Below are 144,179 nucleotides of genomic sequence, written 5' to 3' on the forward strand. Positions count from 1 at the left end.
AGCTCTTGTCCGAGTGCAGTAGGGCCAAGTCATCCATACTGGCGCGAGGTCGTGCATGGCAGATCGCTGATATAGAGATTGAAGAGCATGGGGGCCAGTACCGAGCCTTGGGGGACTCCGTTTCTTAGGCGTCGCAGTCGGCTAGTGTATGTGGGATAGTGTTAATGTGCGGGGTTCGCAGGTTGGCCTGAACTCAGTGGGCCGAAGTCCATGTTTCCGCACTGTATCTCCAAAATAAACTAAAACTATACATTCACTATTAAATTATTCCATCATTGAGGCAGAGGATGGTGAATCTGTGGAATTTATTGCCACAGATGGTTGTGGAGGACGTCAATTGATATTATCAAAGCGGAGATTGAGAGATTCTTGATTAGTAAGGGTGTCGGGGTTATGGGGAGAAGGCAAGAGAATGGGGTTGAGAGGGAAAGATAGATCAGACTTAATGTCCTAATTCTCCTCCTATGAACCTATGAACTGCACATATATAAAACAATTGCCATAAAGAAGTATCAACTAGGTAATGAACCAAGAGCGACATCACTCTGCCTGATTCTAATCTGTGTGCACAATCAACCAAAAATACAACACTATAAATCAAATTACATGCACCTAGACTGTATGATAACAGTACTGTTAAACAATTGTTTTTGTTTTATTACAATTGAATGCAGTTTTGTCTAAAAGATTTCTCAGCCGCACTCCAGTCATTTACACTCCCCCTACTCCCCAACCCTATATTCTGAGAACAAATAACCAACAAATTAAAATACATGGAAACTTCAGCTACTTATTATTAAAAATCTCCCCTTAATTTAGAAGTAACTTAACATATTTAAAATGTGTTTTATAGGCTTTAGAATTTAAATCCTGGCTGATGTGAAGTTATTGAAATTCAATTCGCCAAGAAGTCTAACAGTAATTGAAGAGTAAAATTCAATCTAACTCCAATTGACACTTCGATTTGACAGAGGCTTAAATCCTGCAGGAGATTCAGTGGAAGAGAAAATGCCAACCACCCAAAGTTAAAGAGGGGAAGAAATTTACATACAAAGTGCATCTAGCCCTTTTACTGAATTCTCATCCAAAGACAGCTGAACTATTCTTTTAATTCACTGCGACATTTATTCCTGCAGAGAATAAAAATTGTCAAATGAGTCACTGCTAACATATTTGCAGTGCTTTTCTTGTTTTGAATTAGGAGCTGAAGCAAACTTACAAATGATACAGTGATCTGCAATAAGAGAAAGTAATGTCCGACAGTGAATGTCTTCTCCTTAATACCTAATATTGTGGTTGATGAAGTACTTTGAGAGGTTGGTTATGATGCATATCAACTCCTACCTGATCAAGGACCTGAACCCACTTCAATTCACCTTCCACCACCATAGATCAATGAGCGATGTGATCTCACTGGCTTTCCACTCTGCACTGGACCACATGGATAGTAAGAACAGGTATGTCACGTTGTGTCATCGACTACTGCTCGACGTTCAACACCATCATCCCCTCCAAACGATATCAAACTTAGTGAACCGGGTGTCTGTTCATCCCTCGGCAACTGGATTCTTGACTTCATCATCAGCAGACCACAATCAGTGGGAACTGGCAATAACACTTCTTCCTCAATAACCATCAACATGGGAGCTCAAGGCTGTGTGCTCATTTTCCTGTTCTTCTCATTCTATACACATGAATGTGTAGCCAGACACAGTTCCAAAACCATCTTTTAATTTGCTTATAATACCATCGTTTTTCTACGAATAATGGGTAATGTTGTGTCAGAGTATGGGAGGAAGACAGGAAATCTGATTGAACAACAATTTTGTTTTCAACGTTAGCAAGACCAAGGAGCTGATTGTTGACTTTAGAAGGAGAGAGTTGAGGATCCATGAATCTTCCTTTATCGAAGGGTTGGCAGTAGATAGAATCAACAGCTTCAAGTACCTTGGCCTAACACATTGATGCAATCAGAAAGAAAGCTCATTGATGCCTCTACTTCCCTGGAAGATTGAGGAGATTCAGAATGTCAATAAATATTCTCTTGAACGTCTATGGGTGTCCAGTAAAGAGCACATTGACTGGTTTCATCACAGCCTGGTTCAGCAATTCAAACATCCAAGAATAAAGGAGATTACAGAGAGTGGTTGGCACTAGTCCATCATTGGTCATTGAGGATGTGACAAGTAAAATGGATGAAGGGGAGCCAGTGGATGTAGTGTATCTAGACTTTCAGAAAGCCTTTGATAAGGTCCCGCACGGGAGATTGGTGATTAAAATTAGAGCACATGGTATTGGGGGTAGGGTGCTGACATGGATAGAAAATTGGTTGGCAGACAGGAAGCAAAGAGTAGGAGTAAACGGGTTCTTTTCAGAATGGCAGGCAGTTGCGAGTGGAGTGCCGCAAGGCTTGGTGTTGGGGCCGCAACTGTTTACCATATATATTAATGATTTGGAAGAGGGAATTAGAAGCAACACTAGCAAGTTTGCAGATGACACAAAGCTGGGTGGCAGTGTAAACTGTGAAGAGGATGTTAGGAGGTTGCGGGGTGACCTGGACAGGTTGAGTGAGTGGGCAGATGCGTGGCAGATGCAGTATAATATAGATAAATGTGAGTTATCCACTTTGGCGGCAAAAACAAGGAGGCAGATTATTATCTCAATGGAGTTAGGTTAGGTAAGGGGGAGGTGCAGCGAGACCTGGGTATCCTTGTACACCAGTCACTGAAAGTTTGCATGCAGGTACAGCAGGCAGTGAAGAAAGCTAATGGAATGTTCGCCTTCATAACAAGAGGATTTCAGTATAGGAGTAAAGAGGTTCTTCTGCAGTTGTATAGGGCCCTGGTAAGACCACATCTGGAGTATTGTGTTCAGTTTTGGTCTCCTAATTTGAGGAAGGACATCCTTGTAATTGAGGCAGTGCAGCGTAGGTTCACGAGATTGATCCCTGGGATGGCGGGACTGACATATGAGGAAAGATTGAAAAGACTGGGCTTGTATTCACTGGAGTTTAGAAGGATGAGAGGGGATCTTATAGAAACATATAAAATTATAAAAGGACTGGACAAGCTAGATGCAGGAAAAATGTTCTCAATGTTGGGCGAGTCCAGAACCAGGGGCCACAGTCTTAGAATAAAGGGGAGGCCATTTAAAACTGAGGTGAGGAAAAACCTTTTCACCCAGAGAGTTGTGAATTTGTGGAATTCTCTGCCACAGAGGGCAGTGGAGGCCAAATCACTGGGTGGATTTAAGAGAGAGTCAGATAAAGCTCTGGGGGCTAGTGGAATCAAGGGATATGGGGAGAAGGCAGGCACGGGTTATTGATTGGGGACGATCAGCCATGGCTCGAAGGGCCGAATGGCCTCCTCCTGCACCTATTTTCTATGTTCTATGTTATGTTAACACACTATCAGGATGTGCTGTCTTGAAAAGGCAACCCATCTCATCACCTTAGCCATGCTCTCATATCACTCTCATATCACTCCTACCATCATGAAGAAGGCATCAGAGTCTGAAAACCATGACCACCAGTTTCAAGACTAGCTTCTTCCCAACGACCACCAGGCTCTTGAAAACTACACAACAGTAACCTCAACTATGAATTTCTATGGACTTTCTGGTTGCAGGAAAGTCCTATGGGTTTTTTTACTGGTATTGTGGTTACAAATTTATTGTTATTTTTTGTTTATTATGTATTATCTGTGTTTATTGCATTTACAGGTCTGTTATTCCGCTGCAAGTAAGAATGTAATTGTTCCATTGTCAGTACATATGACAATTAAACACTCTTGACTATTGATGTTCCTAATGACCAAAACAACAGATATATAGGTTCAATCATCTGATAATGTGCTCAATTATTTCTGATCAACTTAATACAGAGAACTGGGATTAAACAAATTCATTAGAATAATTAGAGATTTTATGGTGAATTTGCATTGGGAGATACAATCAGAAATATTCATTGGTGAGAAATGCTTAACATTTTCCAGTGAGTTCCCAGTGTGGTAATATTTCAGGCAAATTGATTAACAATGCCTGCATTAATGGGCCAGATGGCTGTACAATAGAATTAATTTATGGACCACTCATTCAGAAATTTATCAGAAGTTTAATGTCCCAACTTGCCACAAGAAAACAAAGAGGCCAATACATGTACAAACTATGTGAAAAGACAGGGAGAGGGATGAATTAGTTGAGTTTAACCATGATTTCTCTCTCTAACCACCATGGTTTTTGACTATCCACTAGGCTACAATATTCGCAATGTACTCATGAATAAAGGCTCCACATTTCCGACTTCTAAACCCAGTCTTTTGAAGATGTGACCAAAAAGGTTGATGAGGGCAGAGCTGTGGAGGTTATATATATGGATTCCAGCAAGGCATTCAACAAGGTTCCGCATGTTAGGCTGCTCTGGAAGTTTAGACCGCATGGGATCCAAGGAGAGATAGCCGAACGTATAGAAAATTGACTTCATGGAAGGAAGCAGAGGGTGATGGTGAAAGATTGTTTGTCAGACTGGAGGCCTCTGACTAGTGGTGTGCCTCAGGGTTCGGAGCTGGGCCCGTTACTCTTTGTCATCTATATCAATGATTTGGATGAGAAGATATGTGCCATGATTAGCAAGTTAGCAGATGACACAAAAGTGAGTGGTATTGTAGATAGTGAAGATGGTTGCCAAAAATTGCAGCAGGATCTTGATCCGATGGGCAGGTGGGTTGATGGAATTTAATGCGGAGAAATGTGAGGTGTTGCATTTTGGGAAGTCCTTTTTTAATTTTAATCCAATTGTTTTCACCTCATCTGCATAGGAACATTGCTGCCAGGAGGCTTGTCAAAAAAAATGTCTCCTGTTTAGTCCCAGACCAGCTTACCTTAAGAGACAAATTACGATTTCCTGGGCAGTTTCAATAATTACCCTGAAGATACCTTTGCAGATAAAAGAATCCCATGATGGAAGGAATGAGTGGAGGAGTTGGATTAACTTAATACTCTTCAAAAGAGCTGTTGATGCACCAATGGACTGAACAAGCTCCTTGTGTCGTGTTGTGTTCAATGATTTTAATATCCTTTGAATTTTTTTTCAATTATTAATTTGTCAGAATCTTCATTTATTCTTTTCATTAAGTTTTGGCCATGATGTGCAAAATTTATAGAAAAGGAACTCACGATACTCAAGAAAATTTATACCCAACAGGTTGTTTGACTACTCTGATTATGTTTTTGACTATTTCCTTGTTCCACCGCTCTTTACTTATTTATTATAACATAAAAGGAGGTCACTTGCTGATTAGGTTCATGCTGGTTCACAGCAGAGCAATCCAATGCCTCTTCTATATTTGCTGTAGTTTATTCTCTTTCATATGCTCATTAATTCTCCTTCTATGCTTTTGCCACTTACCTGGTTCAATGGCTCAATGGTACTTTATTGTTATATTTACCAAAGTACAGTGATTTTTTTTTTTGCATACAGTTCAATGACAATCCTACTATAAGTAAGGCAAATTGCATTACTAAGTACAAGACAATAAGGAACCAGCTTGGTGGAATCGCCATGAGGGAGGGGGGGGGGGGGGAGAACAAAGGGGGGACTGGCATGAGGGGGGGGGGGGGGGGGAGAACAAAGGGGGAACTGGCATGAGGGGGGGGGGGGGGGGGGAGAACAAAGGGGGAACTGGCATGAGGGAGGGGGGGGGGGGGAGAACAAAGGGGGAACTGGCATGAGGGGGGGGGGGGGGGGAGAACAAAGGGGGAACTGGCATGAGGGAGGGGGGGGGGAAGAACAAAGGGGGAACTGGCATGAGGGGGGGGGGGGTTATTTGTAACTTTGTCAGGTTCCTTTATGTTTGCCTTGGGTCTGCAAGCAAAGAATTTGACTGTGACTTGTCACATGTGACAGTAAAGTATCCAATCCAATCCAATTCAATTCAAGCATGTAAGACAGTTGACCACACTGGGTTAGTACTTCCTGGTCACTACCCAAGGGTTATGGGGAGAAACCAGGAACGGGATACTGCTTTTGGATGATCAGCCATTATCTTACTGAATGCCGGTGCTAGCGCGAAGGGCCGAATGGCCTACTGCGAAAAATAGAAACATAGAAAATAGGTGCAGGAGGAGGCCATTTGGCCCTTCGAGCCAGCACCGCCATTCATTGTGATCATGGCTGATCATCCACAATCAGTAACCCGTGCCTGCCTTCTCCCCATATCCCTTGATTCCACTAGCCCCTAGAGCTCTATCTAACTCCCTTTCAAATTCATCCAGTGAATTGGTCTCCACTGCCTTCTGTGGGAGAGAATTCCACAAATTCACAACTCTGGGTGAAAAAGGTTTTTCTCAAAGGCTTTCTGAAAGTCCAGATACACTACATCCACTGGCTCTCCTTCATCCATTTTACTTGTCACAACCTCAAAAAATTCCAGAAGATAGTCAAGCATGATTTCCCCTTCATAAATCCATGCTGACTTGGACCAATCCTTTTCCTGCTATCCAAATGCGCCATTACTACCTCTTTAATAATTGACTCCAGCATCTTCCCCACCACCGATGACAGGCTATCTGGTCTATAATTGCCCATTTTCTCTCTCGCTCCTTTCTGGAAAAGTGGGATAACATTAGCTACCCTGCAATCCACAGTCCTGAATCCTGAATCTATTGAGCATTGGAAAATGATCACCAATGCATCCACAATTTCTGGAGCCACCTCCTTGAGTACCCTGGGATGCAGATCATCAGGCCCTGGGGATTTATCAGCCTTCAGTCCCATCAGTCTATCCAATACCATTTCTCACATAATGCACTGGGTTGAAGTTACTGCAGTCGCCCTGGCCAGGCGATGTATTGATGTCCATTACCGCTGCTTGCCGCTCTGTGCCGCTACAGACTGTGTCTGTTCCATGCACTTGGTCACCTGGAGTGGCGCCAGGCTGTTTCAGGGCCTCCTGCGGCCCATTCCGCTGACACAACTGCTTCAACTACTCAACATTGGCCCATAATCATGCCGTTCCTCACCTCTGATAGCCATCACTCCGTGTCCTGAGGCACCTTAAACAGTGGACCCAGAGTGCCTCCAAGTGCCTCAGAGGGCAGGAGGGGGGTAAGCCTCCAACCCGCTCACCAGCATCGTCCATTTCTTCCATCCGCCACCTTCTTGAAGGGATGCTCCGCCATCATGAAGGGCTAATAAGCTTGTGTAAGTTGCCCCCTACCAAAGGGAAGCTTACACTAGGGTGACGCAGTGGTAGAGTTGCTGCCTTACAGTGCTTGCAGCGCCAGACAACCAAGTTTAATCCTGACTACGGGCGCCGTCTGTACAGAGTTTGTACGTTCTCCCTGTGACCGCGTGGGTTTTCTCCGAGATCTTCGGTTTCCTCCCACACTCCAAAGACGTACAGGTTTGTAGGTTAATTGGCTTGGGTTTGTATATGGTATGTGTAAATTATCCCTAGTGTGTGTAGGCTTGTGTTAATGTGGCGCATCGCTGGTCGATGCGGACTCGGTGGGCAGAAGGGCCTGTATCCACGCTGTATCTCTCAACTAAACTAAACTGAACTAGCATAATTAAAACAGAGCACTCAGCTGGGATCTAGGACAATGTGCAAACTCCCCATAGTTGACACCTGAGGTCAGGATTAAACACAGGTCACTTGGTCACAGCAGGCCTCACTCAGCACTGACTGCCATCACTCTCACTGCTCCTTAAATCAAGCCCAACCACATATCTCTGCTTAAGGTCACATTTGCTTAGAACTTCTAAGCTGTATATTTCAAATCATATTTACATATTACAAGTGTGCCATTTACCAATCAATTGTTTAACTCATTTTCATCCTTTATTCAGAAGATAGATACAAAATGCTGGAGTAACTCAGCAGGACAGGCAGCATCTTTGGAGAGAAGGAATGGGTGATGTTTCAGGTCGAGGCCCTTCTTCAGACTAGTCAGGGGAAAGGGAAACGTGAGATATAGATGGTGATGTAGAGAGATATAGAACAAATCAATGAAAGATATGCAAAAAGTAACGATGATAAAGAAAACAGGCCATTGTCATCCTTTATTCATATTGGCCCTTCTAACATATCACAGCATTGCCACATGAAAGCCGAAAAACATTCATAGCAAGCACAGCCTCTTGTTTACCACTCATATCTGATGCATGATTATCTTCAATCCGTACACAGGCAGATGGGTCATGCACATGCACTGGAAATAAAATGTTTAACATCTTCAATGCTACTGATATATAAGTGCATGAAAAGATAACATTATTTGATATCAGTTAATATTATTGTCATAAATCTTTCTCACAGACATTTCAAGTTGCTTTCTTGTAGAGTGCAAATTTCCAGCTGTTAATTTGAAAGCAGTCGTTACCAATGCCAGTAATTACCAAGATCTGTAAAATCTTCAATCAGCCTATCCTTGGTCCATTCTGTTTTAATCACACCAGTTAGAGGAGAATATTAACATTTAATGCACATTTGAAAATATTTACCAGGCAATTAACATTTGAAATGTCCACCCTGGAGGAATGGATACTGAAATAAAAGTGAACTGAAGTATTAATCTCATCGGTGATGGTTAAATTGATTTGCTTTGCACAGTAGATTGCAGGCCGTTGTCGGTTTTCTGAACCTGATAAAACACCGTGCCGTTCTGTCATCACGCCATCTCAGTGACAGGACACTTCCACAGCAGTACTCCAACTCATTAACAATGCCACAACTGATTTGTGAAATGAAGAACCAGGAGGCATAGGTTTAAGGTGAGAGGGGAAAGATTTAAAAGGAACCCGAGGGGCAACCTTTTCACACAGAGGGTGGTGGGTGTATGGAACAAGCTACCAGAGGATGTCGTTGATACAGGTACTATCACAATATTTAAAAGGCATTTGGACAAGTACTTGGATAGAAAAGGTTTAGATGGATATGGGCCAAACACAGGTAGTTGGAGCTACTGTAGATGGGGCATCTTGATTAGCATGGGCAAGTTGCATGACTCGAAGACACTCTGACTCTACATCTGAATTTTAACCAGGCAACCGATGAATACATCTAACAGACGGACACAAGGGCAACAATAGAGCTCGTCTGCAAAATAGACAATGGGTCCTACTTCATTCACCCATGAGGATTAAAGGAACTACTGTCTAGTGTCTCATCCAAATGGCAGTGCCTGGAGTTCAGAGTACATTCTCAATACTGTGGGGATGTCAGCCTGGGCTTGTATGCTTGTATGGGTTAAAGAGTAAAGTTTGAACTTGGACTATCTGAGGGTGGCACAGTGGCACAGTGGTGGAGTTGCTGCCTTCAAACGCCAGAGTGCGACCCAGGATTCGATCTTAATTACTGGTGCTGTCTGTATGGACTTTGTACATTGTCCCTAGCACCACGTGGGTTTTCTCCTGGTGCTTCAGTTTCTTACTACATTCCAGAGATGTGCAAGTTTGTCAGTTAATTGGCTTCAGTAAAACAAAATTGTAAAATTGTCCCTAGTGTATAGGATAGTGTCAGTGTATGATCGCTGGTTGACGTGTACCCATTGGGCCGAAGGGCCTGTTTCTGCCCTGTACCTCTAAAGTCTAAAGTACTATCAGTGGAGCCACAATGTTGTAACAGGAGTGTCCTGGCTTGCTTTCTTTCATATGCATTCAGGTGCTGCTGACATAGTGGTGGGAATAAGACCATGTCCCATTCAGAAATGGTGGACCATTCTTTGAGAGTTTGCACATGGTGATGTCCTGTAAAAGAGCCGACTGCTGAAAGCCTATTGATCTGAAACGCTCTTTGCTGCTTTACCTGCTGAGTCTTCTTATCCGATTCTGAGCACACTTCTAATTCTCAGCATCGCCAGTGTTTTCTGTCTGTGAGGAAATGTTCAAGTTGAATGGATGGAACGTGCACTCTGTTGATGAACTCATTTGATGGCACTTCAGTGTAACTCACCACATTGAATGCTGGAAGAAAACACTGGAAATAGCCTCCCAAGTAAGTAGTTAGACTGATTTAAACATTATTGTATTACCTGCCTATCTCTCTAAAGGACATTCAAAGACAATCACAGGGTTGATGGCTCAGCTTATTACAGATAGTAAGAGCCCCATTTGGGATAATTTGTGCTGACTCCTTCAGCACATTCACTAATGGCCTTGGGCAGAATAACACCAAGAAAGTGTAATAGAATCTGTTGTGTCTTTGCATCTGAAATAAAGATTTTAGCTTAATAGTGTTTCACATGATGGGGTTCTGTCAATAAACTGCCATACTGTATAAACAAGTCTCTGAGTAAAATGATTCTGAAACAATTGGCCGCTTTGATGCCACAAAGATAAGCACTTCTTTAACAGGGCAAGAGGATGAGTAATATTCTGAGAGAATGGGTGTTATACTGTGCAACAAAAGACTGCCATGCATATGAATGAAAATATGGGGGAGGGTCGACTCTGTGTCCAACCGGCCTCCACGCAGTGGTTGAACCTAGAAAACCCTGAGTCGTGCACTGTCAATGGCCTCCCGCTTTCACTCTGCAGAGATTGCAGAGCGCATCTGGTGAGACAAAACAAATACATTGAATCAGAGTCACTTGTTGGTTGTGGACACGTGGAACTGCAGGTTGAATCTTGAGCAAAACACAAAGTACTGGAGGAACTCAGCGGGTTGGTCAGCATCTGTGGAGGGAATGGACAGGCGATGTTCTAGGTTGGGACCCTTCTTCAGTCTGTTTGTGGTAGGGTGGAGAAAGCTGGAAAAGAGAGATGGGGCAAGAAAATGTAGAAACAAAGAACTGCAGATGCTGATTTATACCAAAGATAGACACAAAATGCTGGAGTAACTCAGTGGGACAGGCAGCATCTCTGGAGGAAAAGGACGTTTCAGATCAGGACCCTTCTTCAGACTAAAAAGTTACGTTTCAGCTGTATAAAACTTTGTTTGGGGTGCATTTGGACTATTGTGTGCAGTTCTGGTTGCTCCGTTACAAGAAGGATGTGGAGGCTTTGTTGAGTGTGCGAAGGAACTTATTGGATTAGAGAATGGAACAGTTCACAAGGAACTTATTGGATTAGAGAATGTTAGTTTTCAGGAGGGGTTGGAAAAACGTGGTATATTTTCTCTAGAGGCTGAGAAGCCAACAGATACAAGTTTATAAAGTATATAAAATTAGGAGAGGCAAAGAACGGATTGATAATCAGTCTTGCTTTCCAGCATGGAAATATAGAAGTATAGAGGATGAAGATTTAAAGTGAGAAGGATCAAGTGTAAAGCAGATTTGCAAGGCAAGTTTTTTTACACAGTGAGTAATGGGTGCCTGGTGCACTGCCTGGGGAAATGGTGGAAGCAGATATGACAGCAGTGTTTAACAGACATTTAGACAGACACATGAACAGGCAGAGAATGGACGAACCATATGCAGTTATCTGGGATTTGTTTAAGATGGTTTCATGGGTGGCACGGACATCATGGGCTGAAAGTCCTGTTCCTGTGCTGTACTGTGTTCTGTGGTGTATTTCTGGTATATTAACGGAAACAAGGCAGATTGGGATAGGACAGGAAAATAATTATTGAATTGGAAGATCACTCATGAACTTAAGTGCGGAAAGAGGCTTGAGGAGGCATGAGGACCTTCATATCTCATGTCCATGTTTTATTTTGTAATGCTTTTAGGTTATCAGTGGGCATATCACCTTCTTTGATCGACCACATGCTATATCAGGTGACAGTCATATAATTCACACCTGGACAGCATTCTGTGCTTGCTACAAGAACAAAAAATGTTGAAAACACAGCAGTCCAGTCAGCATCAATGGAGAGAGGGAAAAGTACACGGTTTCTTGCCAAAGACACCTTGGAATTGGAAATGTGAGAAAATAATTGTGTTTAAGTTGCAGAATGGGAGGTGTGGAGAAAACAGGAGGAATGTATAAGATAGGGTGCAGACCAATGTTGCTATGGTAGCAATTAAAACCAGCAGTTAGAAACAAAGAAAAATTGAATAAATTAAAGCACGATGGTACAGATACATCCATGGAGAGAGAAAGGAAAATAAGCTAACCTGACATTGTTAAACTCAATATTAAATCTCAACGGCGCTAACATACCCAGACCCAGACGGAAGATAATGCAGTGTTGAGTCATAGAGTCGGAGAGGTCCAGCACAGAAACAGGCAAATTTGGACTTGCAGTATGATTAGCCATTATGAGCATGTATGGAAATGCATTAAATAGATTCAATATTCAACACAATGGAATAAGGTCACACGCTCTTTGGCAACCAGATTGCAAGAAGGTTCAAGAAGAACCTGGGAGTGGAAGAGAATTGATGTACGATGGTAGCTACAATTTGTACCTGTTTTTCCAGCCTCAGATTTGCATTATGTTGTTGCAGCATTTCAACTGTGCCCTAAAAATACATTAGTGAGGAAATAAATTTAGTATCAATACAATGTGCACTTATAAAACCTGTAAAAGCAAACCTGTTTTCACTTATATTAGAAACAAAGAACTGCAGATGCTGTATGTTGTAGCACAGATAGACACAAAGTGCTGGAGTAACTCAGCGGGTCAGGCCACATCTTGGGAGAAAAAGGATGGGTGATGTTTCGGGTCAAGACCATTCTCTCTTCCCAAAAAGTTAACCCGCAAGTCGAATCAGTAGTAAGGAAAGCAAACTCAATGCTAGCATTTATATCGAGAGAGCTTGTATACAAAAACAGGGATGTAATGCCGAGGCTCTATAAGGTGCTGGTCAGGCCGCATTTGGAATATTGTGAGCAATTTTGACCACCATATCTATGGAAGGATGTGCTGGCTCTGGAGTGGGTCAAGAGGAGGTTTACAAGAATGATCCCAGGAATGAGTAAGTTAACATATGATGAGCATTTGACTGCACTGGGCCTCTACTCGCTGGAGTTTAGAAGAATGAGGGGGGACCTCATTGAAACGTACAGAATAGTGAAAGGCTTGGATAAAATGAATGAGGATGGATGTTTCCACTATTGGGAGAGTCTAGGACTCGAGGTCATAGGCTCAGAATTGAAGGGCGTTTTTTTAGGAAGGAGATGAGGAGAAATTTCTTAAGTCAGAGGGTGGTGAATCTGTGGAATTCTTTGCCACAGAAGGCTGTGGAGGCCAAGTCAGTGGATATATTTAAGGCGGAGATAAATAGATTCTTGACTAGTACGGGTGTCAGAGGTTATGGGGATAAGGCAGGAGAATGGGGTTCGGAAGGAAAGATAGATCATCCATGATTGAATGGCAGAGAAGACATGATGGGCCAAATGGCCTAATTCTGATCCTATCACTTATGAACTTATGATCTCTGACCCGCTGAGTTACTCCAGCACTTTGTGTTTGTTTTTCACTTACATTACATCCTTCTTGCCTGTAATCTATTCATCTAAGTAGATTTTCTGAAAGAAGCCACAGTACAGTTAGTGTAGCAACGTGTGAATTACTCCTTCCATCTGTGATCCCTGTGCACTATGCAAGACATACTGAGCATTTGTAAGGTGTCTAGGACTATATGAAGCAACAGCACCATTGACATCACAGGACACAAAATATAGGTGGGGGTGGTGGAGGCAGGAATAATAGTGGCATTTAAAAGGCTTGCCGAAAGGAATATGGATATGCAGGTGTGGAGATGAGGAACGCAGAGCCAGTATACGGCCGAGTGTTGGAACAAAGTTAGTTTTCCCTTATAAGGTCCTAACAGGCTATTGTTCAAGGTTTAGTCGGCATCTGTTTACTGTTTGTGTTCTTTATACATTGTGTTTTTCTCCTCTGAAGACGAGCTGGAACATTCTGCGGTTTGGGCTACTGATTACTACTAGCTTTAGCAAGTTCAGCATTTTTGTGATTACGTAGCCTCAAGCAGGTGAGAGAGAGAGAGAGAGAGCCTCAAGCATGTGCTTTAACCTAGCACACAATACTGTAAAGCCCATGCGGAGTCCAGTGGCCGAAGCAAACAAAAAGGACAGATCTGGCTCTGCGTTCCTCATCTCCACACAGGGAATGGAGGGATATGGATTACGTGCAGGCAGATGAGGTTAATTTATCTTGGCATCATGTTAAGAATAGACATTGTGGGCCAAAGGGCCTGTTCCTGCGCTGCACTTTCCTACGTTCTAAGTTCTACATACCTCCCTATTTCACAAAAACAAGAAAGTCTAGGACATCAATTGGGCTTTTCTTTTTTAACGATGCCTTCTAAAAACATTCATGTCAGGTTTAGTTGCAAAAACCTACATTCCAGCTTCAGTTTTTGATTTTGAGAACAGACTCAAGGAGATATGTGGAGTCGGCAAGTACCTGTCTAGGTCGGCTTGTTAGTCAAAGTTAGCTGCATATTCAGACTGATATGGGCAACACAAATATAGTGAGAGTAGCAATGTGCATGTGAATAAAATTTAAAATTATAGGGAAAAGTTAAAGTGGAAAGATAGAAGGCAGAAATCATCCAGAACAGATTTCAGGGAGTCTCAGAAGGAAGTTAATCCCTATAAATGTCTTATAAGAAAATAACTGCAGATGCTGGTACAAATCGATTTATTCACAAAATGCTGGAGTAACTCAGCAGGTCAGGCAGCATCTCGGGAGAGAAGGAATGGGTGACGTTTCGGGTCGAGACCCTTCTTCAGACTATAAATGTCTTTATCCAAGCTGTGGGGACCGGTTCACTTCCATTGCCCCATATTGGGTCACTGTTGTCAAAGAGAAACTGGTTAAGAATATTTTTTTATCTTTTGCCCCTTGTAATTTGTGTTTTGTCCTCTCTATAGATTAGCATTGCAGAATGCAAGATAATGGAGCCATGTTTCAGGATGCATCTGGCCTCTGCCTCGTCAAGGCCGGCAGCATAATCAAGGAGGAGTCTCACCCCGGTCACCCCCTCTCCCATCAGGCAAGAGATACAGAAGTGTGAAAACGCATACCTCCAGATTCAGGGACAATTTCTTCCCAGCTGTTATCAGGCAACTGAACCATCCTATCAACAACTAGAGAGCAGCCCTGGGGCTATTATCTACTTCATTGGAGACCCTTGGACTAACTTTAATCAGATTTTACTGATTTTTATTTTGCACTAAAAATTATTCCCTTTATCATGTCTCTGCATACTGTGGATGGCTCTATTGTAATTATGTAGGCTGTCTGCTGGTTGGTTAGCGTGCAACGAAAGCTTTTCACTGTGCCTCGTATACGTGACAATAAACAAAACTAAATTAAACTCTGTATTGTATGTTACTGATTACATGTTTGAAATATAGAAAACTGGACTGACTTTGAAAAGGCAATTACAGTCATACAGAGCACCAAAACATGATCCAACTCGGCTATTCCGACCAAAATGCCCCATCTGAGCTAATCCCATTTCCCCATGTTTGACCCATATCCCTCTAAACCTGTCTTTTAGGTTATTGCAGGTGTGTCCAGACTCACAGAAATCATCAATAATCTTTTGCCACCTTTGGCTGATCAGTATCATTCTCAGTAATAATATGTCCTCAAACATAAACATATTGTAAACAGAGTACCAAACTATATTCTCAGATTTCAGTTAATCAGCCATTCACCCATCTTTACAATGCTCTTGGTTTTGCTATCAACACTTTCTTCCCATAGGAATTGCAGCATTTGCATTAATGATCCATTGGTCAGAAATATTACACCATGGCTTCAGCTGGAGTTGGTGGCATGCCCCTCTGGCAGCCTGAGACACCTGGCATTCCTTTACCGGTCCTTCTCTTCCTACAGGCATGAAATATAGGAGGATTTTCACCGCAAAACCCAGGAATGCTGGCAATGACATTAGAAAAACTTTAGACTTTTACACTTTACTTTAGATATACAGCATGGAAACAGGTCCTTTGGCCCACCGCATCCGTGCTGACCAGCAAACATCCTGTACCCTAACACTATGCTACACACTTGGGACAATTTTACAACTTGCCGAAGCCAGTTAACCTACAAACCTGTACATCTTTGGAGTGTGGGAGGAAACCGGAGCACCCTGAGAAAACCCACGCAGACACAAGGAGAATGTATAAACTCCGTTCAGACAGTACCCGTACTCCGGATTAAACACGGGTCTCTGGCACTGTAAGGCAGCAACCCTACATCTGCATCACTGTGCCGCCCTGGGAAAGATAAACAACTGACAACAATTGGTTCAAAGTTTCCATTGGCCCCTAAATGCAGAAGACTATCAATATCTGGTCAATAAATGGCTGCAAAGGCTTACAATGGGCATCTCCATTTAATGACCACCATGATGTACAGGCCTTAAATTCTACTGCTAGTGAAGAATGATGCAAAACGTCCAGGTAGTAGGTGCGGGACGGGCTCAGGCTGAGGATTAGGGAGTCCTTGAACTTAAATCAAAGGCTCATTGAGATAAAATCTCATACACCCATTGACAGCCATTTTCTAGCCAGGCAGTGATTAGCTGCAGCAATTTGTCGACAGTGATCTGTGGGATGCCTCGCATTTACTGGGTAGAGAGGAGTAATGGCTTGAGCCCTGTGATTAGTAAGAGCTCAGAACTCAGTGGGCTCATAGTCATAACTATCATTGGGCCCACCCAACAAGAAATCAAGCAGATGTCTAGAGAGCCTTTGACCCCTTTCATCACAGCCATTTGCCCAACTGTGTCCCAAAAATTAGACAGTGATGTTTTATGTTGTTTGGGAATGTTATTTGGGAAGTAAACAACCAATTCGAGCTTGGGGTTGCAATAGAATGAACCATGGAAAGAGCAATTTTGAACAGATACAGTGTTTAAGTAACAGCTTAAGACACTGTTAGATTGCAACAGCTTCGAAATAGAGCGTTCTCCTGTGCCTGAGCATTTACTTGCTGCATCATTAATTAATAAGACATGTTTATTCATCCATTTCCAGCTGTGTTGAAATTGTTGATAGTGTGAGATTTTGCAACGAGAACTATCATGGAGAAAAGCTATAAAACTTGTAATCTATTTCTATGGTTCACCAATCTTCGTAAATACCTCATTTGATATTTGAAATCCATTACACCCCTGTTCAGTTGGATTGTAGCATTGTAACAGTTCTTCAACACTATCCTAAAGATAAAGTTTGATTACAATTAATAAATTAATAGCAAGGGTATTTGATAAAGGTATTTAAATTGTGAATGGTACAGCTAGCAGAGATTGAGAAAAGTTTTGAGAACGAGGAAGATCACAAATTAGTGATGTAATTCAGCTAGTCAGACGGCATTTCTGAAGGGTCACCATGAATAGGTGATGTTTCTTGTTGGTGCCAACCCAAAATGTCACTTATCCATGTCTCCCAGAGATGCTGCGTGACCCATTGAGTTACTCCAGCACTTTGTATTCTATACAAGATTCTGGCATCTTCAGTTCCTTATGTCTACATTCAATGAAGATAAATGACAATAGAATAAAGAATCACACCACGTCAAGAGTCAAGAATACCTAACTATCATATGTACTGAAACAGAACACTGAAATTCTTACCTGCAGCAGCACAACAGGTTTGCAAACTCAGTTCTCAATAGATGATAAACAAACAAAAAATAGAATGTGGAGGGACTGCAGATGCTGATTTTTACCAAAGGTAGATACAAAATGCTGGAGTAACTCATCAGGTCAGGCAGCATCTCTGAAGAAAAGAAATAGGTGATGTTTTGGCTCGAAACCCTTCTTCGGACTGTGACATCAGTCTGAAGAGTTCTGATCCGAAACATCACCTATTCCTTTTTTCCAGTGATGCTGCCAAACAAAAAATAGAAGTTGAATAAATAAACATCTCAATATAGTGCACCAGTTTGGAATTTACAGTAGCTGCAGTTCATAGTGTTCAAAAGCCTGATGGTTGTTGGTAAGAAGCTGTTCCTGAACCTGCACAGCTTTCAGATTCCTATACTGCCTTCTCGATGGCAGGAGTGAAATGAGAGTGTGGCCAGGGTGGTGTGGGTTCTTTATGATGCTGGCTGCCTTTTGGAGGCAGTGACTCCTGTAGATCCCTTTGATGGTCAGGAGGTCAGTCCTTCATGATGGGCCAGGCAATGTTCTCCACTTTTTGTAATCTCCTTCATTCCTGGCCGTTCAAGATGCTGATGCAAATGAGGCCACGAGATAAAACTTTTTTAAGCCGTGAGTGGTTAGGGCCTGTACTGCCCTGTTGGGTAGTAGTGGATGGAGATTTAATTAGAGCATTCAAAGGAGAGCTAGATAAGTATCTGAAAGGAAAAAATCATAGAAGGGGATGGAGGACGAGTTACTAGTTGAATTACACATATAGACCAGTGCTGACTCATCTGGTTGTTTGGCCTTCTTCCATGTTGTAACCCTACTGTGAATCCGAATCAGTGTCTGCCTAAAACATTCCAGCAGAAACCAAGGCAACTGATTAAGTCATACAATAATGTGTAGGAAGGAACTGCAGTTGCTGCTTTAAATGGAAGATAGACACAAAAAGCTGGAGTAACTCAGCGGAACAGGCAGCATCTCTGGAGAGAAGGAATGGATGATGTTTCGGGTCGAGACCCTTCTTCAGACTTCTGCAGTCTGAAGAAGGGTCTCAACCCGAAACGTCACCTATTCCTTCTCTCCAAAGATGCTGCCTATCCCGCTGAGTTACTCCAGCATTTTGTGTCTATCTTAAGTCATACAATAAGATGACCTTTCTCTGTAGGAAAGAAGACTCACAATCCTGCCAAAATTTGTAGTTTTATTAAAAGCCGATATATTTCACATGGCTGTGACATGGTTGCGCATGAGCCACTGGGATAGAAAGAGGGGTATATTTTTCTTCAGTTCTAATTTGATCCTGTCATGAAAATATGACTATAACCAAATGGTAATTCAGGTCCATTCTGTTTATCAGAATTCCCAAGTATACCTTTGGGTTAGTCAAATGAATAATTTAAGAGGAAAATAACTATTGTTGTGTTTCATTGTTAATCAAATAACCATGAAATCATTATACCCTATCTGGTCATAATTACGACTCTACATAGATTAGTGCTTGTTTTAGCCATTTTATATTACCTGATATAATCCCTGACTGTCCTTGCAGTAATCAAATGGCACCATTATCAGTCCTGTCCTCATTTGTAGCAACAGATTCTCTTTGCATAAATCTTCCACTGAACTGTCATGGTGAACTATGTTAAACGCACACCACAGGAGCTTAAATTCCTTGCCTTTCACACTAATGTCAACCCGACAAATTAACTTCTCAGAGTGAGTTAAGTGGGTCAAATTGATTTTTTGTCAGTCTTTGCTGCTTATTAATGCCGACTGGTGTTATTTGTATAACCTCACATATTCTTCTAATGAGTCTGACATTTATGTCAGTGGGCAAAGCAGCAGGGACCCCTTTTCAGCAATTCTATTTGATAGGACCTGTTGCTGTGCTATCGGCCTATTCGCCTTCATCACGGTTTGACAATTTCCTTCAGAGAGCAAAAATTAACATTTCAACCGTTAACATTTCCATTTAATCAATAAATTGTTAAGTCTTTGCTTCCAGTCATTGGATCAATCAATAACACTGTCACTTTAAAGAGGTTGTGACATATGACAATCGATTAACCTACTTGCAGCATAATATTTCCGTTTAACAGCTACCTATTCAAACATCATTTTAATGGCTATCTAATTCCACAGGAATAATCTAAGTCAAACAAAACACATTACATTTTTTTTCTGCAGTCCCCAGCTATTTCTTTCTTCTGAATCCTAGAATCGGGCAGCAACAATAAACTGCGGTCGACGGTCGATGAGAGCATGGGGGACCGCCGTGAGGGAAGGGGAAGAACAATGGAGGACCCGCTGTGGGGGGGGTGAGAACAAAAGAGGGGCCGGCGTACTTTGTAACTTTGTCAGCACCATAGGTGGCTGCTATTTGTATACTTTGGGTATGCAAGCAACGAATTTCACTGTGCCTTGTCACATGTAACAATAAAGTATTCCACTCCAGTACTCAAAGAAATTTGGTGCAAAGATAACTCAGTGAAATCCAGGGCCCAGGTTTCAGCCATTATTGCGACTTGAATTCCAAGGCCGGCCCAGAATAATACCATCCATGTAATCACTTTAATACATTGCACCTTTCTTCCTGCACGTCCACTACCAAGTAATTCCCTTGCCTGATGAAATTTCTGACCATGTTGCTTATTTGCTTTTTCACATGTGTGTTTGAGTTTAAATCACTTTTACACCTCCATTTATTTTTCATATCCCTGCAAGGATTTTTCTTTCCCCGCAAACCTTGCAAACAATTCCTGATCAGGATGTTTACCACTTTCTGGGTCTTTACAAAATCTGGGCACTGTTCTCTCTACTTAAGGTTAACTCAGCATTACGAGAGGTTGTATCAGGATATTTACTAATGCAGTTCTGAATGGCCAAGGGGTTGATTCATTAATGGTTGAAGATATCACTCTCTATTTTCTCTAATTTCCTCCATTGATCCATCAAATAACAGACAATTGCCTCTCGACAGGTTGGAGACAGGTAACAATAGACTCGCCCGTTATATTTTATGTTGATGTGGACATCACTGGTGATGCAGACATTTATTTGCCATCCTTAATTGCTGCTGACTTGAAGAGGCATTTATGTGGCAACCACGTGAGTGGGTCTGCACTTACATTTGGATTAGTCCCAGAGTCATAGAGAGTCATACAGTCATACAGTGTGGAAACCGGCCCCTTGGGCCAACTTTCCCACACTGACCAACATGCCCCCATTGACACTAGTCCCACCTGCCTGCCTTTGGCCCATATCCCTCTCAACGTATCCTATCTGTGTACCTGTCTAAATGTTACTTAAATGTTGTGATAGTACCTGCCTCAACAGGCTCCTCCTGCAGGCCATTCCATACATCCTCTCACTACCCTTTGTCACCCCTCAGGTTTCTATCACATTTTTCCCACCTCACCTTAAAACTCTGTCCTCAGGTTCTCGATTCCCCTACTCTTCGCAAAATAATCTGTATGTTTACCCCATCTATTCCTCTCATGATTTTGTACACTACAGAACATTGGTGTATAACTCCAACCCAACAAGGCTGCCTTCCAAATGCACGCACTATCCAAACAGTGTCCCATTAGACCGGGTAAAGATGACAGGTTTGCTTCCTTCAAGGACAAAAGTGCGCCAGGTGGATTTTCACCATAGTCTGGGGGTTTCAATGCTCTTTTCCTCATAATGAAGGATGACTTGCTTCTGGGTGATCTTTGAGCTTCTGTGGTTTGGGACGTGCTCGATGAGGTCCATGTAGGACTGAATGCTCGTTCTTAATTTTGAGTTCTAACCCAGGGCTTCCCGTGAATTGATGGGGTTACTACACTTTTTCAAGGAGGTTTTGAGCACATCATGGAATCCTTTCCTCTGTCCTCAGTAATCTCTAGAATACATTTCAGGGTTTTTTTGTCGAGCACGTAAACAATGTGACCTGCCTATTGGAGCTATCTCAGTGTAATCTGCCCTAATGACATGGATCTTGGCCTGCCAGTGGATATAAAAGATTTTACAGAGAAAGCTTTGGTGAAATCTTTCCAGTGCTTTGAGAGTTAAATTGAGTTAAAAATGGTGGTGCTTGTAACGTTCTTTACAAAACGTCAACAAAATATCCTTTATTGAAAGGAATAACTCTGAACTAACGGTGGTATTTGGAGCAACGATATGTCGACAGACATGATATATTTAGTTCTCTAAAGTATTTTTAAATACACTGCAGAAATTACATTCTATCTCAAAACCATGTTAAAATATTTGAGCTTACTTTATCAAGTGATTTTTGCAGTTTTACAATTACGTTTTCATAATACCATTGAAAAGAGCATTCAGTAGACATTTTTACTTCCAATAAATGAACACAAATGCATAAAACATAAGTTTATATAAGATATTATAATTCATGAATTCACAGCAGCATGGTTAGATTTACCAACAAAAGTTTGCTTTTCATCTTTAATGTTCTCAATATATTTGGCTTAAAAACGTTACACCACAATCTTCATATGTTTTGGAAAAAACTTCATTTGTTTTGCAAAAAAAATAGAGACTGTGTCTCGAATAGTGTCAGGGTCAGCTAAACGCAAGAGTGCTCAAATGTACCTTTGAACATTAAAAAAATGTATTAAATCAAAGAAGGGGCATCGGCCAAGAAATTCAATGTCATTGCACATTTACCTCCACTGCAGGATTGAAATGGGGTGCGAATTCGTCCATTGGACCTTGTAGCAACGCACACGATTTGATTTTTGATTGAATTCTGATGCCACTCGCCCTTTCAAGCTTGACGGAATTTCCACAACAGACGGATCTGGGATGATATAATTCCATCGTGCAGTTTTGCTGGTAATCCCGCGCTGCGGATCACCTATTGGCATCTTTGGAATAATGCAGTCTTAACAGTGCCTAGGCAGGGGTGTTTGGCAGGTATGTAAATCACTTATTGACATCCACCGAACCTGCTTTGAACTGACTCTTCTTTTTTCCCATTGCGCTGCCTGTTCTTCAATGTAAACGACTTGGATGTAAATGTAGACAGGTTGAATAGTAAGTTTACAGATGACAGCAAGATTGCTAGAGTTGTGGACAGTGAGGAAGGCTGTCAAAGTATACATTGGGATATAGATCAACTACAGAAATAGGAGGAGAAATGGCAGATAGAGTTTAATCTGAGAAAGTGTCAGGTCATGTACTTTGGGAGGTCGAATGTCAGGGGGAAGGTATATGGCTGAAGGCAAGACCCTTAACAGCATTGGGGTCTAAGTTCATAGTTCCCTGAAAAAGCAACACAAGTAGATACAGTGGTAAAGAAGATGTATGGTATGCTCACCTTCATGGTCAGAGCATTGAGTATGAGTCAGGAAGTCATGATGCAGATCTGTATGACTATGGTTAGGATGCATTTGGAGTATTGCATGCAGTTCAGGTCACCCCTTTAAACAAGAAGAATGCGGAGGCTTTACAGAGGGTGCATAAAAGTTGACCAGAATGCTGGAGGAAGGAAATGCAGATGATGGTTTATACAAAAGATAGGCACAAAATGCGAGAGTAACTCAACGGGTCAGGCAGCATCTCTGGAGCAAAAGAATAGGTGACATTTCAGGAATATGGAGTATTAGATACAAGGCTAGGTTGGCCACCTTGGATTGTTTCCTCTTGAACGCCAGAGGTTGAAGGGTGACCTGATAGAAGTATATAAAATTATGAGAGGCATAATCTTTTACGCAGTCTGATTTTTTTTTCTGACAGTCAGAATCTTTTTTCCAGGGTGGAAATGTATAAATCTAGTGGGCATAGCTTTGAGGTAAGAGGGGCAAAGTTTAAAGGAGATAAGTGGGGCAGGTTTTTTACACAAAGGGCGGTAGGTGTATGGAAGGCACTGCCAGTGGTAGCGGTGAGGGCAGCTACAATAGCAATGTTTAAGAGGCTTTTGGATAGACATATGGGTATGCAAGGAATGGGGGCAGAGGGGGGGGGGCGGGGAGGGGGGATATAGATTACTGTATGTGCTGGCAGATATGATTAGTTTATCCTGGCATCATGTACTGCACAGGCACAGTCTGTTCCTGTGCTGCACTGTTCTACAGTATGTTCTATGTTGCAATCTTCTTGCTTCTTTTTTATACTGATTTCGGAGCACAAACTGCTGACATTTTCCCAATCTCTTCAAATTCTATCTACTGGATTTATCCATGATGATCCCCACAATATCTCAGTGCAATATCTCCAGTAGTGATGTCTTCCTCTCCACTACTAATGTAGCCATGGTAGGAAACCCTCTTCACCACTTCTTGCATCTTCACTCCACCCCACTCCAATGCACATCGTTAGTGTCTATGCTTTCATTTCCACCCCACCCCCAATGTACTTCATTAATGATCCTTCTTCACTCCAACCTCACACCATGAATAATGGTCTTTGCTTCCAACCCAATGCACTCCATTACTACCATTGTATTGATCCAATTCCCATGCTATTAATGATAATGATCCCCCCCTCCCACCTCCCCTCCCACCCCCCAAATCGCCCATTCCAATCCATTCTACCATTGCTAGTGGTATTGGAAGCTGCTCATGTATTGACAAGATCAAGAGAGGAACAAAGAATGATTCTAGTAAAGGTTGTGGAGAAGCAAACCAAAGGTAGTGTCCGACTGTTGGTTCCAATTTGCAACATGACACGCAAAGGAGAAAAAGTACAGAAAAATCTAAAATCTAAAGGAGAGAGACAGGAAAGTGGCAGATACATAAAGAAAAATCATAATCAGATGAAATATTCTCTCACCAAAACCTATGATTGAGTACAACAGGTTAATTAGATTTTAATTTAACATCCATACTCTAATTACATGTTTAGAAATATTATACGTCTTAAAATGTTGACAGCTCAATTACACTGGCAATTGTGAGAAATAATGACAAAGTAATTGCTGATATTTCAACAGTTATTAATTTGTGCAAAGATAGTTTTACTTTAATATGATTGCATTTGAACATTGGGATGAATGTCAAGGTATCGCAGCTTAAATTGTAACAGGTTATATTATGAAGGACATTACAACAAGCAAAGAACAGAGGAAAACTGTTACATGGGGATCGCTCAAATTAATAGGCAATTTCTGATGTTAAAAAAATCACAAACAAATATTTTACATGTCATAGAGCAGAATAAAACATACGTTAGGGAGTGTCTACATTAAAAAAATCTATTTGTTTTCACTCAACCAATCATCATTATAAATAACAATGATATTAATTACCATGAATAGTCTGAAAACTCACATTCTCTTCAAAGAGTTACAGAAACGTTATACCAACACAGATAATGCTAGATATCATAAAGGGGAATGGCTTTTACCTATTTTTTTGAAAACTGATTCAAATTCCGAACGCTGATGGGTAGCATGGTGGTGGAGCGGTAGAGTTGCTGCCTTACAACGCCAGAGACCCGGGTTTGATCCTGACTACGGGTCCTGTGTGTATGGAGTTCGTACGTTCTCCCCGTGTCCACGTGAGTTTTCTCCAGGATCTACAGTTTCTTCCCACACTCCAAAGATGTATTGGTTTGTGGCTTAATTGGCTTTGGAAAAATTGTAAATTGTCCCTAGAATGTAGGATAGTATTTGTCTTTGGATTGATCGCTGGTCAGCATGAACTCGGTGGGCCGAAGGGCATGCTTGCGCATTGTATCTATAAAGTCTAAAGTAAAGTAAAGCAAAATCTGAGACATTGTTCAGCAAAAGACAAAGTGCTGGAGGAACTGAACGGTTCAGGTAGCATCAGGGGAGGGAATGGGCAGGTGACTTTTCAGGTTAGAAGCTTTCTTCAATCAGAAGGATACGGGCCTGAAACATCATCCGTCCATTTCCTCTGATGCTGCCTGACCCATTGAGTTCCTCCAGCACTTATGTTTTACTCAAGATTCCAGCACCTGCAATTTCTTGAGATATTGTTTTCATAGATCAGGTTTATGTGTAGCCATTTGAAGAGGAGACTGATTTAATTTCACTGTTCTGAACAAGGTAAACAAGCAGGGCATGCTGCACATCATTCAGTCCTTTTTGAATACACAAATAGCCTTGGAAAATATAAATGCATATATTTGCCACTTTGTCTGTTGTTATCTCCACCTTGCATTATGAAAGTATAATACCAAATTCTTTTTAACAGCCGATTCATGTCAAAGAAAGTGGCACCACGATTTCGATTTATAGTCACGAGAAAAACCTGTGAGAGTTCCATCGTGCATTTCTGAAATGGTAAGTTCTTTTATGGAATCCTGAGAGTGATTCTGATGCCTAATCTCTAAATGCATGATGTATAGGCCCAGGGAATGTCAAGCCATGAAAAATATTTCCACTGAAGCATGTGCTAACATGCTGTAATGATAGCTCAGGGCTATGTGCTGACACTTAAACATCACTTTCAATTATGGATTGTCTCTGTCTACCCAATTGACAATACCGAGTGATCTGTCTTTAGGGATATTCTGGTGTCTTTCTTTCCTTTCTTCCATGCAATTTCCTTTCAAATAAGAGGCATTTTTATACCGGTCGTCTTCTTGGATCATCTTACTCCATTAAATGTTTTGATAAGCTGCCAAAAAGGTATCAATGAAATGCCTCCTCGCACTTTCTCCTATTATTCAGAAGGCTGGTGTAGGTGACATTTTGGCAATAGGGCAATAAATGGTTTAATTCGATGTTATCTATCCCCTCACACAAGATGTTTGTAAGTCTCAAAAACGATTGTCTTTATAGAATTGTATTATGTTAAGGCAAGTATAATAGCTAAAAGCTCTCACAAACAGTAGAGTATTGCATGGGATCACTACCATGGAAATAAACAAGAAAATAAGCTGAGAGGCTTTTACATTTATCAAGAATCTTGACCAGAATAATGGAGAACATCACTATAACAGCAAAAAGAGTAATGCATTGGACCCACAATCTATTCGGATATGAACCAGTTGTTGCAATATTGAATGGCACAGAAGGTCTTGGGACATGTGCATGAACCAAAAAAATGTTTCATGTGTTCTGAATTTCAGATTCTTCCCAGTTGTAATCAGCAAGGTGGATTGGGGTAGAGGGTGAAGATATCAAATGATTGGGGGCTGGGCAGCATGGCTGGCTGACTGGAAGGTGACAGTGGGATTGGCGCCTTGCCATATATGGGAGACATTGTTTTTAAAGATACAGCATGGAAACAGGCCTTTCGGCCTCCACTGAGCCCACGCCGACCATCGTTCGGCCATACACTAGTTCTATGTTATTCTACTTTTGCAATCTATACACCAGGGACAATTTACAAACGTCAATTAACCTACAAACCTGCATGTCGTCTTCGTAAACTCCAGGAATGATCACTAATCAAGATGGGTACAAGGAATATGACCAGAAACACGGATCGAGTGTAGGAAAGGTTTAGAGGGATATTGGCCAAACACGGGCAAAGTGTAGATGGGACATCTTTTTGGTCAGCATGGGAAAGTTGGGCCAAAGGCTCTGTTTCCATTCTGTATGACTCTATAACTCAAAGTGTCTTGTGCAGTGTAATATGTGACATGTTGTGCAATTGCCAACCAGTCAGGAACTGTGTTTGGGTTGTGTTGCGCTATAGAAAGAGCTAGACGTGATCCAGCTTCTAGGCAAGAGCAGGTGATTTTCACATGTAATATGAATGAATGAATGAATGAATGAATGAATGAATGAATGAATGAATGAATGGATAAATGAATACGTTTATTGGCCAAGTATGCAGATACAAGGAATGTGCCTTGGTGCTCTGCTCACAAATGACAACACAAACATACAGTTAAAAATTAAGAATAAAGCATAACCACATCAAAACAATAAGGATACACCATTACGGTCTAAACATGTGGGTGAAAATAAACCAGAGCAAAAAAGAGACTACAGACTTTGGTTATTGAGTAGAACTATTACTCGTGGAAAAAAGCTGTTTTTATGTCTGGCTGTGGCTGCTTTGACAGTCCGGGGTCGCCTTCCAGAGGGAAGTGCTTTGAAGAGTTTGTGGCCAGGGTGAGAGGGGTCAGAGATGATCTTGCCCGCTCACTTCCTGGCCCTTGCAGTGTACAGTTCATCAATGGGGGGAAGGTTGTAGCCAACAACCTTCTCAGCTGTGCGAACGATCCGTTGCAGCCTCCGGATGTCGTGCTTGGTGGCTGAGCCAAACCAGACCATGATGGAGAAGGTGAGGACGGACTCAATGATAGCAGTATAGAATTGGACCATCATTGCCTGAGGCAGATTGTGTTTCCTCAGTTGCCACAGGAAGTACATCCTCTGTTGGGCCTTTTTGACTGTGGAGTCAATGTTGGCCCCACATTTAAGGTCCCTGGAGATGATGGTTCCAAGGAACTTAAATGACTCCACAGATGTGACTATGGTGTTGTTGATGGTGAGTGGGGGGGGGGGGGGGGATCTTTTCGAAAGTCTACAATTAGTTCCACTGTCTTGAGAGCATTGAGCTCCAGATTTTTGTGATGGCACCAGGACGCCAGCTGTGTCACTTCCTGTCTGTAGGCAGATTCCTCCCCATCCTGGATCAGTCCAATCAGGGTAGTGTCATCCGCAAACTTGAGGAGCTTGTGGGGGTGCAGTCATTGGTGTAGAGAGAGTAAAGGAGAGTAATATGTAGCTAATTGTGGGTCCCATTGTGCCACCAGTTTGCAAGAGATTCTTGTGACCGAATGAATATTATATCTTCCCAACTGCATTTAATTTTCCATTGGATCCTTGCTTAGGAATTGTGTTCTGATGAAAAGGCCAGGGCACATAATAATAATATGTAACCAAACTAAATAATAAAACACCAGACAACAGATTGCAGAAAGGCTGAAGGAATATAGAAAGTGCTGCTGAAATCATTAATTACATTTGGCAGGCCAAGAAAAGGCTTGAAAAAATGTTGCTGTAAAATCAAGGACAGCCCAATGATGTTTTATAAATACATAGCAGCCTGTGTGTGTGGAGCAGACCAGCAAACAGCGCAGCACGTCATTTTCGACTGCACTGTCCTCCGTCCCCCTGGTGGAGGGGTAGATCTCACGGCCCTTGACAACAGCACATTGCACTGGCTACAGCGCCTGGAGGGCATTACATAATTTCTGCTGCCTCAAACGCAAGAAGAAGAAAACATACACTAGGGACAATTTACAATTTTTTACCAAGCCAATACCCTACAAACTTGTACGTCTACTTTGAGACAATGTGTGACTTGGAGGAGAAAATAAAGGACATGATTGCTCCTCTAATTTCATACCTTGCTTGAGGATAAAGAATGGTTCTCTCGAACTGTTGTTGAAGAACACTATTTGTTGGGAAATTAGAAGTAATTTCATCCTGCACTGCCATGGGGACTGTACTTGAACATATCTCAAGGTTTTGTCTGAGCTCCAAAAGATGCTAGCCACATGCAAGTTTATTATTCTCTTTGTATTTGCATTGTGTTGTATCTATGATGCCAACAGGGACATGGTACATTTCTCTTTAGTAATTTATCTCTCTCAATTTATTTATTTTTTGTCATGAGTATATGTAATAGGTTCCATCACTTTTATAAATGTGAAGTTTCTGAATATATTTCAAAATGTGTATCTACAAAACAAAGCCTTTATTTTGGCAGGATATCAGTTGATTTCTGATCTATTAATGCCAGCCCATTATGCCAGGAAAATTATGTTGGTCCATTTCTTTCGATTTCTACTCTTGGTCTATTTCTGCTGCAATTGCTTGCTGTTATTTACTCATGGATAGAGTATTACACTGTCGTTGTCTTACATTAACTCTGCATAATTTTATCTGTCAGCTCCAGGAGTGCCTGTATCTCTAGATTACATTCATTCCCTAATATAATTTAGTGGGGATCCTCTAACTGAAGTTGAATTCTGCTGCCTCAACGCAAGAAGAAGAATACATAGACTTGGACATTCTAATACACCCATATGTATGGATTATATTAGGATTGCAGTGAAGATCATTATCCATACCTATCCTGTGCTTTTTTCTACGTGTTTCAGTCAGACTGGAAGAGGTGATGCCTGTGGGATAAGGTTGTTTTGTGCAGGTGGGTTAGGAACGCTGGTGGCCCTGGGAAGTTGCCAAGGTTGAAAATGGGGCAAGGAATGGTGTTAGAGGCCTAAAGTTCACTGCTTGAAAGAACAAACATTCACCTAATTTTAAAAAGTGTATGGATTAACAACACAGGACACAAAATTTATAAGGCTGAAGATCAAGAGCAGGGATTTGAAGAGATACTGCATGAGCCAAAGGTGGTCAGGTGAGACTAGTGTAAATTAAGAGATTAGATTGGAGAGGTCACTTTTCTGCTAGCATGGAAATGATAGGCTGAATGATAGGCTGAATGGCCTCTGTGATTCCCTGAAATGTCTAGGATTCCATGGAACAGCTGAATCAGAGAGCTGCTGAACATAAACAGCAAAAACTGACACAAAGCTCTGGTAAATTACCCGTCCCTTATCCAGTCAGCACTATTTTAATAGTTTGGCCATGGGGTGAGAATTTTTATTTGCTCTTGGATGGTGGGAATACTAAAAGAAATCGAATGTAAAAGTTGGCTCACCCCTCAACACTCAAGGGCACATAGAGTTAACATTACAGTGGGCAGAGTTCCATCCCCCAGTGAGAGTCTCCATCAATGAGCCAGACTGGCTGCAGTGCTGCAGATGTGATCACTTTAGCTGTTGCAGTGCATTACTGATCCTGTCAGAGCATCGGCATGTCATCTTGTCAGCCTCCTCAATTCCAAAGAGACCCCATTCCAATATTTATATGATCTTACTTTAAATGCATTTAAAAGGACAATAGCACAGATTACTTCAAGACTTTCAGATCACGAGAGTTGGAAATATTTAAGTGAAAGAAGGGACACAAAGTGCTGGAGTAAATCTGTGAGTCAGGAAACATCTCTGGGGAACATGGATATGTGACGTTTCGGGACAAGATTGTCAACTTTCCACGTTGTCTGGAGATGCTTCCTGACCCATGAAGTTACTCCAGCACTTTGTATCCTTTTGTGTACACCAGCATCTGCAGTTCCTTGTTTCATAGATACATAGATACATAGACAATAGGTGCAGGAGTAGGCCATAACATAACATAACATAACATAACAACACTTTATTGTCACTCGGCACAACACCGAGCGAAATTTCAGCAGTCACACAAAATACAGCAAAAAGAAAAGAACACAGGACACCCGACCCCAACACAAACATCCATCACAGTGACTCCAAACACCCCCTCACTGTGATGGAGGCAACAAAACTTCCCCTCTCTTCCCCCCGCACCCACGGACAGGCAGCTCGACCCCTACCGAGGCAAACGACACGCACAGCCCCCGCAAGGGGATGGAAGGCCCCCCGGCCGAGCCGCCCCGGGCACCGAAACGTCCCGCGGCCGCACCGGGCGATGTTAAGTCCAACGGCCGAGCCGCACCGGGCACTGAAACGTCCCGCGGCCGAACAGTGCTGACGATGTTAAGTCCAGCGGCCAAGCCGCACCGGGCACTGAAACGTCCCGCGGCCACACCGGGCGATGTTAAGTCCAGCGGCCAAGCCGCACCGGGCATTGAAACGTCCCGCGGCCGATTTGACCATTCGAGCCAGCACGGCCATTCAATGTGATCAAGGCTGATCATCCACAATCAGTACCCCATTCCTGCCTTTTCCCCATACTCCTTGATTCCGCTAGCCTTAAGAGCTTGATCTAACTCTCTCTTGAATGCATCCAGTGAATCAGCTTCCACTGCCTTCTGAGGCAGAGAATTCCACAAATTCACAACTCTCTGTGTGAAAAAGTTTTTCCAATTTCAGTTCTAAATTGTCTACCCCTTATTCTTAACCTGTGGCCCCTGGTTCTGGACTCCCCCAACACCGGAAAGGTTTCCTGCATCTAGCGTGTCCAATCCCTTAATAATTTTGTATGTTTCTATAAGATCCCCTCTCATCCTTCTAAATTCCAGTGAATACAAGCCCAGTCGCTCCATTCTTTCATCATACGACAGCCCCACTATCCTGGAAATTAACCTAGTCAACTCCCTCAATAGGAGGAATGTCCTTTCTCAAATTTGGAGACCAAAAGTGCACACAATACTCCAGGTGTGGTCTCACCAGAGCCCTGTACAACTGCAGAAGGACCTCTTTGCTCCTATACTCAAGTCCTCTCGTTATGAAGGCCAACATGCCATTAGCTTTCTTCACTGCCTGTTGTACCTGCACGCCAACTTTCAGTGACTGATGTACAAGGACACCCAGGTCTCGATCTACTTCCCATCAGGGGTGGGGAAGATGCTGGTCGATTATCAAAGATGTAATAGTGGCGCATTTGGATTGCAGTAAGTCAGCATAGATTTACGAAAGGGAAATCATGCTTGACAAATCTTCTGGAATTTTTTGAGGATTAATAAGTAAAATGGACAAGGGAGAGCCAGTGGAAGTAGTGTACCTGGACTTTCAGAAAGTCTTTGATAAGGTCCCACACAGAAGCTTAATGGACAAAATTAGAGCACATGGAATAAGGGGTAGGGTATTGACATGGATATAAAATTAGTTGGCAGACAGGAAACAAAGAGTCGGGATTAACGGGTCCCTTTCAGAATGGCAGGCAGTGACTAGTGCCGCAAGGCTTGGTGCTGGGACCGCAGCTATTTACAATATACATTAATGATTTGAAGGAATTAAAAGTAACATTAGCAAATTTGCAGATGATACAAAGCTGGGTGGCGGTGTGAACTGTGAGGAAGATGCTATGAGGTTGCATGGTGACTTGGACAGGTTGCGTGAGTGGGCGGATGCATGGCAGATGCAGTTTAATGTGGATAAGTGTGAGGTTATCCACTTTGGTGGTAAGAATAGTAAGGCAGATTATTATCTGAATGGTGTCAAGTTAGGAAAAGGGGACGTACAACGAGATCTGGGTGTCCTAGTGCATCAGTCACTGAAAGTAAGCATCAGGTACAGCAGGCAGTGAAGAATGTCAATGGAATGTTGGCCTTCACAACAAGAGGAGTTGAGTATAGGATCAAAGAGGTCCTTCTGCAGTTGTACAGGGCCCTAGTGAGACCGCACCTGGAGTGCTGTGTGCAGTTTTGGTCTCCAAATTTGAGGAAGGATATTCTTGCTATTGAGGGCGTGCAGCGTAGGTTTACTAGGTTAATTCCCGGAAGTGCGGGACTGTCATATGTTGAAAGACTGGAGCGACTAGGCTTGTATACACTGGAATTTAGAAGGATGAGAGGGGATCTTATCGAAACGTATAAGATTATTAAGGGGTTGGACATGTTAGAGGCAGGAAACATGTTCCCAATGTTGGGGGAGTCCAGAACCAGGGGCCACAGTTTAAGAATAAGGGGCAGGCCATTTAGAACGGAGATGAGGAAAAACCTTTTCAGTCAGAGAGTTGTGAATCTGTGGAATTCTCTGCCTCAGAAGGCAGTGGAGGCCAATTCTCTGAATGCATTCAAGAGAGAGCTAGATAGAGCTCTTAAGGATAGCGGAGTCAGGGGGTATGGGGAGAAGGCAGAAACGAGGTACTGATTGAGAATGATCAGCCATGATCACATTGAATGGCGGTGCTGACTCAAAGGGCCGAATGGCCTACTCCTGCACCTATTGTCTATTGTCTATTGTCTATTACAGCTGCAGGTGGATAAAACATTTTGGAGGAGAACTTTGGATTTGGTCATGTGAAATGAATAAAATGAGTATCGATAGAAATGGTGAATACTTGAACGAGCATTTTGTCCTGGCAACCAAAATTCTCCGTCGAGGTGTCTTCTGAAATATAAATGGTTTTAAGAAACCAATCTGATTCTAAATAGACCAGGACGGGGGCGCTAGTGTGCATATGATGTAATAGACGTGTTTTGCTAGAGCTCCCCTCCGATAAATCGAGATTAAGGAATAAAAGACTATTTATAGTACAACTCCCACTTTAAGTTGTGTCTACTGCTGTAATAACAGACCGACATAAAATGACAACGCAGAAGTCGTCCAGAAAGCAGCCAGCCGTCAGGAAATTTAATGAAAACCCAGCATCGTCACTGGATGAGGAGCGGCCTAGTGGTGGAGAGCCGGAGCTAATCACACTATCGGCAGAAGGAACTCCTGAAACAGCCATCATTCTTACAGCTATAAATGAAATGAGCAAGAAGATGGATGACCGATTTAATACCCTGGAGGTGTCCCTCCAAGTTACCCAAGCCACTCTGACTGAACATGGAGCACGGATATCTATGGTAGAAGATGCGAGCAGTGACCATGACACTCGACTAATTCAGTTGGAGCAGCAGTGGCTAAGGCTAGAATATGCTAACAAGGCCCTCCAGGATAAAGTTATTGATCTGGAGGCGCGCTCCAGACGCCAGAACATAAAAGTGGTCGGACTACCAGAAAAGATTGAAGGCGGCCGCCCCATGGAGTTCATTGGTAACTTTATTCGGGACTTGTTGGGGGCAGAACATTTCTCGATGCCCATAGAAGTTGATAGGGCGTATAGGCTGGGAGGACAACCGGCTAACGATCTCGCGCGCCCCAGAGTCATGATAGTTAAGATCCACAGCGGCCATCTGAAAGAGCGGATAATGCGACTGTCACAACAACAATACCCGCTGAACTACAATGGGAAGCAAATTCACATTTTTCCTGATCTCCCGGCAGAGATAATGAAACAACGTCGTCTTTTCGAGGTCACGAGGAAGAAGCTCAAAGAGGCAGGCCTGCGAACCGGATATATCTACCCTGCTCGCCTCCGGGTTACCCAGGGTATCGACACGTCGATATTTAGCACCCCGGAGGAGGTCAAACTATTCGCGGATAACCTGCCGCCTAGCCCGGTGACAACGGTGGGCTAATGTCGGCTAACAGACTAACACTGACTAGCTGGTCTCCAGACCAGCTGTTTCAGCCAATCTCAACGTGGGGGCATGGTCACCCTCTTGTCGAGTAAGCTTAAATCCTGAGGATACAAGCTTTTGTCCAAGTGCACTGACTCTCCCATGTCTATCCATGTTTAAGCCGCTGGCCCGGAGTGGACGGCGGGCGTCGGCTAACATGCGAACGAGTTAACTCTGAGCCATGGACATGGTCATTCACACGAAAGGTAGACGTTGGACTCAATAGATTTAACTTTAACTTTGTTTAATGTGCTTAATTCGTTTCAGGAATAGGATGATTTTACAGGATGGGTTCCTGCTAATTTTTCAAAGGGAAACGTTTTTTTTGTTGAACAGATCCGTAATTTTGTTTGTTCATCGGAGGGGATGCCGACTGAATTTGTAGTTAACTAGCTAGCGGTTTCACAATTTAGCCTTTAGCTAGCCTTTGGGCTTAACAGGCTAGATAGTTGAAGTAACCCCCGTTTACAGTATGTTAGGATATTTTCTCTCACTTTGTTTGGGAGAGTGGGGATGGGGGGAGGGAAAGTCCGAGTTTTGTGTGTGTTTTTGTGTTGGTGGTCTTCCTGTTTTTTTGTTTGAGGCAAATTATTATGTCGCTGCTTATGTAATACAATTTACACCTTCTGATGGTACCTGGGGATGATGATGTGCGTGGGAGGGTTACCATGGTGAGCTGGAATGTCCGCGGCATGGGCCACCCAATTAAACGAGCTAAGGTGTTTTCACATCTTAGGTCTTTATCTGCCGACCTTGTGTTCCTCCAAGAAACTCACATTAGAACATTGGGGCAGAGACAGTTGCGCTGCAGATGGGCAGATCAGATATTTCAATCCACATTTTCTAGCAAAGCCCGCGGGGTGGCAATTATGGTTAAGAAAAACATAGATTTCATACATATTTCTACAGTAAGTGACCCGAATGGTCGATTTCTCATAGTAACTGGGTACCTTTACTCTGTTCATGTAACACTGCTTAACATTTATGGTCCGAATATTGATGATGCAGCTTTCTTTCGCAAAATCTTTGATAAGCTACCTGACCTTTCTAATACGAATGTGATTGTTGCAGGGGACCATAACACAATCCTTGACTGGCACCTGGATAGGTCATCAAATAAAATGTGTAGCCCTTCGAATGCATCCACGGTTTTGAAAAATCTCATCTCCTCCACCAATTTAGTTGACATTTGGAGGATACAGCATCCCACAGACAGAGAATACTCTTTTTTTTCTAAAATGCACAATTCATACTCTCGTATCGATTATTTTTTATTAGACTCGAAACTCATACCTAATGTAATAAATACCAAATATCATAACATTTTGATCTCAGATCACGCTCCAACCTCAATTATCTTTGACTTTAAGCTGTCTAAACGATGTGCTATATGGCGACTACGCCTTTCCTTGCTTAATGATGGAACTTTCTGTAAATACATGTCTGAAAAAATTACAGAATATTTGGAGACCAATGACACTTCTGATGTCTCGGACTCCACCTTGTGGGAAGCTTTCAAGGCAGTTATGAGGGGTCATATTATTTCGTATGAAGCGTCTTTAAAGAAATCCAGAGAGAGACGTCTACAAGAAATTGATTCGGAGCTTTCTCCAATGGAGACGTTGTATCGGAGCACAAACAACCCCCAAACGCTGCAAAATATGCTCAGTCTTAAATATGAGTATAACACGATTCTAACAAATCAAGTCAGTGACCAGCTACTGCGACTGAAACAGCGATATTTTGAATTAGGGGACAAACCGCATACATTGTTAGCCCGTCAGCTTAGAGGGCAACAAGCAAGTAGGGCCATACATATAATAAAATCAGGCAAGGGTGTTGCTTTAACCGATCCAAAATTAATAAATGAACGCTTTGAGGAGTATTATCAAGAGCTGTATAAATCCAAAGCTAACGGTGATATCAATGCATGGTTAAAAAAGTTGGACATACCAAAATTAGATAGTGCCTCTTGTGAGGCCTTAAACTCAGAACCCTCCTCTGTAGAAATCAAGGATGCAATTAGGTCGTTGCAAAACGGCAAGAGCCCTGGGCCAGACGGTTTTGGAGTCGAATTTTATAAGAAGTTTGCTGACCAGGTAACTCCGATTCTGCACAGGATGCTCTCCCACTCAATCGAGTTGAAAAAGCTCCCACCGTCATTGTACAATGCTAATATTTCTCTCTTATTGAAACAAGATAGGGATGAAACCAATCCCTCCTCATACCGACCAATTTCTATGCTTAATTTGGATTTCAAGATTTTTACTAAAATAATGGCGACTAGACTAAATAAGTGTATAGAATCCATTATCCATACGGATCAGACCGGGTTCATCCCCAATAGGTTCTCTTTCTTTAATGTTAGAAGAGTAATGAACATTATGTATCACAAATTCGATAGTTCTTCCAAACAAGCCATTCTGTGTTTAGACGCAGAAAAAGCTTTCGATCAGGTTGAGTGGGGATATTTACTCAGAGTGCTGGAAGAGTTTGGTCTTGGAGCCTCTTTTATTTCCTGGGTACGTCTTATATATGCTCATCCCACCGCTTCCATACTCACAAACCAGGATAGGTCACCCCCTTTTGCCCTTCAGAGGGGTACGCGACAGGGCTGCCCCCTCTCGCCGCTCCTCTTTGCGTTAGCCATTGAGCCGCTGGCAATCGGCATAAGAGGGCATGCGCTTATAAAACCGATAATACTGGGTGGGGTGGAACATAAGATTTCGCTTTATGCGGATGATATTGCCATCTTTGTATCTGACCCTGAACATTCTGTTCCTTACCTATTCCAGCTTATTAATTCCTTTGGCGAGGTCTCAGGTTACACTATAAACTGGCAGAAGAGTGAACTTATATCGATAACAGCAGAATTAGACCCTGTATTCTTAGCCAATATGCAGTTTAAAACAAATCCGGATAGTATAAAATATCTGGGCATTAAAATATCTAAAAACCCCAAGACCCTTTTTAAAATTAACTTTACCGAAAGGTTGAACAAGCTAAAGGAGAACATAGAGAAATGGAGAACGTTGCCTATTTCCTTGATTGGCCGCGTGAACGCAGTAAAGATGGTCTCCCTGCCGAGATTTCTGTATTTATTTCAGAATGTTCCTGTTTTTATCCCCAAATCCTACTTTAAGTTAATCGATTCTATCATTATGCCATTTATTTGGGGATATAAAGCACACAGGATCTCAAAAGCTTATCTTCAAAAAACGAGGGAACATGGGGGACTGGGGTTACCGTGCTTTTTATATTACTATTGGGCGGCCAATGTTAGAGTCATGGTATACTGGCAGTATGCATATGAACGGGGAGTTGGATATGACCTGCCACCTTGGCTGGCGATTGAAAAAAGCTTAACCCCAAAAACTTCTCTCCCTGCTCTCCTTTTTTCATTACCCAGATCTCTCACCTCTCTTAGAGAGGATCACTTCACTCTGTCCAATGCTCAGAGAATATGGCACCAAATTAGGAAAGCTTGTGAGCTTCCGAATACGTCAATGCACGCCCCAATCTGGCATAACCACGCTTTCCCCCCATCATTTACAGACACAGCATTCAAAGAATGGAGCTGTAAAGGGATAGTTACAATAAAAGATCTTTACATAAATAGACACTTTGCATCATTTGATCAGCTACAATCCAAGTTCTCATTGCCCAAAACTCAATTCTTCAGGTACTTACAGCTGAGAAATTATGTTCGACAAAACAATTCGCTTTTTGAGTCCCTGCCCGAAGACGACTTCTTGTCCAAAATTTTGCTGGGTCCCCCGGAAGCAAAGAACCTAATCTCATCATTTGTAGGTATCTTTTTAAACAAACTAGATAAATCTACTTTAAAAATAAAACAAACCTGGGAAGAAGACCTTAACATTGAAATTGATGACGATGTCTGGAAGGAAGTACTGAAAAGTATAAAATCCTGTTCTATTAATTCTAGGCTACAACTGATTCAATTCAAGGTTATACACAGATTACACTACTCTAAGGTTAAGCTGCATAAAATCTTTCCTGATCTCTCACCTTTGTGTAATAGATGCAAGACCGCTGAGGGTACACTCGCTCACCACTTTTGGACTTGTCCAAAACTTCACAACTTTTGGTGTCTTTTATTTCAATGGTACTCCACTGTTTTAAACGTCACTTTAACTCCGGACCCTGAAACTGCTCTATTCGGGTATTCCACAACGCTTGAGAAGCTAGACCATAATGCTCGCACAATCTTGGTTTATGGTATGGTAATTGCCAACAGATGTATTTTGAAACTATGGAAATCAGACTCTGCTCCTCAGTTTGAGACTTGGTTAAGAGAATTAATGGGCATATTACACGTAGAGAGGTTGAGATATGAATTGTCTGGCAACCCTCAAAAGTTCTTCAACATATGGAACCCACTGCTGCAGCATATTAAGGACAAGTAAAACTATCCCCTCAATGCCACATGCTTTTGTACCTTCTTTGAATCCAGCAGTGAAAATACTGAAATATTTGACTTGTGAAAATTACCTTGCCTCATGTTTTTGTGCTTTTGTCTTTTTTTGTTACATTGTAGTTATGTTTTTTTAAAATGTATTTTTATTTATTTATTTGTTTGTTTTTGTTTGTTTGTTTTCATGATTATGTAGGGAAGGGGAGGGATGGGGTTTACTGTTGTTGTTATATGCATTGTAATCAATTATAAAATTAAAAAAAATTAAGAGACTAAATAGACCAGGACCTCCATATTTGTATCTCAATGTATAATCTACATACTTTTCACATGAGACTTAAAATTAGGATTGGATTTAAAGATTGTGTCAAGGTTATTTTGGGGAATTAGGTTCTATATTGATTCAGGGTTAAGGTTTGATAAATTATCTTTAACAAAAAGTTAGATCCAGGTTATAATTAAAATTAAGTTTAAGATTATGTTTTGGTTTAATGCTAAGGCTAAGATTACAATTGGGTTAAAAACTAATAAAGACCTGGCTATCTGCACTATCAATATACCCCATCATTGTATATATCTGCAGAATGTTAGCCTTAGCATTGAGAACAAATCCAGTTAATCTTACCACTGGGTGGCGCCAGCAATGGCTGCCTCGCCAACAGTCTGTCTGTCCCTTCCTTCTTTGTTGTTTGTTTGTAGGTGTTAAATGTATGTTTTTAGTGTTCTTTAGCTTATTTTATATGGGGGTGGGGGGGAAATGGAGGAAACTTTTTCTAACCTTGACGGAGATGCAATTTTTTTCCATATCATATCTCCGTCCGCACTACGGCCTAACATCGAGGAGTTGGTGGCTTTTGCTGGAGACCAACTTGGAAAGCTCCACCGCGAGAGCCTGCAGACTTAACATCATGAAGCTCACGATCCCTGTTGGGGATCGACTTTGGGCCTCCAACCACGGGAGCCTGCGGACATTAACATCGTGGACCTCCCGGTCTCTAGTCAGAGACCAACTTCGGGAGCTCCAAGCCGCAGAAGCTTCGACTGCCCCAACACGGGAGCTTTGGTTGCCCCAACTTGGGAGCTTTGATCGCCCCGATGCAGGAGCTTCGATCGCCCCGCGCGGGGGCTTTGACCGTCTGCTGCGGGAGATTTGATCGCCTGACTGCCGATGGTTCGACAGCCCCAACCGCAGGAGAATAAAAGAGGAAGTAGATGGGACTTTATTGCCTTCCATCACAGTGAGGATCGTGGGGAATCCTATGTGGTGGATGTTTATGTTGACTTTTATGTAGTTATGTGCCTTGTTGCTCTTTTTTTAGTATGGTTGCATGGTAATTCGATTTTCATTGTACCTTAATTGGTACATGTGACAATAAACTGACCATGAAACCTTGAAACCTTGCAACTGTAATCCAATCTCTCCTTATAACTCAAGCCCTCCACTCCAGTGAACCTTTCCAGCACCCACTCTGGCTTAATCACATTTGTTTCCTGTAGTGTGGTGACCATAACTGCACACAATACTCCATGTGTGGTCAAATCAACAGTTTGTACAACTGTAACATGACATCCCAACCCTTGTACTCAGCGCCTCAATCAATGAAGGCAAGCATGCCATATTCCTTCTTCACTTATCCACACTATGAACTATGTATTCATACCCGAATGTCTGTCAGTTCAACAATATTCCCCAGGGTCCTGTCATTCAGTGTGTATGCCCTGGCCTGGTTTAATTTCATAAAATGCATCGCATTACACTTGTCTGAGTTAACTTCCATCTGCCATTCTTTTGCTCACTTTCCCAGTTGGTCAACATCCTGTTGTTACCTTGGACAACCTTCTTCACTGTCGATCACACCGCCAATTTTGGTATCATCTGCAAACGTACTACTTAAGTCACCTACATTGTCATTCAAATCATGAATATATATATATATATATCCAACATATGATGAAGGGGGATCCAGCATCGATTCCTGTGACACACAACGGGTCACAGACCACCAAGCCAATTTTGCATCCAATTGCCAGGATTCCATGTGTTTTAAGATTCCAGAACAACCTTCCTTGCAAGACCTTGTCAAAGGCCTTGCTATAGTCACTGTAGATACTATCATGCAATCATCAGTCTTCTTGGTCACCTTCTCAAAAAAACACAACCAAATTCATGAGACATGGCTTTGCATAGGTAAAGCCATGCTGACTATCTTGAATCAGCCTTTGCTTTTCCCAAATGTAAATAATTCTTCTCCCTCAGCATTCCTTCCAACAACCTTCCCACCACAGATATTAATAAACATTTCTTTAACAATGACCCAATGTAAACTATCCTGCAGTCTTCTGATACCTCATCAAATACCAACAACGCTCTCAGCCAGTATGCCAGCAATCTCCTCTCTTACTTCCTATAATATCCTAGGATACAACTGTTCAGGCCACAGGGACTTATCCACCTTTATGTGTTTCGGGACCTCCAGCACCTCCTTCTTCATAATGTTAATATGCTCCACACTTTCACTGTTCACTCCACTGAACTCATTAGCTTCCAAGTTCATCTCTATGATAATTACAGAGAAGATGTGTTCATTTAAGATCTCACCTATTTCCCAGAGCTCCACACATAAATTACCATGTTGAACCTTAAGGGGACCTGTAAGTGCAAAGTTAAGAGAGCGTATTAAATCCAAAGCCGCAGTGCAATTAGACCCACAAACATAGACACGCATGGTAGAGATGCTGTTTCAAAACCTCACCCCCCCCCAACAAATGCAGCACCTATCCATTTCTTCTTAAAAGTATGTTTAATATACTTAATTAATAATCACTTTGAATTCTCATTAAGATTTTTATATTGTTTCATTTATTAACTGATTTTTTCCTCGATAACTTCCGGTATCCAGGCCCCCACTCCCTCATCTTCACCATGGATGTCCAGTCACTCTACACTTCCATCCCCCACAAGGATGGTCTCGAAGCCCTCCGTTTCTTCCTCGACCGTAGAACCAGCCAATCCCCATCTACTAACACTCTCCTCTGCCTAGCAGAGCTGGTTCTTACCCTCAACAACTTCTCCTTTGACTCCTCCCACTTCCTCCAAACCAGAGGCGTAGCTATGGGCACTCGCATGGGCCCTAGCTATGCCTGCTTCTTTGTCGGGTACGTCGAACAATCCCTGTTCCGGACGTATACTGGCCCCATCCCCGAACTCTACCTCCGCTACATCAACAACTGCATTGGTGCTACCTCTTGTACCCATGCAGAACTCACTGACTTCATACACTTCACTACCAATTTCCATCCTGTCCTTAAATATACTTGGACTATCTCCGACATCTCCCTCCCGTTTCTGGACCTCACCATCTCCATCACAGGAGACAGACTAGTGACTGACATCTACTATAAACCCACTGACTCGCACAGCTATCTAGACTATACTTCTTCCCACCCTGTCTCCTGCAAAAAGTCTATCCCCTACTCCCAATTCCTCCGTCTACGCCGCATCTGCGCCCGGGATGAAGTGTTTCACACTAGGGTGTCAGAGATGGCCTCATTCTTCAGGAAACGGGGCTTCCCCTATTCCATTATAGATGAGGCTCTCACTAGGGTCTCTTCTACATCCCGCAGCTCCACTCTTGCTCCCCCTCCCCCCACTTGTAACAAGGACAGAATCCCCCTCGTTCTCACCTTCCACCCCACCAGCCAGCGTATCCAACATATCATCGGCCAACATTTCCGTCACCTACAACGGGACCCCACCACTGGCCACGTCTTCCCATCCCCTCTCCTTTCTGCGTTCCACAGAGACCGTTCCCTCCGTAACTCCCTGGGCCACTCGACCCTTCCTACCCAAACCACCCCATCCCCGGGCACGTTCCCCTGCAACCACAGGAGATGCAACACCTGTCCCTTTACCTCCCCCCTCGACTCCATCTAAGGACCCAAACAGTCTTTCCAGGTGAGACAGAGGTTCACCTGCACCTCCTCCAACCTCATCTATTGCATCCGCTGCTCTAGATGTCAACTTCTTTACATTGGAGAAACCAAATGCAGGCTTGGCGATCGTTTCGCTCAACACCTTCGCTTAGTCCGCCTTAACCAACCTGATCTCCCGGTGGCTGAGCACTTCAACTCCCCCTCCCACTCCCAGTCTGACCTTTCTGTCATGGGCCTCCTCCAGTGCCATAGTGAGGCCCACCAGAAGTTGGAGGAACAGCACCTCATATTTCACCTGGGCAGCTTGTAGCCCAGTGGTATGAACATTGACTTCTCCAATTTTAGATAGTTCCTCTGTCCCTCTCTTCCCCTCCCCCTTCCCAGTTCCCCCTCTATCTTCCTGTCTCCACCTAGATCCTTCCTTTGTCCCGCCCCCCTGACATCAGTCTGAATAAGGGTCTCGACCCGAAACTCTCCTGAGATGCTCTCCTGAGATGCTGCCTCACCTATTCCTTCTCTCCAGAGATGCTGCCTGACCTGCTGAGTTACTCCAGCATTTTGTGAATAAATACCTTCGATTTGTACCAGCATCTGCAGTTATTTTCTTACACTTTCTCCTCATCAATTCAGTCTCCATTTGTTCAATACTGAGGCAGACAATGAATCGTGTTTTTCTAGAGAAAAACAAGTTGATGAAGTGTTATTACGTTTTTAGAGACAACTTCATATTTCCCAAATCCCCGCGCGCTGCTAAGTGAACAGTTTGCTGCACTTGTGCAATGGGAGTTGTTTGATATTTTGTGGAGATGGGGAATAAAATCTCTTGTAGAATGGAAAACGCTAAGAACCATTGGGAGTGTGAAAAGGCTTGAGGTCAGCATTTAGCTCAGTTGTGAAGAGTCTTAATGCACTTCAGTGTGTGTGTGTGTGTGTGTGTGTGTGTGTGTGTGTGTGTGTGTGTGTGTGTGTGTGTGTGTGTGTGTGTGTGTGTGTGTGTGTGTGTGTGTGTGTGTGTGTGTGTGTGTGTGTGTGTGTGTGTGTGTGTGTGTGTGTGTGTGAAATATTGTGGCCGGACAAAGTGTTATGGGCTTTTTAGAACACAATAGATTTCCTTACAAGAAAAGAAGGGGGGGAGAAAGCATTAGATTTCAAAAACTGTTGTGTTAGATCATTAAGGGGAATTAAATAAGCATGAGGTCCACAACAACTTTATTTAAGCAATGAATCCTAATGTCACCACAATAAATATAGTGGATGTAACAGCTGTTGTGTTATTTCAACTGTTTTAAATTAATTGAGCAGTAGCTCATTTTTAAAACACCGAAATTGCAAGTAACATTTCCATTTCCAAAATACTGAAATTATTCCATCTACAGTTTCAATTAAGTTGGATTCTTGACACTCCTTGAATGGTGGGATGCTTCAGTCTCAAGCACCCCTGCTGAATATTAAACAGCTGCAGAGAATTATATCAATACTTCTTCCATCTTCTTCTAAAGACTTGTGAATACTTATATTTAAACAATGAATTATATTGGCGCTATCAGAGGAATTGGTTTGAAGTGATGAACCTGTTTGTATACCTAAGTAAATAGCTGAACATTGACACAAAGTGCTGGAGCAACTCAACAGGTCAGGCAGCATCTCTGGAGAAAAAGGATGAGTGATGTTTTGGGTCAGAACCCTTCTTCAGATTCCTATACATAAATAGTAGAACAGTTAGTTGCTCCGAAAACCCGATGTTGCATTTCGACCATCTTGCCATACACTTGTACTGTCCTCCAAGGCCTGCTGGATCTCTCGGTTGTTAACCATTTTAACTCCCTTCACATTCCCATGCTGACCTTTCTGTCCTGGGCTTCCTCCATTGCCAGAGTGAGGCCATACACAAACCGGAGGAACAGCGCCTCATATTCCGCTTGGGTAACTCCCAACCTGACGGTATGAACACCAAGTTTCCCATTTCTAAGTAATACCCTCGCTAAACCCTCTCTCTTCCCCCTGTCCCCCACCATGCCCTGGTGCGCACCCATTTCTCCCAGGAACTTGCCCCTCCCCCCACCATCCTTGCTCCCTTCCACCTATATACTTACTTCTGTCTTTACATTTAATCTCTTCATCTTTCCTCCTTACCTGACACCCTTTTGAGGACTTTTCACCTCAAGCCACACTTACTTCACCCATCTGCCAATCACCCTCCCCTTGCCTGTAATCTACGTCACCTGCCAGGCTTTGGCCCACCCTCACCTCTTTTTCCAGCTTCTCCCGGCTACTACAATCTGAACAAGGGTCCCGACCTGAAACATCACCTATCCATGCCTTCCACAGATGCTGCCTGACCCGCTGAGTTGCTGCAACACTTTATATCTTGATCTGGCATTTATATGGTGCTTTTCAAAATTTCAGATCTCCAGAGTAATCCATGCACAATGAAGCACTTCTGAAGAGTGTTTTCTATAGTAGTACATTCCCATTTACTGAGGTAAGTTCAGGTATTTGCAGGGGTCAAGGAAAGAGCATTCACATTGCGGCCCTGTTTCCACCAATCTTTCCACCACTACGCACAAGAAGCACAAGAAGCACATGACGCCATTGTACGCAGATACCGAGAAGTGTGTTCAGCTCTGGCTGAACAATTTGTAATCTTGTGATGTGGACTCGATAAGAAGGTATTTGCAACTATTTCCTGTTTTTGTTTGTAGTGTTTATGATGTGAGGTAACAGACTTGATCAATGGAAAATCAGGAGAGCCATAAACTCACTGTACAGAACTCTGCTGATTGTCCAGTCTGGTTTCTGTCAAACAAGCCTCACTTTAAAATTTTTCATTACAGGCCATGAAACAACAGAATCGATAATCAGGAACTGTAGGTATCACAAAATGCTGGAGTAACTCAGCAGGTCAGGCAGCATCTTTGGAGAGAAGAAATAGGTGATGTTTCGGGTCGAGACCCTTCTTCAGACTGAACTGTAATTGATTTTTCATCAAAGTGGGGAAGCGTGGTGCAGCGGTAGACTTGCTACTTTACAGTGCTTGTAGCACCGAGGATCTGGGTTCGAACCCGACTACGGGTGCTGTCTGTACTGAGTTTGTACGTTCTCCCCGTGACCGCGTGGGTTTTCTCCGAGATCTTCGGTTTCCTCCCACACTCCAAAGATGTACCAGTTTGTAGGCTAATAGGCTTGGCATAAATGTAAATTGTCCCTAGGATAGTGTTAGTGTACAGGGATCGCTGGTCGGTGCGGACTCGGTGGGCTGAAGGGCCTGTTTCCGTGATGTATCTCGAAACTAAACTAAAAAAAAAAACTGAGTGTGAATTTTTTAAAAGCTGTAGATGGTGGAAATCTGACACAAAACCAGAAAATGCCTCAGAAATCAGAGGTCAAGCAACATTTGTGGATAGAGAAGTAATGTGCAACCATTTAACAGAACTGGAAAAGAGAAAAACGCAAGAAGCTATTCAGTAGGAGGAAGGTGGGGAAGGGTTATATAGAACAACATGAGTGTCTGTGATAGATTGTGATAAAATGGCTTAATGGAGACAATTGTCAGAACATTAAGATTATGTGTCTGTGTAACAAATTGTTCATGGTAAGGTGATGGTACCAGTCTGATTGGCAAGGCTTATGCGAGTAGTATAACAAAAACTGAGCCAACGTTGTATGAAATCAGAATTTTTTTAAATGCTGAGAAAATTTGGCAGATTTTGCAGCATCTGTGGTAAGAGAAACAATCATTGCTTTGGGTTAGCAACCCTTCATCAGAGCTGGGAAAGAGAGGAATGCAAGCTGAGTTTCAATAGGAGGAAAAGTGGGGACGGGATGTGTACAACGAAGGATGGGTTCTGTGATAGGAAAAGTCCATATGGCTCAATAGGGACTGATATCAGTGCATTAAAGGCATGAGAGTTGTGACTTCATAAATCCTTGACTAATTATTTTACTATATTTCACCATACTTCAATAAACATAGTTATTTGTACAAAACACAAAGTGCTGGAGGAACTCATCAGTCAGGCAACATGAGGGGAGGGAATGGACAGGCAATGTTTATGTTTAGGAGAAACCTTCAGAAACCTGCTTGTATCATTGGAAGAAGTGAATGTTTTTATAGACAATAGACAATAGAAAATAGGTGCAGGAGGAGGCCATTCGGCCCTTCGAGCCAGCACCGCCATTCAATGTGATCATGGCTGATCATTCTGAATCAGTACCCCCTTCCTGCTCTCTCTTGAATGTATTCAGAGAATTGGCCTCCACTGCCCTCTGAGGCAGAGAATTCCACAGATTCTCAACTCTCTGACTAAAAATGTTTTTCCTCATCTCTGTTCTAAATGGCCTACCCCTTATTCTTAAACTGGTTTTGTTTTAGTCTTGTGGAGAATTCTCCTGATCATTTCCTGGAAGGGTGGGAAACAGCAGAATTTTGTTTCAGTGCTGGACAGATCACCCACATAGACATTTGCAACAGAGAAGGGGGCCACTGTGGCCCGTTGAGTCTGTACCATCCCAAAAAAGAGCCATTTGGTTTGATTCCATTTCCCAGTCCTCAGCCCATCGCCCTGAATATTAAAGCTTTAACTCTATAGGAAGCAAGTGAATGCTCTGGACAGGGTGTATGGGAGATAATACGATATTATTTTATACATTAGACTTTGTTACGGTATTATTGTATACATTGTTACTACTTGGGCATTAGGCGCCTCTCTGTAACTAATTAAGGCGCTCTAGACATTCCTTACCCTTGACACGTGTCTGTAACTGCTCAGGCGGCGAGATTCCTTTGCTTTTAGCCTTTACCTACCCCTTAGCCTTTACCTACCCCTGCTCCCTGTCAAAAGTAATGGTGGAGCGAGGAGAAGAAACATACGAGTTGGAATGAGTGGGGTGGTACGGGGTGGTACTTGGGAGTTTAATGGTGGCAGGGTAAAAGGTAAAATGTGAAGGGATACAGACATTCATCAACGAGTGGGGTGGTACGGGGTGGTACTTGGGAGTTTAATGGTGGCGGGTTGAAAGGTGAAATATGAACATTCATCAATAAGTGGGGTTTAATGGTGGCAAGGTAGACAGGGTGACTGCAAAAAGATGAATGACTGAAAAAAGGAGTACGAGTAGGAGATAAGGTAACGAAGATAAGGCTGGAAGAATCCTATAAAAAGAGGCTGCCCGATGTATTAAGTGGGCAGTCAGATGGTTGACATCCTGACTGTTCCAGCCGTTGTTTGCAAATAAAGGCTTTTAACTTCTTGAAGAATTCTCCGTGTCATCTGCTTAATTTTGAACACAGGTAACCACGACAGGTGCAGAGGAGAATTTTCAGGATGTTGCCCTCACTTATGAGGATAGAATGGACAGGCTGGGTCCCTAAGAGTGGAAGCAATGAAGAGGACACCCGATAGAGGTTTACTCTATGAATGGTAAGGTTGCGTGATAGTCCTATGATAGTGTGGATAGTGAAAAACTTCTCCCCATAGAGAAAAACATTTCCCCATAACTGGAAGACATGGGATTAAGCTGAGGAGTAGGATGTTTAGAGGGGATCTGAGGATTTTTTCACCCGATGGATGATGGCTGGAATCTGGAACTCACTGCCTGAATGGGTGATGGGGGCAGACTCTCACATTTAAAATGTATCTAGACGAGCACATAGATCACCAAGGCATAGGGGCTACAGATCAGGTTTGTGTAGTTGGTTTTCAGATTCAGCATGGAAATAGGCCCTTTGGCCCACCAAGTCCACCACGACCATCGATCACTCATTCATACGAGTTTTATGTTATTCTACTTTCGCATCCGCAGCGTACACGTTAAGCAAAGTTTTACAGCGGCCAATTGACCAACAAGCCCGCATGTCTTTGGGATGTGGGAGAAAACCAGAGCACCCAATGAAAACCCACACGGAGAAGTGCAAATTCCACACAGACAGCACCTGAGGTCAGGATCGAGTGGCGCTAAGAGATGGCATCTCAACCAGCTGGCATCTTCACCAAAATATGATTAGTATAGGTGTGCACTTGTCGATCAACTTAGACATAGTAGGCCAAATAACCATTTTTTCTGTTCTATGTGACTCGATGACTTACTAGTGTTACTCTTAATCAATTATAATTGCACATCGTTTCCGGTTATGAAGTTCGCAATTGACAGTCTATTGACCAGAAAAGTCTGGGCTTCCTTTGCTCAGTACTCCACTTCTGTTGCAATAAAGTTTGCCAAACAATTATCCTTTCCAATTGATGCTGTACCTCAGAATCTACTCCCCGCATTTCATGAACTCGGATTCCAACATTTACTAGTTTCTCAGCATTTAAAAAGTATTCTGACTTTCTGTTATTTTTCTTCTGAAATAAATGAAGTAACTTTCCTCAAATTGTACTCATTCTGCTCCCTTGTTTCCCGACTTACATTGCTTAACTTACGTACAACCCAAAAGCAAATCCTTCTCAAGGCATTTTTCCACAAAAAAGCACCACAATTGTGGATTTATCTTAATTAAATGTGTTCAATTACCATGCTTTAAAACAGCTGGATAATAATGAAATGACATGGAAGTTAGAAAACATGTACTTTCATAGTTGGTCAAATATTTGAAAGATCCCTGGAGGATGGACTTAGCTCTGGAACAGATTTCAAGTCTAGACTTGAGAGCAGGGCATGGTGGAGCAGCGGTAGAGTTGCTGCCTTACAACGTCAGAGACCCCTGATCAATCCTGACGACAAGTGCTTTCTGTACGGAGTCTGTACGTTGTATCCGTGGCCGCCTGGGTTTTGCCCAGGTGCTCCTGTTTCCCCCCACACTCCAAAGACGTACAAGTTTACAGGTTAATTGACTTGATAAAGATTGTAACTTGTCCTGAGTGTGTAAGGGGTTCGCTGGTCAATGGACCTGTTTCCACGCTGTATCTCTAAACCCTTAACTCTAAACTTGGTGATGTAGACTATCACAGATCAAAACATTGAAGTCTGAACATCAGTGAAATTACACTTCCATGGGTTGCTGACAGTGATTGCCGTGAAAATCCCAGATGATTAGCCCTCTTTGGTATCATAAGAATTTTACAGGAACGGAGAAAACAATCTGCGCGATAATTGCAGATTTATTTGTTTGAGCAACTCTGGAAGTCAGGAAGAAACTTGCTGGTTAATAATAGTTTAATTTCCAACTTTTTATCTTGTTGGTGAAAAGTTCTCCACATAGAAATATGGGCACAGGTGTTGCATCATTCTCCAAGCATCCAAATGAATGGATGGATAATCAGCTCTCACAGTTTTGGGCAGAGTTCCCTGCAGATCACTGAGAGTGTTTGTTGACTTCAAACATTTAATGTGGCTCCTAAATGGCCATTAAGTGGTGTAGTCATGTGCTTTAGTCCCTTCTGGTTAATGTGCTATAATTGCTTTCTTCATGGCTGAATGTGTAGATGTGGCCTAGGAAGAGATTGGAAAGCAACACCGGTTAGTCACTTGCTGATATAGTCAGTGGCGTTGACGAGAAGGCTGGGCAGGCTTTCAAGACTTATTGCCAAGTGCAAAATTAGAAGAAGCAGGAAGTGCACCTATAACACTGTCCAAGAGGAAAACGGAAATCAAATAGTGTACACAACATATGTCCAATCTATTTTTCGAAATTGCATCAACTATTATGGAGATCCTTTATAAAAAGAGCAAGATTTAATTATAGGATTCTGGCTTTGACTGATGTCTCTTATTCTACTAAATGGGGGTCCCACACCAAGACCTGTCTTTCCCAAATTAGAGCATTCCAGATAATAGAAATTCAAACCCAATTAAACCCTGTCTTTCCCTTACAATCTTAGCTGAGATCCAGCACATTTACATCTCAATGATACAGTAGACACAAAATGCTGGAATAACTCAGTGGGACAGGCAGCATCTCTGGAGAGGACGAATGGGTGATGTTATGGGTCTCATTTCAGTTCCCATGGCTACACGCAGATAACTTCTTAAGTCCAACTATGCTTTGGTGGAAATTTATGGGTTTTATGAGTCAAGAAAGAGAAAAGCAAAGCGAAGAGAAGACACTGCTCCATTGCTTGCATGCTCAAGTTTTACTTTGACATGTAAATGTCTAAAAAAATGTAAATTAGATCTGAAATTATAAAAGCACATTTTTATAAGGCAGGCTGGAATTAAATTATTTTCTAGTTGCCAGTAACAAAATATGGCAGTGAATCTACAAAAATCAACGTCAACTCAGGCCTGGAAGCAAAATATATATCAGTCAGATACTAGCCAGCCATTTAAAGAACTAGATTGTTTCTCCAGTGGTATACATTAATACGTTAAACTGTTAAACAGAAATTGGTAATGTCTATCATAATGAATAGGATTTGACAGGTTTGATAAATGATCCAAAAATTGCTCTAAACCACTTAGAAACAGTGTAAAGGAGTCCAGCTGGAATCCTGTATTTTGCTTCCAGCTAAAAAATAAATAATGGCAGTACTACAGTGTGTGAGGAGATCATAACTCGGTAGGGGGCCGGGATGGTGTAGTACACCAGAAAGAAAAAAAACCACTCGTCTTTAGCTTATGATGCATCCATTTAAAAAAAATACTGAATGATTGGAAGCAGCATGTATTGTAAATTTCATTGCTGGTTAAGAGGCTAGCCATCTGAGGTGTACACCATATGATTTCCTTTCTCATTTACACATGTGATACTACAGGTGACTTCCCACTAGTTTTAATTTTCCACGGGGCAGGTGAGATTAAACTCCTGCCCTGCCATTTTTCAACATTCGTCAAAATGTCATCTTAGATTCCACAAACTCGAATGATATGCAGACAAAAAAAATCCAGTTGATGCAAGCTTTCAGTCTAAACAAAGTTTAATGGTAGAAGTGAAACAGAAATGTGAGTTGAATGGCAGAACAGCTGCACAAAGTATTATTACTCTCGGAGATTAAATTGAACCTCTGAGGTGACTGTCAGATTAAAAACTGATATTGTTATTTCTTGTCATTGTCCAGTTCTTCTTTTGGAAACAAACCTAAACAGTGCACCATATGAATAAATATCATAGTCTTAAGTGTCTGGGTCACTAATCAGCTTTCAGTACAGGAAGAAAATAATTCTGGCATTACCCTTGCTGATAAGAGGGAACTATTGCATGAAAATAAAGAATGCCTGTAGACTTTAGATGCAAAGAATAAATAATAAATTATTTTGTTTTGATCAGTCCTGAGAATTCCAAAGATGATAACTCAGTCACACGTAGAAAAAGTCAAATACAACATTTTAATATATAAATATTATTATAGTTTCATACATTTAAAAACATGATCTACTCTCCCATTCAACAAACTGTCTCGTTCATTTTTAAATATTACTCACATGCACAATTCTCTTCAGCTCTTTCATCACAAAAAACACTCTACTGCGATCACTCGGAGAATCCATTATGTCTACACCTCCTCTATGTCCCTGATCTTCACCATTTTATGAAACAAAACCTTTGCAACGTGGTCTCAGAATATGCGGATCATTGATTTAGCACTAATATATGAAACATTTCTTTACACGGAGGGTTGTTTATCTCTGAAATTCTCCGAGATAATTAGGTTGTAGATGACCGAAAAGATTCACAACCAAGATCAATAGACTTTTGGATACTGAGAGAATCAGAAGACATGAGCAAGAGAGTGGGTCCAGCTCTGGCCTGAATTGCATGGAATGATGGAGCAGCTTCAAGGACTTACACTGGACTTACGCTGGACTCCTGCTCCTGGTCCAATGGCTTTCCATCTCTTAAATAGTTTTCAGTGATATTTGTGTGTGATGTGGAGAAAGTTTGAAGTGACAAAGAATGCTCTTGCTTTGTAAATATAGATTGACGACATAAATGAATGATTAGCTCATTAGAACTCTTTAAATAGCCTCTTTCAGGGCTGAACCACCTTTTCCATTCTGTTCACCTTATCTGCTGCTCAAGCCAGTTGGTGCCCAATGATACTTTATGTCCTTAATTTGCCAACTTCAAATGTCAATTAAACTGGTTTACATGGTGAGGTTAAGGAGGCCTCAACCAGCCACTTAATTCCCTATGTGGGCTCTGCATGGCAATGCTTTAATAAAGTAACACTTTTAGACTCTTTTCACCCCTTTTACCGCTATAGAATAATGCAAGAATTTCCCTGAAGCATCACTAATGGATTAAGAAGGGCTATTTTACAGTTTATTTTGTTTAGTTTTAGTTTAGCGATACAGCATGGAAATGGGCCCTTTGGCCCACCAAGTGCGCGACGATCAGTGATCCCCGCATGCTAACACTTTCCTACACACATTGTACCGCTGCGCCACTTTGCCGCCCTTATTTAATCACTTCGGTATCTCTCAAGGCACTTTACATCCAATGATCCACTTATGAAGTGTTACCCTGGTTCTGATATAGAAACCCCACCAGTCAATCCGTACACAGATAACTCACACCAACTGAATGTGCCGATGACCAGAGAAGCTGAGATATTGACTGAGGGATAAATATTGGCCAGTAGATAAGATCTCTGCCATACTTGTTGCAGTTACTTCCTGAAACAGCTTTGAGAAAACTTTGTCCTTCATTTTCTCATGTGAAGGAACTTTTTCACCCAGAGAGTTGTAAATTTGTGGAATTCTCTGCCACAGAGGGCAGTGAAGGCCAAATCACTGGATGGATTTAAGAGAGAGTTAAATAGAGCTCTAGGGGCTAGTGGAATCAAGGGATATGGAGAGAAGGCAGGCATGGGTTATTGATTGTGGATGATCAGCCATGATCAAAATGAATGGCGATGCTGGCTCGAAGGGCCGAATGGCCTCCTCCTGCACCTATTTTCTATGTTTCTATGTATTTTCAGTGGTGTTATGGCAACCAGCCCATGGCCATATTGTATCAAAAACATTATGCAGAGAAGAATACATTGTTCCTCTGCCAATCTGATTGGCTTTTCCTTTACACAGGAATAGTTCTCTGACATTGGCATATGGAAATTGAAAAATATTTTCACTTCAGCATTAAAAAGAGAAAATATACGGTCACAAATGAAAACCTATTGTTTTGTCAAGTGGCAGATTTTCCTTTGGATAAACTTACCATAAAAGCAGAACATATTCCAATAAAGTTTACCTTTAAAATGGATTGGCATGATGTTTGTTTACCCAATATGCATCAAATTGTCAGAAACCACCATTGTACAAGTGCCATTTGACTGTTACGTGCATGGAAAAGATTGCACAACAGAAAACTGGAACAGAAGACAATGAGACCGTAGTAAATTTGGCACGTTTCTTTTTCTGACAATTGTGGTAGGCCTATTAACTTTAATGAGGCTTATAATTTATAAAAATTATACAGTCAGGAATCGAACAATTGAATTTTTTGTGCCTAAACTTTTGTCTTTAGGAAATATATCTGCAATCTTTAAGTAATTTGAATTAGCCTATTGTTACATTATTGTTGAAAGAGTGTCGGGATTTCATGGAATATGCTGTCAGAAGACTTCAGTTTGGGACTTCAAAAGCAACAAAAAAATGCAAGCTGATTAATCTCCTTTTGTTTTAGTGATTCTATGGAGCACCACAGAGACATCACACACATGTCTGAAACGTTCTGCTAGTGGAGGTGACAGAATCAGATACAATTAAGAGGTATTTGGACAGACACTTAAAATGGCAAGACATAGAAGGATATAGTCTTATGCAGTCAAATGGGGTTAGTGTGGAAGGATGAATAGGTCAGCGTGGACATAATGGGCCCAAGGGCTTGTTTCTGTACTGAATGACTCTACAATATCACAATTTTCTCAAAATGTGAGTGGAAGAATGAAATGAAAACTATGTTAGTATTAATCCAAAGTATTTTCAATAGATATTAATGTAATTCAATTTGTCTGCCTTTGTCGTTTCACGCAGATCTAGAACAAGGAAAGCCGCACATTCCATTCAAGTGCAGTTGAGTGGAAATGGATTGGAATTTATCCACAATCTGAAAACTAGCCAAATCAGGTCGGATGAAGGCAATTGGAAATTGTACATTGTGCACCACTGTATCATTACCAGCAAGCTGCACTTACTGAACCCAAACAACTAGCATGTTCTGATGGTCACACACATCAGAAGTTGCTGGCACTTGACGTAATTAGACAGAGGTGATCATATGCAGCAGGAGACATCCCCCCCCTCCATCCCCCCAATCCTCCCCCCCCCCCCCCCCCCCCCCCCCCCCCACCGTTTTATTGGTTGGAAAACAGCAGGTATATTGTGAAACTTCTATCACCATCCAAGGTTCCCCTAAAGTTCCCAAGCTATTTGAAAAAAACACTTGGAAGCATGATTGAAATAATCACCTAAAATTGCACCTAACTTACAACATCAGTTTACTTCCAGAATGTTTACACTTACTTCTCTCGCAAATATCTTTGGGACTTTTATGCATCAGTTATACCTCTTTCATATGCTTTATCTCTTTGGGCAGGTATGTTGATCTCACACAAATTACTACAATTAGTGTCAAACCAAAATAACATCAAAGTTGCATCCATGACAGAAGCACAGCAGTAACACCAGGCCATTACACCAAGAATTATGTATGTCCTTGGGGAGGGAGAGAATCAATTCCAATTATAGCACTAGAAGGAACATTAATAGTTTTGCTGTAGGGTATCCATTTTTCTTGTCCTTGGAGTTGAAAACATCCAATTTAAATTTGCTAAGCAATATCTGCAAATAACATCACATGGATAAAACTTTGCTTCAAAAATGTTTATGGTGGGTTGAGGGTTATAGGTTTAACAGCTTCTTAATTCATGTGTTAATAAGTGCTCATAAGTGTTAGGGAGCAGAATTAGGCCATTTGCTCCATCAGGTCTATACCGCCATTTAATCATGGCTGATCTATCTTTCCCTTTTAATCCCATTCTCTTGCCTTGTCCCCATAACCCCCTGACACCCGTAATAACCAAGAATCTCTGCCTTAAAAATATCTATTGACTTGGCCTCCACAGCATTCAGTGGCAATTAATTCCACAAATTCACGACCCTCTGACTAAAGAAATGCCTTCCCTTCTCCTTCCTGCAGGAATGTCCTTTGGTCATAGACTCTCCCACTTCTTAATTGCTCTGTTAAATCTTTGTTCGGTTTTAGTTTGCTGTGAAATATTTAATGAAAATAAGTATATATCTTGGTCAATAACTCTGAGCACAATGATATAGAAGTTACATTTGATTTCTATCTGGAGACACAAATGACTGCAGGTGATGAAATCTGGATTAAAAACAAGTTGCAGCAGGTCAGGCAGCCACTGTGGAGACAAAGGGATAGCTGACATTTTGGGTTGAAACCCTGCATCAGGACTGAGTGTGCAGAGTGGGAGATAACCTGTTAAAAGATGTGCGGGAGAGAGTTGAGGCAGGGACTTACAAGACATTCATAAGATAGACACAAAATGCTGGAGTATCTCAGCAGGTAAGGCAGCAAATGTATAGGTGACGTTTCAGGTCAGAACACTTCTTCAGACTGAAGACATTAAGACATTTCAGTCTAAAGATGGGGTTCCGATCCTAAATGTCACCTATTCATTTTCTCCAGAGATGCTGCCTGACCCGCTGAGTTACTCCAGCAATTTGTGCCTATCTTCGGTACAAACCACCATCTGCAGTTCCTTCCTACACACTGACAAGACATTGATTTCCATCTGGTTCTCTTGCTGAGACAGACCAAGTCAGCTTTACTGTGGGATCTGAGTGAAGACTTTATGAAAATAAAAAGAGCTTGACATGGCACCTTTCATTAACTAAGGAGTAAAGGAGTATTTTTCATTCAATACAGTATGGATCCCTGCCATTAATGCATGCATATATAAAACTGGCTGTCACATCCACCAGGCGTGGCTGCAAATTAACCAGTTCCATTCAAGACAATTTCAAAGTTGCTATACTTTTGCCTTGAGTGTTTAATTTAATTTGTGCAGACTGACCAAAGCAAAAATAAAAACTGTTCACCTCACTAATTTACACGTAGTCTACGGTCTGACAGCTACATAGAGTCATAGAGTGATACAGTGTGGAAACAGGCCCTTTGCCCCAAATCGCCAACACCGGCCAACAATGTTCCAGCTACCCTAGTCCCACTTGCCTGCGCTTGGTCCATAACCCTCCAAACCTGTCCTATCCATGTATCTGTCCAACTGTTTCTTAAATGATGGGATAGTGCCAGCCTCAACTACTTCCTCTGGCAGCTTCCTCCATACACCCACCACCCTCTGTGTGAAAAAGTTACCCCTTGGATTCCTATAAAATCTTTTCCCCTTTACCTTGAACCTATGTCCTCTGGTCCTCGATTCCCCATCTCTGGGTAAAAGACTCTGTGTATCTATTCCTCCCATGATTTTGTATACCTCTAGAAGATCATCCCTCATCCTCCTACACTCAATAGAATAGAAACCCAGCCTACTCAACCTCTCCCTTTTGCTCACATCCTCTAGTCCTGGCAACATCCTCGTAAATCTTTTCTGAACCCTTTTAAGCTTGTGCCAGATTGTCATTGTTTATCAGCAAGCGTGCAGCATATTGACATGAGATATGATATTCCAAATTAATGTTCGAAAGACATGTTCAAATCCCTAAATAGATAGACGAGGAAATTAAATTTTGTTAATTAAAAATACCTGTAATAAAATTTAGTTATTGATATCGGTGGCCTTAGAATTACTAGACTGTAAATGGAAATAAATGTGGCACATTAATGTCCTCTCGGCAAAGAAATGTGCAATTCTAGCGCAATCTGGCCTTACAATGTGGTTGACTCTGAACTGTTCTTTGAAATTGTCAAACAAACCAGTTAGGTATATTAAAATCCTCCGTGTCCACTGAAGGTTGATCCACTGAAGCAAGAGTTTTGAACATGATAAAATCACACCTAGTTCTATCAACCTCGCAATGTGTTCTTTATCGAACAAAATGACTGGACTGAGAAATACCCCGCAGAATCATCAAGCATTACCTTGACGTAGTCAATACTCATAGAATCATCCCCATCAGCTACCATTCTGCACATCCATTAAGAATCCAGATTATGTTCTATCTCAATAATATCAAGCTTGTGCCTGTCCCAATTGAAGCCAACAACTCAAAGAATGCAGAGTCAAGGCTAGCCCATGGAATAATTCCGTATCTGCCTGAGGGACATGGGCAGGCTGTGACCAAGCCGGTTTGAGACATAAACTTACTTGATGTGTAGGAAGAACTGCGGATGCTGATTTTAGCCACAACAGCTCCACTATTGTGCTAAATAAGAAAGATCAAAACAGAGCCTGTTGAATCAGTCTGAAGAATTGTCCCGAGCCACTATCCATGTTCTCCAGAGATGGCGACTGACCTGATGAGTTACTCCAATACTCTGTGCTTTTTTAAGATCAAAACAGATCCAGCAGCTCAAAATCACATATTTAGGAGACAGCTTTAGCCATCAACTGCAAAATAATTGAATTCCACTATGCATCAAGTTATAAGCAGGTTTCAAGAATTCGGGTTAATGAACGGGGAAAGAACATTTCAGAGAGTACAGACAACTATATTAGTTGAAGCAAAATACAGGAAAATGATTAATAGTTAGCAAGTGTCACACCTCTCTGCACATCCGACACTCCTGTCTGCAATGGCTTGCATTGGCGGCACGATGGTTAAGCAGTAGATTTGCTGCCTTACAGCGTCAAGGACCCAGGTTCGATCCTGACTACTGGTGCTTGTCTGTATGTTCTCCCCATGGGTTTTTACAAGGATTTTTGGTTTCCAACCACACTTCAAAGATGTACAGGTTTGTAGGTTAATTGGCTTGGTATTAAAGCAATTGTCCCTGTGTGTGTAGGATAGTGTTAATGTGCAGGTCAGCACAGGCTTGGTGGGCCAATGGGCCTGCTTCCATGCTGTATTTCTAAACTAAACTAAACTTGAGAGACCTGATATGTCCACGGTCCAGGGTCCCTATCTCCCTCCCGGAAGGTGAAGTCCGTTGCATATGTCTCTTCCCACAGACAACTGTGGGGGCCAAATGAATGGATATTTTTAAGGTGGAGATTGACAGGTTCTTGATTAGTAAGGGTGCCAGGGGTTATGGGCAGAAGGCAGGAGAATGGGGTTGAGAGGGAAAGATAGATCAGCCATGATTAAATGGGTCGAATGGCCTAATTCTGCTCCTTGAACTTTTGAACTTATGAACTCTCTCCCTCCAAAGGTGATGTACCCCTGAAAAGGTCAAAGCATGCATTTATATAATAACTTTATCTCTAAGAAAAACAGGTGATTATGTGTGAAAACTAGCTATCCCCCTTTGTGTCATAATAACGTGAGTTATTTGTCCTATCAAAAATGCCAAGCTAGTCTCAGACTTCTTTGGAAAGGGAAAAGCTTATCTTAGTGACCTCACAGGTTGCCTCATGATTGACTGGTCCCCCTAAGTTAGCCTTTTTATCCTTCCAAAATATCTAATTGTTTTCCTAAGCAGGGTTTGAAATGTATTTATTCAGGGTTTAGCTGACAACTCCATTTTAGCTGACTAGCTGTTTAATCCTTACATTACACACCACAGTATGTAAACTTGTGACTTAGTTAACTCTCCCCTCTATTATTACTGCCAAAACAAAGTGCAGACCTGATAAAATGAGGAATATATAAATTAGGTCAGGAAAAGCAACCAGGTGTAGTGGCCTGGCGGAGGCCAGAGAAAAGGCAAGACGCCAGGCAGTTTTCAGTAAGGTTCTTTATTATGCTGTGAGCTCCTGCCCACAGCGTAGTCCACCTAGGGATGAGCCACGCCTCCCCATGGTCTGGCTTTTAACCCCTTACGCCTGTCCATCACGTAACGAGGGGGCTGACCCAAGGAGTGGCCTGATCCGCCACAGGACCCCCCCCCAAGAACCGGAGGTAAAAAACGGACAGGAGGGTGCACGAGGCGACCAGCCCGGGTGCGCACCATGACCGGCGCAGGGACCGGCGACTGACCGATAGGTGGAGGGGTCGTAGCAGACACTGGCGGGGGTAACGTGGATGGGGGGGCGACCGCGCGGGCGGGGCTGCGCAACCGGCACCGGCCGATCAATGTCCACGTGTGCCGGCTTCAGCCGTGCGACCGAAACAGTCTCTCTGCGACCCCCCATGTCCAGAACGAATGTGGCCGAGCCGTGTTGCAGGACCCGGAAGGGGCCCTCGTACGGCCGCTGGAGAAGTGATCGGTGTGCGTCCCTGCGCAGGAACACAAACTGGCAGTCCTCCAGAGCGGCAGGGACGTGTGGATGGAAGGTCCCATGACGTGACGTGGGCACAGGTGCCAGCCTGCCCACCATCTGCCGAAGACGTTGCAGGGCGTCAGAAGGCTGCTCCACTCGACCCTGCGCCGGTGGGATGAACTCCCCGGGAACCGTCAAGGGGGCCCCGTACACCAACTCGGCGGAGGAGGAGGCCAAGTCCTCCTTGGGTGCGGTGCGGATCCCCAGCAAAACCCACGGCAGGGCGTCCACCCAGTCTGGGCCCGTGAGCCGAGCCTTCAGGGCAGCCTTCAGCTGGCGGTGAAAGCGTTCCACCAACCCGTTCGACTGTGGATGGTACGCCGTAGTGTGGTGTAGGCGGACACCCAAGAGTCTTGCCATGGCCGACCACAGTTCCGAAGTGAACTGTGGCCCCCGGTCGGATGTAATGTCCAGTGGCACCCCGAACCGGGCGATCCAGTGCGCCGCCAAGGCCCGCGCGCAGGTGGCCGTCGAGGTGTCCGCCAGCGGAATGGCCTCCGGCCACCGCGTGAAGCGATCAACCACAGTGAAGAGGTGGGTCATGCCCCGGGACGGCGGCAGCGGCCCCACGATGTCCACATGAATGTGGTCGAAGCGCTGCCGAGGGACACGAAACTCCTGCAGAGGCGCACGCACGTGTCGCTGGATTTTTGAAGTTTGGCACGGGATGCAGGTGCGTGCCCAGTGTGCGACCTGCTTACGCAGCCCGTGTCACATGAAACGGGAGGATACGAGGGCCACCGTCGCCTGAATGGAGGGGTGAGACAGCCCGTGGAGCACCTCGAATACCCTGCGACGCCAGACGACAGGGACGATGGGCCGCGGCAGGCCAGTGGAGGTGTCGCACAACAGTGTTGTATCCCCGGGGCCACAGACAATGTCCTCCAGCTGCAGGCTGGACACGGCTGTACGATAGGTGGCCATCTCCTCGTCCCCCAGCTGTGCGGCTGCTAGGGCGGAATAGTCGATCCCCCCGGCCATTTGTAGGACGGCGTGGATCGCGGGTCTAGACAGGGCGTCGGCCACCCTGTTGTTTTTTCCCTCCACAAACCGAATTGAGGTGGTGTACTCCGACACATACGCCAATTGTCTTTGTTGCCGCGCAGACCACGGATCCGAAACCTTGGCGAAAGCAAAGGTGAGTGGCTTGTGGTCTGTGAACGCGATGAAGGGTCTCCCCTCCAGGAAGTACCGAAAGTGGCGTACGGCGAGGTAGAGGGCGAGGAGCTCCCGGTCGAACGCGCTGTAACGTCGTTGGGCCCCGCTGAGGTGCCTGCTAAAGAAGGCGAGTGGCCGCCAACACCCGTCGATGTGCTGCTCTAGCACCGCCCCGACCGCCACCTCAGAAGCGTCCACGGTCAGGGCGGTTGGGGCATCCTCCTTAGGATGGACGAGCATCGTGGCCCTGGCCAGGGCCTCCTTAGCGTGCTCAAAGGCCGCTCCTGCTTCGTCGTCCCACTCGACCTCCTTGCGGCGACCAGCCATGAGGTGGAAGAGTGGGCGCATAGTTCGGGCTACCGCCGGCAGGAAGCGGTGATAGAACGAGACCATCCCGGTGAATTCCTGCCGACGACATAAAAATACTTCGTTAAGTCGACGGTTACCCCTCGCACAGCAAACTGTGCCTCTGCCTGCTGGAACCAGACCTCAGGCTCTTCGGTCCACAGGGTCGGGAGTTTGAGGGAGACGGCAACGAGGTCGGCAGGACCGGGTTGCGCATTATTGCGCGACATCACTACGCGTGATGTATGTCGAGGTCACCAATGTAGTGGCCTGGCGGAGGCCAGAGAAAAGGCAAGACGCCAGGCAGTTTTCAGTAAGGTTCTTTATTATGCTGTGAGCTCCTGCCCACAGCGTAGTCCACCTAGGGATGAGCCACGCCTCCCCATGGTCTGGCTTTTAACCCCTTACGCCTGTCCGTAACGTAACGAGGGGGCTGACCCAAGGAGTGGCCTGATCCGCCACAGGCATACTTAAAAACGTAATGCCAATTAGGTGAAGTTCCAACACACGGCAACATGCATGCCAAACAGGAAGAGAATGGGATAATCAGGGACAATCAGCATGGCTTTGGCCATGGCAAGTCATGTCTCGCTAACTTTAGTTACAGAGATACAGCGCGGATACAGGCCATTCGGCCCACCGAGTCTGCACCGACCAGCGATCCCCGCACATTAACACAAGCCTACACACACTAGGGACAATTTACACTTACACCAAGTAAACAAACCCAAGCCATTTAACCTACAAACCTGTACGTCTTTGGAGTGTGGGAGAAAACTGAAGATCTTGGAGAAAACCCAGGCGGTCACGGGGAGAACGTACAAATTCCGTACAGACAGCACCCGTAGTCGGGATTGAACCTGGGTCTCCATGCGCTGTAAGGTAGCAACTCTACCGCTTGTTAAGAGATGGCTGTTGTCGGAAATTCTGAAAATAATAAGGAAGCTGAGTAGTGTGTAATGTGTTTAACTCTAGAGCTTACATACAGGGGATGCACGGTGAGAAAAATGGCCAACAGAGGGAACTTAAAGATGTTAGTGAGGCAATAAATATTTTTATCGTGTTGTTTCAGTTCCACTAAATTAGCGCAGCGCAGCTAATTTAGTTAAAATAAACATTGAAGGTTGTAAACTAAGCTGAAGGGAATAAAACTGATCAGAGGCACTGAAATTTAAGGCACCTATTTGTTATGTAATTGGGAAGAGTGGTTTTGTAAATAACAGGGAGCATATGGTTAAAGATAACTGTGGGGAAAGACAAAGATGAAAGGTTATAGAGACATTGATCAATGATAGCATCAATGATAGCATTTAAAAAATGGAGAATCCACAAGTAACCATTGTGTCATGAGAATATAAAAATGCTGTAGGTACTGTGAATCTTTGAGACACTTTGGGTTTTCTCAGGGTGTTTTCTGTGCACACTGTAAAGACCTTCAATAAACCAACTTGTTCGTTTGAGAAACTCACCACTGATCTACGAGATGTTTTATTTTGTGTCTGTTCCAATCTAAGCTGGGCCCCAAGTAAAGCCAGGTTCAGGGTACCGGTATGTCACAAAATTCCCTCCAACAGTGGCAAAGGTAATTGATGGGGCCAAGAAAGTGGATGTTGTCCACTGTACATGGATATGTGTAAAGCATTTGATAAAGTCTCACCTGGTGGGCTGATCCAGTACATTAAGATGCACAGGATTCACGGTGACTTGATAGTTTCGATTTAGAAGTAGCTTATTCAGAGAAGATGCTGCAGATGGTGGAAGGCTGTTATTCTGTCCAGAGGTCTGTGACCAGTATTCATCCATAGGGAACAGTGCTCGCTCCTACGTTGTTTGTGAAATATATAAATGACGTGGACATAAATGAAAATGGGCTCATTATTAAGTTTGCAGCCGACACCAACATTGGTGGAGTTGCAGACATTGAGGCCAACTATCAAAAGATACAAGTCTGTAAAAGGGTCTCGACCCGAATCATCACCCATTCCTTCGCTCCAGAGATGCTGCCTGTCCCGCAGAGTTATTCCAGCATTTTGTGTCTATCTAAAAGATCCAACATGATTTAGATCCTTTACAGATATTAGAGGAGCAATAGATGATGGAGCATAATCTGAGCAAATGTGAGGTGTTGCACTTTTGGAGATCAAATGTAAGGGGAAAGTACACTAATTCTATGTTATTCCACTTTCGCATCCAATCCACTAGCGGCAATTTACAGAAGCCAATCAACCTCCATGCCTGCACGTCTGGAAAGCCATGAAGAGAATTTCTCATTTATTGACCATGTTTGTAGTAACAAAGCAATGCAGCTGCTGGTTAACACATAAAATGCTGGAATAACTCAGCAGATCAGGCAACATCTCTGGAGAACATATGGATTATAGTGTTTCAAGAAGATGACCCATCACCACCGTTTGACTGACAATTACAGATGAAAGGTAGACGGTGGCCTTCCCCACACTTTGTGAATACGTTTTTAAAAAATCAGTTTAAAAAAATCTTTATAACAAAATCAGTAATGTCTGGATATGCTGTCATCTAAAATACCAGCCCATCTGTTTTTGTTTGCATGTTTGCACACCTGCTGTTTTATCAGCAGATTAAATTCATGTTTATCGCAACTTCTCTTTGGTAATTGGAATGATTTGATTTTTGCATAAGTCACTGTGCAGAGGGCAAATTGTGCATGCAGGCAAACATGCTTGCTTTTCATCGTGCTGCCCTACCTTTGAACTGGAGCATTGCTATTTTAAAGAGACTCTTTCTTGGGGTGAAAAGGCAGGTTCAACCAACAATATATAAAGATTGATTACTGAGGATGTTAGAATTGATATTTAAGCAGTTTGCTAAACTTTGAAGAATATTAAACTAAACTCTAGTGCAAGAAACTAAAAGCCAGGAGTCATCTGTCCAATTGCTCTCGTTTTTATTGACATTGGATTGGATGCGGAAGTGGAATAGCATAGAATTAGTGTACTTTCCCCAGACATTTGCCAATTTTGGAGTGGGAGAACTTTCTAACTAAAGTACCATGAGGTTTCAGGTATACGATATGATACGATACGATAGAACTTTATTTATCCCAGGAGGGAAATTGTACAGTCATAAAAACACAAAATACATGAAACATGAAATTAAAGTGATGAGTGGAAAGGATTGGGGATGTGCAAAGATTGGGGAGGGGGGTGGAGGGGAGTCAGTCTCAGTTTCCCCCGCCACAGAGGAGGAGGAGTTGAACAGTTTGATAGCCACAGGGAAGAAGGATCTCCTGTGGTGTTCTGTCCTGCATCTTGGTGGAACCAGTCTGTTGCTGAAGGTACTCCTCAGGTTGACCAGTGTGTCATGGAGGGGGTGAGCTGTATTGTCCAAGATGCTTCGCAGTTTGAGGAGCATCCTCCCCTCCAAGACCACCACCCATGAATCCAACTCCGCCCCCAGGACGGAGCCAGCCTTCCTGATGAGTTTGTTGATCCTATTGACGTCCGCAGCCTTCACCCTGCTGCCCCAGCACGCGGCTGCGAAGAAGATGACACTGGATACCACTGATTGGTAGAACATCTGCAGCATCTTACTGCAGATGTTGAAGGAGTGGAGCCTTCTCAAAATGTACAGCCAGCTCTGTCCGGTCTTGTACAGGGCCTCAGCGTACCTGGACCAGTCCAGTTTACTGTCCAGGTACACTCCAAAGTATTTGTACTCCCTGGTAAACTGCACATCCACAACATTGATGGAGACAGGGGACAGGGCTGTTCCTCTCTTATTAAAGTCCACCACTAACTCCTTAGTCTTGTCGGTGTGGAGCTGCAAGTGATTCAGCCCACACCACTCAACAAGGTTGTTGACTACACCTCTGCATTCAGCTTCCCTCCCCTCACTGATGCAGCCCACAATTGCAGTCATCTGAAAACTTCTGCAGGTGGCAGGAGACCGAGTTACATCTGAAGTCTGAGGTGTAGATGGTGAACAGGAAGGGAGGAAGGACCGTTCTCTGTGGGGCCCCTGTGTTGCTCACCACCATGTCTGAGACACAGTTCAGTAGCCTGACATATTGTGGTTGTCCAATCAGGTAGTTGGTGATCCAGGACACCAATGGAACATCCACCCGCATCTTCGTCAGTTTGCTCCCTAGCAGTGCAGGCTGGATGGTGTTAATAAGCACTGGGGAAGTAAAAAAACATGACTCTCACAATGCTTCCCAGCTTATCCATGTGAGCAGAGGAACAATGGAGCAGGTGGATGATGACGTCCTCAACCCCCATCTATGTTAGGTAAGCGAACTGCATGGGTTGCAGGTGGGGTTTAACCAGGGGTCGCAGGTGAGTGAGCACCAGCCTCTCTAGGGACTTCATGATGAGTGAAGTCAGCGCCACCGGTCTGTCGTCATTGGAGGACCTGGGGCGCGTCCTGTTTGGTACAGGAACCAGGCAGGAGGTCTTCCATATCACAGGAACACTCTCCAGGTTCAGGCTCTGGTTGAAGATATGCTGGTGTACTCCACACATCTGGTTAGCACACGTCTTGCGTACCCTAGGGCTGACACCATCAGGGCCCATGGCTTTGCCTGGGTGGAGTCTGCTCAGCTCCTTCCTATATTAGGGGCTCTGAATAAAATCAAAATGAGTTTATGCTATCATAAAATACAAATATTTTTAAATGACCTGAACTATAGAACATTATGTAATATCTGAATTAGATTTTATTTCGAACAAGCTTGTTATTTTTAATGTATTTTACTCTGCCTAGCAACCGAACACATTGGCCATAATGAACAAAAAGACATGATATACTTCATGTCCCTCACATGTGCTTCTGTGATAACAATAAAATCACCGCAGCTATTATTGTTCTGTAAGGATCAATTTGAAAGCCTTGATTAGAGATGAGAGTGTGCTTTCAAAGCTTTTCTCTCCTTAATTACACAGCTTTGATTTGCTTGAAGCATCAAAAAGAATTGTGCATTTAGAAGTTCATTAAGATGGAACTTTTAAGTGAAGCATTTTATGAATATACAAGCTGAGACATAATACAGATCATGGATTTTTCGGCTTTGCATTGATCGTTTGAGACAAAGGTGAAGCATTTCTTGGAAATAAAAGTGCTAACAAAAGAATGGGAAAAATCCTCATTTACATGAAGGATAGTGAAAAGTCTACTGTTTGGTAGCATTATGAATATATTTATTTTTGATGAAAGGCAAATTGAAGTACCTGTATACATGATTTAAATAAATTTGTAACAAACAATTACAGAAAGGTTAATTATAATGCAATTCAGCTCTGTAAATAATCAATTCATATTTAGAATTCATGATAATATCAGAGCACATATCATATTATTCAGTTGCTTTAAGTTAACAATGATAATATATGCAACAGAAATGTCGAACAGTGATGTAACCTTGTTGGGTCTTCTGATTTAAATATTTGCAATATTCTCCCTACAGTTAAATGTAAATTCACAAAGGCTGGTGGATGTATTGAACGAGCTGCCAGAGAAGGTAGTTGAGGCAGGGACTATCACAATGTTTAAGAAGCAATTAGACAGGTACATGGAAAGGACAGGTTTAGAGGGATACTAGACCGTGGACCCGTTGGGCCCAAACCTCTCCTGCATTGGTGCAGCACCTTCTCCTCCCCCCTTCCCTCTCACCCCCTCCTCCCCCTACCTTCCTTCCCTTCCTCCCCTCCCCCCTCCCCCTCCCGCTCCCCAACCCTCCCCTCCTTCCTCCCTCCCCTCCCCTCCCCTGCCCCCTCTATCCCCTCCCCCCTCCCCCCTCCCCCTCCCATCCCTCCCCCTCCTTCCTCCCTCCCCTCCCCTCCCCTGCCCCCTCTATCCCCTCCCCCTCCCCTCCCCTACCCCCCTCTACCTCCCCTTCCCCTCCCCCTTCCTCCCCCCCCCACTCCATCCCCCTCAACCCCTGTTATCCTCCCCCCTCCCTCCCTCCCCCTCCCTGAGGGATAGATTTAAACTTTACAATGTGAATAACTTTAAAAATATAACACCGATTTCAATGAAACTTCTTCCATTAGCACCAAAAGGGCGATGGTGAGTAAGGTGGGCCTAAAATTGTTGCGCTGTTGTGTACCATTTTGGCTGTAGTTCAGGAACAAACAAACAAACGAGATTTTTAGTATATAGATGGACCAAACGCAGGCAAGTGGTACTAATGTTGATGGGACATGTTGGTCGATGTGGGCAAGTTGGGCCAAAGGACCTGTTTCCACACTTTATGACTCTATAACTCAACAACTCTATAAAATTACTCTTCAGCTAATTGTATATTTGTATTAATGGTTTACTAATGTTAGGAAAGGAGTGTTTACTGCTTTTGTCAACATATACCATCAACAGTGCTGCAGCACACAAACATGCTGCTTTTGTCAACATACACCATCAACAGTGCTGCAGCACACAAACATGCTGCTTTTGTCAACATACACCATCATCAGTGCTGCAGCACACAAACATGCTGCTTTTGTCAACATACACCATCATCAGTGCTGCAGCACACAAACATGCTGCTTTTGTCAACATATACCATCAACAGTGCTGGTAGCACACAAACATGCTGACGTAATGCTGACTTGTCCAAAAAAAAGGTCATGTCTTGATTTTACACTCTGGTATCAGCCATGATCACTATGAATGACAGTGCTGGCTCGAAGGGCCGAATGGCCTCCTCCTGCACCTATTTTCTATGTTTCTATGTTTTTACGAAGAAAATATGAAATTTGGGCGAAGTTACATGGTTTTGCTGCTTTAAGAAATCAGCATTTGGAAGCCGATGTTAACAACAGCTGCAATACTGTTTCTTGCTGGACTGCAGATACCATTGCATTTTTGAAGTACAAACAGAAAATATTTGTTTGGCTTTGTTATTATATTTGATAGGCTCTGATGGAAAACAGAAATATGAATTCAGAATGCTGGGAATATTCAGGAGATCAGGCTGCAATTGTGGAGAGGGAAGTGGTTTTAATGAAGGATCATCAACCTGAAGTAAGAAAGTAAGATGTTAAGAAATACAAGCTGGAGTTCAGATTTCTGGCATTTTCAATTTTCATTTCTTGTTGTAAATTTCTTGTTTGTGGTTTAAACTGATAAACTAGTGAAACCAGAGCAGTTATAGCCAGCTTGTGAATGACCGCATTGTCCTGGGGGCAGCGAAGGAAGAGTTGGTCCTTGGGTGACCAGGAGAACCAGAAGGATGGGTATCCATTACAAAGGTATAAAACAGCAACTTAATTTAGTTTAGAGATACAGCACGGAAACAGGCCCTTCGGCCCACCGAGTCTGTGCCGAGCAGCGATCCATGTACACTAGAACTATCCTACACACTAGGGACAATTTACAATTTTTACCAAGGTCAATCAACCTACAAACCTGTACATCTTTAGATTATGGGAGGAAACCGGAGCACCCGGAGAAAATTGCATGGTCACAGGGAGAACACCTTACAGACAACACCCGCAGTCAGGATCAAACCTGGGTCTCTGGCGCTGCAAGGCATCAACTCTACCCCTGCACCACTGTGCCGCCAAGCTGCTGGAAATCTGAAATCTAACAGAAAATGCTTGGAATAGCAGGCCAGGCTGCATGTGGACAAAAAAACAGAACTAACACATTATTCTCGTAGAAGGGATTTTTACTAAAAGCAGAAATTAAGCTGGTTGGAATGATATTCTCTCGAGTTTAGAAGAATGAGAAGTGATCTGTTTAAAACATAAAATTTTCTTACTGGGCTTGGCAAGGTAAACTGGTACAGTGGCTACCGGTAGAGCTGCTGTCTCATAGCGCCAGAGACCCAGGTTTGATCCTGACCGCGGACATTGTCTGTGTGGAGTTTGCACGTTCTTCATGAGATCACGAGGGCTTCCTCTGGGTGCTCCAGTTTTCTCCCCCATTCCAATGAAGTGCGCGTCTGTAAATTGTCCCAAATGTGTAGGGGTTGGATGCAAAAGTAGGATAACATAGAACTAATGTGAATGGATGATCGATGGTAGGCATGGAGGAATGAGGTGGCCAAGTCACTGGGTATTTTTAAAGCAGAGATTGACAGGTTCTTGATTAGTAAGGGAGTCAAAGGTTATGAGGAGAAGGCAGGAGAATGTTGAGAGGGTAAAACAGTTTAGCCATGTTCAAATGGAGCAGACTCGATGGGCCAAATGGCCTAATTCTGCTCCTATGTCTTATGATCTTATGATCTTATGAGGAGATAGGGAAGGAATTGGAAAGTCTAAGGGGTGGGGTGATATAGGAGACTGAAAATGTGATCAGACGGGAGGAGAAGGGGTGACATGGAAAGGAACGGTCAGTGAATGAGCGATCTGGTCACAAGTAAAGAGAAGGGAGAGGAGGTAAGCCAAATGAAGTGAGCAACCAGAAAACACTCGAACATCACATCTCCAGGAACCATCTGTGCTTCTCTTTAACTGTTGTGCCTCTCAAAATGTTCCAAAATTACTGTTGCCAATCTGAAACTTAAAATCTGAAGTTATAAACTTAAAATAGACTGAATCATCATCACTGGGGCCCTACCTAGAGTTGCAAGATTTCTGAGTTTTGGGTCAGGGAAATCCACTCACATCCTCACACACTGATCCTCCTTCTCTCACACACTGCCTCTCACTGTTCCGAGCACCGAGTCCAGAAAGGAGAAAGTGAAGGAGTTAAAAAGAGGAAAATGAAGAAGAGACCATGGCGGTTCAAAGGTAGATCATGAGGAGGGATTGAGTCGAGGGTCGGCGACCATCAGACACCAGGTAAAATGGATCCAGAGGACAACCTGCAGAGTCTTTTGGGAGACATCATGCCCTCCTGCTCAGGAACTGTTGTCAGGCCAATGGGACCTACTCCTGGAATAAAAAATAGGAAAAAGCAGAAAGCATTCAGACAGTCAGGCAGAATCTGTGGAAGGAGAAGCAGAGTTTATGTTTCCAGGTGCTAGTTAAGATTGCAGATGCTGGCCAATTGGCTGAGTGCCTCCATCATTTTCTGCCTTTACTTCAGATTTATAGCATCCACAGTTTGGTTGATGTTTGGATATTGCTGGTGCTGAATCAAGCCAAGTATAGGGATCATCCTTCCACCAGCCAGGGTGTGAAAAGTAAAGCAGCCCCAATCTCTGAGGCATCTGTGCCAAATGCTGGAATATGATGTACATTCCTGGTCTCCATAATGAAGGATGATTATACTTTTGATAGAGGACATGCTGTGAAGGATCACCAGAATGATTATTGGTCTTGCTCTATGTGGAGAGATTGAGCAAAGTGACTCTCTCAAAGAAGAATGAGAGGAAATCTCAATAAAACACACAAAATGCCGATGGGGCCTTTCAGGATAGATGCAGAGATGATGTTTCCCTGTGCTGATATAGAAACATAGAAACATAGAAAATAGGTGCAGGAGGAGGCCATTTCAAGCCCTTCAAGCCCTTCAAGCCAGCGCTGCCATTCATTGTGATCATGGCTGATCATCCACAATCAGTAACCTGTGCCCAACTTCTCCCCATATCCCCTGATTCCACTAGCCCCCAGAGTTCTATCCAACTCTCTCTTAAATTATTTAAGTGACTTGGCCTCCACTGCCTTCTGTGGCAGAGAATTCCACAAATTCACAACTCTCTGGGTGAAAAAGTTCCTTCTCACCTCAGTTTTAAATGGCCTCCCCTTTATTCTAAGACTGTGGCCCCTGGTTCTGGACTCACCCAACATTGGGAACATTTTTCCTGCATCTAGCTTGTCCAGTCCCTTTATAATTTTATATGTCTCTATAAGATCCCCTCTCATCCTTCTAAACTCCAGTGAATACAACCCTAGTCTTTCCATATCTTTCCTCATATGACAGTCCCGCCATCCCAGGGATCAATCTCGTGAACCTACGCTGCACTGTCTCAATTACAACGATGTCCTTCCTCAAATTAGGAGACCAAAACTGTAAACATTACTCTAGATGTGGTCTTACCAGGACCCTATGCAACTGCAGAAGAACCTCTTTACTCCTATACTGAAATCCTCTCGTTATGAAGGCCAACATGTCATTAGCTTTCTTCACTGCCTGCTGTACCTGCACGCCAGTGACTGGTGTACAAGGACACCCAGGTCTCGCTGCACTTCCCCCTTACCTAACCTGACACAATTGAGATAATAATCTGCCTCCTTGTTTTTGTCGCCAAAGTGGATAACCTCACATTTAACCTGGTGCCATCGTAACAACCTGGAGATCAATGCTCTCAAGACAGTGGAACTAATTGTAGACTTTCGAAGAGATCCCCCTCCCCTCCCCCCACTCACCATCAACAAAACCATAGTCACATCTGTGGAGTCATTTAAGTTCCTTGGAACCATCATCTCCAGGGACCTTAAATGGGGGGCCACCATCGACTCCACAGTCAAAAAGGCCCAACAGAGGATGTACTTCCTGCGGCAACTGAAGAAACACAATCTGCCACAGGCAATGATGGTCCAATTCTATACTGCTATCATTGAGTCCGTCCTCACCTTCTCCATCATGGTCTGGTTTAGCTCAGCCACCAAGCACGACATCCGGAGGCTGCAACGGATCGTTTGCACAGCTGAGACGGTTGTTGGTTGCAACCTTCTCCCTATTGACGAACTGTACACTGCAAGGGCCAGGAAGCGAGTGGGCAAGATTACTCTTCGAAGCACTTCCCTCTGGAATGCGACCCCGGGCTGTCAAAGCAGCCACAGGCAGACTTAAAAGCAGCTTTTTTCCACGAGTGATAGTTCTACTCAATAACCAAAGTCTGGAGTCTCTTTTTTGCTCTGGTTTATTTTCACCCACATGTTAAGACCGTAATGTTGTATCCTTATTGTTTTGATGTGTTTATGCTTTATTCTTAATTGTTAAATGTATGTTTGCGTTGTCATTTATGAGCGGAGCTCCAAGGCTCATTCCTTGTATATGCATATTTGGCCAATAAACTTATGCATTCATTCATTCATTCATTCATTCATTCATTCATTTATCTACATTATACTGCATCTGCCATGTATCTGCCCACTCATTCAACCTGTCCAGGTCAGCCTGCAACCTCCTAACATCCTCTTCGCAGTTCACACTGCCACCCAGCTTTGTATCATCTTCAAACTTGCTAGTGTTACTTCTAATTCCTTCATCCAAATCATTAATATATATGGTAGACAGTTGCGGCCCCAACACTGAACCTTGCGGCCCTCCACTCGTCACTGCCTGCCATTTTGAAAAGGACCCGTTTACTATGTCCAAAGTCTCAAAATTAGCAGTTGGCAATTAAGGACTGAAAAAAGAAGAATTTTCTGTACCAATAAGTTTGGGTTTAGTAGTTGAGGAAGGAACTGCAAATGCTGGTTTATACCGAAGATAGACACAAAAATGCTGGAGTAATTCAGCGGGTCAGGCAGCATCTCCGCAGAAGAAGAATAGGTGACATTTCGGGTCGCAACTCTTCTCGAATGGTTTTCAGTCTGAAGAAGGGTTCCAAACCAAAACGGCACCAATTCTTTTTGTCCAGAGGTGCTGCCTGACCGATTGAGTTACTCCAGCATTTTGTGTCTATCTTTGGTTTAGGTTTAGATTTGTCACGTGCACCGAGATACAATGAACAGCTTTTGTTTGCATGATACCCAATCAAATCAGATAATACTAGACACGAATACAAATCAGACCAAACAGGATTTGAATACTCCATCGAAGAGAGCTGTGGACACATTATTAGTGACTGTATTCAAACAGAGATTTTTTTAAATCCAGAAATGCAGGAATCAAGGAGTATAGAGCCAGCGTAGAAAAGTGCTCCTGAGATACAAGGTCCTTCCCAGCTTACAAACGCATGAATTATGTTCAGCCTGTACACATAAACGAGTATTTGGGATGTCAGAGAGACGGATCCGCTGGCTGTTGTAGTGCTGCAAGCATCTTCTGCCCTGTGGGGACTTGGTTGACAGCTGCATTACCAACTTGTCGACTGTTCGGGTTATAAACAGTTCAGCAGAAACAGAACCTGCCATGACCCACAGATGATCAGCCAGAAAGGTATTAAATGACGAACTAGGCACAGGAAGCTAAATGGCAGTGTCTCCAGGACTGTTGGACACCAAAAGGGATGAAGTACATCTTAGACAAGGAGGACAATGTTTTAGTTTAACTGCTTGTTGTTGTACATTCAGCTATTTTTAAATGAAATTTAAAACAGGAACCTGAATGGTCTACTCTTGCTTTCATTTCTCATATTGATTTATGATTTAAATAGATTCCTTTTGTGATGGGACAGAAGCTTTGATAAGCTGCTGCCATCCATTTAGCTTCCAATCCCACTGGAGGTGTGGTGTCAAAGGTATTGGTTTATGATTGATATTGGTTTATTATTGTCACATGTAGCGCAATGCAGTGAAGAACTTTTTTTTACATGCTATCCAGTCAACTCATACCATAACATCATACCATCCGTGTGGGCGTCGGTGAGATTCAAGGTGATCAACGGAGCACAGACGCAATGAGGTGCTCTGTGCCGAATTAGATAAAGTTTCATCAATTTCTTTAAAGCTGCCTTCAGGGAGGCTAACAGAGAAGATTCCCCACAACTCCAGGAGGAAACAATCTTTGCAAAAGCATCTGCCCTCAGTGTCTAGGAAAATAACTGCAGATGCTGGTACAAATCGAAGGTATCACAAAATGCTGGAAATGTTTGAACAGAGAGCACAGATCTCATTAAATAACGGAGAAGAGTCAAATCTGTAAATATGTTCAAACTAATGCAGTTCGCACAGTAAGCACCTACAGACAGCTTTAAATTCATTTAAATTCACAGTGATTCAAAGTGAGGATTATCTTTTCCATGAAGGCTGATTACAAAAGGTACACATGTCTGGCATGTGAGAAATTATACAAAGTGATGCAATTTTCCGGCATTATATAAATATTGTTCAATTACATAAATTTAATAATATCCTTCAGTGATTTTAAAGAAATTAAAGAAGGTCCCACAAATATTCCAGTTGTTCCAATGTGCTCAGAATTCAACAGAATGGAAATGATTTCCTGGTTGTAGCAGCTGTCATAGGCAGCTGAAAGCTGGTAATGTTTATCAATGATGATCGCCTTTGTTTCATATAATTGAAGCCGTATAAATAGTAAACAGCAGAGATTAAAGGAGCCTATCTTTTTGAGTGGTGATGCTGCCAGTCTTGTGCTGATAGCTTATCAGAAAGGAACAGCCTAAACACAGACACTAGCAGCAAAATACGTGATGTCAGAAGAGCTCGTAATCCTGCTTTGAGGACCAAACATTAGACCTGAGAGTTTAGCATTTCTACCAGTAGTTGTCATCTGTTGCATTTTCAGATTTGTACCTTATTGGTGAAAATAGCACGGTCTTAACTAACGCATCAATATGCATATCATATTTATGTTTCAAATAGTATCATCGTGATGGAAATGTTAAAAGGAACAGCAACTCTTTGATTTGTCTTAACCCTTTGAATCTTGCTTCTTTGAATTTTGAGAAATATTTTATGATGTCTCGTGTAAATAATCAGTGCATTAATTAATGGCGGAAGAATGAGTTGTTTTTATATAGCATATTTCATATTGTTTTCAGTATGACGTTACATTCAATGAAGTACTTTTGTGGTAGAACACAAAGTACTGGAGTAACTCATCGGGTCAGGCAGCATATCTGGAGGACATGGCTAGGTGACGTTCCCGACCGGAAATGGCACTATCCACATTCTCCAGAGATGCTGCCTGACCCACTGCGATACTCCAGCACTTTGTACTTTGCTTATGATTTCAGCATCTGCACTTCCTTGTTTCTCTACTTTTATGGTATATTAGTTTGATGGCGCTACGTCAGAAAGCTTCCCCATGAGAAGCGGAGTGGAGCAAGGATGTGTCCTAACCCCAACTCTGTTCGGCATCTTCCTATCTGCTCTTCTGTCCTTTGCCTTCCCTACAGACACAGAAGGAGTCTACCTCCCACACCAGGAGTGATGGGAAACTCTTCAATCTAGCAAGATTAAAGGCCAAGACAAAGGTGAAAACTGTGCTCCAGAGAACTCCTGTACACTGATGATGCTGCAGTCATCGCCCCAATAGAAGGTGGACTTCAAAGGCCAATGAACAGGATGTCTCATGCCTGCAACGAATATCGACTGACAATCAGTATTAAGAAGACTGTTGTCATGGGTCAGGGCACTCCACTCCCCCCTCGAATCAGCCTAAACACCACTTTACTGGAATCCATCAAAAAAGTCTCTTACTTGGGATCCACTGTGACTGATAGTGTCTCTTTGGAGGAGGAAATCAACCCACGCATAGGAAAGGCAGCAACCACCTTCGGGAGACTAACCAAGCGGGCATGGAAGAACAGGAAACTCGCAACCAAAACCAAGGTCACTGTCTACAAAGCCTGTGTATGGAGCACGCTACTTTACAGTAGTGAAGCTTGGACGACCTATCAACATCAAGAGCGGAAATTGAATAACTTCCATTTTCACTGTCTTCACCGCATCCTGGGAGTTTCTTGGCAGGACAAAATCACCAATGAACTTGTCCTCTCTCTAACCAACATGCCAAGCATCCCTACTATCCTCAAGCAGAAGTGCCTCTGCTGGCTTGGACACATACACAGGATGGACAATGGGCATATCCCCAGAGACGTGCTTTATGGGGAGGTTGCCAATGCTCGGAGACCAAGAGGAAGACCAAAGCTCCGCTACAAGGATACAATTAAAAGGGATATGACAAGCTTCAATATCGACGCTGACAACTGGGAAGCGGCTGCTGAGGACCGTGGCAGGTGGAGGAAGGACGTCCAGGCGGGCATGAAACATCACGACAGCATGTGGTTCAAGACCCTGAAGCACAGGCGCCAACGCTGCAACATGTTCAAAAACAGCAGCCACGGACTCCCCAGAACAACGACCAGAGACGACCTCACCTGTGGAAACTGTGGAAGGATCTGCCTGTCATGGATTGGCCTAGTCAGTCACACAAGGATATGTAACCTCAGATGAAAAATCCCCCTCTCCAAGCAGGACAACGCCAAGCCACACCATCATCTCCCGCAGATGGACGGGTGCCAGATCGGGATCGGTACTGTAATGTAATAAATGCAGCAGCTAATATTCTCCCAGCATTTTTTAACAGTCAAGTATCAGATATGGTAATTGTAAGAGAAAAGCTGTCCTGGTCATCAGGGATATTGTTGTCAAGGCCTGACCACTCCCTCTTCTCCCCTCTCCCATCAGGCAAAAGGTATAGAAGTGTGAAAACGCATACCTCCAGATTTAGGGACAGTTTCTTCCCAGCTGTTATCAGGCAACTGAATCATCCTACCACAACCAGAGAGCAGTGCTGAACTACGATTTACCTCATTGGTGACCCTCGAACTATCCTTGATGAGACTTTGCTGACTTTACCTTGCACTAAAAGTTATCATGTATCTAAATGGCTCAATTGTAATCATGTATGATCTTTCCGCTGACTGGATAGCAAGCAACAAAAACGTTTCACTGTACAATAAACTAAATTAAACTGTTTTCTACACTCCTTCAAAAGACCGCCACGGGAGAGCAGGCAAGGACATGATTAGTGCTTCATGTAAAGAACAATCCTTCTGACTGGCAGCATTCCCTCAACTTGCTTTGGTCACTGGAACATAATGCAATTCTCTGAAATGATGCAGAGAAGAGCACTAAAACTAATTATTTACCACAAAGCATTGGGGATATAGAGACAGATGGAACTTCAGCGAAGAAGAGAATATTGAACAAAGATAGAATTAGAGGATATCAGATCCTATAGACCTCACAGTGGTGCATCAGTTTGTGTTGTTACCTCACAGCTCCCGCAAATGGAGTACAAGCTCCTACCTATGTGGTGTTTACTGATTCTCTCTTGGTCTATCTGGGTTCTCCCTCACCAAAACGAGTGCCCTAGTTTCATCCCACATCCCAAAGATGTACTGGTAAGTAATTGGTAGTTTCTGTGCCGCAACAAGTAAATAGGAAGAGACGATGTAAATTCAGGTCCCTACATCAACATAAACCAAGAGGCCAAGAGGAATACCAACTTAATTTAATGAAAAGACAGATTTGGAACAGATGATGGAAGAATTTCTTCTCAGAAATACGAATCAATACATAGCTCCAGGGTTAAAAAAAAAAATGGGTTAATTGTGGAATCAGTTGGAAAAGGAATTGGAGAATGGAAATGTTTATTTTCATGATAAATAAGGTACAGTGTTCAGTAACCTCCTCTATTAAAATATATCAAATGAGCTAAAAAAAGTCATTTGCAATTAACACACCTCGTAGAATGAATGAATGAATAAGTTTATTGGCCAAGTATGCAGATACAAGGAATGTGCCTTGGTGCTCTGCTCACAAATGACAACACAAACATACAGTTAACAATTAAGAATAAAGCATAAACACATCAAAACAATAAAGATACATTATGAAGTATATAAGCATAAAAAGCTGTTTTTATGTCTGGCTGTGGCTGCTTTGACAGTCCGGAGTCGCCTTTCAGCGGGAAGTGCTTCGAAGAGTTTGTGGCCAGGGTGAGAGGGGTCAGAGATGATCAAGCCCACTCGCTTCCTGGCCCTTGCAGTGTACAGTTCGTCAATGGGGGGAAGGTTGCAGCCAACAACCTTCTCAGCTGTGCGAACGATCCGTTGCAGCCTCCGGATGTCGTGCTTGGTGGCTGAGCCAAACCAGACCATGATGGAGAAGGTGAGAACGGACTCAATGATAGCAGTATAGAATTGGACCATCATTGCCTGTGGCAGATTGTGTTTCTTCAGTTGCCGCAGGAAGTACATCCTCTGTTGGGCCTTTTTGACTGTGGAGTCGATGGTAGCCCCCCATTTAATGTCCCTGGAGATGATGGTTCCAAGGAACTTAAATGACTCCACAGATGTGACTATGGTGTTGTTGATGGTGAGTGGGGGGAGGGGAGGAGGATCTTTTCGAAAGTCTACAATTAGTTCCACTGTCTTGAGAACATTGAGCTCCAGGTTGTTGCGATGCCATCAGGATGCCAGTTGTGTCACTTCCCATCTGTAGGCAGATTCATCCCCATCCTGGATCAGTCCAATCAGGGTGGTGTCATCCGCAAACTTGAGGAGCCTGACAGAGGAGTCTGTGGAGGTGCAGTCGTTGGTGTAGAGAGAGCAAAGGAGAGGGGAGAGTACGCAGCCTTGCGGTGCTCCTATGCTGAGGGTCTGCGGGTCAGAGATGTAGGGTGAGTACTTTGGGAAATTGGAGCATCAGATCCATGATTTTCTTTCCTCTAAAATGGAAAATCATAAACTAAACACACCTGCTCAATCCCTCACCATCCACTTGCTGTAGGTTCCAATGTTTTCTAGTTTTCTTAGGAGGCAAGGTGGCGCAGCAGTAGAGTTGCTGCCTTCCAGCTCCAGAGACACGGGTTCGATCCTGACTGTGGGTGCTGAATGTACAGAGTTTGTACGTTCTCCCTTTTACCCCATGGATTTTCTCCGGGATCTTTGGTTTCCTCCCACACCCCAAAGACGTATAGGTTTGTAGGTTAATTAGCTTGGTAGAATTGTGAATTATGAATTGTGAATTTAGGACAGTGCTAATGTACGAGGTGATTGCTGGTCTGTGCGGACTTGGTGGGCCGAAGGGCCAGTTTCCGCGTTGTATCTCTAAACTAAAGTAAACTAAACTAAACTAATGACGTTGCAAATCTACCCGTAAACAAGGAGATAAAGATACAATGAAAAAAATGATTACGAAGTTGTTCTCAGAGGAACTGGAGGTGGAAAATCGGCGGAGCGAATAAAGTGAGCTGGTCAGGTGACCCAAGAAAGTAAAGCAAGCAGAATTGTATCGATCAATACAAAATAATCAAAGCACACTGCGGTTCACTGAAGTCTTACTGGCTTGAGAATAGATCAAGTGCATGTGTCACTGTTAATAATACTGTAGAAAAATATCTGGCATGTTTGAAATAAAATCAAAACTTGTTAGAAGTCCTCAGCATACTACAGCAATTCAGAAAAGAGGTTCAGAGTTACCTTTTCAGAATAATTAATTTGGAACCTAGAAATATGAGAAAAGAAACAGTGTGGGGGAAAATGAACTGTCTGATTGGGTGAATGGCAGGTGAGATTAATACTGCAAAGTTTTTTAAAAAAAGATAGAAGGCAGGTAACCCTTGCTGCTAATTTAACAGCTGTTATTGGCAAAATATTGGAGTCAATAACCAAGGAGGACATTGATATTAATTAGGAATGCTGAATATAATTAAACCTAGTCAATATGGATTTATGAAAGGTAAACCATGTACTTGCACTTTGAGGATTCAACAGGAAGTGTTAATAGGAAACCTGTGGAGAGAGTCATAGAGCCATACAGCGTGGGATCAGATTCTTCAGCCCCGACTAAGCTAGTCTCATTTCCCCGCATTTCGGGGTCTCGACCCAAAACATCACTCACTTCATCTATCCAGAGATGCTGCCTGTCTCGCTGCGTTACTCCAGCATTTTGAGTCCATCTTTGGTGTAGACCAGCTTTTGCAGTTTCTTCCTACACATAACCACCTCTAAACCTTTCCTATCCATGTGCCTGTCCAAGTGTTTTTTAAATGGTTATTGCACCTGCCTCAACAATAAAGTTTAACAGGGAAAGATATAGATATAGCTGTAGATATGATGTGTTTAGCGTTCTAAAGGCATTTGACAAGGGTGCTGCAGAAGAGGCTAGTGCACAAAATTAAAAGTCCCTGGCACTGGAGGAAGTGTGTTAGAATGGATCAAAACTGGCTGGCTCGGAGAAAACAGAGAGTTGGAATATGGGCTGAACGCAGGCAGGTGAGACATCTTGGTGTAGATGGGGCATCTTGGTCTCTATGGACGAGTCAAGCCAAAGGGACTGTTTCTGTGCTGTAGAACTCTATATGATTCAATGCTCTATGACTAAAGGCATCCTTTGCAGACTGGAAGGAGGTCATTGTTGGAGAGCCAAAGGGATGAGTTCATGACTCACAATTATTCACTATTTACATTAATGACCTGGAGGAATGAACAGCACCCAAATTTTCCAAATTTGGCAATGATACAAAAATAGTTGGAAAGACATGCGATAAAGATACTGTGATTCTGCAACGGGAGATAATTTGAGTCAATGGGCAAAGAGCATCAAATGGAGTTTAGTGGAGTGAGGTCGAGCACTTCAGCAAAATAAATCAAAAGGCTGATTATTATCTATGTCCAGGGGGAAATAGAAAGAGATCTGGAAGAGTTGGTATGCAGGTTGCACAAGGTTCTTTCAACCACAACAGCACCACACTGTCAGGTTTAATGATCAAATGACTGATGTTTCCTGCAGAGCAACCATGTGCAACTAGCCCAAAGCCTCCCAACACTGGCCACATTATTAGTGCTGCGAGGCTTCTCCATAGAGGTAGCAAAATGTTAGGAAATAAGTTTATCTTTAAAGAGGCATTGAGACAACCATTGCAATTATGAAGGGCCTCGACCCGAAACATCACCCATTCCTTCTCTCCAGAGATGCTGCCTGTCCCGCTGAGTTACTCCAGCTTTTTGTGTCCATCTTTGGTTTAAACCAACATCTGCAGTTCCTTCCTACACATTGCACTTATGCATTGTATCTCAGGACCAATAAAACCTATTCAGAGATAAGGGCATTGTACTGGTCAGCCTGCCTGACAAGCACTGTGTTTTCTGATTACGTTTGCTGTTGTGACAATGCATTGAGAAGGGAGTGACAACATCCCCTCCTCTTCTTCCACCACTCTTTGGGCATTGGAAGGAAAATGAGTTTTGTATTTTGCGCTATCTATTCTTTAGCCTTTGAACTTCCACTACACCGAGAGTATTACTAATGCTCCATGGAAATGGGGTGTTTCCCAGGTCTTGTCTCTCCGTTAAATTGCGTAGAGCCTTGATGTTGTTGAGAAGGCCACTTGCACAATGAATGTTACCACAAATGTTACAGCAAAGCTTTTAGCCTTTGTCATTGATGTTTCAACTGGTGATGCTGAGCTTTGAAGTCTGATGCTGGAACTTCAAAGCTAGTTGGTCCCCACATTCGATAATGTTTTAATCAACAGCCTGGGATTCAACGAGGAATGGGTAATCACTTCTTAGGCTCAACTGATATGACTTTCAGAAATTCAAAAAAGCTAGAAAGAGTTATATATTCAAAAGGAAAGCTGAGAAATAAATGTATGAATATAAAGAACAGATTTGTCAGGAGGAAATAGTGCTTTTCGGTAAACAATTTTTTGAATTATGTGGCCAGTAATTTGCTTGGAGGTGCTCACAGTGCCCCAGAATCTATCTATCTATATAATACTAAAACTCTGCGGTCCAACATTCCGTATGTATGTACGCTACGATTTTTGTACCGCCGTATTCACCATTAACCTGGGCAACTATTGTAAGTACTTTCGTTCAAATTGAAGCTACCTTTTTAAAGCTAGAGAGATATTAAAGTTTAAATTTTTCATTTCTAACCCTTTTCTTCAAGGGGCTACATTTGTTTCCAAAAGTTTCCAGAAAAGGATTTAGTTTTCAGCAAGGATTTAGTTTTCAGCCCTTTTCTTCAAGGGGCTACATTTGTTTCCAAAAGTTTCCAGAAAAGGATTTAGTTTTCAGCAAGGATTTAGTTTTCAGCTTGTGACGGCTACATTGTTTCGAAAAGCTTCCAAGAAGTCTTTTTTGTTATTGCAAGTCAAGTCAAGTCAAGTCAGTTTTATTTGTATAGCACATTTAAAAACAACCCACGTTGACCAAAGTACTGCACATCTGATTAGGAAAAAACAAACAAACATCTGATTAGGGAAAAAAAAAAAGAATGAAGGCTATAGTGGTCACTTGACATACACAGATCAGGAGGACGGGCCCAACGGGCACACTTGGAGAGTAAGAGTGGGGCTGGGGGAGGAGAGAATGGGGGGTGTGGGGACGGGCCCAACGGGCCCTCTTTTCCGGGCCCAACGGGCACACTTGGAGAGTAAGAGTGGGGCTGGGGGAGTGAGAATGGGGGGTGTGGGGGGACGGGCCCAACGGGCACATTTGGAGAGTAAGAGTGGGGCTGGGGGAGGAGAGAATGGGGGGTGTGGGGACGGGCCCAACGGGCCCTCTTTTCTAGTATACTACTAAAACTCTGCGGTCCAACATTCCGTATGTATGTATGTATATGTGTATGTACGGAAGATTCCGAAGAGTTTCTGTCCATAACTTACAAACCCTACTCCTCCCTGAAGGTACACCAAAGAGCTACGATTTTTGTACCGCCATATTCACCATTAACCTGGGCAACTATTGTAAGTACTTTCGTTCAAATTGAAGCTACCTTTTTAAAGCTAGAGAGATATTAAAGTTTAAATTTTCATTTCTAACCCTTTTCTTGAAGGGGCTTCAGCGCGTGATGTCACAATGGCACCCGTGCACCAATGAGAGATCAGCTCGGTTTTAAATTTACATCTTCAGCTTGTGACGTCACAATGCTTGTGTGAGATTGTTGCAACATTGTTGCGAAAAGCAACTGCCAGTTTTTTAAAGTTGTGCAAGTCACTTAACATACACAGGTCAGCATGGGGCCCCTATTCCCTCCCTCCCCCCTTCCCCCCTCAACCCCTTCCTCCCCACTCCTTCCCACCTCCATCCCCACTCCCTCCCCCCCTCCCCAACTCCCTCCCCACCTCCCTCACCCCTCCTCCCCTAACTCCCCCCCCTCCCTCCTTCCCTCCATCCTCCCCCCCCTCCCTCCACCCTTCCATCACTCTCCCCCTCCCCCCTCCTTCCACCCTCCCTCCCCCCCTTCTGGTCACAAAGGAAACCCTATGGGGACGGGCCCAACGGGGAAAGAGGGGTACTGGGAAAAGGGGAGGTCCCCCTCCCTCCCCTTCCCCCCTCCCCTCCCCCCTCCCCCTCCCCCCTAACCCTCTCCCTCCCCCTTCCCCCCTCCCCTCCCCCCTCCCCTCCTCCCTCCACACCTCCCTCCTCCCTCCCTCCCCTCCTCCCGGTTACAATGGAAACCCTACGAGGACGGGCCCAACGGGGAAAGAGGGGTACTGGGAAAAGGGGAGGTCCCCCTCCCTCCCCCCTTCCCCCATCCCATCCCCCCTCCCTCCCCTCTCCCTCCCCTTCCCCCTTTCCCCCCTCCCCTTCCCCCCTCCCTCCACACCTCTCTCCTCCCTCCCTCCCCTTCCCTCCCTCCCATCCTCCCAATGCTTGTTTGAGATGGGTGCTACATTGTTTCGAAAAGCACCACTAACAGATCGCAGTGAGAAGCACTATGTGACCGCGAATGTTTCAAAACAAGCACTTAAAAAGCACTTATCTTTTTTTAAAGTATTTTTTTTTATTGCAAGTCACTTAACATACACAGATCAGCATTGGGCCCCTATGCTCGTGGGCCACCGGGGCAAGTGTTTCGAAAAAAGCACTGAGAGTGTGTCTGGGGGAGAGAGAGAATGGGGGGGGGTCTGAGAATCGGGACTGGGGAGGGGGACAACAGGGGTCGTTGCGGAGGGGGCTTGGTGGTGGGGGAAAGAGGAGTACTGGGAAAAGGGGAGGTTCCACTTCCCCCCTCAACCCCTTCCTCCCCCCTCCTTCCCACCTCCATCCCCACTCGCTCCCCCCCTCCCTCCCCCCTCAATCCCAACCTCCATCACCACTCAGCCCCTAACTCCCTCCTTCCCTCCATCCCACCCTCCCCCACTCCCTCCCCCCTCCCTCCACCCTTCCATCCCTCTCCCCCTCCCCCCTCCTTCCACCCTCCCTCCCCCCCTCCCGGTTACAATGGAAACCCTACGGGGATGGGCCCAACGGGGAAAGAGGGGTACTGGGAAAAGGGGAGATCCCCCTCCCTCCCCCCTCCCCTCCCCCCTACCCCCTCCCCTACCCCCTCCCCTACCCCCTCCCCCCTTCCCCCCTCCCCTTCCCCCCTCCCCTCCCCCTCCCTCCCTCTCCCCTCCTCCCTCCACACCTCCCTCCTCCCTCCCTCCCCCCCCTCCCGGTTACAATGGAAACCCTATGAGGACGGGCCCAACGGGGAAAGAGGGGTACTGGGAAAAGGGGAGGTCCCCCTTCCCCCCTCAACCCCTTTATCCCCCCTCCTTCCCACCTCCATCCCCCCCCTCCCTCCCCAACTCCCTCCCCCCTCCCTCCCCCCTCCCCCCTAACTCCCCCCTCCCTCCTTCCCTCCATCCCTCCCTCCCCAAACCCTCCCCCCCTCCCTCCCCAAACCCTCCCCCCCTCCCTCCACCCTTCCATCCCTCTCCCCCCCCCTTCCACCCTCCCTCCCCCCCTCCCGGTTACAATTGAAACCCTACGAGGACGGGCCCAACGGGGAAAGAGGAGTACTGGGAAAAGGGGAGGTCCCCCTCCCTCCCCCCTTCCCCTCCCCCCTCCCCACTCCCTCCCCCTCCCCCTACCCCCCTCCCTCCCCTCCCCCCTCCCTCCCCTCGCCTCCTCCCTCCACACCTCCCTCCTCCCTCCCTCCCCCTTCCCGCCCTCCCCTCCTCCAGGTTACAATGGAAACCCTACGAGGACGGGCCCAACGGGGAAAGAGGGGTACTGGGAAAAGGGGAGGTCCCCCTCCCTCCCTCCCCCCTACCCACCTCCCTCCCCTCTCCCTCCCCCCCTTCTCTCCTCCCTTCCCCCCTCCCCTCCCCCCTCCCATCCCCCTCTCTCCCCCCTCCCTCCCCCCTACCCCCCTCCCTCCCCTCTCCCTCCCCCCTCCCCTCCCCTCTCCCTCCCCCCCCTCCCCTCCCCCCTCCCTCCCCTCCTCCCTCCCCCTTCCCTCCCCCAACCCTCCCCCTTTCCTCCCCTCCCGGTTACAATGGAAACCCTACGAGGACGGGCCCAACGGGCCCACTCGGTCTAGTATACTATTAAAACTCAGATGTTGTGTATATATATATATATTCCACTAATGTCGGCTGAATACGGCAATTCCGGCAAAACGGTGAACCGTAGCGCCACGATTTTTGTACCGCCTTAATCAGCATGCGGTTCGCTGCTGGAAAATGATATTTTTATTTAATTTGGACGCATATTTTTTAAGTTACAGAGGTTTAAAAGTGCTGCCCCCCCGATTTATCGAAGTTTTGACAGAAGGGGGGCGCTGCGCTGCGGATTTATTCTTCATTGTGATGTCACAATGCCCCTGTGAGATGAACTCGAGCAGACCCCCCTTCCCCCCCCCCCCCCGTGGTATTCAGCGTGTGACGTCACAATGCCCCTGTGCCCCTCCCTTCCCCTTCCCCCCTCCCCCTCCCCTACCTCCCCCTCCCCCCCTTCCCCTCTCCCTCCCCCCTTTCCCCCTCCCCCCCTTTCCGCCCTCCCCTTCCCCCCTCCCTCCCCTCCTCCCTCCTCCCTCCCTCCCCCTCCCCTACCTCCCCCTCCCCCCCTTCCCCTCTCCCCTTCCCCCCTCCCCCCTTTCCCCCCTCCCCCCCTTTCCGCCCTCCCCTTCCCCCCTCCCTCCCCTCCTCCCTCCTCCCTCCCTCCCCCTCCCCTACCTCCACCCTCCCTCCCCCCTTCCCCTCTCCCTCCCCCTTCCCCCCTTTCCCCCTCCCCCCCCTTTCCGCCCTCCCCTTCCCCCCTCCCTCCCCTCCTCCCTCCTCCCTCCCTTCCCCTTCCCTCCCTCCCCTCCTCCCGGTTACAATGGAATCCCTACGAGGACGGGCCCAACGGGGAAAGAGTGGTACTGGGAAAAGGGGAGAGCCCCCTCCCTCCCCCCTTCCCCCTCCCATCCCTCCCCCTTCCCCCCTCCCCCCTCCCCTCTCCCCCTCCCCTCTCCCCCTCCCTCCCCCCCTCCCTCCCCCTCACCCCTACCCCCTCACTCCCCCTCCCCCCCTTCCCCCCTCCCCTCCCTCCCCCTCCCCTCCTCCCTCCACACCTCCCTCCTCCCTCCCTCCCCCTTCCCTCCCTCCCCTCCTCCCGGTTACAATGGAAACCCTACGAGGACGGGCCCAACGGGGAAAGAGGGGTACTGGGAAAAGGGGAGGTCCCCCTCCCCCCTCCCCCCTCCCCTCCCCTCTCCCTCCCCTTCCCCCCACCTCTGCCCCCTTCCTCCCCCCCTCCTCTCCCCCCCTCCTCTCCCCCCCTCCTCTCCCCCCCCTCTCCTCTCCCCCCCTCTCCTCTCCCCCCTCTCCTCTCCCCCTTCCCTCCCCCCTCCCCCTCCCTTCCCCCCTCCCTTTCCCCTCCCTTCCCCCCCCTTCCCCCCTCCCTTACACCCTCCCTCCCCCTCTCCTCCCCTCTCCCCCCTCCCTCCCTCCCCACTCTCCTCTCCTCCCTACCTCATCCCTCCCTCCCTCCCTTCCCCGCAGCGCTGACCGCCGGGAAGTGTAGTCGCTGTCGCCTCTCCCGCTTCTGCTCTATAGATAAGATTAATTTCTTTTTCAACAAAGAATGCTGTTTATTTTAAAGTAAAATAGACACCTCTCCTCTCTCCCCCCCTCTCCTCTCCTCTCTCCCCCCCCCTCTCCTCTCCTCTCCCCCCTCTCCTCTCCCCCCTCTCCTCTCCCCCTCCACTCTTTCCTCTCCCCTCTCCTCTCCCCTCCCCCCCTCTCCTCTCCCCCCTCCTCTCCCCCCTCCTCTCCCCCCTCCTCCCCCCCATCTCCTCTCCCCCCTCCTCCTCTCCCCCTCCCTCCTCTCCCCCTCCCTCCTCCCTCCTCCCCCCCTCCCCCCCTTTCCCCTCCCCCCCCTCCCCCCTCCCCCCCTCCTCTCCCCCCCTCCTCTCCCCCCCCTCCTCTCCCCCCCCTCCTCTCCCCGAAGCGGAAGTGTAGTCGCCGTTGCCTCTCCCGCTGTTTGATTTCATTTATAACAAAGACATTTATTTAAAATGAGGAATGTGATTTTCATTAAGTTTGATTTTATTTATTTTAAAAAAGCTGCTGCTCTATAGATAAGTTTATTTCCTTTTCAACAAAGAGCGCTGTTTATTTTAAAGTAAAAACGCGGTTTTTTTCATTGGGTTTCACCCTCCCTGTTAGCGCCCGATTGGTTGGGTCTTTACGTGGGGTACAGTGATTGGCTCCACCATCCCTGTTAGCACCCGATTGGCTGGGTCTCTACGTGGGGTGCAGTGATTGGCTCCACCCTCCCTGTTAGCGCCCGATTGGCTGGGTCTCTACGTGGGGTGCAGTGATTGGCTCCAACCTTACACTCGATGTGGGTGGAGCAGTTGATTTGAACTGACACCAACTGCCGTAACCAACAGTCCACCGTGCTGCTGGTTGAGGACAGGCTCCAGCATCGCTCAGGAGGGCAGTTTAATTGAAATACAGAAAGAATATTTATAGATAAGTTTCTTATCATTTCCAACAGAAAAATGACATTTATTTTAAACGGTACGAGATTTCCATTGCATTTAATTTTATTTTTAAAAAAAAGATAAAAGACAGAGATTTCATAGATAAGTTTACTTTCTTTTTTAACAAAAGAACATTTATTTCACATAAGTTTAATTTCATTTATAACAAAGACATAAGCTGCTGCTCTATAGATAAGTTTAATTTCTTTTTCAACAAAGAATGCTGTTTATTTTAAAGTAAAATAGACCCCTCTCCTCTCTCCCCCCCTCTCCTCTTCCCCCTCTCCTCTTCCCCCTCTCCTCTCCCCCCTCTCCCCTCTCCCCTTCCCCCTCTCCTCTCCCTCTCTCCTCTTCTCCTCTCCCCCCTCTCCCCTCCTCTCCCCCCTCCTCTCCCCCCTCTCCCCTCCTCTCCTCTCCCCTCTCCTCTCCCCCCTCTCCTCTCCCCCTCCCCTCTCTCCTCTCCCCTCTCTCCACTCCCCCCTCTCCCCTCCCCCCTCCTCTCCCCCCTCTCCTCTCCCCCCTCTCCTCTCCCCCTCTCCTCTCCCCCTCTCCTCTCCCCCCCTCCTCCTCCCCCCCTCCTCCTCTCCCTCCCTCCCCCCCTCCTCCTCTCCCTCCCTCCCCCCCTCCTCTCCCCGAAGCGGAAGTGTAGTCGCTGTCGCCTCTCCCGCTGTTTGATTTCATTTATAACAAAGACATTTATTTAAAATGAGGAATGTGATTTTCATTAAGTTTGATTTTATTTATTTTAAAAAAGCTGCTGCTCTATAGATAAGTTTATTTCCTTTTCAACAAAGAACGCTGTTTATTTTAAAGTAAAAACGCGGTTTTTTTCATTGGGTTTCACCCTCCCTGTTAGCGCCCGATTGGTTGGGTCTTTACGTGGTACCTCCCCTCCTCCCTCCACACCTCCCTCCCTCCCCCTTCCCTCCCTCCCCTCCTCCCGGTTACAATGGAAACCCTACGAGGACGGGCCCAACGGGGAAAGAGGGGTACTGGGAAAAGGGGAGTTCCCCCATCCTCCCCCCTTCCCCCATCCCTCCACCTCCCCCTTCCCCCCCTTTCCCCCTCCCCTCCCCCCCTTTCCCTCCTCTCCTCCCTCCACACCTCCCTCCTCCCTCCCTCCCCCCTCCCTCCCAGCCTACAGGTTACAATGGAAACCCTACGAGGACGGGCAAAACGGGGAAAGAGGGGTACTGGGAAAACAGGTGGTCCCCCTCCCCCCTCCACCCCTACCCCCTTCCCTCCCCTCTCCCTCCCCCTTTCCCCACTCTACTCCACCTCCCCTCCCCCCTCCCTCCCCCTCCCCTCCTCCCTCCACTCCTCCCTCCCTCCCCCCTCCCTCCCCGCCTCCCGGTTACAATGGAAACCCTACAAGGACGGGCACAACGGGGAAAGAGGAGTACTGGGAAAAGGGGAGGTCCTCCTCCCTCCCCCCCTTCCCTCCCCCCTTCCCCTTCCCCCCTCCCCTCCCTCCCCTCCCTCCCCTCCCCTCCCTCCCCTCCCCCCTACCCCCTCCCTCCCCTCTCCCCTCCCCCCTCCCATCCCACAACGGGGAAAGAGGGGTACTGGGAAAACAGGTGGTCCCCCTCCCCCCTCCCTCCCCCCTCCCTCCCCGCCTCCCGGTTACAATGGAAACCCTACGAGGACGGGCCCAACGGGCCCACTTGGTCTAGTAACTAATAAAAAGGACACATAGTGATGGAGTCAAGAGTCAAGAGTGTTTTATTGTCATATGTCCCAGATAGAACAATGAAATTCTTACAAGAATAACTCTGCGGGTCAGGCAACATCTTTGGAAAACATGGATAGGTGATGTTACGAGTCGGGACCCTTCTTCAGAATATTATTCACTCAGTATTTCCATCATTAAACTTTCCTCCCCTTTTACTTGTTTTTTCTCTCTTCTTTTCAGATATTTCTATAAATCAATTCCTTCGACGATTATAATGTTGTGCCTCCTGACTTGGTGCCACGTTGGTAACTGTGCTCCTGTGGATTGTTGTAGGAATGGGACTATAGGAGTGAGAACCCTGTTGCAAAGAGGAAATGCCAGGTTAACTAAGTACAGTTTCAAATGAAGACACATGCAACTGTAGATGCCTGAATTTGGAGAAAAGAGCAACGTGCTGGGAGAACTCAACAGACAATACTTCAGGTCAGGACCCTTCTTCAGATTGATTCAAGTAGAGGTCGGGTGGGAAAGGAGCTGACGGTGCAAAGCCTGGCAAGTGATTGGTGGATACAGGGTGGTTGATTGGCACTTGGGTGGAGTAAGTGAAAAAGGGTAGAGGTGAAAATGACATAAGGAAAGAAGTGGAGGGGTGAAATGTAAAGCCAGAGGTTTTAGATATGGGCAGAAGCAGACTCTTAGGAGGAAAAAGAGGGGGATTAAAGAAACTGTGGGACTTGGGGATGGGAAATGAACCTTTAATGGAGCAGGATGACTGGGGTGGTGAAAGATGTTGGCGGAAATGTGTGTGCACTGAAGTGGAGGGGGGGGGGATGGGGCAGTGATTAGGGACATAGAGGGACAGTAAGCAGGTATTACTTGAAATTGGAGGATTTGAAGCTCATCATACTGTTGGGCTATAAGCTACCCAAGTGGAATATGAGGTGCTGGTGGCTATGAGCTACCCAAGTGGAATATGAGATGCTGTTCCACTTAGTGTCAAATTTGGAGGACCAATTGGAAGATCCCATAGTGTTGAAATAATTGTAGCAAAATCTGTTACTTTTAAACTTCTAATTGCTGGCAAAGTTGTGTCTGTAAAGTATTTGCACTACAGGAAAGCTCGGAATTATCTGTCCCAATCATCTGACTGGTTGAACACAAAAGTTGAAAGCACCAGAAAGAGTTTCAAAGCAGAACTTCCCATGAAAAGAATTGGGAGTTTGATTGCTTTATAGAAGCAGATTGTTGTCCTGTGGCTTTAATCAGTACAGCATCTACAAATTGATTTTCATTACTCTGTGGGAAAGCATATTTGTTTAATACTTTTTTTTTTTGTTGTACCGTCGCTATTGGTTTTCTCTTGCAGACATAATGACGGGAATTTGCTTAGATGTGTTTTGGACTGCAATGCTTTCTTGAATTCAAGTTAGGCGTAGCTGGTGGAGATGCTGCCTCACAGCACCAATGGCATGGGTTTGATCCTGACCTTAGGTGCTATCTGTGTAGAGCTTGCACATTCTCTCTGTGACCTCGTAGGTTTTCTACGGGTGCTCTGGTTTCCTTCCACATCCCAAATTCATGCATATTTGTAGGTTAATTGGTGTCTGTAAATTGTCCCTTGTGTATAGGGTAAAAGTTGGATAACATAGAACTAGTGCGAATGGGTAATTGATGGTCAACTTGGACTCAGTGGGCCGAAGGGCTTGTTTCAATTAATCAGTCAATTTAGTGCACAGTGGCACAGAGGTAGAGTTGCTGTCTACAGCACCAGAGACCCAAGTTCAATCCTGAATACAGGTGTTATCTATATGGAGTTTTTAATGTTCTCCCTGTGACTGCATGGATTCAATCTCGTTGCTCCGATTTCTTACCCCATTCCAATGACATGCATGTTTGTTGGTTATTTGGTTCTGTAAATTCTTCTTTGTGTGTAAGATAGAAATAATGTATGGGCGATCACTGGTTGGCACGGACTCGATGGACTGAAGGGCCTGTTTCCACGCTGTATCTCTAAACTAAACTAAACTAAATTTTAAACCACAATTACAGCCTCAAAGCAGGACAAGAACCTTATTGCCAGTGGCTCACAATCTAAGTTAGACTCTTAGCTTAAAACTCTTGCTCTTCCAGTGTGTTGCTAGCGATATGAAGCACAAAACCTGGATAACTCCTAGGTGGTTGTTGTATACTATTGCATAAAGCATTCAATCCCTCTGCATACAAAGAAAATGTAGAATGTTCAAGAAAACGTATGTGGGGTGCAGGTTTCACTTTTGCACAGGGTGTCATACCACATGCACATTGTCTTGTAGTTGTGTCACCTCATTACATCATATATCATGAAGTGAAAGGGATTTCACCAATGTGAGATGTGGCTGGTAGGATGACCGACAGGCACCATCTCTGGAGAAAAAGATGAATAAGTGGCGTTTCGGGTCGGAACCCTTCTTTCAGACTGAAAGTAAATGACACCTATTCTTTTATTTTCTCCAGAGTTACTCCAGCATTTTGTGTCTATCTTCGGTATAAACCAGTATCTGCAGTTCCTTCCTACACATTTTGTCTGTGCAACTGCAAAATGTCCTCAAGGTATGCCGACTTTGAAAAACTTTTCTTCCTCTCTCTGACAGGAGCTCTGCAACACCCTCTCTCACTGCCATCACACCTTCCCCAGCCAACAATCAGCCATTATGGGCTCCACCCTTCCTGAGATCATCTGTTGCCGGCCCTAATTTGTTCTGGCCTTTTCCCGCGTCCAGTTTATTCCCCCTCCCACCTCTACGTTCAGTCTGAAGAAGGGTTCTGACTTGAATAGTCACCTATTCTTCTTTTTCTTCAGAGATGCTGCCTCACCTGCTGGGTTACTTCAGCATTTAACCTTTGGAGTATGTGTCTTCCAACCATTCACCATGCCCTCTCCTCATGGGTGATATTCATTTCCACCTGTTCAGGGAGAGGACCTGCATAGATGTTCTCCCTTCTTCCAGATTATTATTGCATTCCACCTTTCCCTACAAGGAGAGAGTGTGTTAAGGCGAGTGTAATGAAATGCTTTGAAGATGTGCATGTTTTTGAGCAAAAGGTGACTGAGGTGGTAAGGTGCAGCAAGTAACAATTTCATTGTTCTGGTTCATACTGATGCTCATGACAATCAAATACAGTCGACCCTCATTATTACAGACCTCTTTACAATGGATTTCAGTTATAGCAGATGGAGCACCCCACAGTACTCAGACACTATTCTCTTTAAGAACACAGGTTGCAAGTTACACTGTGGAAGGGCATTGAAATTGACAAGTAATTGCTACTATCAACATTTGTGCAGTGGTACTCTATTATACAATGCAACAAACAGCCTTAAATATTTTAACAGTAACAAAAATAAATTTTTAGCTGTTAAAAAGAACTTAGTGTTTGCAAACTACTTGGTGCTTCATGGAGTGACAGCTTGGTGGCTGGAGCAAATCCCTTACTTAGTTATAGCAGACAATCAGCAATCACGGACACCATCCCCCACCCCAACTATGGTTTGTTCGAATGAGGCTTATCTGTACTCTCCAATACTCATGAATATTATGCCACGTGTACATTTTGATCTAACTTCAATACATATAAAATCATGCCAGCATTCTCACAAATGCCCAGTGGAGTGCAGCGTTAGCAATCAGCATCTTTCAGCAGATGCTCTCTGAAATTTGCATGTAGCATTCTTGAAGTGTTTTGCCAAATCACTATGTTGCTGAGTAGCAGCACACAGGGTTTCAGGCACTAAACATTCCACACACGCGATCAGTCTGCTTTTCCAGTGTATGGATCTCAGGATCGCTGAAAACTCGCCGGATGATCAGTTCATTCTTTCACCCCACCAGCTAGCTCATAGTCCAAGGCAGCAAGAAGCAGCCGAAGGAGAGGTCAGCCCAGAGCTCCATAGATCAATGTAACACCCAGGGTGTTGCAGGTGACCCGTGGGAGAAGCTCACGGTGCTATAAAGGAGCACAGCACCCAAGGGTGAGGCAGCTCAGGTTGCCGCAGCTGACTACTGCACCCTTGGGAGAAGCACCTCAGGGTGCCGCAAGTGATCTCAACATCCATAGGAGAGGCAGAGCAGGGTGCTGCAGGTGACCACTGCACCCGTGGGAGAAGCCCCTCAGGGTGCTATAAAGGAGCACAGCACCCATGGGAGAGGCAGAGCAGGGTGCTGCTGGTGAGCACAGCACCCAAGGGAGAGACAGCTCATGAGCTGCTGGTGAGCACAGCACCCATGGGAGAAGCACCTCAGGGTGCCACAAGTGAGTCAGCTCAGGCAGCAGTGGAGTCATAGTGTCATAGAGTCATACAGCACAGACACGGGACCTTCAGCTCAACTTGCCCATGATGATCAAGATGCCCCATCTACACAAGTTCCAGCTTCCCATGCTTGGCCCTTATCCATCTAAATCTGTACCTGTCCAAATGTCTTTTAAAAGTTGTTATAGTGCCTGCTTTAACCACCTCCTCTGGCAGCTCGTTCCACATACCCACCACTCTCTATGTGAAAAAGTTGCCCCTCAGGTTCCTAATAAATCTTTCCCCTCTCACCTTAAACCCATGTCCTCAGGTTCTTGATTCCCCTACTCTGGATAAAATACTCTGTGTATTCACCCTATCTATTCCCTTCATGATTTATCTTTAGTGTTCTGGATCATGACCACATAGTTTGACCACAAGTAGAAAAATAAGAAAGATGGTGTGCTTCCAACTATTCTATTAAGGGGGTTACATGTTAATTGACATCTGGTCCGTCAAATAAGCAGGCAACTAACCTGGTGCTGAACTATGTTGTTGGAGAGTTTAGCTGAAACAAAGGAATGTAAAAAGGAGATAGACACAAAATGCTGGAGTAAGTCAGCTGGACAGTCAGCATCTCTGGAGAGATGGAATAGGTGACGATTCGGGTCGAGACCCTTCTTCAGACTGAAAGTCATGGGAAAGGGAAACAAGAGATATAGACGATGATATGTATATATAAAGGATAAAAAGGATACATAAAGAGTATACTTTTTCCTGCACTTGAAAGAGTATGGCTCCTTTGAACTCTGTAATTCCTTGCTTCCATGCAGGATTCCTATCTACTTATATTCAGTTTTGATATGTTGTTTTAGTTTAGTTTAGTTTAGTTTAGAGATATATAGCAAAATTTGTTGGCCCTGCCAGTGACTCACACTTCTTGTAAATGAAAAACAGTCTGAGGATGACACCAGGGATGAGATATATTTATCAATACATGCTATCTATCAATATATAGAGATATATAGAGATATAGTTTTGATATACCTTTGCCATGATCTAGGTAAGGGTACAGTTATTGTATTAATTTATAGCTTAACAAACCTTGAGTTAACTTTCTATAACGATTTCATACTATTTCATAAATATTTCATTGTCTTTCATATTTAATACTAGCATATTCTTCAGTAATATGTTACAAGGCAGGTTTAATAATCAATGGGAAATTAAGACTATTATTTGAAAGAACAAATATAATTCAAACCAAAATGAATAAACATCAATTTAAAAAAAATAGCATTCTGATGGAGTTTTAAGATAACAAGTTATGTTTCTTGACATAAATTTATCTACAATAATTTTATTAAAAAAAATTAATGAGTCTTTTCAACAAGTAATCAATTTGTTACATGAATTAAGAATGAAAAATTGGTTAAATAATTTCATGTTCATTAGAAACATTAATGGAATCATTTGAGTTGCCTTTTGCAACCAGGTAACAACATTCTAGGGACAATTTCCCCAGCTGTTACAAGGGAACAGGGTTAAGGGTCTGACTAGTAGAACAGAAAAAAGGCACACTCGTCCATTAAGTGACAAATCGGTTTTATTGGCACGAGAGAGAACAAAAACAATACTTATTTTGGTGTATGCGGGGGCCCATCTTACAGCAGCACACCTCCCTTTCTCTCGGCCTCCGTTCGTGGCGCTTATCGCAATCCAGCCCGTCGGTGAACCCCTCTCGTCAAGAACTACCTTCTGGCTTACCGGCACCTACAGGCAGAAATCAGTTACTGAAATGACCGCCTTGGCCAATAGCGCTGCTCCCAAATTCAAACTACAACCAATACCAATGGCAATGGTATGAACATCGACCTCTCCAACTTTAGATAGTTCCTCTGTCCCTCTCTTCCCCTCCTCCTTCCCAGATCTCCCTCTATCTTCCTGTCTCCACCTATATCCTTCCTTTGTCCCGCCCCCCTGACATCAGTCTGAAGAAGGGTCTCGACCCGAAACGTCACCCATTCCTTCTCTCCTGAGATGCTGCCTGACCTGCTGAGTTACTCCAGCATTTTGTGAATAAATACCTTCGATTTGCACCAGCATCTGCAGTTATTTTCTTATACCAATGGCAGGGGACTGCATCCGAGCAAGACCCCCACCCCCCCCCCCCCCCCCCTTTGGAAACAAAGTACTATCGGCTGCAGACTGGCACGTAAAGCAATACACACAGCGCTACAGACTTGGCGCGCAAAGCAATACACATAGCACTACAGACTTAGCACGTAAAGGTAATATGCACAGCGCTGCCAGTTTGGCGCGCAAAGTTTTAAACAGAATGCTGTCAGCTTAGTTCCTGGGAATTTAAACAAAGAGCTGTCGGGTGCAGCGCTATGGGGTCTAAATATAGCGCTATGGGTTTTAAACATAGCGCTGTGGGTCACAGACTTTTCGGGCAAAATTCTCGTATAACACCAGCTGAGCAACATAATTGTTGTTTCCTGCCCCAAATATTTTTTTAAAACCAACACGTGCAGAAATGCCTTCACATTTGCTGTGCACACAGAATTTCACCATGTGAAAGCACCTCCTCCTGTATGCACATTATTATCCTTCCAACACTGGGCGATCAAGTTATTTGCAGTCATGTGGTGATTAACTTGCTCACTTCAATCAGACAACATCAGTCAAGGCATGCACAGCTCATCATTGCAGTTCTAACACCATAAAAGCTGTGGTCAATCTTCATTCAAACCCAGCATCAAAATTAGTTTGAGGGACCTGTTTGAAGATGCTGTCAGACACCATTTAATCAGGAGAACTGTGAGATGATGCACATGAAGGGGACAGAAGACGGAAGGGAATTAAATATAATTATCAACATTTTAAAAGGTGGTGGAAAACCCAAGAGATTCAGAAGATTGGATACAGATTATTAACAATGAGAACACAAACTGATAAAAGCAATATTTGTATTGGTATGTTTTCCATATACCTCAGGGCAAGCAAAGGCATTTCAAATCCAATTAATTATTTTTTAAGTGCAGACCCTGTCAATTTGTTGGCTTAAAGGCAATAGCTAATTCACACAGAGCAAGGCTCAACGATTGAGAGGCAAAAACAGTAATATTGTTAATTAAGGAATGTATATTTAGCCAGAGTACAAGTAGAACTCTGCTCGATAAAAACATCCACTGAATAATGACTATTCAGGAATGGGCTCAGAGGGAATGTTGGGAAGCACTTAGTCAGTAGCAAATTGATAAGGCAAGGAATATCTATGTCTATAACAATTTCAGAAACCTACCTCCCTCTGTCCACTAGGCAGAGCTAACAATTATTGCCCAGGGCACAATGGAACTCAAATTGAATTGAATTGAATTGAATAAGTTTTATTGGCCAAGTATGTACACATACAAGGAATTTGCCTTGGTGCTCCGCTCGCAAGTAACAACACAAACATACAGTAAACAATTAAGAATAAAACATTAAAACATTAAAACATTAAAAATAAAACATTATAGTTTAAACATGTGAATGAAATAAAATACCAGAGCAAAAGGAGGCTGCAGACTTTTGGCTGTTGAGTAGAGCTACTAATCGCGGAAAAAAGCTGTTTTTATGTCTGGCTGTGGCAGATTTGACAGTCCGGAGTCGCCTTCCAGAGGGAAGTGCTTCAAAGAGTTTGTAGCCAGGGTGAGAGGGGTCAGAGATGATCTTATCCGCTTACTTCCTGGCCCTTGCAGTGTACAGTTCATCAATGGGGGGAAGGTTCCAGCCAACAACCTTCTCGGCTGATCGAACGATTCGCTGCAGCCTCCAGATGTCGTGCTTGGTGGCTGAGCCAAACCCGACCATGGCGGAGAAGGCGAGGATAGACTCTATGATGGCAGTATAGAATTGGACCATCATCAATTACAAGCAAATTACAAGCAAATTCAAAAATTCAAAAATTTAGGGCAACTACATCTAAAAACGGAACTTTTGAACTTGTTGCCAGATTCCAGCTGCTGGATTAAACTCCGTCATGAAGTCCAACAGTTGAGCACAGACTTTCTTAGATTGTTCAGTACTTACGCTAAGACTAACAAAACTTGGACCATACATAAGATCTACAAACCCATTCATTTCACTCAAGATTTTGCCGCCATTAGGAAGAAGGATAAAAATAGATTGTTTCATCAGTCTGAAGGAGGGTCTTGACCCGAAATGTCACCTATTCATGTTCCCCCGAGATGCTACCAGACCCGTCGAGTTACTCCAACACTTTGTCTCTTTCCTATGTTTCATCAACCATTTGCATTTGTAGTAATGTTTTCAATTGTTCAGAAGTTTTAGGTGCTTTTGAAAAAATTTGTGTTAATAATTTTGACTTTAGTCATTGTTATTTCTTTTCTTATGAATGCTTCAGAAGATCAGGGACACACTGAAGCTTTCCAAAAGCAGGGGATTTGGCCTCGGTAAAAATACATCCCCAGCAAATTGATTGGAGGGGTTTGTTCAGACATCCTTCCCCCACCATGACCCAGGCATCTCACACAAAACCCGATGGCGACTGTGTTGATTATATGAGGCCAAACCTGGTAAGCCAGGAGGCAATGGAGGTCCAAATGACAAGAGGGGATTTCATGCTCCACTCAGCAAAGTCCAGGCCGTTATCTCTCCCTGTATTTTTTTTTACACAGTAAATACGTGAAAACAATATGCACTAAACTGAGCAACTGTGTCAAATGCATATAAAAACTGGACGAGCCTTGCACACTGGTGATACATCACCACCTGCTGGTTATTTTAGAAAGCTTGAATTGTTATTTGATCACAAGGTTAACAAACATCAAGAACAACAGGGTTCTGGAGAGAGGCAGAGCAGGGGGTTCTCAGAGTATAGGTACATAGTTCCTTGAAAATGCTGTCAAAAAAACTTTTGGCTCTGTGGCCTTCATCAGTCAGAGTATTGAGTATAGAATTTGGGGAGGTCAGGTTACAGTTGTACAAGACATTGGTGAGGCCACACTATTGTGAGTATTGTGTTCAGTTTTGGTCACCATGTTATAGAAAAGATGTTGTCAAGCTAGAAAGGGTGCAGAGAAGATTTACATGGATGTTGCCAGGACTTGAGGGCCTGAGCTATAGGGAGAGGGTGAGCAGGTTAGGACTTTATTGGAGCGATGAGTGGTGATCTTATAGAGGTGTACGAGTTCATGCGAGGAATAGATCAGGTGCACAGAGTCTTTTGCCCAGATTAGAGAACCAGAGGACATAGATTTAATGAGGGGGGAAAGATTTAATAGGAGCCTGAGGGGTACCTTTTTTATTAAAGGGTGGTGGGTATATGGAATAAGCTGCCAGGGGAGGTAGTTGAGGGAGGTATAATCGTAACGTTTAAGAGACATTTGGACAGGTAGATGGATGGGGGAGGTTTAGAGGCCTATGGGCCAAGCACGGGCAGGTGGATGTGGATGGGGGCATGCTGTTTGGTGTGGGAAACTTGGGTCAAACATTTCTGCTGTGAATATACTATGCTGACCACAGAGGAATTTTTACAATTAAGGAAATGTAAGGGTTGCAGTAGAATGATTTTAATAGTCAGGATCACTTTAAAAAGCAAATATAATCGTTGGTGATTGTATCATCTTGTTATCACTTTAATGGCCCATCCATTCTTCAGGAATTAAGCAAATCAAGATTTTCAATCTCTCTAATACTGGGTGCATGAAATAATTATTATATCTTCCATCTAAATATTTTTAAACAGTTACAGAAATATGTCTTGAATTTTTGATTTTTTTTAAGTGTCTGAATTAGATCAGACAATGTCTGAATTAGAAAGCAGTAGGACAGAATGGATACAAGCCAACTTTCTCCAAAGAGTGGAAAGCCGGGAATGAGAGGATATTGATGTAAATGTGAGAAATAGCAGAAGCTATTGATTTGCAAGACAATGGATAGCACGATGGAAAGACAAGAAAATGCAGATGCTGGTTTATAAAAATGACACAAAGCGCTGGAGTAACTCAGCGGGTCAGGACGCATCTCTGGAGAACCTGGATGGGTGATGTTTTGGGTTGGGATCCTCCTTCAGACAATGGGGTGACAATTTGAAACACAGATCATACTACAATTACGAATAGATTAGACTAGTCAAAAGAAAATATTTGACTACCTCAATACAGCATTCCAAATAGAGTCATGGAGTCATAGAGCTATACAACATGTATCGCTGTACAACAGGCCCTTTGGCCCACCTCATCCATGCTGACCAAGTTGGCATACAAGACCAGTTCCATTTGCCTTCATTTGGCCCAAAGCCGTCTAAACCCTTTGTATCCATATAGCTATCCAAATGTCTTTTAAAAGTTGTAATTGCATCAGCTTTTAGAGCTTCTTCGAGCAGCTCATTTCTCATAAAGACTAACCTGTTACTCCAGCACTTTTCTGCAACCCAGCATCTGCAGTTCCCTGTTCCTATTATTCAACCAAGGGGCTTTCCTGGCAGCTTAAGACCATGATCAATTTACCTCTGAACAAATAACCTTGATGATGTAAGGTTAAATCTATTCATGCTGTGATAAGAAAATGAATTTCAATAAATCAGAGATGTATACAAACTGCTGGAGTAACTCAACGGGTCAGGCAGCATCTCTGGAGAACATGGACAGAAGATTTTTTGGGGTCGGGACCCTTCTTCAGACTTTTCAATAAATTCAATCAATTTGATCTATTGTTGAGCACCTGAAAACAAAATTATTAAACAAACACCAGGATTACATGAAAGATACATCTGTGCAAGATGCCTGACCTCAATGCCTCCTGATGTGGCTTTGCAAACTTTTTGATGTCATAAAGCCAATGTCACCCACACATAGATACAATGCTCTCTCATCACTATTTTTCATCATGAAAATTCAGTCAATGAGATATGCCTTCTTAATTACAGAGTACATGATCTGCAGGTGTCCTCCATTAGTGAGCAGTGATCCCTGAGACTTACTCAGCATTTGTTCTGCTCCCTGTATGAAGTACAAGCCAGAATGTCTTAAATACATTGCACGTACTTAGTTTTTGAATGAATTTCATTAAGGCATTCAAATGTATTTAAATAGGGACAGAAGACCCAGAATGCACCCCGAACATCAAACATGAATTCTGTGAGTCCATTTCAAGCATGAAAATGGCATCCTTGTTACTGTAACTCCCAATCCTACATTCGTGTGTTCCTCGATCAGAAACCATGGATGAACCATAAGGTCCTCTCCCAGATGAAGTTCATGTTTGCAGTGTTCATGTCAAACAACCTGGAGCAGAAGCATGATGGAGTAACATGCCCCAATCAGCAACAATGATGCCAAAGTGGAAATAGTTGAGGGCTTCAAGTTCTGAGGCATAAATATAACCGATAACCTGTCCCTAACCAACCACATTGACGCTACGACAAAAAAAACATACCTATGCCTCTACTTTCTTAGGATGCTAAGGAATTCTTCAACAACCATAGAAAACATCCAAACGGGTTGTATCACAGCTTGCTTTGGGAACAGCTCTGCCCAAGACTGCAAGAAATTGCAGAGAGTGGTGAATGTACTGGAGCTGGTTGCCTTATTGGTAATGTTCAGGACAGAGTGATCCCATAGATTGGAACTGTGCCTATTGTTTAATGAGGTATGTTCACTTAGTTGAATGAGCTGCAACACCAGGGCCACACTACACATTGTTCTATTATTCTGTGAAATCTCCTTATGGACATCTGCTTAGTTTAGTTTAGTTTAGTTTGGAGATATAGCACGTAAGCTGGCCCTTTGGCCCAGTGGATCCATGCCGACCAGCGATCCCCGCACACTAACACTGTCTTACAAGTTAGGGACAATTTACAAATATATCAAGCCAATTAACCTACATACCTGTACGTCTTTGGAATGTGGGAGGAAACAAATATCTGCACCTTCCGCCAGATGGGAGCAGGGAGAAGGAGTGACCAGCATGGGATACATTTTTAAGTATGTTGGCCGATTTTCCAAGGCAGCGAGAAATGTAGATGGAGTCAATGGTGGGAAACCTGCTCTGTGTGATGGACTGACCTACATCTAGAATTCTTTGCTTGTTTTGGTAATATTAATGCCAAGGAACTTGAAACACACAACCATTTCCACTTCTGCACCATGATGCAGTTTGGAGATAAGTTTGGATGGGATTATGGCAGAGTTATAGTCAATAAAAAGAAGTCTACCATATTGTTGGTCAGAGCTGATTTTAGGGACAGGAAAATGGCATCTGCTGTGGACCTATTGTGACAGTAAGCAAACTGCCAAGGATTAAGGTTATAAGTCATCCTAGCTTATGGAAGAACCATTCAGAAACCCGATAATGGAGGGAAGAAGGTGGGAGGGAGCAAAGAGATGGGAGGTTGAATGTAAGGGGAAAATATACACTTAATAGCATGACCCTTAACAGCATTGTTGCATAGAGAGGATACCAGTGCACAAGAAGAGTAAAGTGACATGCTTCAATGACTACCAACCCAGTGGCACTAATGTCCACGGCGATAAAGTCATTTGAGAGGTTGGTTATGGTGGATATCAACTCCTACCCCAATGAGAACCTGGACCCAATGCTATTTGCGTACCGCCACAACAGGTCAACAGAGGATGGGATCTTGCTGGCTCTCCGATCTGCAGTGGACCATCTGGACAATAAAACACATACGCCAGGCTGTTGTTCATAGGCTACAGCTCGGTGATCAACACCATCACTTCCTTCAATCTGGTTACCAAACTCATGCAACTGGGTCTCTGCACATGTTGGTGCAAGTGATTCTCAACTTCCTCATCAACAAACCACAATCTGTACGAGTTGTCAGCAACACATCAACTTCGATAACCATCAGCACAGGACCGCACTGAAGGCTGCGTGCTCAGCCCCTTGCTCTACTCACTCTACATTCATAACTGTGTAGCCGGACACAGTTCGCCAATGACACCACCATTGTTGGTCAAATTATGGATGATGTCAAGTCAGCGTATAGGAGAGAGATCGACCGACTGACCGAATGCTGGTCAATCAATGACCATGCTCATAAACATGTGAAACCAAGGAAATGATTGTTGATTTTAGAAGATGAAGGCCAAGGATCCACAAACCTGTTTACATCGACAGGACAGTGGTGGAGAGAGTCAAAAACTTCAAATTCCTGAGCATGCATATCTTTGAAGATCTGTCCTGGACCCAGCACATTGATGCAATCGTAAAGAAAGCCCATCAATGGCTGTATTTCCTTAGAAGATTGCAGAGATTGGAAATGTCAATGAATACTCAAACTTCTACAGTAGAGAGCATATTGACAACTTTGCATCACAGCCTTGTTTTACTCTTGCCACCAGGAATAAGGTGTAGGAACCTGAAACCGGTAACATCCAGGATCAGGTGCATTATCCCCCCAACAACCATCAGACTGTTAAACACTATTGTAATGGCAACTTTCAGACTTTTCCAATGACTTCTTTTCCAATTGCCATTACTACACAGGGAGTAGGAGTGATATTACGCAGACCCGACAGAACAGATCCTCCAGTCGTTATATCCAGTTTAATTAGTAGTTTATTGAAGTAGTTGGACAAACAAGGAGGTGAACATACCAGACTTTACTTATTTCGCATACAAGTCATAGCCGGCTGCTCTGACCCAGGTCTCAGGTCTGTCCAGTCATTGGTCTGTCCAGGTCTGGTGAGAACTGTATGCTCTCCCTCCCTGTGTCTGTCACTCCCTGTCCCTTAAGCCCATATATATATATACACCACCCTGTGCATCTAATGACCGCCCCCAAGTGTCCAAAATAATACGGCAAGATATATCAAGACAAAATAATATAATATGCCAACAGTAGCTGATCTAAACATAAATGGCTCCGACACACTGGCCCCTAATTGTTCTACATATATAACGAAACAATTACCAATAAACATTGAAAGGAGCTATAAAAGCTTTACACATAATCAAAAAAAAAAATGTACTATGTGTTGGCATCTAATCTACTTTAGTAATTCTTCAATCTTGAGGACCACCAGTCTTTGCTGGACTGGTCTCAGCTTCTTGGAGCAGACATAGCGGTCTGAGAGGTTAGCGGTCCAGAAGATGGATTTGCCCAGTTGAAGCTGTAATTCTTTTCGCAGCATTGTGTCAACTCTGACAGCTAGGCCTGCAGCTGTAAGCTCCATTCTGGGGGTAGTGCGAACATGCCCCTGCACACACTTTTGCTTATGTGTCTTTACATTTTGCCTTTGAAGAGAGTGTTGAGTTAGATGGGTCCTATCATGAACTCTAGCAGATGGACCATGAGTTGTTTGTTTTGGTCTAACAACCTGTTGCTAGGGGAACGATTCAGCTCCCATCAACACATTCTGTCTTTGTTGCATTTGATCAGGCAAGTATTCAGCTGCAGGTGGATCTAATTTAGCTGATGTTTCCTTTTGAGCAGTTCTTTTTCTCAAATAAGAGTTCATCCCATCACTCTAGAGCTGCTTCTTGATCCCATGGCCTCCAGTACATTAATTCTTGCATTGGTTGCTGCCAGTTCAGCATCTAGTTCTAGTTGTTCTTTCTTTCTTCGTTGTTCTTCCTTTATTTTCAACTCTCTTTTCAATTGTTCTTTTATATTCAACTCTCTTTTCAATTGTTCTTCTTCTATTTTCAATTGTTCTGCTTTCAATTGTTCTTCTTGTGCCTCAATCTCATGCTTTCAGGGCGGCAGCCCGTTCCATGAGAGCAGCATTTTCTGCTTGAGCTTTCATGCGAGTAGAGAACGTTGAAGATGAACATGATGAAGAACAAGATTTGTGGCTTAATTTAGGTTTTAAGATATTTAAAACATTGTTTAAGAATAAGGGGTAGGCCATTTAGAATGGAGATGAGGAAAAACCTTTTCAGTCAGAGAGTTGTAAATCTGTGGAATTCTCTGCTTCAGAAGGCAGTGGGGGCCAATTCTCTGAATGCATTCAAGAGAGAGCTAGACAGAGCTCTTAAGGATAGCGGAGTCAAGGGGTATGGGGAGAAGGCAGGAACAGGTTACTGATTGAGAATGATCAGCCATGATCACATTGAATGGTGGTGCTGGCTCGAAGGGCCGAATGGCCTACTCCTGCACCTATTGTCTGTTGTCTATTGTCATCAGGTTCAATGTTATCTGAGTTTACAACACTCTGCTGTATGGCACTTCCTGCAATGGACTGTGTAGTTTGATGACCAACATCAGATAACCACACCGTAACATCTATATACCAAAATTCTCATTTGTTTGTTTGTTTGTTCCTGAACTACAGCCGAAACGGTACACGGTAGCACGACAATTTTAGGCCCACCTTACTCACCGTTGTCCCTTTGGTGCTAATGGAAGAAGTTTCATTGAAATCTGTGTTATATTTTTTAAGTTATTCACATTTTAAAGTTTAAATCTATCTCCTAGGGGGGAGGGAGGGATGGCTCCTACACTATAACTTCCAGCTAAGCTCCGAACTACATTGACTTGGGGGGCATTGTTTTTGTTGTGACACTATTATTGTTTGTTTGATTTTTAAATATTTATACTGAAATCCTTTATGGTGCTCAGAGCACCATCTTTACATATCTGGTGGGCCGAAGGGCTTGTTTCCATGCTGCATTTCTAAACTAAGCTAAACTGGCAAAGGAATTAAAGTAAAGTCAAGTTCACTGTCATATGCGAGTATGTCTGGCGAGCTACAGGTACAATGGAAATCTTGTTTGCAGCATCATCACATTCATATAGAGACAGGCAATACAAAGAAAAACATAAATTATACATAAACTATTCATAACAGGCAGAGTTGCTACCTTCCAACGCCAGGGACCCGGGATCGATTACAGGTGCTGTCTGTACGGAATTTGAACATTCTCCCAGTGACCACATGGGGTTTCTCCCTGTGCTCCAGTTTCCTCCCACATTCTGAAGACATGCAGGGTTGTAGGTTAATTGTCCCTCTTGCGTAGGATAGAACTGGTGCACAGATGATCGTTTGTTGGTGCAGACTCGGTGGGCCAAGGAGCCTGTTCCCACACCGTATCTCTAAATTAAACTAAACTAAACTAAAATTACACACAAACTCTGCAAGAGAGTAGAAAGAAAAATGACTGTGTGGAAGAAAAAACATTGGTGCTAAACACAATTAGAAAAAAGAATAAGCAAGTCCATGGTTGTGCAGGAGGTGCTCCATCGTGTCCTATTGCTAAGTTTTGTTTGTCCATTGCTTCTGGGAAACAAGAAGGGAATGGAACTAATTGGCCTCCTGCATGAATGACTCTACAATTTTGGTGTTCCGTGCTAGGAAAGGAATCAATACAAACATTCTATTTTCCAATTGGTGGTTCAAAACCATTGTTGACAAACCACTTAAAAGCATAATTTTTACAAAGGCCAAACTACTCAACAGCATGTACTAACTACAGCTGAGGAGAAAAAGAATTGATGCACTTTGTTCAGGACAAGGAACCAGTAGTATTGACTTTTGTGAAAATAAGCTACAATTTGATGTCCAGCAGATTATTATTACAGTTAAAAGCCTATTTCTCTATGTGACATAGACATTTAGCACACACTATAAAGTGTTGCTCAGTAACAAACTACAGAAGTGAAAGTAAATAAAAAGTTAAGTGTATTTAAACCATCATAAACCATATCTATGTTACAAGTTCACATTATTCCAGTTGCCATAAAATGACATATGTGCAGCATTGAATGTAATCGAACATAGAATAATACAAAACAGCAACAGGCCATTCAGCCCACAATATCTATGACGGACATAATGCAAAGTTAATCTTCTCTGCTTGCACGTTTAAGTTTTAATTTTAGTTTTAGAGATACCGCGTGGAAACAGGCAGTTCTGCCCACCAAGTCTGCAGGGACCAGCGACCGTACAGTAGTTATATCCTGCATACTAGGGACAATTTGCAGAAGACAATTTACCTACAAACCGGCACGTGTTTGGAATGTGGGAGGAAACCAAATCACCCGGAGGAAACCTAGGCAGTCACAGGGAGAAAGTACAAACTCTGCACAGACAGCACCTGAGGTCAGGATCATACCTTGGGCCCCTGGTGTTGTAAGGCATCAACTCTACAACTGCGCCACTGTGCTGCCCCAAATTGTGATCCATACTCTTCCATTCCTTGCATATCCATACACCTATCTCTTAAACGCCACGATCAAACTGTCTGCAGGGAACAGCCAGGTGACGTTTCAGGTCAGGACTCTTCTTCAGACTGATTGGAGTGGAGGAGAAAGCTGGAAAAGAGAAATAGGGATGGTACAAAGCCTGGCAAGTAATGGAAGGGTACAGGTGCGGGGATTTGATTGGCAGATAGGTGGAGTAAATGAAGAAGGTTTGAGGTGAAAAAGAGACAAAAAGGCGTTAGATAAGTAGAGAAAAGGATAAGTGAAATGTTCAGTTCAGTTCAGTTTAGTTGCAGAGCTGTAGATGTTGTAGAGTTAAATGTAGAGCTGGAATGTGCGTGGAAGGGCCAAAGGGGAGGGAAAAGAAAAGAGAAAGGAAATGGGGGACCCAAGGATGGGAGATGAGTGTACGATGAAGGGGAAAAGAGCAGGGTGACTGGGGGTGGTGGGATATAGTGGGAGAATTAGGAGTGCACTAGAATGGGGATAGGGGTGGGGGACACAGGAAAGAAAGAGGGGGATGGGGGGTATTACTTGTGTTGGAGAAACCAATGTTCATACCATTGGGTTGTAAGCTACCCAAGCAGAAGATGAAGTGCGGTTACTCCAGCTTGCTTGTGGCCTCACTCTTGCAATGGAGGAGGCCCAGGACTGAAAGGTAAGTATGGGAGTGGGAAGGGGGATGAAAATGGTTAGCAACATGGAGATCCAGCAAGCCTTCGAAGACCAAGCACAAGTGTTCAGCGAAATGGTTGCCTTGCCTATGCTTGGTCTCACTGATCATAAGTTCATACGTTCTAGGAGCAGAATTAAGCCATTCGGCCCATCAAGTCAACTCCACCATTCAATCATGGCTGATCAATTTTTCCCTCTCAACCCCATTCTCCTGCCTTCACCCCATAACCCCTGACACCCATACTAATCAAAAATCTGTCAATGTCTGCCTTTAAAATATCCATTGACTTGCCTCCACAGCCATCGGTGGCAATGAATTCCACAGATTCACCACCCTCTGACTAAAGAAGTTGATGTACAGATGGCCTCATTGGGAGTACCAAGTAACATGTTTCTTGGCGATGTGGAAGGAAACTGGAGTGCCTTGAGGAAACACATTCGATCACAGAGAAACAAACCCACAAACAGATCCAAATGTCAAGATTAAACACGGGTTGCTGGAGATGCAACCCAGAATCTCTCCCAGCTTTGCATTATCCAATCAAATGTCATTACAATTGAACCAAAGAAACAGAAGCTGAAGTAGTTTAGTTTAGAGATACAGCCTGGAAACCGGCCCACCGAGTCCACGCCGACTAACGATCATCCTTACACTAGTTCTATTCTCCACACTGGAGGAAACTGGAGCACCTGTAGAAACCCCACATGGTCACAGGGAGAACGTATAGAACAGCACCTGTAGTCGGGTTTGAACTGTAAGACAGAACTCCACCATGGCACCACTGTACCCCTGATTAACGAGATTCTTCATAACAATTCATAACATTAATATCACTCACTAGGATAATTACATCATCTGTTGCCATTCGAGTTGAAGGTCTTTTTTAACACAATTATATCCAATGATTTGTGTTTAAGGCATTTTTATACTTAGTTTTGTAAAAAAAATCTAAGGTATTAACATTGAAGCATAGAAACATAGAAACATAGAAAATAGGTGCAGGAGTAGGCCATTCGGCCCTTCGAGCCTGCACCGCCATTCAATATGATCATGGCTGATCATCCAACTCAGTATCCCGTACCTGCCTTCTCTCCATACCCCCTGATCCCTTTAGCCACAAGGGCCACATCTAACTCCCTCTTAAATATAGCCAATGAACTGGCCTCAACTCCCTTCTGTGGCAGAGAATTCCACAGATTCACCACTCTCTGTGTGAAAAAAAACGTTCTCATCTCGGTCCTAAAAGACTTCCCCCTTATCCTTAAACTGTGACCCCTTGTTCTGGACATCCCCAACATCAGGAACAATCTTCCTGCATCTAGCCTGTCCAACCCCTTATGAAATTTGTAAGTTTCTATAAGAAGATAAGGATGATAACTTCAATTCACACCCAACAAAAAATCTGAAGACTTGGTAATATTGGGAGGAATGCAACAGTAACTTATGTAATTGCCTTCAAAGCAGTTTGGTCAGGAAAATAATCGTTATTTTAAAGTAAAGGAAAGGGACAATTGATCATTCTGTGAGTATCAATATAAATCATTTCAAGTTGGAATTGATTTTATGAAATATTGATGTTGTCAAAATGCCTGCAGAATACAAGAAGAGGGAAGGGAGAAACTCTACCAGCTGACACTTGTGCCTCAGTGAAGGTAATAGAGCCGCACTATCTGATGATTGAATGAAGCCCAAGGGAAAATCAGCTTCTTCCAGTGCAAGGTGCAGTGCATAAAATAAGCTGGGTCAGGAAACTTATATACACTATATATTCCCAGTGACTAAGTCCTGTCTATTTGAGATGAGGATAGGCTTCTACATGAATATGAATCCCTGCTAATCCCAGTGTTCCATAATTCTAAAATTCCAATGATAAATCATGGGATCACTTGCATATAAAGATGCTAAAGCTAAATGCATTAGCGTGGCATGCGGATATTGATTTTCTTAAATTTCAAATTAGGACTCAAGAATGCATTTTGGCAACACCAATCTCAATGTATTAATGGCCAATCAATACTCCACCAATCAACATAGAAACATAGAAAATAGGTGCAGGAGTAGGCCATTCGGCCCTTCGAGCCTGCACCGCCATTCAATATGATCATGGCTGATCATCCAGCTCAGTAACCTGTACCTGCCTTCTCTCCATACCCCCTGATCCCTTTAGCCACAAGGGCCACATCTAACTCCCTCTTAAATATAGCCAATGAACTGGCCTCAACTACCTTCTGTGGCAGAGAATTCCACAGACTCACCACTCTCCGTGTGAAGAAATGTTTTCTCATCTCGGTCCTAAAAGACTCCTAAAACATCGATGGTTTATTGGAGTATGAGACAAAACAATGAGGGGAAAATTATTCTCAAATAAAAACATTATTTATGCCATTTGCAGTCCTTCAATAAAAGGCCATTTTCTGAATATTTTTGTAAAAAAAAAGCTTTGCTTTGGTTTCTTATCTTAAATTAAACCACACCAATCATATTATTGCTTTTCACTTCGTTTGCATGCACAATGCTGATAACCAAGTTTAAAACAAAACTGATTCATGCAAGTGCATTGCCATAACCTTTGCAAAGTAATTCATATAATCTGTATTTAAGCTGGTTATTATCTTCCTCAATTTATTAGAGGTCAACATGACAGCAAATGTTCCGACAATATTTTGAATGGACAAAATATCGGTCAAACCGAATACAGTGGACATCACAAGGAAAATACAGGCACCTCGTATTTTACAGGTGTTTGATTAATGTATTTTTGAAATAATATGCTTGTTTAATTAATACCAAAATCTAATTTATGCACTGTATTTTTGAAATAATGTGCTCAAATTTATTGTGTTTAAATGTTTAGATTGATATGTTTAATTTACTCGTTATTGAATTATGTGATGCTTTTCAGGCACGTAATAAAAGGTGACCGTGTAAGACACGCCGTGCTTGTACTCCAATGATTGAAATCATGTGTCACTCCAGAAAGTTGGTAGTGGGAGGGGTAAGAACACTGGACAATGGGGAGGAAGGGGTGTGAGGGAGGGGTGTGAGGGAGGGGTGTGAGGGAGGGGTGTGAGGGAGGGGTGTGAGGGAGGGGTGTGAGGGAGGGGTGTGAGGGAGGGGTGTGAGGGAGGGGTGTGAGGGAGGGGTGTGAGGGAGGGGTGTGAGGGAGGGGTGTGAGGGAGGGGTGTGAGGGAGGGGTGTGAGGGAGGGGTGTGAGGGCGGAGAACAATGGACAATGGGGACCCGCCGTGGGGGACCCGCCGTGGGGGTCCCGCCGTGGGGGACCCGCTGTGGGGGCGGGGGGAGAGAACAAAAGAGGAGCCGGCATATTTTGTAACTTTGTCTGCGACGTAGGTGGCCGCTAGTTGTACACTTTGGGTATGCAACAAAGAATCTCACTGTGCCTAGTCACATGTGACAATAAAGTATTCCATTCCATGGTTGTTGGAAGTCAATCGTCCCAGCTCTCAGAACATCACTGCAGGTCTTCCTCAGGTGGCCTAGATCCAACCATCTTCCTTCCATCATGATGTAAGAAGTATGAATGTGTGCTGATATTTGCACCACGTTCAATTCCATTCGCAACTAGTTAGTTTAGTTTAGTTTATTGTCACGTGTATCGAGGTACATTGAAAAGCATTTGTTGCGTTCTATCCAGTCAGCCTGAAACACAATACATGATAAGGGAATAACATTTAGTGCAAGGTAAAGCCAGCAAAGTCCGATCAAGGATAGTCCAAGGGTCACCAATGAGGTAGATAGTAGTTCAATAAATGGAGCAGCCCGTATCTGCAAACAACGGAAGCTGGACAACATTTAGGCACAGGCGGAAACTTTGCAAGTAACTTGTACCAGTCCGAAGTCAGCATGGTTTTATGAAGGGAAGACCTTGCCTAACAAATCTGCTGGAGATCTTTAAGGAAGTTAATAGCAGGACAGACAGAGACTGCAGACGTTGTTTACCTGGATTTTCATGAGGCCTTTGATGAGGTGCCGCACGTCAGGCTGCTAGGGAAGATGAGAGCCCGTGGTATTAAAGAGAAGATACTAGCATGGATAGCGGGTTGGCTGGATGGCAGAAGGCAAAGAATTGCAAGAAAAGGCACTTTTTCAGGTTGGCAGCTGGTGACTAGTGGCGCTCCGCAAGGGTCGGTGATGGGGCCGCTTCACTTCAATTTGTATATTGTGTCGCCCAAAATTATTTTCCTCCCTATCTAAGTAACCTTTGAAAGCTTGTTCTACTGTCTTTGAAGACATTAAGTTCCACTCACTGCCTACAATAGATTTACCTCACAGGCATTCTCTATCTTTTGCCATGCACTTTGCATCCATGACCCATGGTCCAAGAATTAGAAAATTGTACCTCTTTTTACCCTATCTAAACCTATCATGATCTTGTACATCTCTATCAAATCTTCCTCCTCTGCCACCAGCATCCATCTTCAGTTACTTTTCTCCAAGGAAGTCATCTTTCATGGCGGCGCTGCCATAGCAGCTGCGGCTTACCTGCGGTCCATTTGTCTTTGTGTTTTTGTTGTTTTTTTTGTCTTAATTGTAGTTGTGATGTGGTGTTTTTGTGTTTGTGTACTATGTGTGGGTGTGGGGGGGAGGGGGGGAACTGTAAAATTGTAAATAGGTGTCCCTTCCGAACGGAGACCCGAGCTTTGTTTTCTGGGTGTTGTCTCCGTTCCTGCTGCGGCCTCCCATCAGCCCAACTCCTGGAGCTGTCGGCCTCCAGGGCTCCGGTTCGCAGAGCCCGCGGACCGGACTTACCATCAGCGGAGCCGGCCGTCCTCGGAGGCTGCGGGAGCGACTGCGACTCGCCTTAGGCTCGGGCCGCGTGGATGCCGACATCGGGAGCTCCGGCAGCGGCAGCGTGTTCGCCCGCCCCGGATCACGGGGCTTGGGTTGGCCCGCCGCGGACATTTCACCGTCCGGCGCGGCCTAAAATATGCCGCGGGATTTTTTTCTGCTGGGCGGGGGCTTCAATGTCGGGAGCCACGACCGCCCCGACGTGCAGCAACAGCAGCAGCGTGTTCGCCCGCCCAGATCGGACTTATCATCGGCGGAGCCGGCCGTCTTCGGAGGCTGCGGGAGCGGCTGCAACTCGCCTTAGGCTCGGGCCGCTGCGGACCGTCCGGCGCGGCCTGCAACCACAACAACCTGACTGTGGGAGAAGACGGCAGGAGAAGGGAAAGACATTGTGGCCTTCCATCACAGTGAGGAGTGGACTGGAGGAGACTCACTGTGATGGATGTTTCTTTGATGGATGTTTCTTTTTTTGTGTGTTTTTGGGGTTGTGTAATTTTAATGCCTATTTAATGCTTTTATTGTTGGACTGTGGGTGACTGAATTTCGTCCAATATTGGATGACCAATAAAGCTATCTTGAATTTTGAATCTTGAATTTGTTCGATATCTCTCTACGTCACCATCTCTATCTCTCGTTTCCCTCTCCCATGACTCACAGTCCGAAGTAGGGTCTCGACCTGAAATGTTACTTATTATCTTTCATGCATTTATATACTAAAACTCTTGTTTGTTTGTTTGTTTGTTTGTTTGTTTGTTCCTGAACTACAGCCAAAACGATACACGATAGCACAACAATTTTAGACCCACCTTACTCACCGTCATCTCTTTGGTGTTAATGGAAGAAGTTTCATTGAAATCGGTGTTATATTTTAAAAGTTATTCACATTTTAAAAGTTTAAATCTATCTCCTAGGGAGGGAGGGAGGGGGGAGTGGGGAGGATAAGGGGGGTTGAGGGAGATGGAATGGGGGGGAGGGGAAGGGGGGAGGGGAGGGGGGAGGGGAGGAGGGGGAGGGGGAGGGGGAAGGAGGGAGGTTGGGGAGGAGAGGGGCAGGGGAGGGAGGGGGGGAGAAGAGGGTGCTGCACCAATGCAGGAGAGGTTTGGGCCCAATGGGTCCACTTGGTCTAGTTTGTTCTATATTTCTCTCGATCACTGTCTAAATCTCTTGTTTCCCTCTCCCCTGACTCTCAGTCTGAAGAAGGGTCTGAACTCAAAATGTCACCTTTTGGGTTCCTTTTTTCCGGAGATGCTGTCTGACCCACTGAGTTACTCCAGCTTTTTGTGTCTATCTTCGGTTTAAACCAGCATCTGCAGTTCCTCCCTACACTCATTGCACGATATATCAGTTTCTAGACTGACAACTTTACCCCAGTAAATATGTATGTTGCTCCCTCTGCTGTTGAAGAAAGAAACTGAGGGCCACCCAGCTAATTAAACAGTCTGAATGTAAATCTCTTCACTCAGTCACAAAGAATTCAGCGACTGCTATAATCAACAGACTAAGACTTGGAAGCACTTTCCCCTCCTGAGAAATCAGTCGGCTTCTCAGTGGTTCATCCAGTGGGCCACTTCATCCAGTCATAATATGCTGAAGGAAGATTAAATGTACCGCCCCTGGAGAAAGCAAGATTTCCACATTTTCTTCAATAATTAATAAACAGTGTGATATCTGGAATGTGATTATGGCCCAATATTCAATAAATCTGGTGTGGACTTTGATATGGATTTTTTTAAGGCAGAGATAGACATTGTTGATTAGTACAAGTGTGAGGGGCTGTGGGGAGAAGGCAGGAGAATGGGATTAGGAAGGAGATAGATCAGCCATGATTGAATGGTGGAGTGGACTTGATGGGCCGAATGGCCTAATTCAGCTTTTATCACTTATGACCTTATGCACAAAGCTTCCTAAATGAATTTCATTCATGGATATTTCATAAACAATATAGAAGTGATTGCATGGGCCTGTTTCTCTAAAAGTAGAAAGTGTCTGTCAAGGATCAATGCCTTGAAACGGAACATTGGCTAAAATGAAGGAAACCAGTATATGGGTGATGTTCCGGGTCGATGAAGGGTCTCGACCTGAAACGTCACCCATTCCTTCTCTCCAGAGATGCTGCCTGTCGTGCTGAGTCATGATCTAGACCAACAGCTAAATGCCTGCAAGTTCAGGAACTTAGATGAAGCCCATAAGGGATGCCATGTTGAAATTGGCAATATAACCCAGGAAGACCCAGCTACCCCAGCCCTTTATCATCACAACCGAAGGTCTCTATCATGTAAATGTAAATGTAAATGTAAAATGTAAAAAACCTTTATTGTCACTACACAAAGTACAGCGAAATTAAAGCAGTCCAGATGATGCAATCACACACAGCAGACAGTACAAAGGATAAACCTTTATCCATAACAAGCTAAACCTAATCTACTGAATTAAACAAACTGACCTCTAATACAATATAGACAAAATAATTACAATATGGTCAAGGCAGTGTACAGTGCAATCAAGACAGCAAGTTATAGCACAGCAATGAGAGCTAACATATTGCAAATGCATCGGTAGTGCCGTTTAAAAAAAATAATAAATAAATAATGTAATTAAATATAAGGTGCGGTCGGGTGTAACATGTAATAAGTTTAGCAAATGTTAAGCAATATAAGTGCAGTAGGATGTAAACATGTATTAAATTGGGGCTTATGTTTTCTGACAAGTAACTGACAGTGTTCCGATCAGTTCCGTTCCTTCCATTCAGTTTTATGTGAGTGTCTGGCAGTGTTCAGCTCACGTATGACACTGGGGTAGAAGCTGTTCTTGAGTCTATTAGTCCGTGATGTAATGGACCTGAACCGTCTACCAGAGGGCAGCAGTTGGAGCAGCTGATGACCAGGATGGGAAGGATCCCTCAGGATGTTGGCTGCTCTGCTGAGGCGTAAAGTTCCTCTAGAGAGGGCAGTGGGCAAACAATGATTTTCTTTGCAGAGTTGATGACCCTCTGAAGGGCATTAATGGATCTTCACATTTGTTATCTTAAATCCAATAATAGGTTTTAAAATCAATTTCTAGGCTTGTTAATTTGCATTACAAGTTCTAAATAAATCTATGAAAATATTGGTTCTCCAGCTTCTTGGTCAGGCAGACAGGATCTGCTGACAAGAGGAATTTTAGTCAAGTGATGTTGAGTTTATTAGTGTAAGAAAATAACTGCAGATGCTGGTACAAATCGAAGGTATTTATTCACAAAATGCTAGAGAAACTCAGCAGGTCAGGCAGCATCTCAGGAAAGAAGGAATGGGTGACATTTTGGGTCGAGATGTCAGGGAGGCAGGACAAAGGAAGGATATAGGTGGAAACAGGAAGATAGAGGGAGAACTGGGAAGGGGGAGGGGAAGAGAGGGACAGAGGAACTATCTAAAGTTGGAGAAGTCGATGTTCATACCGCTGGGCTGCAAACTGCCCCAGTGAATTATGAGGTGCTGTTCCTCCAATTTCCGGTGGGCCTCACTATGGCACTGGAGGAGGCCCATGACAGAAAGATTAGACTGGGAGTGGGAGGGGGAGTTGAAGTGCTCAGCCACCGGGAGATCAGGTTGGTTAAGGCGGACTGAGCGAAGGTGTTGAGCGAAACGATCGCCGAGCCTGCGTTTGGTTTCGCCGATGTAAAGAAGTTGACATCTAGAGCAGCGGATACAATGGATGAGGTTGGAGGAGGTGCAGGTGAACCTCTGTCTCACCTGGAAAGACTGTTTGGGTCCTTGGATGGAGTCGAGGGGGGAGGTAAAGGGACAGGTGTTGTTTTGTCGTAGAGCAGGAGGGCAGGAGAAATAACAGAGGGGGAGCAGCGAGAGAGCATGTTGGAGCAGGAGGGCAGGAGGCATAACAGAGGGTAGCAGGAGGGCAGGAGTGTGGTGAGGTACAGCTACATTGAAAAATCTTGCTTTCAAATGTGCATCAGCGGTGCAGGCACATAGACTCGGACAGCACACAAAAACATAAATGATACATAAGTTACACATAAAATCTACAAAGAATGTGAAAAGAAAAAGACTTGCAAAAAACAAGACATAAGTCCAAAAACACACAATTAGAAAGAGGTCCGTGGTAGTGCAAGAGATACTGTATATTGTTGCCGAGGTAATATTAGGATTGTGCAGGCCGGATCAAGAACCTGATAGCTGTAGGAAAATAACTGTATCTGAACCACTTGGTATGGGACTTCAGGCTTCTGTAGTGAGAAGCGAGCTTGGCCCAGAGGGTGGTGATTCTTGATGCCCCCTTGAGGTAGCATCTCATGTAGATGCTTTCAATTGAGGGGAGGGCTGTGTTACGATGGACCGGGCTGAGTCCGCTACTCTCTGCAGCCTCTTGCGTTCCTGTGCGTTAGAATCGCCAAATCAGGCCAGTCAGGATACTATCTACAGTACTTCTGTAGGAGGTGAAAGGGCAGGATAGAGTGAATGTGGAGAGGATGTTTCCATTAGTGGGAGAGTCTCGGACCAGAGGCCTTAGAATAAAATGACGTACTTTTAGAAAGGAGATGAGAAGGAATTTCTTTAGTCAGAGGGTGGTGAATTTGTGGAATTCATTGCCACAGAAGGTTGTGGAGGCCAAGTCAATGGATATTTTAAGGCGGAGATTGACAGATTCATGATTAGTAAGGGTGTCAGAGGTTATGGGGCGAAGGCAGGAGAATGGGGTTGAGAGGGAAAAATAGATCAACCATGATCAAATGGCAGAGCAGACTTGATGGGCTGAATGGCCTAATTCTGCTCCTATGTCTTATAGAAACATAGAAACATAGAAAATAGGTGCAGGAGTAGGCCATTCGGCCCATCGAGCCTGCACCGCCATTCAATATGATCATGGCTGATCATCCAGCTCAGTAGCCTGTACCTGCCTTCTCTCCATATCCCCTGATCCCTTTAGCAAAAAGGACCACATCTAACTCCCTCTTAAATATAGCCAATGAACTGGCCTCAACTCCCTTCTGTGGCAGAGAATTCCACAGACTCACCACTCTCTGTGTGAAGAAATGTTTTCTCATCTCGGTCCTAAAAGACTTCCCCCTTATCCTTAAGCTGTGACCTCTGGTTCTGGACTCCCGCAACATCGGGAACAATCTTCCCGCATCTAGCCTCTCCAACCCCTTAAGAATTTTATATGTTTCTATAAGATCCCCCCTCAGTCTTCTAAATTCCAGCGAGTACAAGCCCAGTCTATCCAGTCTTTCCTCATATGCAAGTCCCGCCATCCTAGGGATTAATCTGGTGAACCTTCTCTGTACTCCCTCTAAGGCAAGAACGTCTTTCCTCAGGTTAGGAAACCAAAACTGCACACAATACTCCAGGTGCGGTCTCACCAAGGCCCTGTACAACTGCAGCAGAACCTCCCTGTTCCTAAACTCAAATCCTCTTGCTATGAATGCCAACATACCATTCGCTTTCTTCACTGCCTGCTGCACCTGCCTGCTTGCTTTCAATGACTGGTGCACCATGACACCCAGGTCACGTTGCATCTCCCCTTCTCCCAATCGGTAAACATTCAGGTAATACTCTGCTTTCCTGTTCTTGCCGCCAAAGTGGATAACCTCACATTTATCCACATTATATTGCATCTGCCATGCCTTTGCCCACTAGCCTAATCTATCCAAGTCACTCTGCAGCCTCCTAGCATCCTCCTCGAAGCTAACACTGCCACCCAGCTTCGTGTCATCCGCAAACTTAGAGATGTTGCATTCAATTCCCTCGTCCAAATCATTAATATACACTGTAAATAACTGGGGTCCCAGCACTGAGCCTTGCGGTACCCCACTTGTCACTGCCTGCCATTCCGAAAAGGACCCGTTTATTCCTACTCTTTGCTTCCTGTCCGCCAACCAATTTTCTATCCACCTCAAAACTGAACCCTCAATACCGTGTGCTTTAAGTTTGTACACCAATCTCCTATGTGGGACCTTGTCGAAGGCCTTCTGAAAGTCCAGATATAACACATCGACTGGTTCTCCCTTATCCACTCTACTAGTTACATCCTCCCTCACAGCATTGTGATAATACCCACAGACCACGGATGGCAGTTGTTTGCTCACCATCATCTTCTCAAGGGCAAATAGGCAGAGGTAATTAAATGCTTCCAGGGTCCCCACCTGTTGAATGATTAAAAAAATTGCAATTCCTAATTTGGATGAACAAAACCTGATTTCCGTTCATAAATGAGATGGACAAACTTAGAACACCTGATCTAACAGTCTAGGACACAAAGTGCTGGTGTAACTCAGTGGGTCAGGCAGCAAGTCTGGAGAACATTAATAGGTGAAGATTTATGTCGAGACCCTTCTTCTGACCCGAAACGTCACCTATCCATGTTCTCCAGAGATGTTGCCTGACCCTTTGAATTACTCCAGCACTTTGTGCCCTTTAGTGTAAACCAGCATCTGCAGTTCTTTATTTCTACTTGATCCAGCAGTATAGCTCGGGAACAACGAGTGAGAAATAAAAAGTGCTTTGTTCTCAGGGGGGGAAAAAACTCCACTCCTTCCTCCATTCCCATGTTCAGCCACTCCTCCACAGCCAACCACTCGAGCCTCTATGACCTCATGGCTGCTCTGAGTGAGTGAGTGAGTGAGTGAGTGAGTGAGTGAGTGAGTGAGTGAGTGAGTATACCTACATTTGCATCACAATACGATTTGTGTCCTTTTGTTTGCCTCGAAAGCACTTGGGTGAAGTGCACAAAGGCAAAGTGCTCAGAAAATGTAAAAGCAAAACCATAAACTTTGTCAGCAGTTAAATTGGAAATACAAATTTTATTTCTTAAAACCGTGCCCTCTCAAAGATGCACAAGTTAAACAGTCCAAGGAGGGAGAGAGCACAATCAAAAACTGTGAATGTCAATCAAATCTATAAATCCATCTTGGGAGATTTTTGTAAAAGAAAAACAATTATGGAGAAGGGTAAGCAAACAAGATTTATGCATTTTATGCAAAGAAGGAAAATGGACAAGGGAGAGCCAGTGGATATAGTGTACCTGGACTTTCAGAAAGCCTTTGACAAGGTCCCACATAGGAGATTAGTGGCCAAAATTAGAGCACATGGTATTGGGGGTAGGGTACTGCCATGGATAGAAAGTTGGTTGGCAGACAGGAAACACAGAGTAGGGATTAACGGGTCCCTTTCAGAATGGCAGGCAATGACTAGTGGAGTGCCGCAAGGCTTGGTGCTGGGACCACAGCTATTTACAATATACATTAATGACTTAGATGAAGGGATTAAAAGTGACATTAGCATATTTGCGGATGACACAAAGCTGGGTGGCAGTGTGAACTGTGAGGAGGATGCTATAAGGATACAGGGTGACTTGGACAGGATGTATGAGTGGGCAGATACATGGCAGATGCAGTTTAATGCGGATAAATGTGAGGTTATCCACTTTGGTGGTAACAACAGGAAGGCAGATTATTATCTGAATGGTGTCAAGTTAGGAAATGGGGAAGTACAAAGAGATCTAGGTGTCCTTGTTCACCAGTCACTTAAAGTTAGCATGCAGATATAGCAGGCAGTGAAGAAAGGTAATAGCATGTTGGCCTTTATGACAAGAGGAGTTGAGCATAGGAGCAAAGAGGTCCTTCTGCAGTTGTGCAGGGCCCTAGTGAGACCGCATCTGGAGTACTGTGTTCAGTTTCGGTCTCGAAATTTGATGAAGGACATTCTTGCTATTGAGGGAGTGCAGCGTAGGTTCACTAGGTTAATTCCCGGAATGGCGGGACTGTCGTATGTTGAAAGACTGGAGCGACTGGGCTTGTATACACTGGAATTTAGGATGAGAGGGGATCTTATTGAAACATATAAGATTATTAAGGGATTGGACATGCTAGAGGCAGGAAACATGTTCCCAATGTTGGGGGAGTCCAGAACCAGGGGCCACAGTTTAAGAATAAGGGGTAGGCCATTTAGAATGGAGATGAGGAAAAACATTTTTCACTCAAAGAGTTATAAATCTGTGGAATTCTGTGCCTCAGAAGGCAGTGGAGGCCAATTCTCTGGGTGCTTTCAAGAGAGAGCTAGATAGAGCTCTTAATGATAGCAGAGTCAGGGGGTATGGGGAGAGGGCAGGAACGGGGTACTGATTGTGAATGATCAGCCATGATCACATTGAATGGCGGTGCTGGCTCGAAGAGCTGAATGGCCTCCTCCTGCACCTATTGTCTATTGTCTATTGTAATGCAAAGTAATAAATAAAAAATATTGTGAAAAATTAGGGGCATTATGCTTCTTGTAAAAATACTATTGTGTTTTTAATCCCAATAAGTTACATGACAAAAGGCTTCACGAAATTTGCTGCATTATTGAAACAGGTGACTTTTTCCACAATAAACGTCAAAGTACAGGATCTCCCTCTAGTGGATGCTGCGTGAATTCCAATTGATATTTCCACCAGACTTTTATAGGAATTTCCCAAAATTCACAGAGGAACACTGACTAAACTGGGACATTTTTATAAAGTGGTTAACTTGCCACATTGTATATTGACCTCCACACCCACTACATGCCATGCTTTGCATTAAATCTGACCTCATCCTCTACCTCAAAGACAAAATGCTGGAGTAACTCAGCGGGACAGGTAGCATTTCTTGAATGGGGGATTTTTCAGGTCGAGACCCTTCTTCAGACTGAGAGTCAGGGGAGATATAAACTAGAGATATGGAAGGACAAAGTGAGAAATCCTCTCCCGTTTTGCCCTGTCATGTTTTGCCTTTTCATTTTCATCTGTCATTTACATCAATCCACTCCCCTTGACTCTGTCCTCGGACCCCAACAGTCTTTTCAGGTGAGGCAGAGGTTCACTTACACCTCCTCCAACCTCATCAGCTGTTCCAGGTGTGGCAAGGCCAAACGCAGGCTCGGCGATCATTTCGTTGATCATCTCCGCTCAGACCGCCTAAACCTACCTGATCTCTCGGTTACTCAACAGTTTGACCTCTCCTCCCATTCCCACACTGACCTTTCTGTCCTGGGCCTTGTCCATTGTCAGAGTGAGGCCCAGCACAAATTGGAGGAACAGCACCTCATATTTTGCTTGGGCAGTTTACACCCCAGCGGTATGAACATTGACTTCTCTAACTTCAAGTAACCCTTGATTTCCCTCTCTCCCCATCCCTCCCCTTCCCAGTTCTCTGACAGTCTTACTGTCTCTGACTACATTTTATCTGTTTGCTTTGTTGTTACCTTCTCCCAGCTAACAATGTTCTATTTGACATGTTCCTTGATCTCCATTCCCTTTGTCCTACACTTCCATATCTATGTATTTCCCTCTCCCCCGACATCAGTCTGAAGAAGGGTCTCGACCTGAAACGTCACCCATTCCTTATCTCCAGAGATGCTGCTTGTCCCGCTGAGTTACTCCAGCATTTTGTGTTTATCTTTGGTTTAAACCAGCATATGCAGTTCCTTCCTATACATTTTCTTAAGAGGACAGAGGCAGCTGGAATGCATTTGCTCAGTGCACAGAATTAAGAAGAGGACGTAGGAGTGGAATATGGGCAGAGACATAATCATAATCCAATCATTCTGAGTCCATCTTCTTTTACAGAAATTATGCATCCTATTCATTAGTAACATAGACTATAGTATCAAATAGTTATGATATTGAACTGATACCTCAGAAAGCAATACTGACCACCAGGTGGCGATGTACGATGGCAGCCTCGCCAACGGTCTGTCTCGTCCTTTTCTTCTTTTGTTGTTTTTAGTCTGTTGTTAAATGTATGTTTTAGTGTATCTTTAGTTTTGTATTACATGGGGGAGGGGGGGTGCGGGAAACCTTTTAAATCTCTTTCCTCAACGGAGATGCAACTCTTTCCGTGCCATATCTCCGTCCGCACTGCGGCCTAACATTGTGGAGCTGGCAGCCTCTTGCTGGGAATCGACCTCGGGAGCACCAATCGCAGGAACCTGCGAACTTAACAACGTGGAGCTCGCAGTCCCTTTGTCAGGGTTTAATTCGGGAGCTCCAACTGCAGGAACCTGCAAACTTAACAATGTGGAGCTCGCAGTCCCTTTGTCAGGGTTTAATTCGGGAGCTCCAACTGCAGGAGCCTGCAAACTTAACATCGTGGAACTCGCGGTCCCTTGGTTAGGGACCGACTTCAGGGGCTCAAAGCCGCAGGAACTTCGACCGCCCCATCGCGGGAGCTTCAATCGCCCAAATGCAGGTGGTTCGACTGCCCCGACCGCGGGAGAAAAGGAGGGAAGAAGATAAAACGTTATTGCCTTCCATCAGTGCACTGTGGTGGATGTTTATGTTAATTTTTATGTAGTTGTGTGGCTTGTTGCTTTTTTGGTATGACTGTATGACAAATCAAATTTCTTGTATGTTTTTACATACTTGGCTAATAAATTAATTACAATAAGGCCACGTGTTTGAATAACCCAACACTGCTGCTGAGGAGCTTGAATTCAGATAAATTAACTAAAAATAAAGTTTGGACCATAAAACCTGGTATGTGTGCAGGTCACCACAAAGTTTCAGCTTCAGATTCAAATTCAGGTTAATTTGTTGCCAGATACACAAGGAGCAATGAAATTCCTTCTTTGTATGAAGCTCAGAGTACACAGCATACAGGGTAATGATAAATACGACAAGAAATACAATGAATGCAAAACAACAGAATGTTGTGAAGATTACAGTGCAATCTGATGTAGTGCAAAAAAAAACTTAAATGCAATAATGAATAACTAAATGAGGTTGAGTAAAAGGGCCTGTCCCACTTAGATGATTTTTTAGGCGACTGCCGGCGACTGTCAAAGTCGTAGCAGATCGCTAACATTTTATTTTACCCCACGACAATGACCACAACAATGCCGAGTCAGGTCGATACAAGTTACTTTCTTTGTGAAACTAGCACCTGGCTAAGAGATTACACCTCTTCGGAAACATCGCAAAATTCCCACGCTTACCTGACCGTCAAACTGTCGCCTCCAATCTACCTGTCAAATGTCCTGACGGTAAATAAATTGGTTAAACAAAACTATCTTCTGGTATCTTCAAATGCCTTTTCTTAATTTAATATTACGTGCTTCTAAATGCATCTGCGACAACCTAGCAAACCTGGGGACAGCATGCGACAGCGCCCGCAATAAGCTACGATACCTGGCGACAAGCCAGCTGTCGGCGAGAAATTTCTATCTGGAATTTTTTTCCGCGACGCGCCGAGGTCCGCTATGATTCATTGAAGACTCCTCACGATCATGCCTGTGACACCCCGGCGAACGTTCGGCAACAGCCTAGTCACTGGCAGTCGCCTTAAAATCGCCTAAGTGGGACAGGCCCTTTAAGAGTGAAAGTACATGGCACCACTTCCAGGAAGGGAGTGAAAAAGAGGTGATTGGTCCAGGAGTCTGATAGCAGTGAAGAAGAAGCTGTTCATACTGTAAGTCTGGACTGGATGGAATGAAGTGACGAGCCTGTGATAGATTGAATGTGTAGGAAGGAACTGCAGATGCTGGTTTATACTGAAGATAGACACAAAATGCAGGAGCAACTCAGCTGGTCAGGCAGCATCTCTGGAGAAAATGGATAGGAGATGTTTTGGGTCGGAACCCTTCTTCAGACTGATTGTCTATCTGTGGTAGACTGAGCTGTGTTCATCACTTTCTGCAGGTTCAAGGGGTCAAGAGGAGAACAGTTACCATACCAGGCTGAGATACATCCCAATAGATGCATCTGTAGAGCATCTGTAGAAGTTCAAGAGAATCGACATGGCGAATCTTCCCAGATGCCTGAGAAAGTAAATACGCTGATGCCTTTTCTTAATCACTGCATCAGTAATAGAGACTAGGTTAGGTTGCTTGAAATATGTATGCCAAGGTACTTGAAGAAGCCAACCATCTTTACTGTAGCTTTGTTGATAAGGACAGGGTTGTGTTCACCTCCCCCAACTCCCCCCATCTTCTTAGGTCAACAACCAACTGTTTCACCTTGCTGACATTAAGGGCATGGCTGTTGTTCTGACACCATAACAGAAGCCTCCCGATCTCTTTCCTGTACTCTGTTTCATCCAGATCACTTCAACATTGCTATAAAACCCATCTGGCTTACATAGAAGCATAGAAACATAGAAAATGAGGTGCAGGAGTAGGCCATTCAGCCCTTCGAGCTAACACCACCATTCAATACGATCATGGCTGATCATCTAAAATCAATACCCCATTACTGCTTTTGACCCATATCCCTTGATTCCTTTAGCCCTAACAGCTAAATCTAACTCTCTCTTGAAAACATTGTTAATTGGCCTCCACTGCCTTCAGTGGCAGAGAATTCCACAAATTCACAACTCTCTGGGTGAAAACATTTTTCCTCATTTCAGTCCTAAGATGAGATGGCATTCTTTAACTGTGACCCCTGGTTCTGGACTCCCCCAACATCGGGAATATTTTTCCTGCATCTAGCCTGTCCAATCCTTTAAGAATTTTATATGTTTCCATAAGATGCCCTCTCATCCTTCTAAATCCCAGTGAATACAAGCCCAGTTGACCCATTCTTTCATCATATGTCAGTCCCGCCATCCCGGGAATTAACCTGGTGAACCTACGCTGCACTCCCTCAATAGCAATAATGTTCTTCCTCAAATTAGGAGACCAAAATTGCATACAACACTCCAGGTGCGGTCTCACCAGGGCCCTGTACAACTGCAGAAGGACCTCCTTGCTCCCAAACTCAAATCCTCTCACAATGAAGGCCAACATGCCATTAGATTTCTTCACTGCCTGCTGCACCTGCATGCTTACTTTTAATGATTGATGTAAAGCACACCCAGATTTCGTTGCACCTCCCTTTTTCCTAATCTGACACCATTCAGGTAATAACCTGCCTTCCTGTTCTTGCCACCAAAGTGGATAACCTCACATTTATCTACATTATACTGCATCTGCTATGCATCTGCCCACTCACCCAACCTATCCAAGTCACCCTGCAGCCTCATAGCATCCTCATCGCAGCTCACACTGCCACCCAGCTTTTTCACATCCGCAAACTTGAAGATGTCACATTTAATTCCCTCGTCTAAATCGTTAATATATTTTTTAAATAACTGGACACCCAGCTCCGAGCCTTGTGGCTCCCCATTAGTCACTGCCTGCCATTCTGAAAAGGATCCGTTAATTCCTACTCTTTGCTTTCTGTCTGCCAACCAGATTACCAATGTAATTGGTTATGTTTGACTCTGATCCTACAACACTGGTTATCTCCTGGTTATCTGGTTATCTGTGGTTATCTCCGTAATAAGTAAACCAAGGTTTCAGTGGTACAAGAGCACTATGAAAGCTTTTGCAATGTTTCCAAAACGCAGATTATCTCCAAATCGGTCAATTTGGATTTACCAACGCCATCCGCAGTCACCAAATGAATGAAAACATCTTTTAAAATAGTTGAGCTGCTCTTTCGGATTTGGAATAATGTGGAAATCTGAACCTATGCTGGCTGATCACATGATATGAGCTTGCAAATGTTACTGCATTATTGTCACATGGTTTTTGAGCAAACAAATAATGAATGACACTGGAAAATTATGAATTTAACTTTGCTTATTATTTGATTACTTGCAAAACTGTATTTGTGGAGTGTAATAATTTTTCTTTGAGAATTAGGGATATGGTGTTAGGGATTAGGGATAGTCCAATTAGGGATTGGACTATGTTATTCCTATAGTTTGTCTAATTTATTTCCCACTTATCAGAGAAGGATCCGCATTCTTTGCCATTACTTCAATAGTTAAATGGTCATCAAACCATTTATGACATTGCTGATTGGCCAGATGGTTGGTGCAGAGACTGAAGAATGTTATGGTTTGGATCATACTTACGCTGCAGAAACTGAAGTAGAAAACATTTGTCTTTCTATGTTTTAAATAAAAAGAGCAATGTCAGCATTCAGATTTGCACAAAAGTTATCTGGTATATTGCCAATCAAAGCTTGAGGGCGTGGCATTTTCGAACCAAAACAAAAACAAACCGCCGGAGGAACTCAACAGGTGAACAAGCATCTGTGGAGGCAAAGGGATGGTCAACACTTTGGGTCGAGACCCTACATTAGGACAGTATCCAGTCCAGATGAAGGGTCCTGACCCTAAAGGTAACCTGTCCATTCCCTCAATGAATGCTGCAGAACCCGCTGAGATCATCCAGCAGATTGTTTGACATTCTAGAGATTCATGGGAACTGACAGCCTCATTACATTTTCAGAAAATGCAGTCAAGCAGGGGTGAGAGATAGAACATTAACTTGTTATTTCAAATCTGCCCATTTTAGCATTTGCACATTTCTATGCATCATTTACAGGAGTGAGCAAAAGAGCCGATACCAAGAGAGGCAGACGAACTGGCTTGAGCAATTTGATGTAATATCAGCTGAAGGAAGGGATTCCCTTTAACAACTGAGTGCAAACAGCACTTGATCAGAGCAGATGGAAATAAAATTGCCCAGACTGGATTGCAAATTGCCCAATTTTCTGTCAATTTAAATTCGTTCTTAATCCATTTTAGAAAGTGTTGCCTTCAACTTGATATGTTTTCTTCAAAAATACTATTTATAAAAAAGGAGATAATGTAAAAAACTTCACAGATGATCAGAAAACAGGCACTAAGTCAAATAAGGGGAACTGAGGAAGAATAAACAAATGTCCAGACAGAAAATAAGAATATGAAGATGTTTAAGGAAGAAGACTGGACTAGAAGGATTTGGGATGTGAACCCCAAATTGGTAGACCCAATTGAATTGGTAGGCCCAAAGTGAAGGTAGATAGAATGTAGGGTTAAAAGTCACAGAAGTGGGAGGAATCAAGGCCAAGGAGTGGATAAATTGTTGATTCTACAGTCGTGCAGTTGGTTCCAAAGTGACTGCACAATTCAGGGACTTAAACTAAAAACTTCAATTTTTGAGATATAGCATGGCAACAGGTCCTTCAGCCCACCAGGTCTGCGCCGACCAGAGATCACCCATACACTAGTTCTATCCTACACAATAAGGACAATAAAAGAAGCCAATTAACCTACAAACTTGTATGTCTTAGGAATGTGGGAGGAAACCAGAGCACTCAGAGAAAACCCACACAGTCACGGGGAGAACATATAAACTCCGTACAGACAGCACCCATAGTCAAGATCAAACCCGGGTCTCTGACTCTGTAAGGCAATAACTCTACCGCTGTGCCACTGCACTGCCCTTTACTACTTCTTACTATTCTTTAAGCAATGCTTATCTGTGCAGATCAGGCGACTCTTCAAGCTTCTTCAGGCTCCTCTGTGATCAATTACTTAATCCCTCCTGCAGGAGCTTTTCCATTAAGAACATGAAAAGCTAAGCCTGCCAGATATTAGCACTCAAATACTTTTCATGGTATTAAGTTATTTTATACATTTATCAAATTTTGAATACCCTTAATCAGGTTATATTGGTGCTGAAATGTTGCAATTGGAGAAAGCACAGTCTTGAAAATCATAACACGTCCATGTGATATGTCTTTATAAAATACTCCACGATAAACAGAGGTTTCTGTCTTTATTAAGCCCGTGGAGGTATGGTGAAGCAGTGGTAGAATTGCTTCCTTACAGAGCAAGAGTTCCGGGTTCGATCCTGACTACGGGTGCTGTCTGGACCAGTTCTCCTGTGACAGCGTGGATTTCCTCGAGGTTTCTCCCACACTCCAAAGACGTACAGGTTTGCAGGTTAATTGGCTTTGGTAAAAATTGTAAATTGTCCCTTGTGTGTAGGATAGTTTTAGTGTATGGGGAGCACTGGTCGGCATGGACTTAGTGGGCCGAAGGGCCTGTTTCCGCGCTGTATCTCTAAACCAGGGATGTCAAACTACTGGCCGCATCTGGCCCGTGAAGGGGTCCAATCTGGCCCATGGGATGATTTGGGGAATAAAAAGTATATTTGCGACCTTTTACTATGTATCTGTACAGCAGCCACTCTCTCTTGCCTCTCTCTCTCTCTCTCTCTCTCTTGCCACCCTCTCTCTCTCTCTCTCTCGCCGCTCTCTCTCTCTCGCCGCTCTCTCTCTCTCTCTCTCTCACTGCTCTCTCCGTTGCCGCTCTCTCTCTCTAGCCGCTCTCTCTCTCTCTCGCCGCTCTCTCTCTCTCCTCGCCACTCTCTCTCCTTGCCACTCTCTCTCGCCGCTCTCTCTCTCTCTCCTCGCCACTCTCTCTCCTTGCCACTCTCTCTCTCTCTCTCTCTCTCTCTCTCTCTCTCTCTCTCTCTCTCTCTCTCTCTCTCTCTCTCTCTCTCTCTCTCTCTCTCTCTCTCTCTCTCTCTCTCTCTCTCTCTCTCTCTCTCTCTCTCTCTCTCTCTCTCTCTCTCTCTCCCCCTCTCTCTCTCTCCCCCTCTCTCTCTCTCCCCCGCTCTCTCTCTCCCTCCCTCTCTCCCTCCCTCCCTCTCTCTCTCCGCTCTCTCTCCCGGGACAGGCCATGCAGTGACGCGGGTGGGAAGGGGCCGGCACTGGGGAAGGTGGGGAGTCTCAGCATTGTTGTGGACTCTGGGAATTGCCTGGGCTGCCGCCACAGAGACCGCCACCATGTACCTGAGACCCACTGAGTGCGTGGATAGAGGCTGGTGGGAAGTCACCGCACTGTGAATGGGGCCACAGCCAACAATCCAAAATCTGAGCTGCTCTCCAGGGTGGGGGCTCTGGGTTTGGGTTAAGGTCAGGTTGGATGTGAAGACGTGCTGGTAGTTATGTGCAAAATAGGGAAGAAAAGGGAGAAGGTGGTGGTAAAGGAAGGGGAGGGGGAGCAGATGAGGGAAGGGAGGGTTTTTAGGGATGAGGAAGAGAAGAGAGGGCGTCGAGGGAGGGGGTGGGGGAGTAGGTGGTCAAGAAAGGAAGTAGGGAGGGAGGGGTGAGAAAGGGAGCAGATGAGAGAAGGAATGGTGTTTAGGGATGAAGAAAGGGAGGGGATTTAGGGATGAGGTAAGGAAAGATGGAGGATGAAGTAAGGGAGGAGAGTGGGGGAGTAGTTGGAAGGAAGGAAGTGGGGATGAGAGAAGGGATAGGCTGAGGAAAGGGAGAGGGCAGGTGAGAGAGAAGGTGAGGGTAGAGAAGGACACGAGAGGTGAGGGGAGAGGATGTGAGTGGAAGGAAGAAAGACATAAGGAGAAGGATGGGGAGCGGGGCCTTCAGGTGAGATGATGGACAGACCATCTTTCACCATGCCAGGTAGCTGCTGTTTGGCTGTTCACCACACAGCCAGCCCATAGTTTCTAATCTCTAAGTTTGCGGATGACACGAAGCTGGGTGGCAGTGTTAGCTGCGAGGAGGTTGCTAGGAGGCTGCAGAGTGACTTGGATAGATTAGGCGAGTGGGCAAATGCATGGCAGATGCAATATAATGTGGATAAATGTGAGGTTATCCACTTTGGTGGCAAGAACAGGAAAGCAGAGTATTATCTGAATGGTGGCCAATTAGGAAAAGGGGAGATGCAACGTGACCTGGGTGTCATGGTGCACCAGTCATTGAAAGTAGGCATGCAGGTGCAGCAGGCAGTGAAGAAAGCGAATGGTATGTTAGCATTCATAGCAAGAGGATTTGAGTATAGGAGCAGGGAGGTTCTGCTGCAGTTGTACAGGGCCTTGGTGAGACCTCACCTGGAGTATTGTGTACAGTTTTGGTCTCCTAATCTGAGGAAAGACATTCTAGCCTTAGAGGGAGTACAGAGAAGGTTCACAAGATTGATCCCTGGGATGGCAGGACTTTCATATGAAGAAAGATTGGATAGACTAGGCTTATACTCGCTGGAATTTAGAAGACTGAGGGGGGATCTTATTGAAACATATAAAATTCTTAAGGGGTTGGAGAGGCTAGATGCAGGAAGATTGTTCCCGATGTTGGGGAAGTCCAGAACCAGGGGTCACAGCTTAAGGATAAGGGGAAAGTCTTTTAGGACCGAGATGAGAAAACATTTCTTCACACAGAGAATGGTGAGTCTGTGGAATTCTCTGCCACAGAAGGTAGTTGAGGCCAGTTCATTGGCTATATTTAAGAGGGAGTTAGATATGGCCCTTGTGACTAAAGGGATCAGGGGGTATGGAGAGAAGGCAGGTACAGGTTACTGAGCTGGATGATCAGCCATGATCATATTGAATGGCAGTGCAGGCTCGAAGGGCCGAATGGCCTACTCCTGCACCTATTTTCTATGTTTCTATGTTTCTATGTTTCTATAGTGGGCAAAACATAAACACTGTAAGAAGACTATAAGACGGGGGAACAGAATTAGGCCATTTAGCCCATCAACTCTACTTTGCCATTCAACCATGGCTGATTTATTTTCTCTCTCAACCACATTCTATTGTCTTCTTTCTCTCTGTAACTTAATCAAGACCTATCAATCTGCCTCAAAAATACCCAATGTCTTGGCCTCCACCAGTGTCGGTAGCAATGAATTCCAGATTCACCACCCATTCCTTCTCATGTCCATTTTGAATGTATGACCTTTTATTCTGATGCTGTGACCTCTGGTCCTAGACTCCCCTGTTACTGGAAACATTATTTCCACATCCACTCTATCTGGGGCCTATATACCAATCATAAAAGTAATGCTTGCCGGGCAATCTTCTTCATAAGAACCAAAATTCGTAAAGTGAAACACTTTGTAGTTACAGCAGAGACTGAGACACATGAGAGCAGGTTGAAAAATTGAAGGTAACGAAAGCTGTGGGAGCACGTGCGCGTGCGTTTGCGCGTGCACAACTGATCCAGCCCGCACGAAGTCGCATTTTGCCCATTCCGGCCCGTGACCTAAAATGAGTTTAACACCCCTTGTCTAAACTAAATGAAACTAAACAGTGAGAAGAGATACTTTTTAAAAGTTATAGTTGAGGCATGTGTGTTAAACTAAGCAATGTTTTTAGTAAGGTCCCAGTTTCAATCTGCGACCTGTATTGAGTGAACTTTTTGACACAGTGCGTTGTGAATCTGTAGAATTCTCTGCCACAGAAGGCAGTGGAGGCCAATTCACTGGATGTTTTCAAGAGAGAGTTAGATATCGCTCTTTGGGCTAACGGAATCATGGGATATAGGAAGAAAGCAGGTACGAGGTGCTGATTTTGGATGATCAGTCATGATCATATTGAATGGTTGGCTCGAAGGGCCGAATAGCCTACTCCTGCACCTATTTTCTATGTTTCTATGTTTCTAACTAACCTTAGCTGTGGTGGCAGATAGATCGTCTTATGAAGCTATGTTCCAAAAAAAAAACCAAAAATGTTTTTTCACATTGCAAGTTCACTGGTTGTTTTTTTTACAGTAAATTATGGTCTAACATTTTTCACAATAACATTTCTCCTTAGTTTGGATTTATTTATTTTAATTTACTGAGAGTTTATAGTCCACATTTCTGGTTAGATTCTACCTCAGCCAACTTCTTAAACCTGACAAGTTTGCAAATCCTTTCAGATATGATTCATTGCTTTCTATCCTTTATCTTTATCCCCATTAGAAATATTTAATTTGATTTTTTTTTTCTCACCCTATTTCTAACTTACTAATGGTTATGGATCAGAGACGACAAATTAAATTCCTGACTCTTCAGGTTTAATACAGGTCATCACAAAATGCTGGAGTAACTCAGCGGGACAGGCAGCATCTCTGGAGAGAAGGAATAGGTCATGATGGCTTGAAGCCTTTTACCAATTGATTCATCGCTGGTATGGAGAGCAATGTTACTGCCTCCAAAATACATTCCAATTTGGAATAACTCAGAGGCAGAGAACGACGCACTGATGCCACAGTATATCATGTTTAGCACTATCCACTGGGGATGCATTTCTGGCCACTTTCACTGAATCAAAGTGCTGCAGATTCAACGGGATGTTCTCATGATATATACATAAATGTGAAGCCAAATCATCTTACATCTTCTTGGCAGACAACAAATATTACACTGTTGAGATGACTTGATAGAAAAGAACCATTATTCTGTTTACAGCTCATGGTGTGCATATGATTATGTTCTCGTTCAAGGCAATCTGGGCCAATCTCAGAAATCCACAGCGCAGTAACCCACCACACTGGTCTAGCAATGCTAGTCTGTGACTTAGTGTTTTCTATTATAGGGCCCTTGTGAATTAAATACATATTTTTTTGCCCAAAATGTACCAAAGTATAAATTAGACATTGGACTAGAAATGCATACTCATCGCTTTAATGGCCCCATATAACTTTGGTATTCTGATTCTGACACGACTTTTACAACAGAGAGTGAGCAGTAAAACACATCATCCCTCCATCATGGCAGTTTTTGGATCTGAATAGTGGCTTCACCTGTCTGTCTTCGCCCGACCCGAATCGCCGGGCTTGGGTCGGCCTGCCACGGATCTTTCACCGTCCGGCACGGCCTGAAATAGGCCGCGGGATTTTCTCCGCCCGGCGGGGGCTTCAATGTCGGGAGCCCCGACCGCCCCGACATGCAGCGACAGCGTCTTCACCCGCCCCGAATCGCGGGGCTTGGGTCAGCCGCTGTGGACCTTTCACCGTCCGGCGCGGACTGGAACATGGCAACTTCAACAGATTGACCGCGGGAGAAGACGGCAGGGAAGAGAAAAGACATTCTGGCCTTCCATCACAGTGAGGAGGTGACTGGAGGAGACTCACTGTGATGGATGTTTCTTTTTTTTTGTTTTGTGTTGGTTGTGATTGTGTGTGAAATTGTTTATTTTTATTGCTCTATTGCTGGATTGTGGGTGACCTTTCATTTCACTGCACATCTTGTATGTGTATGTGACAAATAAACTTGACTTGACCTGACTTATATATGGAGAGCTCCAAACCCCATCCTGGTAAGTCATGCAGCAAAGTCAAGTCAAAAATTGAGTCATCTTTAGAAATTTTCTTCCCATTATCTTTTCATGAAACCATAGTAAAGGACCATTGCCTTATTTGCCACACTCGTTATTATTTGTGTGCACATGGCCAAAAATTATTGAGTTTAATTTATTACCATTATAATCAGGACCTAAATATTGTAGTGTGAAAAATAAAGAGTGTCCTCTCACACTTGTGTTTTAACATGATGTAATTAATAAAAACATCATCATTTTATGACACCATATCTTTGAGATAATAGCTTATCAAAACTAAAAGGGCTTTGGACTAGTTTGTGTGATGGATTAGATTTATTAGAAATAAATGTTAAATATATTTAAATGTGACTATTATTTCTGAATATGGGGTTCAACTGGGACAGGTGGTGGGAGCTAATCAGTAGGGCATGCCTACGTTTTATTGAGCTGCTCTCGGCAAAGCAGCAACCAGTTTATTTTCCATGACACTGGCCAAGAAGAACATGAGAAATAGAAGCAGAAGAAGTCAGTCATCCCCCCATGCCAGCTTTGCCATTCGGTAAGATCTTGACTGATTTTACATCTCGTGCCACTTCCCTGCACTAACCCTGTATCCTACAGTGTCCTATCCTATAACATTACAATTGATGGCCATATGATCGTTGCATGTTTTTAGTCGTAAAGCATGGAAACAGGAACTTTGGCCCAACTCATCTATGCCAAGTTCTCATCTAAGCAAGTACCATTTGACTGCATTTAACCCATGTCCCTCTAAACCTTTCCTATCCATGTATCTATCCAAATATCTTTCAAATGTTGTTACTGTCTCAATCACTTCCTCTGGCAACTCACTCCACTTCCTGTGTGAATACGTTCCCATCAAGTTCCCATTAAATCTTTCCCCTCTCACCTTACACCTATGCCCTCTAGTTCTTGATTCCCCAACACTGGGAAAAAAACTTTGCATTCACTCTACCATGCCCTTCGTGATTTTAGACACCTCTGTAAGATTATCCCTCTATCTCCAAAACTCCAAGGAATAAAGTCCCAGTCTGTCCAACCTCTCACTCTAGCTCTCGTGTCAAGCAACATCCTTGTTCATTTTTTCAATGCTCTTTCCAGCTTAATGGCATCTTTCCTGTAGTACGGTGACAAAAACAACACAGTACTCCAAGTGTGGCCTTATCAATGTCTTGCAAAAACTGGAACATAATGTACCAACATCTATACTCGATGTACTTATTGATGAAGGCCAGCGAGGCCTTCTTCATCACCCTGTCGATCTGTGATGCCACTTTTAGGAAACTAGTTTAGTTTAGTTTAGTTTAGTTTAGTTTACTGTCACATGTACCGAGATACAATGAAAAGATTTTGTTGCATGCTAACCAGTCAGTGGAAAGACAATACATGCTTACAATCGAGCCATCTATATGTACAGGTACATGGTTACAGTTTAGTTTATTGTCATGTGTAAAGGTACAGCGAAAAGCATTTGATAAAGGGAATAATGATAAACATGATAAAGGGAATAATGTTTAGTCCAAGATAAAGTCCAGTAAAGTCGGATTAGAGATTGTCCACGGGTCTTCAACGAGGTAGATAATAGCTCAGGACAGCTCTCTAGTTGTTGATAGAATGGTTCAGTTACCTGATAATAAATCCCTGTAATATCCAAAAATGTATTAATCTTTCTCTTGAATGTATGTACAACTGAACTTTCACAACACTCTTGGAATTCCAAAAGATACACCATATTCTGTGTGAAGCAATTTCTTCTTAACTCTGTCTTGATTGGCCAACCCCTAATTTTGAGATTTTGCCTCCTTGTTTTAACTACTGCAGCCAGGGGAAATACCAACTCCACGACAGGCCACTTCTTTCACTTCTAAAGACTTGTTTTTTTTCTATTTATGTTTCTGTACTAAATGTCTTGTTTTTTGCACAGTTTTGTTTAGTTTAGAGATACTGCACGGAAACAGGGCCTTTGGCCCACCGAGTCCAGACCAACCAGCGATCCCCGCACATTAACACTATGCTACACACACTAGGAACAATTTACACATACACCAAGCCAATTAACCTACATATCTGTGTGTCTGTGGAGTGTGGGAAGAAACTGAAAATCTTGGAGAAAACCTATGTGGTAACGGGGAGAACGTACAAACTCCATACAGACAGCACTCGTAGTCGGGATCGAACTGGGTCTCCAGCGCTGCAAGGGCTGTAAGGCACCAAATCTACTGCTACACCACCGCCCTATACCTGAGATGACCAATGTTCAGTCTTCTTTCTTTTAGAATTTTATGTGTAATGTATGTATAGTTTATGTATAATTTGTTTGTCTGTGATGCTGCTTCAAGCAAGACTTCACATTGTAATGACTTCACCGTACTCATTCATGCAACAATAAGCTTGAACTTGAAGTCGGGAACCAATTTGCTTAATCTCTCTTCATAGAGCAATCCCCCATCGTAAGAATTAATCCTTCTACCACATGTATCCTATCACAAAACCAGAGTTGGACACAATATTCCTGGTGCACTCTCAGCAGCGCCCCAAATTATTACTCACACCCTAAATCTAGCTGCCAGCATAAATCTGTCTCCACAAATACATGGATGTTCGCAAGGTCTCTGTTAAAAAATGCAACACCTCCCTGACTCCTGGGAATCCCTGACCCATGTCTGCTCAGAAGAGAAGGAGCGTTTGGGATGGAACTAATAACATCAGGCCATGAATTGGGAGCACACAAGTGTCTAGTGGAAATGGTAGAAGGAACGCAGCACTTTCCAAATGACTCATCTTCCCATCCTGTATGTACCTTTTGCCTCTTCTGGAAGTGCCAGAGTCCACAGATCCCATATTGGCCTCATCAGTCATCTCGGAAACCACAGAAATGGGGTGGACATTTCATCCTCAGCCTCAAGGAACTGCCTAAGTAAAGGAAGACACAATTTAAATGAGGAATGTTGGGATGTTGGGTAGTTAGATGGCTACTGAAAGAAAGGCCAGGAGGATCTGGATGACGTGGATGTGGGTGCAGCAGTGCAGAGGGACCACTGCATGCTAGGTGCAATCCGCAGCATTTTTGAGAGCCCTGGAAGAGCAATCCAGCGATTGAAGCCTCTACAAAACTGAGGAAAAATGTAAATTTTCACACTCTGATCTGAGATGGCTCACCAGCCAGCATTTATTTATGTGTGCACAAGGCAAGCTCCATACAGTTCAATCCAAGTGCAAAGTGACACAGATCTCTGGTGGTAATCTTGGAATCAGAAAGAGATACAACGTGGGAACAGGCCCTTTAGCCCATTGAGTTCACGCCAATTATCAATAAACCGCCTTACACAAATCCTGCCTTACAATACAATACAATACAATACAATACAATATATCTTTATTGTCATTGTACCCAGGGGTACAACGAGATTGGGAATGCGCCTCCCATACGATGCAATAATTTAGGTAATTTAGACAGCAGCAACCCAACGAAACGAAACAGTTGTAACAGTTTTGGACAGGGTAAAGTGCAAGTTGATCTATGCGTTGTGGCCATCCGGCTCAGCAGGACCGGTTCATAGCAGCTATGGCCCTGGGGATGAAGCTGTTCCTGAGTCTGGAGGTGCGGGCATAGAAGGCCTTGTATCGTCTGCCCGATGGAAGGAGTTCGAACAGACTGTTCCTTGATCCCATTTTTAAAATTCTCCTCACTTGGATAGGAAAGATTTAGAGGGATGTGGGCCTAATGGGACTAGCTTAGAGGGGGCATCTTGGTGGGAGTAGTTTAGAGGGGGCATGTTGGTGGGCATGGACAAGTTGGGTCGACCAGCTTGTTTCTGTGCTGTTTAAATCTATAATTCTATGACACATTCCCTTCAACTACTCCTTGATTCTCCCACTGACCTACATTGTGGGGCAATTTACAGTGGCTAATTAACCTATCAACACACATGTCTTTGAGATTTGGATGAAACCGGAGCACCCAGCCAAAACACGTGTGGCCACAGGGCAAATTCCACACAGACAGGATCTAAGGTCAGGATTGAAACTGAGTCCATGGTGCTGTGAGGCGGAAACTGTACTAGCTGCACCATTGTGTCATTCACTTAATCATGGCACAACATGTTTGGGATGTGGACATACTGTTTCCTTTAGAGGGTGACCTGCAAAATTCACTCTCGCGTCTCCCTTTTGGAACCTAGATTAAATGATTCAGACTCACCGATGGGGGATTTCTATCTGGCACAGTAAATTAGCAGTGAGCTGCTCGGGCTGCTGCACACAACTCCAGTGGCCCAGATTTAATCCTGACCTCTATGTGGAGTTTGCACATTCTCCCTGTGACTGCACGGGTTTCCCGCAGGTGCCTCAGCTTTAGATTTAGATTTAGAGATACAGCGCGGAAACAGGCCCTTTGGCCCATCGAGTCCTGGGGACGAGGTAAAAGGGGTGACCTGTACAAAAGGGACGGGTTACACCTTAACAGCAGGGGGACCAACATTCTGGCAGGCAGGTTTGCTAGTGCTACAAGCGTGGCTTTAAACTAAGTAGTGGGAGGGAGGGGTTGACAAATTGGGAATATGGAGATGGAGTTAAAGGGGAAGCGAATACAGGAGAAACTGTAAAGGACTCTCGTATGAATGAGAAGGGAAGTTCTAGAAGGGATATGAGAGTAAGGTCAGGGCCAATTGTGACCGGTGTGAGAGGGGAGGTAAATACCAAAGTTAAAGTGTTGTATTTAAATGCGCGAAGTATAAGAAATAAAGTGGATGAGCTTGAGGCTCAGTTAGACATTGGCAAGTATGATGTTGTGGGAATCACTGAGACATGGCTACAAGAGAACCAGGGCTGGGAGCTGAATATTCAGGGGTACACAACGTACAGAAAAAAAAGGCAGGTGGGGAGAGGGGGCGGGGTAGCTCTGTTGGTAAGGAATGATATTCACTTCCTTGCAAGGAATGACATAGAATCAGGAGATGTAGAATCAGTATGGATAGAGATGAGGAATTATAAGGGTAAAAAGACCCTAATGGGAGTCATCTACAGGCCCCCAAACAGTAGCCTCGACATAGAGTGCAAGTTGAATCAGGAGCTAAAATTGGCATGTCACAAATGTAATGCTACGGTGGTCATGGGAGATTTCAACATGCAGGTAGACTGGGAAAATCAGGTTGGTAATGGACCCCAGGAAAGAGAGTTTGTGGAGTGCCTCCGAGATGGATTCTTAGAACAGCTTGTACTGGAGCCTACCAGGGAGAAGGCAATTCTGGATTTAGTGTTATGTAATGAACCTGACCTGATAAGGGGACTCGAGGTAAATGAGCCATTAGGAGGCAGTGACCACAATATGATAAGTTTTACTCTACAAATTGAGAGGGAGAAGGGAAAATCGGAGGTGTCAGTATTACAGTATAGCAAAGGGGATTAAAGAGGCATGAGGCAGGAGTTGGCCAAAATTGACTGGAAGGAGGCCCTAGCAGGGAAGACTGTGGAACAGCAATGGCAGGTATTCCTGGGAATAATGCAGAAGTTGCAGGATCAATTTATCCCAAAGAGGAGGAAAGATTCTAAGGGGAGTAAGAGGCACCCGTGGCTGACAAGGGAAGTCAAGGACAATATAAAAATAAAAGGGAAGAAGTATAACATAGCAAAGAAGAGTGGGAAGCCAGAGGATTGGGACTCTTTTAAAGATCAACAGAAGATAACTAAAAAGGCAATACGGGGAGAAAAGATGAGGTACGAGGGTAAACTAGCCAATAATATAAAGGAGGATAGTAAAAGCTTTTTTAGGTATGTGAAGAGGAAAAAAATAGTCAAGGCAAATGTGGGTCCCTTGAAGACAGAAGCAGGGGAATTTATTATGGGGAACAAGGAAATGGCAGACGAGTTGAACCGGTACTTTGGATCTGTCTTCACTGAGGAGGATACAAACAATCTCCCAGATGTTCTAGTGGCCAGAGATCCTAGGGTGACAGAGGAACTGGAGGAAATCCACATTAGGCAGGAAAAAGTTTTGGGTAGACTAATGGGACTCAAGGCTGATAAATCCCCAGGGCCTGATGGTCTGCATCCCAGGGTGCTTAAGGAGGTGGCTCTAGAAATTGTGGACGCATTAGTGATTATTTTCCAATGTTCTATAGATTCCGGGTCAGTTCCTGTGGATTGGAGGGTAGCTAATGTTATCCCACTTTTCAAGAAAGGAAGGAGAGAGAAAATGGGAAATTATAGACCAGTTAGTCTGACATCATTGGTGGGGAAGCTGCTGGAGTCAATTATAAAAGACGAAATTGCGCAGCATTTGGATAGCAGTAACAGCATCGTTCCGAGTCAGCATGGATTTACGAAGGGGAAATCGTGCTTGACTGATCTACTGGAATTTTTTGAGGATGTAACTAGGAAAATTGACAGGGGAGAGCCGGTGGATGTGGTGTACCTCGACTTTCAGAAAGCCTTCGACAAGGTCCCACATAGGAGTTTGGTGGGCAAAATTAGAGCACATGGTATTGGAGGTAGGGTATTGACATGGATAGAAAGTTGGTTGACAGACAGAAGGCAAAGAGTGGGGATAAATGGGTCCCTTTCGGAATGGCAGGCAGTGACTAGTGGGGTACCGCAAGGCTCGGTGTTGGGTCGGTGCAGCTATTTACAATATACATCAATGACTTGGATGAAGGGTTTAAAAGTACCATTAGCAAATTTGCCGATGATACAAAGCTAGGTGGCAGTGTGAACAGTGAGGAAGAAGCTATCAGGTTGCAGGGTGACTTGGACAGGTTGTGTGAGTGGGCGGATGCATGGCAGATGCAGTTTAATGTGGATAAGTGTGAGGTTATCAACTTTGGTGGTAAGAATAGGAAGGCAGATTATTATTTGAATGGTGTCAAGTTCGGAAAAGGGGACGTACAACGTGATCTGGGTGTCTTAGTGCATCAGTCACTGAAAGGAAGCATGCAGGTACAGCAGGCGAGTGAAGAAAGCCAATGGAATGTTGGCCTTCATAACAAGAGGAGTTGAGTATAGGAGCAAAGAGGTCCTTCTGCAGTTGTACAAGGCCCTAGTGAGACCGCACCTGGAGTACTGTGTGCAGTTTTGGTCTCCAAATTTGAGGAAGGATATTCTTGCTATTGATGGCGTGCAGCGTAGGTTTACTAGGTTAATTCCTGGAATGGCGGGACTGTCATATGTTGAAAGACTGGAGCCACTAAGTTTGTATACACTGGAATTTAGAAGGATGAGAGGGGATCTTATCGAAACGTATAAGATTATTAAGGGGTTGGACATGTTAGAGGCAGGAAACATGTTCCCAATGTTGGGGGAGTCCAGAACCAGGGGCCACAGTTTAAGAATAAGGGGTAGGCCATTTAGAACAGAGATGAGGAAAAACTTTTTCAGTCAGAGAGTTGTGAATCTGTGGAATTCTCTGCCGCAGAGGGCAGTGGCGGCCAATTCTCTGAATACATTCACGAGAGAGCTAGATAGAGCTCTTAAGGATAGCGGAGTCAGGGGGTATGGGGAGAAAGCAGGAACGGGGTACTGATTGAGAATGATCAGCCATGATCACATTGAATGGCGGTGCTGGCTCGAAGGGCCGAATGGCCTACTCCTGCACCTATTGTCTATTGTCTATTGTCCGCGCCGCCCAGCGATCCCCGCACATTAACACTATCCTACACACACTAGGGACAATTTTTACATTTACCCAGTCAATTAACCTACATACCTGTACGTCTTTGGAGTGTGGGAGGAAACCGAAGATCTCGGAGAAAACCCACGCAGGTCACGGGGAGAACATACAAACTCCGTACAGACGGCGCCCGTAGTCAGGATCGAACCTGTGTCTCCGGCGCTGCATTCGCTGTAAGGCAGCAACTCTACCACTGCGCCACCGTGCCGCCCACGGTGCCGGTTACAGGGAAAATTAGTGGATGAATGAAGTGACCAAAAAAGGTTGCTGAGGGCAGAGCTGTAGATGTTGTATACATGGACTTCAGCAAAGCATTCAACAAGGTTCCACATGTTAGGCTGTTCTAGAAGGTTAGATCGCATGGGATCCAAAGAGAGATAGCTAAAAGGATGGAAAATTGGCTTCATGGAAGGAAGCAGAGGGTGATGGTGGAAGGTTGGTTCTCGGACTGGATGCCTGTGACTAGTGGTGTGCCTCAGGGTTCGGTGCTGGGGCTATTACTGTTTGCCAACTATATGAATGAGAATGTACGTGGCAAGATTAGCAAGTTTGCAGATGATACAAAAGTGGGTGGTATTGCAGATAGTGGAGATGGTTGTGAAAAATTGCAGCAGGATCTTGATCGGTTGGCCAAGTGGACTGAGGAATGGTTGATAGAATTTAATAAAGAGAAATTAAATTTTCTCTTTGCATTTTTGGAAGTCTAAAGGTGTTGCATTTTTGGAAGTCTAACATGGGCAGGACCTCCACAGTGAATGGTAGGGCTCTGGGGAGTATTGTCGAGCAGAGGGATCTGGGAGTGCAAGTGGGTTCCTGGAAGGTGGAGTTGCAGGTAGATAAGGTGGTCAAAAAGGCTTTTGGCACATTGGCCTTCATCAGTCAGTATTGAGTATAGAGGTGGGAGGTCATGTGGCAGTGCAAAGGGGCTGCTGCAGGCCTCCAGCCATTGCCTTCTTTGGACGTGTGGTTCGACCCGCTAGACGACATCCATCCAGCACATTTGCACAATGAAATCCAGGTTCTTTATTTTTAGTTTTTTTTAAACTGTTTAGTGATTTCCTTTTTTAATTAATAATTCCAAAAATCCCCCTACCATAAAGAACAAGAATATAATTGTTCATGCAAACTCCTTCTTACTAAAATTTTAATATTTTGGGATGCAGCACATCTTCCCCCATTCCTCTCAGTCCTCTCAGTCTCTTTGAATTTTACAACTTCCTCGTTTTGATGAGCCATGATCACGGTGAATGGCGGTGCTGGCTCGAAGGGCCGAATGGCCTACTCCTGCACCTATTGTCTATTGTCTATTGTTTTCATTAAAAAATCCTGACTGCTCTACAATCCAAGACAGCCACCTTGCATTTTACATGTAATTTATTTGTTTTTAGAATCCCGTGATCTTTTAATTAATACCTATAGTCTAATTTATTCACTCGTATTTTTTAAATAACTCACTCAAATTTACGACAAATGTAGTTGCGAGCGATGCCTGGAAACGTAGTGTACACGTTAAATTTACGTTTTTGAGATACGCGCTGTTTTTCAAAACCGGTTTTTGAGGGCGGCACGATGGCGCTGCAGTAGAGTAGCTGCCTTACAGCGCTTGCGACGCCGGAGGCCCGGGTTCGAACCCGACTACGGGTGCTGTCCGTACGGAGTTTGTACGTTCTCCCCGTGACCTGTGTGGGTTTTTTCCGTACACACACATATCAAATGTGTTCTCACACATTCCAAAGACGTACAGGTTTGTAGGTTAAATGGCTTGGTAATGTTAACCACCGCATAAAATGAAAGTTGGCTGTATTCCAATTCAGAAGATAGACTCAAAATGCTGGAGCAACTCAGCGGGTCAGGCAGCATCTCTGGAGAAAAGGAATAGGTGACGTTTCAGGTCGAGAAGTGAAGAAGGTCTCAAGTCAAAACGTCCTCTATTCCTTTTCTCCAAAGATGCTTCCTGACTCACTAATTTACTCCAGCATTTTGTGTCTCCCATTGGTGTAAATCAGCATGTGTAGTTCCTTCCCACACATTGTGTATTCCAATTCATCTTTCCACCTCCTCTCTGTTAGCTCACATTACATTACTCTAAAACCTGCCCTGGTCCAATCTGGGGCCAATGTTTGAAGACCTTAAATCCTGATGCACAGACCACATTTGAGATGCATTTAATTCATTTACCAAATCCATTTCATCTCTCATAATTAGATCTCCAGACACTTGAAACTCTTTCCACACTCTTCCCCAGAGCTATTAAGAGTTACACCTACATTTAATCTGCTCCCCTAATCTATCACTTGGTAGAAGTACCTGAGAACATCACCAATTGGGTGCTGACTAATCAGTTCTGCATTCTGTCAGTTCGATAGCAGTTCTGAGTTCTGTCGGTACTAAGTCTATATCTTTCGGTTCCAGGTCTATATCTTTCGGTTCCATTCACGTTTGGATTTTGGATTTTCTTCAGTACTTCTTGGTAAGCCTGCATTCGAGTCCTTTCCATTTCTGAGCCTGCTGACAAGATCTGGCAAAGCGTTTTCCCTGTGGGAATATGTGAAAGGAAGGATTCATGGACATATATTGGAATTTCATCCTGCTTTGAAACGTGCCTGTCCATTCCCTTCACAGATACTGCCTGACCCACTGAGTTGCTTCAGTATTTTGGGTTTTACTCAAGATTCCAGAATCTGCAGTTCCTTTGTATTTACAAATTGCCTCTTACTTTCCTTCCACAATTAACATATCAGTAGAAGAACCCCAATAATTTTGTACCCTTTCTAATTCATAATCTCTGGCAGCATTGTCCTGGATTTATAATCAAAAATGACTGTAGTTCTCAGCATTTGCCATTTTTATAGAACATTAGCATCTTGAAACATGAAATTGGCGACTCTTGCGTTCTGTTTAGGTAAGGTCTGCTATGTGATTTTACTGGGTGGTAAGCAAAACAAAGCATCTCACTGTACCTAGGTACATGTGACAACAAAGTATAATTGGATGTCCAGTAACTGGTCTTTCCAACTCCTCTACAAACTTGCATCAGACTGGAAGCTCAACGAAAAACAGCACTGAAATCCATGTTGGGGAATATGTTCATGTCTTAGGAGCAGAATTAGGCCATTCAGCCCATCAAGTCTACTCCACCATTCAATCATGGCTGATCTATCT

Source organism: Rhinoraja longicauda, chromosome 1, assembly GCF_053455715.1.
Source record: "Rhinoraja longicauda isolate Sanriku21f chromosome 1, sRhiLon1.1, whole genome shotgun sequence".
NCBI classification, from domain to species: domain Eukaryota; kingdom Metazoa; phylum Chordata; class Chondrichthyes; order Rajiformes; family Arhynchobatidae; genus Rhinoraja; species Rhinoraja longicauda.